This window comes from Pongo pygmaeus, chromosome 11, assembly GCF_028885625.2.
Source record: "Pongo pygmaeus isolate AG05252 chromosome 11, NHGRI_mPonPyg2-v2.0_pri, whole genome shotgun sequence".
Lineage (NCBI taxonomy): Eukaryota > Metazoa > Chordata > Mammalia > Primates > Hominidae > Pongo > Pongo pygmaeus.
Window position 1 is genome coordinate 106,969,216 of NC_072384.2, and position 112,154 is coordinate 107,081,369.

General features: G+C 38.4%; 2 protein-coding genes and 1 pseudogene across 4 annotated transcripts; 1 reads left to right on the forward strand and 2 right to left on the reverse strand.

The window, feature by feature from the left end:
* Positions 1–15,624: 15,624 nt before the first annotated feature.
* FAM237A (family with sequence similarity 237 member A) lies at positions 15,625–22,956 on the forward strand. Of its 3 annotated transcripts, none has more exons than XM_054478236.2 (3): positions 15,625–15,818; positions 18,378–18,799; positions 22,817–22,956. In XM_054478236.2, exons 2-3 carry the CDS (start codon positions 18,388–18,390, stop codon positions 22,948–22,950), a joined length of 546 nt encoding a protein of 181 aa, XP_054334211.1. In that variant the 5' UTR covers positions 15,625–15,818; positions 18,378–18,387; the 3' UTR covers positions 22,951–22,956. The 3 variants fall into 3 exon arrangements, with proteins under 3 accessions (XP_054334211.1, XP_054334212.1, XP_054334210.1); XM_054478237.2 differs by having other exon boundaries at positions 15,626–16,695; XM_054478235.2 differs by having other exon boundaries at positions 15,644–16,751.
* A 2,850-nt stretch (positions 22,957–25,806) lies between these two features.
* On the reverse strand, positions 25,807–98,376 carry DYTN (dystrotelin). The gene is made up of 15 exons (XM_054478869.1): positions 98,204–98,376; positions 97,946–98,073; positions 96,053–96,113; positions 92,903–92,966; positions 85,159–85,233; positions 81,966–82,167; positions 80,458–80,543; positions 79,517–79,617; positions 74,837–74,908; positions 74,419–74,582; positions 69,422–69,533; positions 67,829–67,977; positions 39,979–40,138; positions 37,020–37,512; positions 25,807–26,104 (listed from the first exon to the last, which is right to left on the reverse strand). Exons 6-15 carry the CDS (start codon positions 81,974–81,976, stop codon positions 26,001–26,003), a joined length of 1,452 nt encoding a protein of 483 aa, XP_054334844.1. The 5' UTR covers positions 81,977–82,167; positions 85,159–85,233; positions 92,903–92,966; positions 96,053–96,113; positions 97,946–98,073; positions 98,204–98,376; the 3' UTR covers positions 25,807–26,000.
* LOC129031199 (vacuolar protein sorting-associated protein 26C-like) lies at positions 61,108–63,079 on the reverse strand (annotated as a pseudogene).
* Positions 98,377–112,154: the final 13,778 nt, after the last annotated feature.

Below are 112,154 nucleotides of genomic sequence, written 5' to 3' on the forward strand. Positions count from 1 at the left end.
TTTTTTGAAATCACCGTTCTAGTAAGTGCCAGGGTTATAATCATGCCACCGGCAGTCCGAGTTTGAATCCTTTTCTGGACCCAAGAGAACATGGAAAATGGCACTTACGACACCAAAACATGAGCAGTAGGGGAGGAGCAGTAGATCCTCAGAGAGAATCTCTTGCTGCCTACTTTTATGAGCTGATTCTACTAGGAGTGCTGCTGGAACCATTATTTATTGTCACCACCAGGAGATCTGTTTTGGAAAACCTTAACTCTCTAAATGTAAATTCTAGCCTTTTGTTAGAACAAGAGAGAGTGGGTGTGTGTGCACAAGACCCAAGGGAAGGCTGAAAATTTATTCGTAGGCCACTCCACCTGAGAGGGAATATGTTAAGCAGTTTGAAATGTCTCTAGGGGTCATTGTGAGAAGAAACGGGATTTTTCTGATACCTCTGATGAGTGAAACAGTTTTCTGTTACAAAACTGATGAGTGAAAAGTCACAGGAATGCCACTTCGAATCTCATATTAGAAAGATCTTCATTCAGTCAACAAGTAGGAAAGATATCCACCAAGTAAAAGACTCTTTGCTGCACACGGTGGGTCAGAAAATGTTATGCCCAGATGTCCTACCAGACATTACAGCTTGGTAAAAGGGCTAAGGAATAGGGAAAGAATTTCATTTATGATGAAAGTGTCACTCTTGGTAAGGAAAATACACATAAATAATTATGAAAAATCAACAGAGGAACCATCTCGACATCCCCACTCTAGGGGTGTAGGGAGGAGAGCAAAGAAATTCTATGGAGAAGGTAGCATTTGAACAATTGGTAAACTATAGGTATACGGAAATGTAGAGAAAAATGTTGCAACTTGAGCTAGGTAGGATACGCAAATTTAGCTGATGTAACAGTGACCAAAATACCAGAGGCTTGAAGAAGAGTGAAGATTTCCTCCCCATGATGAGCAGTCCAGAGCTGGTAGGGAGGCCCCACACACCTGCTGGCTTCTTGCAGTGAAATCCTTTACACCAGCCTTCACCTCATGGAACGAATGAGCTGTTCCAGCTCCCATCACCCTGTCTGCCTTCCAGGAATCAGGAGGGAAAAGAGGAGACACAGGAGGCCTACCAGTTCCTCTGGATACCAATCTGGCAGTTGAGAATATCACTTTTTATCACATGGATTGCTTAAAACTTAGTAACATAAGCACATCTAGTGCAGAGAGGCTAGAAAATGTAATGGGGAGAAAGGAGTATTCCTAAAGAAAAGAGTTTAGAAAGGGGCATTGAGAGACAGATAGCAGCCTGCCACTGAGCTTAAAGAAAAGTCCCAATGTGAGATTGTGGCAGTGGATGGGGGTAAATGGATAGGTGCCATGATGGGCTTATTCCTCAGGCCCACTTTCGAGGAATAAAGGGGTTATATGGTGTTTATTTCTCTATCCATTGGGAGTATCAGGGAAAGATGGGCATCTGCAGTTGGCCCTTTAGGGAATGCCTCTGTTGAAGAAAACTGCCTTCCTCAAAGTAGACTGCACCCAGTGACTATCAACATGGGGGTCTCAAGGCCAAGCCCTCTTACCCCAACTCAGGATATCTGTGAAAAGACATCCCAGCTCCAAAAGCTATTCCTTTGCCAACAAATTTCTTGCATGGAAATTCATCTCCCTTCACCCAATCCTGCCTCCTTCCTTCTTTTCCACAGCTGTAGAAAAGCACTCCAAATCAACATTGTGCCTGCTAATCTCTGCCCCAGAGACTGCTTCCTGTGAAACTCCATCTGTCACAATCACCAGTTTGTTTTTATCACCACATAGTGTATAAAGGGGGAGGGAAGGAAGTGAGGAGTGAGCTATTGTACCTTTGAGTAAGGTTGTAGAGATCCTGAACAGTAATGTGGACTTGGTTCTGCAGGCAGTTGTGAGCAAGCTTCTGCGGATCAGAGTAATGGAAGCTATCTGGCAGTCATATGTAAGATGGACTGTGGATAAGAGAGGCAAGAGGTGCCAAACAGTTAGGATGCCGAGGCCATACCACAGGTCCAAGATAATGAACACCTGACACAGGGCTCTGGCAATGCAAAATGAAGAAGGGAAAGATCACACGAGTAGAATCAACAGAACTATGCATTGATTTTGGGAAGCAAGAGGCAGGGAAGAGTAAAAAATAAAGTCCAGGTTTGACATCTGGTGATTGGACTGATAGTGACTTTATGGAAGAGATCCCGATTTAGGGAGCAAAGATGTATTCCATTTTGATCTGTTGGAGTTGAAGGGCTAAAGGGAATCTAGGTGAAGATGTCCAACAGGCTATTGAAAGGAGAATATGGAACTCATCAGAGAGGCTAGCACAGAAATATTTACTTGAGAATCATGTAAGATTCAAAAGTTTAAGTCATAATTTAAGCCATAATAATTTATGCTATAAAATAATTTAAACCAGAAAAACTTGAGGCAATTTCCAGGGGAAGTAGCATAGAAAGGGAAAGAAAGGGAGAGGTGAAGAGAGGGGACTGAAGAGACTGAGAAAAAATATAGAATAAATGACCTGAGAGACCATTATTTCCATGAGATGGGCACTTTGTGCTAAAAGATTACTGAGAGCAGAACTGAGTCTTGTTGGTTCCAAGAACAGAATTGATGAAGAAAGTATGAATCAGCTCTTCTCATTGCAGCCGTGATTCCAGTTGATGGGGACTCAATAATGGATAACACACAACCCAGCTACCAAAGACATGGGAACGTTAATAGGATACCTAAAACACTTTTGAGGGAAACTAGGATGTCCACACTTAAAGAAGTGTTTGATAATATCTCTGTGTTGCAAAAGAATGATTTTAAAAAAGAAACATTTACTTTCATTACTACAACCAGAATTGTACTTTCTTGAGGCTGAAGCTGAAATTGCAAGATTTTTGGTCTTCCAGGAACAAGAGATAAGCATTACACTCCTATACTTATTAGAAACCGATTTTGATTTATCTGCAGAGTAGCTGTTTATCAATAACTTCCTAACAGCTTTCCACAGAAAAACCTTATTCCTGGGCCACTATGACAAAAGAGCAGAAGGTCATCACAGATAGAACACAAAGAAAGTTGTGATTTTTCTCAAGTCTCCAAATTATATGCTCAGTGTCATACAAAAAAGAGGTGAGATGCTTAAGACATTTCATCAAGCATTTAGTATTTTGAGAAGTGTGAGCTGAGCATACGAAATGAAAGGAGGCAATCCAAGTAGGAAGGAATGGGTACAGGTAACCAAAATGGCTCTAGTTGTTATTCATCAAGTTCTCAGAAAGTTGTATAACCTCTCCTTTCTTGGCAATGTGTTGCCTGGAGCCACATTTAATTTGTTGTGGTTAGAAATAAATAAATATTTCTTTCTTTATTAAAGTTAAAAAATATGAGGCCTTGTATTCACATATTTATATAGAACCAAATAATCCGATGAAAGGAGGAAAATGTAGTCAATTCAGTCAATTTTTGCTTTGTTCTCAACATATATACCTAGTGGGTAGCTGCCGATATGGAATAAAAAGCTTTTTGCTTTTTCAGATGAATGAATTACAGATGAACATCTTTGAAGGAAGTCCTTTGACTACATGTATACAATTTCAAGTTATGCAGAAAGGCAAACAACTGATATATCCACAAGTCACATATTACTTGTATTAGTGGACTATTACAAATACTTTGTAACATAGATAATCTCTCTGGCTGACTTGTCTGCAATGTTTTGATAGTTAGCTAAGTAGCTTTGCGACTAGTTTGGTTACCAAGTCTTGCATGTATTTACTTTTATGATAGTGAAAGATAAAGATAAATTTTGAATTGCTTGTACAAAAAATGATCAATATCTAAAACAGAACTCCTTACAAAAAATGTGAGCTACAGCTAAAAATAATGGTGAAATCTTGCTTTTGAAAACAAGCGATACTTTCCACCATGGAAAAATTAAGTCCTGGAAGCATCCTGAAAGAATAATCCCATCCCCTCATAATACTCTTCCTGCCTCCAGATATGGGGGCCTGTGGATGCTTTCATGCCTACTATTCAATGTGAGAAAGGTTGTTCTATAGAATGTGTTGTGGGGCTGACCCTTGTCCTGGGAACAATTTTAGAGAAAGGGAGAAAAAGTGTGGTATCTGGAAAGCTGCCAGGGACTGTGGGTCTCTACAGAGTGTGCTTAAACTACAGTGATTTAGAAATGGCGGGGAGGGGTCACACCTCAGTCAGTAAATATGACTTTTCAAAAATGACCAGAGAAAGGGGGCTGGGATCTATTAGCAGATGAGCATGGCTTTAACTCTGTTTGCTGTTTTAATTTCCTCCCATATTCTAGACTTTTACATCTGAAATGTTTATAATTGGAAAAGATAAGCGTTCAACAGTCTTCACAACCAGCACCAACAAGCCATCACAAACACTGCTGGGTTTTATGAAATGCCTAAAGCAAATGCTTCTAGTGTGGCTTATTGCATGGTACCCTTCTGGTCCTGAAAGGGATCGATGCAATGATTGTGTAATAGAGCTCATGAACAGTTCCATCACTTGTACTTGTTACCCAGTGAGGGAGAAGTGTTGACTAAAGTCAAGAAACTTGTTCCAAAATGTTCTTTTTCTACTGGGGAAGATAAGCTATGCTGTATATCAAGGGCAGGTGTCGTGTTTGAGAGCAAAGGTGGTCAATTTTCTGAGAGTAACTCTAGATCAGGTCTATGAGTTGAAAAAAATTACAAACTCATGTATCAGCGGAAGATATATAGGAAATTATAAACTTCTCACTAAAACTTAATCAGCACCTTGGTTGATGTCACAACTCTGTTAGAGTCTAGAAGTTTTCTGCATGATTATTATCATTATTATTATTATTTGAGACAGAGTCTCGCCCAGGCTGGAGTGCAGTGGCACAGTCTCAGCTCACTGCAGCCTCTGCCTCCGAGGTTCAAGCGGTTCTCCTGCCACAGCCTCCGGAGTAGCTGGGATTACAGGTGCCCACCATCATGCGTGGCTAAGTTTTGTATTCTTAGAAGAGTTGGGGTTTCACCATGTTGGCCAGGCTGGTCTCGAACCCTTGACCTCCAGTGATCCACACACCTTAGTCTTCCAAAATGCTGGGATTACAGGTATGAGCCACCGTGCCTGGCTCTGCATGCTTATTAAATCAGAGTGATGTATGGATGGCTACTTCAAGATGTGCATTAGGTATGAAACTTAGTCTCAATATAGGATACACAGATAGAATGGAGATTATTTGTATGAGTATTTGAATATATATTATATCTTTGAATACGTAACTTGCCTTTAAAAATCTGTGCTTATGGATATACACATACATTTAAATTATCTTAGGATATAACCCTCAGACATGCAAGAAGCATGGTCCTGTTGAAGGAAATGGACTCTTCTTCAGTAGCTGCTAGTTACTGCAGGAGAGCTGGGGGCACCAGTCATCCTGAAGGTTTTCAAGGAAGGGGAGGTACTAAACAGGAGCCTGATTGCAGAGTGGCTGAATGGTGAAGAGGTTTAAGCTCTCCACATACACTTTGTTTAGGTTTCAGTGGTTTCAGATGTGCATGCCTAATGACACTTGAATTTGAATAATACAAAATTCAATTTGGATGATCCATTTTATAAACATAAGGAGTTGTGATTTTGTTCAAATGAGCATTGATACAATTTCAAAGCCAGCATGGATTGAAGATCTTCAAAAGTTAGGAGGACTGAAGTTGTTTGTGCTCTTAACGCAATGTTTTTCTCCTTGATCTCTATCATAATACATGCTTTTATTGTCTTTGTTTCACTTGTGCTGTTTTAAATTATCTTGTTGATCTATTTGTTCATTTAAATATTGTTAGTCTTCTCCAGGAGAAATGGAGGTTCCTGGAGAGCAAAGACTTTGCTAACTTTATCCATTGATATATTCCTTTATGTCCATGACAGATGTGTGTGTGTGCGTGCGCTCGTGTAATATTAAACAAGTGAATTGCTTTGGTTTGTCCATGTCTGTCATTATATTTTAGTGCCTTGTACTTTGTCTACTCTTGTCTGCTGTGTTCTCCATTAGCTTGTGGATTCATCAGTGGTTTAAAACATATCTTGATGATCTTTGATGGCGCCCAGTAGAGAATGTGGTTTGAAATAGCAAATATTTGGTCATCTCAACAATCTTCTCTTTGCTCAGAAAGATGCTATGGATGACCCCTCACATCTCACTGTCCTGACCTCACTTCGGTGAAGGCGCAGCGGTGAGACTGGTGTCACAGAAAATAGACAGTGACTGTTGTCCTCCCTGTTGGCATCCCAACTAGAGTTCAGGACAGTGTGTGATATATTTGTGGTTTCCCTGCTTGTTTTATTAACATGAGTTAAATGAACTAGGTTCTTTAATAGAAGACATCCTAAATAACCAAGAGAATTCTACCATTTTTGGTGAATTAATGTTTGCACCATCTGTTTTACATGAGGAATGAAGAACATTAGCTGAGAATAAAGAGGTTCCATGGGCAATATGGACTTCTATTTCTTTTACTTGAAATATAGGTGCACAGAATGGGTTTAATCATAATCCCTATCATTGATATACCCTATATTTTGATATACCCTATATTTTGATATACCCTATCATTAGTCCATTGGCCTTTCATATGCATGTATGTATTTATATACTTACATACTTATTTAAAATCATAAATATCCATGAGTCTGTCACTCAAAATGATAATTAGAACATTGACAGTAACTAATATTGCCTATGTTAAACTCCTCTATCATGTTCTTGGCCTCCTCTCCCCTAATGTAATTAGTACCTTGATTCTGGTAACAATGGTTTTATTGTTGAAAACATACTTTTTAAACATAATTTTTATTATTCTTAATAAATGTGTTATTAAGTTTTAGTTGTCATAACTTTATAAAAAGGGTATTGACATTCTGTATATAATCTTTGGGGACTTATGTTTTCCTTCTTGATATTATATTTCTATAATCTATCCGTGGTGTTCCAACTAGCTGTACTTCATTCATTTTAACTGCTGTGAAATAGTCTGTTGTGTAAATATACCACAATTTATTAATTTCCTACTCTTTGAGCATTTGAGTTCTTCCCTGTATTTTCCATATGAATAGTGTCTCTGTGAATGTTCTTGTGCATATTTCTTAGTGTACAAGTGTAAGAATTTCTCTCTCATTTATATCAAGGAGTGTAATTGCTTCTCATGAGATATATCAATGTTTAACTCTTTTCTACAGTGATCTTACCACTCTAGTTCTTAATTTTAATAATTTGCTAAACACTAGGATTTCTAGACATTTATTGAATTAATAGATTAGTGTCCCAAATCATAGAATAATAAACTGATAAAGCAAGAAAAAAATCTGAGATTACCTAATTGGACCCACTCAATTTACAGAGAACAATGATGCATACGATAGATGAAATGATCTGCTTAAAGTCCTAGAAATGATAGACTTTCAGATGCAGTCCCAAATAGTTTATGGGACCATCATTGCATTCTTACCAGCATCTTCTATTTCTCAAATAAATAATGTTTGATGAGTAATAATAAACTTCCATTTTTAAGAGAATAAGTCAAGACCTAAGAAAATAAAAAGATAGGCAGAAAAGAAATTATCGCAATTTAGGGTTAAGCTTGAATTTATTCAATGCATGGTTTCCCATCAGCTCACATTACCTTGTATTAAACTTGCTGTCTCCAAAGAAAGCCATTCTCAGCTCCTTGGACAAAGTACTTTACTTTCTCCCGCTGAAGGTCTTCTTGCCTAAACTTGTTTGCCTCTCTTAATTACCATGTGATTTAGTTATAGTTCTTGAATTTCAAGCCTGTGTCCACTGTCGAGGGTTAATTTTGAAATGCTTTTACTTTCTTCCTTAAAGGGGGGCAGATGTGGCTGGGCTGGAGAAATCCTTCCACTTGCTTCCTGCCTGACATATAGATTTTATGTCTGGAGCTGTGGCAACCAACCTACGGGTTTAAGAAAGGTCAAGAAAATTATGGAAATGTAGGACTAATATCCTTGGGCCACTGAACTAACATCAGCAGCCACATGTAGTCGGTTTTTCTGTTACTTACAGCCTAATGCATTCCTAGCTGATGCACCAGGTTACAAAAATGATCTCAAACTAGATTTTGAATATTTCTAATTTTCTAATGACAGAAATTTAAAATCTTATCATTGGATATGAATTTATTTTTCCTCAGAGAAAAATGGTTTTATACTTTTATACCTGACATCTACTTTTCGGATGATAGTCTTTCAATCAGAAACTTCATTTTAGAAAATGTGTTCCTAATCACAACAAAGCAGTATCCTCATTCAGCAAAAGTGTAATTAACATTTTGGGCACTGGATAAAGAAAAAAAACTAAATTAGTTGACTGACATTTTTACTTCACTGTCTAGACATGTGAAAGAAAATTCACCAAAGTTAATTAATGACACTCACATCTCCAGCCTCAGATTCAAAAAGGGGCAATTCTCATATGTAAATTCAACCAACATTGAATAGGACATTATCATACATGTTTTGGGCTCTAAGGCTGAGAATGGTTAGACATGACTCCCACTCTGAAGGAGCTCATAGTCTAGTTTAAGTAGCAGTGGGAAGGTGAGGAGAGACAGATAGGCATGTATAACAATTAGAATACGCTAAGCAAATAATGCAAGTATGAAAAAATTATATGGTAACAGTGCACAGAAGAACCAACTCCCTTAGACATACATGAGTCAAGGAAAGCTCCTCATCCCAGAAGCCCTGCTCAAACTGTAAGATGTTTTATGCATTCAACATATAGGTCTATATCCTCATTTTTCACAGATGTTTTCAGCTTGGCAAAAGTCCATGACTGTCTTTGGACCCCAAGCTTTGTGAATCCTCCTGCTTCCTATATGTTGAAGTAGAAATTTTATGGTTTGTTTTGGTTTGGTTTTTGTTTTGTTTTTTCTATTCCATCATAATTGAAGGCTTAGGATAAGGAAACTTACAATTCTAAAATCTTAGACCTTTGTCATTGTTGCCTTGGTATATAAACCAAATTGAAAACAAATTCATTATATTGTAGTCTTTTTTGGAAATCAGTAGGACAAAAGATAGGACAATTCTGAAAGTCGGTATCTGTAATAGTCACTCTTGAACTGCTGGGATAATTGCAAAAGAAAAACCCAACTCTTGACAAACCCTAAGGAATCCCTGTGGGTTTTGAAACCTGCTTGAAAGAATGGTCAAAGAATGCAAGTATCTTGATAAGTACCCTGGGGGAAAAAACACTACTACATCTATTATTACAACTACAGTATCTTCAGCTGGACAAGCAGAAAAAATATGAATGAACTATTCCTGTATCCCCAAGTAACTTTCCTTTTTCACACATTTTGGAATCAATGTCCAATATCATCTGACTACTTCACTGCAACTTGTCCGTATAAATTTGATGACACTTTAAGAATGACTCATCCACTTACCCCAATGAGCATTCCAGGAAATTGTCCTTGTTTATTGCCATTTCCAAATGATGGAAAAGCACAAAAGAATGAGAGAAAAATAATTATTTTTACTATGTGATCCTAAATGTTAAAGAAGCACCCTATTCTTAAAGGTTGTCCCCATCATTTGCAAATTAATGCACTGCTGAAGATGCAAACTACCTATATAATTGCTCTCGAATTTCATTAAAACTAATCAGAAGTTCTTTTTAATGTCTTTGAGAATTGCTTCAAGTGGCAAAAATCAGAAAATCTACCCATAGGGCACCTTCAGCTAATTGTAATTTACTTTTCAACTAGTCATCCTTTAGCCCTAGGCTGCAACTCCACAAAGCTGAAAAAACTCTTTGGGTGACAAATGCCAGTCAAACCAGTTATTTAGCATCATGTAATTTTAAATGACCATTGGTTTTCTGAATATTTTTTAACAAGTCAGAATGATGATGTGATGAACTGAGTTCAGATGAAAATTGTTAAAATTATTTTCTCTGCAGTTGAGACTGCCCTATGCTCCTTAGTTCATATTGGGGGGCAAGTAGAGGAATAAGGATAGACTATATGGTAAAGTTAATAGAGAGTGACAGACAATGCACATTATTTAGGACAGATAAATGACAGTGAATCAACCTAAGTTTCAGAAAAAGAACCATCACTCTTAATCAACTAAGTGACCCAATGAAAATCCCTTAATGGGAAATAGGGAGGAAAAAAAATGGTGTTTTCTTTGACATCACCTGAGACCATGTATATGAAAATGATGTTTTGTAAAATGTAGGTGCTGTCCAAATGTTAGCCTTTGCTACAGAAAGTCTAATCTGTGAAAATGAAACCACAAAGATAAGACATCAAACTGAGCATCCTTATGTGTTCAACAGAATATAGAGTGTTTCAGTCAAATGGCTTGGTGGTGGCTTTCTTTTTATCTAAATGCAGGAATTGGAATGTCATTTTCCTCTTGCAATTATCAAGCTGAGAGTGGGGATCACGATTAAAAAACATATTCGGCCGGACGTGGTGGCTCAGGTCTGTAATCCCAGCACTTTGGGAGGCCGAGGCGGGTGGATCACGAGGTCAGGAGTTAAAGACCAGCCTGGTGAAGATGGTGAAACCCCATCTCTACTAAAAAATCCAAAAAAAAAAAAAAAAAATAGCCGGATGTGGTGGCAGGTGCCTGTAATCCCAGCTACTTGGGAGGCTGAGGCAGAGAATTGCTTGAACCTGGGAGGCAGAGGTTGCAGTGAGCCAAGATTGTGCCATTGCACTCCAGCCTGGGCAGCAAGAGCAAAACTCCGTCTCAAAAAAAGAAAAAAAAAAAACCACCAAGAACAAACAAACAAAAAACCCCACATAAATTCCCCTTCCCAAGAATCTTGCCAAGTTGCCCTGATAACCAAGAAATAGAAATATATGTTACAAGAGAGTATGTAGTGGTTAGGTTCTTATTCTATTATTATTATTATTATTATTTAAGTTTTAGGGTACATGTGCACAATGTGCAGGTTAGTTACATATGTATACATGTGCCATGCTGGTGTGCTGCACCCATTAACTCGCCATTTAGCATTAGGTATATCTCCTAATGCTATCCCTCCCCCCTCCCCCCACCCCACAACAGTTAAAAATTCAATAAGATGATTACTTAATTTACAAGTGCAAGTTGATAACTTATATTTATGAAAAATGTTTAATCAGGGCATTACATTCCAGAGTGGCAGTATAAAAGTATACTGAAGGTCAAAACTTCCTGTCCCAAGTAATTACTGTCATGCATTACTTAACTTTGGGGATACTTTCTGAGAAAAGCATCATAAGGCGATTTCGTCGTTGTGGGAACATCATAGAGGGTACTTATACCAATCTCGATTGTATAGCCTACTACACACTTAGGCTATAGAGTATCGCCTATTGCTCTTAGGCTACAGACTTGTACAGGATGTTACTACGTTGAATACTGTAGGCAATTGTAACACAATGGTAAGTATTTGTGCATCTAAACACAGAAAAGGTACAGTAAAAAATATAGATTATAATTTTATGGGACCACCGTCTTATATGCAGTTTGTTGTTGACTGAAATATCATCCTTATGCAACACATGACTGTTATATTGAAAAGAAAAAAAAAGCATATGAGCAGATACCAGCTAGACATAAAAATTATCTTTTAAAATAATTTTTATTCCCATTGTCAAGAGCTGCTCTAGGCCATCTGATTAGGGTGGTGATGTCACACACCTTCAGCTTCTATGAAACAGGATGACCATTTCAATTCATTTTTTTCAGACTTATAAGAAAGGTGGAGCTCAATTACAGTGGCCTTTATCACTTCATCTTAGCCACTTATTTCAGTGGTTGTGCTTAGGATTCAGAGCACAAAAATGGGAAAATCTCCACCTCTGAAATCTGAATCATGAATCTCCCTCTCCTGCCTTTCAGTATCCCTTCTCCTTACTCCACTTATACCTGTTTTCTCTGCCTTCAATGAGACTTCCAGTTCCCCTGCTTTCCTCCCAGTCTTTCATTTTTCTACTCCTTTTTCTAACCTGCTTACACCCTTGATTCCTTTAATCGGTGGCATAATGACTATTCTTTTCTACTACATTCAGTCAGATGAGCATTGCAGAAGGAAAAAAAATAACTAATATTTGTCAAGTCTTGCTACATTTAGCACCATTCTAAGTGTTTTCTGTATATGATCTCATTTTATCCTTACTAACCATGAGGAACATTTCTGCCCATTTTACAGGCAAGAAATCTGTTTCACAAAGATTAACTAACGTGCCCAAAGCATTATATCAAATCATAAGCACTTGATTATATCAAATTGTAGACATCTCATTATTTAAAAAAAAAAGAAAACTAAAAGAAAATGCTGCAATTCTAATTACAGGGTGCCATCAGTTGACAGATACATCCTGATTTCAGTGGTGTTAAATGTGCAAAAAATTGCATCTAAGAATGAATGACATATAACAAGTGAGGGATCCATAGCATGATAGTCTTCACTATTATGTTATTTTACCTCATAAAAGCCATACAAGCATGCAAAATGTTTATGACAAATTGATGCAAACTTTACCTGGGATTTGAGTACTGTTCTTTAGTCTATCTCCTCTCTCCTCTCTCCTCTCTCTTCTTTCCTTCAAGGATTATTCACAGCTTTTCTGCTTTTTTTAAGCTTCCTACTTAACACCTACCCTCACTCACTTTTTTTGTGGATCACTGTGCATCTTACTTCATTGAGAAAATGAGACCATTGGTCACATATCTCTTAACTTCTGCCTCCCCTACCCACCACACTACCTGTAGACATATCTACATCAACAGACAGCCTCCCTTTCTCCCTCTGTTTTCAAGGGCAAGTGTTCTGCCCTTGTGTTACAGTCTGGCTCGTCCTTATCCTCTTACCCCTGTTGCTTATTGTTCCCTCTGAGGTTACTAGTCATCCTTCTCTCCTAATCTGCAACACTTCTCTCTCTATGAGTGTCTCTCCCTCAGCCTGTAAACATGGTCAAGGCCCAACTCCTAACCTTCCACTCCAGTCTTTCTCCCTCTTATTTGAACTTCATGGAGAATGCTCCACAGGCACTGTCTTCATTTTCTCACCTTCCATATCTGCTTCAGCCCACCACAATTTCTCCTCCCTTAACATTTAGTTGAAATTGCCCTTAACAAGTTTCTCAGTGACCTGCTGTTTTTTAGATCCAATGGAATTTTTTTGTCTTCATTTTATTGACTGCCTTTGCTGAGTTTGTGTGATATGGTTGATTTCTTCTTTATGTGAAAAGCCCTACCTTACTGGCTTCCAAGGCAGCACACTCTCCTGATTCCTCCTATCTCTTTGTTTCTTAATCACTCCAATACTGACATTTTCCAGGTTCTATCCGAAGGCTACTGTTGTAGCCACTTTCCACACTTTTCTCTGATGGTTCAAAATATTGCCTACATGTTGACAAAATCCCAAATCTGGACCTCTTTCCTGAGCACTGTATCCCAAATATTTATCTTAAGTTCCCCCTTCTTCCCTACCTACTTGGAATTTCCATTTGGATGTCAGTCATCTCACACTCAACATATTTAAAACCAGATTCTTATTTCCCTTTCCTAAACCTATTCCTCAAACCATTTCTCCTTTCAGCTGATGGTAATTCAAATTTCCAGTTACTTACTCCCCAACACTGGGTGTCATCTTCACTTCTCTCTCTCTCTCTCTGTTGGACCTTATATCCAGTCCATCAACAAGTCTTGTCCCTTCTGCCATCAAAATATATTCAGAATCTGACCACTTTCACCCTCTCCACTGCTGCCACCCTTATCTATTCCACCATCTTATCCCACCTTGATTGCAACAGCTCCTAACTGAGCTCCCTGCCTCATCCCTTGCTCCCCTCTGGTCTGTTCTCTACTGAGCAACCAACATGGATTTTTGGTCACTTCTCTGACCTCATGTCCTGCCACTATGCCTCAAAAACACCCTTCTCACACCACACTTGTTCCAAGGCCATCAGACTTGTTTTCCCCACTCCCAGCCTGAAGCATTCTTTTACTATGTATGACTCACCCTCTCACTTTTTTGGGTCTTTGCTCAAATATCTTCTTATCAGGAAGGGCTTCTCTATATAAAATAGCTCTTCTCCATCATCCTTTTCCCTGCTTTACTTTTTGTTGATGACCCTTTGTTTTTTTCACAGAGACTCGTTTTGTAATCCAGGCTGGAGTGCAGTGGCGTGATCTCAGCTCACTGCAACCTCCGCCTACTGGGTTCAAGCGATCCTCCTGCCTTAGCCTCCTGAGTTGCTGGGAGTACAAGCGCGTGCCACCACACCAAGCTAATTTTTGTGTATGTATTTGTATTTTTTTTTAGTACAGATGGGGTTTTACCATGTTGGCCAGGCTGGTCTTGAACTCCCAACCTCAGGTGATCCACCTGTCTCGGCCTCCCAAACTGCTGGGATTACAGGCATGAACCACTGCACATGGCTGACCGTTTGTTTTTCTTATCACATCTGACACATTACTCATATATTTTTTCTTGGGCTTCAGAATGACAGATAAACTTTATTGACTCATGCATGGCACCACTTGTTTATTTAATTAGCTAGTTGTGTGTTTGTTTTTGATAGATAGCTGTAAACTCACCATTCAACATAGAAACTAGAAGCATAAATCATATATATGTGTGTGCACATATATACATATATACGTATATATGTGTATAGATATAATTTTAAAATTAAAATATAAATAAATTTTTTTTCACCACCACTCCAGACTCAACTAGCATGTAAGCTACATGCGTCCAAGGACTTTGTTTTGTTCCTTCCGTATACACAGCATGTAAAATAGTGCCTAACACATAGGCACTTGAAAATAAAGTAAGCACTGCATATTTATATATGAATGTTTTCAACAGTAATGTAACTATTGACATGTACCAAACCAGGGGACACATCTTTACCTCTCTGTTCTGTTCGGCCTTCCCTCTCTACAGTCCTTTCTTTGACTTCGCTCCCAGAAGCATGAACTGCAATAAGCACTTCCTCCCTCCCTGCCTTTGCTTGTACTGTCTTCTACCCCTGAAACTGCACTCCTGATCCTTTGGCTTTAGGATACACTGTACAACTCGTTTTTCCAGACATTCACCAGTCACCTCAAAATGCTTTCTCGATCAACCCCAAGACACATAATCATCTGTGTCTTGGGGTTGATCTTGTCACAGAGTATCTTACTGGAGTTGTCTGGATTTCCTGAGTTTAAATGTTGCCCTGTCTTGTTAGGTTGGGGAACTTCTCCTGGATGATGTCCTGAAGTATGTTTTCTCCAAAGGCATGAGCTCCTCAAAGTTCAGGAAGCAAGTCCAAGACTTCACCCTTGATCTTTTTCCATAGCCATATGGGGTGAATAGAAGCAGACATTAGATACAGCTCACACATGGAGAAACTGAAGTACACTCCATCATTTCCGAGCAGTAGGAATAGCTCAGAATTCCCCAGAACTCCTCTTCAGACCTCCTATTTAATGGTACCTTGGGGAGGGGGCTGGTTCTCTGTGGCTTCGGCAAATTTTCCCACAAAGCCTTGTGCCCCTCGGAAGGTAACCATGGATACTATTGAGCTGGCACAAAAGCCTTCAGTTAGTGGAGACTACAAGTGGTTTTCAGGGGCTGAAGGAATTTTCAGGGAAGGGGCAAAACGTGGAAACACTTGCAAAGGGAAGACCTTTGCCTCAGGCCCCTTGGCTGGGTGTGTTTCAGTTAAGATGGGCACTTATGTTCAGAGGAGCACTGGAGCAGTGACAGGGCTCTCATCTGGGACGGAATAGTAACTAGCTGTGAGGTTAGAATCAAAGGGAATCCCAGGAGCTTTTTTTTTTTTCTTGGAAAGCAGAAACCCTGCTGTGAAATCTGGAGCGGGGTTGTTGGGTTGAGGGGCTGACCAAAGCGATGCCAGCAGCAACCCAGTCTCCTAAGTGACCCAGGCCAGGGTCTGGAAACAACGGGGTGTCCTGGCGCCAGTCAGGGGGAGCTTCCAGCAGGGCCAAGTCCCTTTCCTCATCTCTGCCCTCGGGGGTGTTTTTCTCCTTTCAGTCCAGGGCTACAGGCAGGCAGGAGAAATTCACACCTGGAATATCTCGAGGAGGCGCCTTATTTCCTCTGAGCCCTTGCAGAGTGTCGAGAGGGAGCTCATGTCTCTCCTCCGACCCCAAGAGTCCACAGTCTTCCCTCACACCCTTTTATTCTCCGACGAGGCCCGTGTGGTGAGCGGGAACCCCTGCTGTCCCCTGGACCAGCGCGGAGCTGGGCCCTAACTTTGCAGTTCCCGCCGCATCGGCACGCCCCCGCAAGGTGGGAGCGGGAAGCCCAGCGGCACCGAGGCTCAACTCCGGCAGGTGCAGAGTGGGTGCGGGTCAGGGCCAATGAGAGTGTGTGTGGCCAAGCCTGTTGTTCCTGAACCGAAATTCTCCGGGGAGGGAGAGAAGAGGAGGGTGCGGGAGATGGACTTGGAGGCGAGAGGTGGCGGCAGTTTCCAGGAGCTTTGACGTAGACTTGGAGAGGCGCCGAGCACTCCCACTGCTTAAGTAGAGGCACGGTAGCCTCCAGGACGCGGAAGCTGGGGACAGTCACTCGCTCGGGAGCAGCCTGAGCGTTTCCCTTCCGCGTACTCGAGGGAACTCTCTCCACGCGTTCGAGGGAACCCGGAAGGGGCCAGGCGGGTGAGTGCGGAGGGAAGCCCTTGTGCCATCTGGGAGTAGAGCCGCCGAGTCAGGAGGTGAGTGTGGCCCAAAGGACAGAGTGGGTCCCTGGCAGCTCCTCCCTGCGGAGGGTGAGGCTGCGGAATCAAGTGCGGGGCCGAGACTCAGCGCGGGGCTCGTAGCGGGGTGCACGGAGGACTCCAGGTTCAAGGAACTCAGAGAAACACCTTTGCAGGGTCTGGGAAGCCTCTCCTAAAATTTAGAAGGGGACCTAAAGGAGCCAATTTGAGCGCCGTGGCGCCAGCAGACAGGGAGTCCCGGATAACTCTGTACCTTGGACAGAGTCCTGCCCTCTGAAAACTTAGCTTAGACTTGTCCTTTAGAAAAACCACCCTTCAAGGTACCTCGATATTTTAGTTCGGAAAGGGACACAATAAATATGATTTCAAGTAGAGATAATGCATACATGATATGAAAGATAGAGGAAATAGTTTTTGAATAATCTTGTATCTCTAACATGCTTCTTCAATATAGGAACATGCATGTTCAAAGACACTTTCTGAAATATTTATTTAGCAGTACCTAAACATGTCCTACTGCTGTTCAGAAGAGACAGATTATCCATCTTATGGTGTTATCATTAAATATTCCAATATAAGAGTATTCCCATAAGCTGTATTTTGCTTGCTTTCATGATACTAACATCTAAAAGGTTTGGAAATATAATACAAACGTGAAAGTGAGCTGTATGTGCCCTTCCTATTTTTTCTTTATGTTAGAGCTGTTTAAATGTGATATACATTTTGTATGGTCTGTGAAGGAATATGTACACTTTTTTCTGGCAAAAAGTGAACATTTAGGTTATTATTATTTTAAGAGCATCATTTATCATTGCACTTGTTCGAAGTGGTAGCAAAAGAACAATTTCAAAGTGGTATGTGGATGCCTCAATTTTATGGCAACAGACATTGAAAGTCAGAAAAGTTGAATGAGAGTCACATTAAAAAAAAATCCTTGAGATTCATAGCAAGACTAGAGAAATTATAAAACATTATCTTTATGAAAGTTATATCAGAATTGCAGAACATTTTTGGTATTTGTAAAATGCTTATTGATTCTACTCTAACTGGTTGAATATATGTCTCTTTGTCTCCACATATATTCATCCATACTTTTAGCACATTGTCTTGTGTTAATTTTACTATAACATTTGACCATTCTGATGTATTTTTTTTAAATTAAAAGTCACTGTGAACAGGAATGCATCTAAAGGTTAAATATATTTAAATTCTTAATTATATATGAGTCCTAGATTAGGTGAGCCAGATTTCACTAAGATATTATGGAATAGTTAAAGCCATGCAGCAAAATTTTAAATGTTCACTTCATATTCTTTTAGACTACATTCTTCTGTACCAGAGAAAAACAGATTAGCAGATTAATTTATTCATCTTGTAAAGGAACACACCTTAGGAGTGAATATGTCTTGGACTAACTATCTTGGATTTATGTTCACTCCCTGGCCTGGCAATGAGTCATTTTAGATAGAATGGAACTTGTGATATGGGAGCTTGGCTAAGATTTCCCTACTTTGTGACAATGTGTTTCCTTTGCTGGAATTAAGGTTATTAAGGGCATACTTATTTTCTTTACTGAGCGGAGCACAAGCGGGAACTGATAAGAAATATTTCCATCCTGTGCAGTTTTAGGGCCATGGCTGATCCTGGGAACAGAGGAGGGATCCACCGCCCCTTGAGCTTCACCTGCTCCCTGCTCATTGTGGGAATGTGCTGTGTATCTCCTTTCTTCTGCCATAGCCAGACAGACTTGCTGGCTCTTAACCAAGCTGATCCTCAGTGCTGGGAATCCTCCTCAGTGCTTCTCCTGGAAATGTGGAAGCCTCGCATTTCCAACACTGTTTCGGGCTTCTGGGATTTTATGATCTACCTGAAGTCATCTGAGAACTTGAAGCATGGAGCACTGTTTTGGGATCTGGCCCAACTCTTCTGGGACATCTATGTGGACTGTGTGCTCTCTAGGAACCATGGCTTAGGAAGGAGGCAATTGGTTGGAGAGGAAGAGAAAATCTCAGCAGCGCAGCCACAGCACACAAGGAGTAAACAAGGTGGTCAACCCCAGCTCCCATGTCTTTTGAAAGGGTCAATCAAGTATGAATGTGCTGAATTGTGAGGAAGAGGGAAATGGCATTAGGGGAATCCAATGTCATATATATTCCGCTCAAGAGGTGAACCCCAAGAGCACACAACTGATAGAAAGATAGATAGTACTTCGTTTTGCATTGCACAGTAGCTGTTTATATCAACATATTGTCCTCATCCTCATACTTCCTGTGAACAGCAGCAAGGAAGAGTCAGAAAGAAAAGACAAAAAGCATGATTCCCAAAATACAACATAAAAGTATAAACAGATCCCCCAAGATCAACATTATTTTTTGCTATTAGCGTGAACACTGGCAGCCATAACCTGGTTTTTACTTGCCGTGGAATTGAGAAGATTTGAATATAAGCTTAGGAAACATTTGCAGCACACAAACTCTTGCCCTTGTTAAACTGAAAATAAATATTGCTTTCATGTAAATAGAGAGGCGCTTTGAGAGGTATTCAGTTGAAGAAATAAAGAGTAAAAAAGTCAGCTGGCATGTAGATTCACTTCATGTTGCTTTTTGAATGAATCTCAAATAAGTAATTAACTTGCAGCAATCTGAGTAATTAATTTTTAGTAAGTTGGAACTTGCTACAAATTTAGAGTTTTTCATTGAAGTAAATACTATATTCAAATAGTCTCATCTGAGGGTACAGAAAAAAAGTCCCTTATAGAATTAGAATGAGGTTGAGTAAGCCTCTGTGAGTAAGCGGAGAGATGCCTGAACCCTATACATATTATTTTTATCCTTTTTTGATGTCATTTCAACCAATGAGCATTGAAACCTTTTATCAAGGGCTGTTTGAGTGGCAATAACTCTTTAGAATTATATATACAACAGTAGAAAACAGGGGCATAACTAATTTTTACATTTGTACATTTTAGTGTTAGAATTGTTACGTATTCCTGTAACCTCCATATTAAAATAGCAATTAACAGTGGTAGTTCTAGTGCTACCCTTTCCCAAGATATTTTAGAGCCTTTATATATCTAGTTTGTTTTAACCTTAGTAATTAAAAATCCTCATGATTTGCTAATCCAAAAAACCCAGATAATTCATGGCCATTATTTACAGATAAGTTTATTATTTTGGTAAGTGTTATTGTAACTCAAACCAATTTCATTTTTAGAGGAAATATTCTTTCAGCAGCCTTGCTACTAAAGTAGAAATACCAAATGAATATTTTTAAATGTTGGTTACCCATATTTTTAAAATATTTTGAACAGAGGCTGCCCAGGCATCAGCACCAGTACGGACCATGGTTTTGTTTTATTCTATACTGCTGAGGATGGTCTGTAGGGACTTTTCTTCCATATTTTAAAAATCATATTGGCCAGGTGTGGTGGCTCACACATGTAATCCCAGCACTTGGGGAGGCCGAGGCAGGCGGAACACGAGGTCAGGAGATCAAGACCATCCTGGCTAACATGGTGAAACCCCGTCTCTACTAAAAATACAAAAAAATTAGCCAGACGTGGTGGCGGGCACCTGTAGTCCCAGCTACTCGGGAGGCTGAGGCAGGAGAATGGTGTGAACCCGGGAGGCGGAGCTTGCAGTGAGCCGAGATCGCACCACTGCACTCCAGACTGGGTGACAGAGCAAGACTCTGTCTTAAAAAAAAAAAAAAAATCATATTTAGCTGTCTTACTCAAATCACCAGCAATATCTTTTTCTATCTTGCACTCACTTTGAATAACTCAAAGAAATGTCTACTGAATAAATGAAAATATTATTTGTATTCAGCTGAACACAAAAAGTTATATATACACTTATTTTATAAAGCTTTTCTCCAAGACAGCTTCAGCTTTGGAAGTCATTTCCTTCGTCTTGCTACGGAGTTGTTGGTGATTCAGCTGGTCTGCAAACTTTAGGGAGTTGGTATGCAAGTAGCCAAATAGCAGGAGTGAGCGTTTCACTTTATTGAGATTATTTTAATGTTTGACACAAAAAATTGTTTGCAGACCAAGAAACAAGACTTTCCATTTGGTTTGTATAATCACAGTCAAAGAGGGTCTTGGGTCAAGGAAATACCATGTCCAACAGTTAAATAGTTACAGGAACATTGAGATTTCATCTCAAGAGGCTTGATTAAATCTCTAGTGGTTCAACTGGGCTCTGAATGTACCTGCATGGATCCTCCAATATTTTTTTTCTTTTGTCCCTTGGGGATAATATGTTGTTAGGTTGGGACGGGAGTGAAGGTGAAGCAGTGCTTGTCTCCATAGTTCTCAAGGAAATCACATCATCAAGTCAGAAGACAAGAAGAACTAAAATAAGTGTCTACGTAATATGCAAAAAGGTTCTTGTTATTCTGATGTCTTCAAATCAAATAGTGTAAATGCACTTGATAAATCTTACTATGAATCATACTTTGTTAAAAACATAAAATTCCTATGTAATTTTGCATGTTAATATAGCATATTTGTTAATACTGAGTCAACATATGAAAACAAAAAAATATCAGATAACTGCATAACCATGAGCAAGTTAACTAACTAATTTAGCCATCAGTTCTTTCAACTGAAAAAGAAATGTATGGAAAGTAGATGACACACAAAGTCTCATCTTTTCTGTTCCAATGTACTGTGATTCTATAAAAAAAGAAACATATGAAAGGCACTTATTTAACTATGAGAAGAACCTGGAAGAGCTTCACCCCAAGGACAGTCGACTGAGCTGGATGATGATCTGGACACCATGGCTGTTTATAACAATGATTAGCAGGAACAGATGAGGTTCAGAAATAAAAGGGCTAGAGATGTCATTATGAGAAAAGCCTCTAAAGATCATTGTTATTTAGTCTAGAAAGGCATGGGCTAATAGCTGAAGGTTGAAGTATCCAAGAGAAGGTATGAAGAGGATGTAACCAGAGTTAACCAGTTAACCACTAAATTTTGATGGGTTATGTCAAGGGAGAAAGAGAGAAAGGGTGAGAGAGACACACAGACACACACACACACACACACACACACACACACACACACAGACAGTGTGTTAGGGAAAGAGTATACTGATGACTCCCAAATAGAAAATAACAGAATTGAGAGTAACTCATGAGTTAGTAAAGGCTTCAATGCGAATGAAGAAATTTTGAAGTACATTCTTCTTTGTGTCAAAAATGATGGCCTCCTCCTTCAACAAACCTTGCTCTGCCACTGGGAGGGACAAAAAGCCCGCCTTCCTGAGCCTGGCATTTTGTATGTTCTAGAAAAATAGTGAGTCTTTGTTTTTCTCTGCAATGAGAAAATTAAAATTTAGATTTGTAATCTGATGGTGTTTGCAGCTGGTGTCTCACTAGCTGGCCAATGCTCATAGTGCTTATATTTTAAACACTAACCACAAGAGAAAACAATGGTTCAGAAACATAAATAGACTCTCAAATGCTTGATTTTCTACTTCACCCACTCCAAGAAATTTTCTAAGCCACATACTCAGCAATTACCCACCTAGAAATCTACTGTTAAGAAACATTTAGAGCTGCAGCCAATGATGCAATCCAAGGCTATTCATTGCAATATTATGTATAGTAACAGGAAACCTGGAAATAATCTAAATGTCCCATGATAGGGTAGTGGTTAAATAAGTTATAGTATAAAGTGTACATATACAAAACTATGGTTATCTCTAAGAGGTTACATTTTGAGTGGTTTACATTTTTTTCTTCATATTTCTATATAAAAAATATATAATGACTATTTTTCACTTTTTTCAAATCAGGCAAATATTTTAATGCCTATTAATTGACAAAAATGTATTTATTATAATGTATTTGTTTTAGATTATATAGCTAAACTGCATAGGACACAAGACTTTGCACAAATACACACTTACATATATTCCTCTGAAATCAATTTATAGAGAATCTTGATACTGGAGTGGCAGAAACATCAAACCTGCCTTTTAAAAATAATTTATTGATATTTAATTAACCTGAAACTAATTTGGTGATCTTATGAAGTTCCGCTTTTCTACTTTCAGGTACATATTCTCAGCTCCTAAGGACCTCCTTCCTAAAGAAGAAAGAGTTGATTGAAGATTTGATAAGCATGCATGTGCGTAGGAGTGGGTCTAGTGTCATTGGAAAAGTGAACCTGGAAATAAAAAGAAAATAAATTGAACTCGGAGCTAATTCATGCCTTGGAATTAAATATACATATATATAACATTTTTCTTAACTATTGATTATTTATTTATTTATTTTAAATGGTGGGAATGCCCAGAGATAAATATGAACCCAAATTCTCTCAGTATACTTATTTAAAGCTGCTTTCTATTATTTATTTATTTATTTTAGGCTGCTAGCATGTTTCTTCAAATGGTGACATTACTGCCAGTCTATCCCACAGTCTAAAGGAGTTAAATAACTTCCAGAGATGACTTGAGGATTCTTTGTATTCATTTAATAGTTCATTTTGGGATGCTTGACATGTTAATAAACTAGTGTGCCATACATTTAACTTGAATACACTGCATGGCTTCCAAGACTTTAACCACTGGATTGCTTATGCACAGGCACATAAGGGACTATATTTAGGAATTACTAGTTACTGACAATCTATGATATCTGAATCTTGTTTGACAGCATATTTTTGAATACTGAATGAAGCAAAAAGTAAAACAAAACAAAAAACTGGCAAATAAAGCATTCTTCTAATGAAAACAAAATTAATAAAAGCTCTGGACCCCAGGTAATGTTATTGGAGTCTCTTTATTTCAATATTTAATGTTACCACTAATGACATCCAAACTCTGATAAAATAATGTTTAAGTGTAAATAGGTACAAATTATTTCCCAATAAGCATATTTGTTATTTGATTAAATATTATAACTCTATAAGTGGTTACACTTTGCATTGAAAAACAAAATAAAAGGAACAGCATTATAAGAGAAGAACCCATAAATAATTATTTTCCTGAAAAATGACCAGGCCTGAACAAGGTTTATAGCAGGGAAGTCCAATTAGCAAATGTATTTGAGTTAGGGACACAATGCTATTTTTATCTCTAATTATTCCCAACTCTCCAATCATTCTATTATAACCAATACATAGGATTGACAGCCAGTTTGAATTTCAGATATGTTAGCAATTCCCTTGCTTTTTTCAGGTCCAAAGGAAGCCTCAGTAAATCTTTTCATTGAAGGATTAGGGCCCTCCTTAAACTAGAAATTGCATCTAAAGGGTTATTATCAGAAAACAGTTTCATTTGAGGATTAGCTGAGTCTTCGCAACAAGAAAAGGAAGCTTGGGGAAAGAGGTGGGGGAGAAGGCCCAGCCTCAGCTTTTGGCTCATTGGGAAAATTAGTATTTTATTGAAAAGCTGCCATCCTTTGACTACTTTTTCAACATATAGGCTCGTGATTTTGCATTGATGATGCTTTTTCTAATGTTTTTCATCATATTCTTCAAAACCATCATGTAAATTCACTATCTCTTGTAAATCATCAAAGAGAAACTACACTTGGAGAATGAGCTTGCAGAAGAGTCTGCCCTTTGTTCTTCCCTCACCTTGGTACTCCACAACAGGGATTGGCAATCTTTTTCTGTAGAGTCTGATAGTAAATATTATAGGCTTTCTGGGCCATCCAGTCTCTGCTGTAACTAATCAATTCTGCCTCGGCAGAACAAAAGCAGTTATCACAATACATAACTGAATGAATATGGTTGTGTTCCAATAAAACTCTGTTTATGGACACGGAAATCAGAGTTCATAAACTTTTCAGGTGCCACAAAATATTTTTCTTTGGACTTTTTCAATGTTTTAAAAAGATATAATAACCACACTTAGCTCATAGCCTGTTCAAAACAGGGAGAAAGGCAAATTTGGCCCAAGGACTGCAGCTTGCTGATGAAGCTTACCAAAAGTGTAAGGAACAAACTGGGATGAAGTAAAAAGAAGAGTAACTATGCTAAGCAACAAAACTAAAACCAAAAGTTTATGATAGGCTGAAAAGCAGATTGAAAACTATGAGGATGAGATGGAACAGGGATAACCTAGTCCTAATCCCATCCAATGGGACATTATTTCACTCTGTAAACAGTTCAAGGAATTACAGATCATATAAAAATCCACAGCCTCTCTGACTGTAACATGGCCTGCATCTCAAGATAATAGACAAAAACATTGAAATCACCACAATATTTATTGAAAGGAATTACAGAGTAGTAGTTAGAGTATAGGCTTAGAAGCTGAGTTCAAATCCCAGCTTCATCAAGAAGTGGCCAAATCAACTTTGGACAAGTTACTAAACCTCTTTGTGCCTCAGTTTCCTCATAAAATGAGAAACGTACTACCTAGGTTTCTTGCGAGGATTAAATGAGTCAGCACATAGAAAGTGCTTAAAAGCTAAGTGCTCTAACAGTCAAAAAAGGTTACCTATTACTTTGGGCATTAGTAAGTTAAGCATCTATAACCTAATCCAACATAACAGAGAAAGGAGGCACACAGATGCTTTGGTGAAACTTCTTGGATGTGGAGATTTTAGCAACAAACATTCATATATTAAATGTTTTATTTTGAGATACTTGATTCATATACAGCTATAAGAAATAATACAGAGACATCTGTATGCCCTTCATCTAGTTTCCCCAATGGGAACATCTTGCATAACTATGGTACAATATTACAACTGGGAAACTGACAGTGGTATAATCCAAATTTATTCAGATGTTACCAGTTTTACATGCACTCAATTGTGTGTGTGTGTGTGTGTGTGTGTGTGTGTGTGTGTGTGTGTGTATGTATGTAGTTAGTTCTTTGCTAAGCCTATTCTCCAGCAGAAGCATCAAGATAGAAAATTAGGCCATCAATTCAGTAATTTACATGATACTTGAGGAAGACAGTTGCATGCATCCATGTAGGTCACACACTTGAATGTTACTCCGGAGGTATTCACAGTAAGAAAGGCCCTTCAGCAGAGATCTGACTCTGCCATTTCTTCCTTCCTTCTTCATCCTCTACTCACCCCCCTAACCCCCAGCCTTCACTCTGAACTGCAGAACTAAGATACATAAGTAGGGAGAGAGATCAAAAAACAAAACATGTTTTCTTCATAGTTCACACCAAACTATTAAAAGAAAGGTAGAAGTCTTAATTCTTTTAATACAGTTGTGCAACTGCATTTTGTCATCACACCAAGAGGCCTTTGAGCCTGGACTCCATTTCACTTCAAATTGGGCAAGACAATTTGATCAACAAGGGCAGAGAAGGCCCTGCACACTCGCTGAGCTCCACTATACAGGTCCATGTTTACTGAAGACTCCGGGCCTGAAATCAACAAACAGGAGAGTTTTTAGAGAAACATACCTGTAGGTTCTCATGAAGATCTTGATAAAGCTCTCACATGGAGAAGAAACAGAATCCATTTTTCGTCAGTTCTCAAGGACAATGTCCTTAAGTTAGCTAGCAAATAAGATGGCTATTATTTACCATGATCATTACTACGAATTCAGTCAGGCATAAGTTCTTAAGAAGCACTTTCCCACGGCTCCTTGCACAAATCGGAGTAGCCAGAAAGCCCACTATTGAGCAGTGGCTCCAAAATTCTGTTGTATATAAAAATCACCTGGAGATTGTGAAAACAGATTTCTGGACCTCACCTACAGAGTTCAGATTCTGTTCAGGTGGGATGGAGCCTGAGCATTTATATTTATTGTTAAGTTCCCAGGTGATACTGATGCGGCTAGTCCAGACACTGCATTTTGAGAACCAGTGCTCTATAGTTACCTGATTAATGGTTTGAGTGTCCCCTATGATCTGTCATAATAGGAATTGTGGTGTAGAAAGATATACGACTTGGCAGGTATCAATTAAAATTTTGATATGCATAATCTTTAACTTAAAGAGTTCTGGTTTTAGGAATTGATCTTACAAACATATTTATATTTGCGCATAAAGATATATGTTATAAGGATACACACCAAAGTATTTTTTGTGATAAAAATTGGAAGCAACTTAATTATATACCAATAAATAAATTATAGTGCATTTTTACCCTGGGATATTATGCAGCGTTTTAAAAATGACATTGCTCAATGTCTAAGGTATTGAACAAGCGAAGAAAGCAAAAGCATAGTATGATCTAACTTATGTTGAAAAAGTAAAGACATACATATGTGCATAGAAAACAGTTTGAAGGAAACTCACTAAGCTGTTAATAGTGGTTATCTCTGAAAAACAGGTGGGAGAGAGAGAAGAGCATGATGATGAATTCATTTTTTAAAAAATCTGTGCACTTTGCATTTTAATTTACAATAAACATGCAGTATTACATTATTTGTGTAATTAATAAAAATAAGATCACAGGAAATGAAAACGTGGGGAGATTTATTTTGTTAGTTGTTTACTTTTTAGCTATGTAATTTATATTGTGGGTCCATCTGTGCTGTTTTTTGTTGAACATAAGGCTAGAGGGTTCATGCATTTTCTATCCCACTTATCACTCCAATACCGCTCCAGAGGACCTTGACTAAATAATATTTTATTTTCTGACTAACAAACCTTGTCCAGAGGCAAACTTATTTTAAGACATTGTTTCTCAGGCCACGGTGGTAAAAACTTAAAATATAGCAATAAATAAATAGGCAAGCCGTAATCAGTCTCACATACTGTAATTTTTCTTACTGTTATTCATTGTTTTCTTTTTCAGTTTTAGTCTCTTGAAATATTAAAAATAGCCAAAAATATGCTCCTAGCACCTAGCATGTTGCTTGGCATATACTTGGAATTAAATAAATGTAAGGACTGAATTAATATAGCACATAGGCAGAGACCTAATGAGATGTTAGATGGAACACTTGTGAAACTGGCAGTCCAGAGAAAATCACAATGACAAAATAATTCACTTAAATGTAATTAAAAGTCTATCTCGTCTTCTAATAAACAAGGGATGTGAGAGTAGACTACAAGAATGATAGATGTAGAAATGAAAAAGTATTAGGTTTTTTAGTCTATGTTCATTCTTCTGGGCAACTGGAATACTGAGCCCATATCTTATTTACAACAATTAATTAAGCAAGCCAATATGTATTGAATAGCTACTCTGTACTAAGACCTTTCCCTTGAGCTCTAGATTGTACATGTTGATTGCCTCTGTGATGTCTTCATTTGGATGTCTCTCAGGCAATTCACAATATGTTCAAAACAGAACTCTTGATTTGCCAACCGCATAACAGTTTTCCCAGCTTTCCCCATTGCAGTAAGTGTATCACCACCCATTCAGGGCAACATCGTCATCTCTTGGCTAGACTACAGTAGGCTTTTACCTGGTCTCTTTGCTCACCCCTTGCCTTTCTCTAAGTCACTCTCCATGCAATGCCAGAATGTTTTAAAAATAGAAACATACCCCACTTCAAAATAAATGCCCAGTGCCAAGCACAGTGCTTGGCACACGGCAAATGCTTGATTAATATTTGTTGAATGAATGAATTAGTGATTGAATGATGAACCAACTAGACTTTTTTTCTGCCTTCATGGAGCTTAAATGCTGGAAATCTATCTTTTCCCATTAGTTACTTCTGTGTATATCTGTATATCTATCTATCTATCTGTCTATCTATCTATCTATCTATGAAGCAATGAATATAGTTAATCCTCGGACAACACGAATTTGAGCTGTGTGAGCCAACTAATTCATGGATTTTCTTCTACCTCTGCCACACCTGAGAAAGCAAGAGCAACCCCTCCTCTAACTCCTTCTTTTCAGCCTACTCAACGTGAAGATGATGAGGATGAAGATCTTTATGATGATCTACTTCCAGTTAATGAATAGTAAATATATTTTCTTTTCCTTATGATTCCCTTAATAACATTTTCTTTTTTCTAGCTTACTTTTTGTAAGAATGCAATATATGATACAAATAACATACAAAATATTTGTCAATCAACTGTTTATTTTGCTGGTAAGGCTTCTGTTCAACTGGTAAGCCTTCTGTTCAACAGTAGGCTATTAGTAGTTAAGTTTTAGAGGAGTCAAAAGTTATATGCTGATTTTTGGCAGCATGGAGGGTCAGTGCCCCTAACTTTTACATTGTTCAAGGGTCAACTCTGTATCCATTACTATTCCAGTAAACACTTCTAGGATTCCCAGGCAACATTTGAGATTACCTTATAAACAAACGAGATACAAATAAAGTGCTCTCCTGAGCTTGGTCATTTCCTTAGAATTTGCTAAATTTGAAGTTTTATTTTCTGATTACTTAATACTTTTGAGTGATGGTTCTAGATGGGGAGAAAAGGAACAGGAATAAACCTCCTGCTCCCCACCCTTAACCATGCTCTCGTACATATAAGATCATGGCATACGCAAATAGAGATCGTTTCACTTGTTCCTTTCTGATTGGGATGCCTCTTCTTTCTTTTTCTTGTCTAATTACTCTGGCTAGGACTTCCAGTACTATGTTGAATAGATGTAGTGAAAATAGGCATCCTTGCTTTGTTCCTGATCTTAAAGAAAAAAACTTCAGCTTTTCACCTTTAAGAAAAAGGAATATGATGTTAGCTGTGGGTTTTTCTTATTTGGACTTTAATAATTTCTTTCTGTTCCTAGTTTGTTGAGAGTTTCTCATGAGAGTGTATTGAATTCTGTAAAATGCTTTTTTCCTATATCTATTGTGATGATTGTGTGATTTTTTTTTTTTTTTTGAGACAGAGTCTTGCTCTGTTGCCCAGGCTGGAGTGCAGTGGTGTGATCATAGTTCACTGTAACTTTGAACTCCTGGGCTCAAATGATTCTCTTGTCTCAGTCCCTTGAGTAGCTAGGATTATAGGCATGTGTCACCATGCCCAGCTAAATTTTTTTTCTTTGAGATAGGGTTTTGCTTTGTCACCCAGGCTAGAGTGCAGTGGTGCAATCACAGCTCACTGAAGCCTTGATCTTCCAGGCTCAAGCCATCCTCTTGCTTCAGCCTCTTAGGTAGCTGGGACTGCAGGCATGTACCAACACATCCAGCTAATTTAAATTTTTTTTTGTTTGTTTGTTTTTGTAGAGATAGGGTCTTGACAAGTTGCTCAGGCTGGTCTCAAACTCTTGGCCTCTATTGGTCCTCCCACCTCAGCCTCCCAAAGCACTAGGATTATAGGCATGAGCCACCACACCTGGCCATTGATTTCTTCTTTGACCCATTGGTTGTTCAAGAATGTGTTGTGTAGTTTAACATCTCTATACATTTTTTAGTTTTCCTCCTGTTATTAATTTCTAGTTTTATTTCACCGTGGTTGGAAGAGATATTTGGTATGATTTCAATCTTCTTAAATTTGTTAAGACTTGTTTTGTGCATTAATGTATGATCTATCCCAGAAAATGTTCCATGTTTGCTGGAGAAGAATGTATATTCTGCACTATTGGGTGAAATAGTCTTTATATGTCTCTCAGGCCTATTTGGTTACTGTGTTGTTCAAGTCTACCATTTCCTTATTGATTTTCTGTCTGGAGGTTCTAATCATTATTGAAAGTGGGTTATTGAAGTCCCCTACTATTATTCTATCACTGTCTATTTCTCCCTTCAGTTTTGTCAATAATTGCTTTATATATTTAGGTGCTCTGATGTTTGGTGTATATATTATAAAAATTATAGTATCTTCTGGGTAAATTGACCCTTTTATCATTTTATAATGACTTCTTTGTCATTTGCGTGAGTTTTTGACCTAAAGTCTATTTTGTCTCATATAACTATAGCCACCCCTGCTATTTTTGAATACCATTAACATAACATATCTTTTTCCATGCTTTCATTTTCAGCCTTTGCGTCCTTAAATCTGAAGTGAGTCTTTTGCAGACAGCATATAGTTGGGTCTTTTTCTTCAATCCATTCAGCAACTGTATGTATATCTTTTGATTGGAGGCTTTAATCCATTTATATTTAATAATTATTGATGGGGAGGACAATTTTGCCATTTTGAGAGTTTCTTTCTGTCTGTCTTTTAGTTGTATTGCCCCTATTCTTCTAGTTTGCTGTCTTTTTAAAAAATATATTATTTCATTTTTTTCTTTTGTACATCTTTGACAGCTATTATATTTGCACTTACTATGAGGCTTATATAAAACCTCTTATAGTAATAACAGCCTATTTTGGCTGATAATAACTTCACTTCAATTGCATTCAAAAAGTTTTCACTTTTAGTTCCCATACACTTTGCTAAATAGTCTTTTTTTTTTTTTTTGAAACAGAGTTTCACTCTTGTTGCCCAGGCTGGAGTGCAATGGCATAATCTTGGCTCACCGCAACCTCCGCCTCCCGGGTTCAAGTGATTCTCCTGCCTCAGTCTCCTAAGTAACTGGGATTACAGGTGCATGCCAATATGCCCAGCTAATTTTGTAGTTTTAGTAGAGACGGGGTTTCTACATGTTGGTCAGGCTGGTCTTGAACTCCCAATCTCAGGTGATCCACCCACCTTGGCTTCCCAAAGTACTGGGATTATAGTCGTGAGACATCTCACCCAGCCATCCCCATACACTTTTCTTTTTGGTTTGTTTATTTTTATTTTGTTCATTGTTTCGTTGTTGTTTTCATTTTAGAGAAGGGATCTTGTTGTCTTGCCCAGAATGGAGTGCAGTGGTGTGATTAGCTCATTGTAACCTCAAACACCAAGGCTCAAGTGACCCTCCCTCCTCAGCCTCCTGAGTAGATATGACTACAGGCATGCATCACCACACCACACATCTTTACAAAAATTTTTTGGTAAAGATGTGGTCTCAGTATGTTGCTCAGGCATACTACTAGCTTCAAGCTAGTAACTACTTGTTGAAACTACTAGCTTCAAGCAGTTCCCTGACTCCGCATCTCAAAGTGCTGGGATTACAGATGTGAGCCACCACATCCAGCCCACATTCTGTTACTGACATCACAATTTACATATTTTTGTATTGTATATTCATTAACATATTTTAATGTTATTTTTAATACTTGAGTCTTTTTTATATTAAAATTAAAATTATTTAAATACCACTATTTTCATTTTATAGTGTTCTGTATTTGCCTGTATATATTTACCTTTACTAATGAGTTGTTGGATATAGTATTTTCGATTGATAGTTCATTTCTTCTTCAGCACTTTGAATATATTATCCTATTTCTATAAGGTTTCTGATGCAAAAACTGTTATAATCTTATAAGGGTTTCTTTCTACATGATAAGTCACTTTTCTCTTGCCACTTTCAAAATTCTCTTTTGTGTTTGACTTTTGACAATTTGATTATAATGTGTCTCAGTGTTGAAGTCTTTCAGTTCATCTAATTCAGGGTCTGTTAGGATTCTTGGATCTGGATGTCCATTTTCTTTCCCAAATTTGAGAAGTTTTTGCCCTTGTTTATTTGAATAAGCTTTCTGACCCTTTCTTTCTCCTCTGCTTCTACAACTCCCATATTACAAATATTGGTCAGCTTAATAGCATCCTATGTGTCCCTTAAATGTTCATCACTCTTTCTTCTTTTTTCCCTTCTCATAGGATAATTTCAAATGATCTGTCTTTGGGTTTGCTGATTTTTCTGCTTGACCTAGTCTGCTGTTGAATATTTTTATGGAAATTTTTAGTTCAGTTATTATATTCTTCAGCTCCAAGACTATTGTTTGGTTCTTTAAAAAATTTCTCTATCTCTTTGTTGAAATTCTCATTTCGTTCATGTATTGTTCTCCTGGCTCATTGAGCATTTTTACGATGGTTAATTTGAATTCTCTGTCAGGTAATTCAAATATTACTATTTCATAAGGGTCCATTTTGGAGCTCTTACTTCTTTGTTGGACTATGTTTCTCTATTACTTCTTCTTCTTTACTCTTTATTTTGGTATCTGTGCAATAGAAAAAATAACTATCTCTCTTAGTCTTCAAGACTGGCCTCAGACAGAAGACCCTTAGCAATCAGCCTGGTAAGAGATTCTCAGGGGCTCTTCAAACGTTCATACTAGTCCCAGCTGCCTTTTGTTTTTAAGCATCTCTCAGGCATCTAGAATATGATGGGTTTTGTCAGTAATTTGAGACAGGTTAGACAGAAGCCCAGTCCCTTGGACAGCCCCCAGAAGAGTTAGAAAGTTGAATGAATGGTCCAATTGTTTTCCCCCTGCAAAGTGAGAAGCTGGGATATGGGTTTTATTTTCCTGCTTGCTTTGCATTGGGCCTTTTGGAAAAGCTATGGTAAGTGTTTTCATGCTAGTCCAAGATACCATCTTTGTTCTCAAATCATGCCCTCCTAATATCATCACTCTACTCCACTGTCTTGACTCCTCATCAGTGAAACCTATAGTGGCAAATGAATAGTACAAAAGGATGGAAAAAGAAGCTAGAAAAATAACTTAGTAGATATATGCAAGAAATTTTACTATCAAATGAAAAAAATAGTTTAATAATACAGTAAAACAAGAGGTTTTTCTGTTTGTTTGTTTGTTTGTTTGTTTTTGCCACAGCAGAGGCAAGAAACAGCTGACACTTTTCCAAATTTATTTTTTACTGCAATTTTTATGCAAATTATTCACTACTGATTTTCAATCCAAGTTTGGAATTTAAAGAGGTTTGTGGAACTTCTACACAATTTTCTCTTTTCCATTAAGCTCTCACAGTCTCCTTTTTTTTTTTTTTTTTGAGACGAAGTCTCACTCTGTCACCCAGGCTGGAGTGCAGGGGTGTGATCTCAGCTCACTGCAAGCTCCGCCTCCTGGGTTCATGCCATTCTCCTGCCTCAGCTTCCCGAGTAGCTGGGACTACAGGCTCCAGCCACCGCGCCCGGCTAATTTTTTTGTATTTTTTAGTAGAGACGGGGTTTCACCGTGTTAGCCAGGATGGTCTCGATCTCCTGACCTCGTGATCTGCCCACCTCGGTCTCCCAAAGTGCTGGGATTACAGGCGTGAGCCACCACGCCCGGCCCAACAATTCTCAAAAAAAAAAAAAAACAACAACAACTGGATCAGTAGTGTGATTAGAAACTTCTTGCTGTTATCTGATGCATCCATGATAGAGATAGAGGTAAACGAAAATACTTTGATTTTGCTTGTTTCACTTTCGACATCTTCATCCATGTGATTATCATAGTTCTGGCTCTGATTAAGTTTGGTATACTTTTGGTAAGTATAGGATCATTCATATTCAATATCAAATTGAATAATGATATAAACATAATTAGAAATAATTGGGTGAGGAGTGATATATAATGCAAAACAGTAGCCACGAAGATTAAAGAGTGTCTCATGTTTAAATGACTTAAGGAAATAAGACTAATATAAAAGAAGTGAAAGTGAAATTTTAAATCTCAACAATTAGTATTTGTCGTATTACTATTCAAGAAATTTTATTTTTTTCTATACTTGCAAAGTATAGAATACTATAATAAAAAAGATGTGTACCATTCTGCTCATATCATAAGCACATTTATATAATAAGGCATACTTCCTGCAGAAACATCTCAATGGTTCTATTGAGATTGTGAGTGAAAGCATTAAGTAAATATTTTGAGACTTTTTAAAATATTTTCTACAAGATTTGATAATGCTAATTGTATATTTATACATTATTGCATCAACTGAATTTAGAAGTATACTTCACTTTTTTATAATTTTCCTTTTAATGATATAATGCATGTATATATATATCTTGATAAGGTCACTTGAAATATGAATGAATCTTTTAGCTTTAAGTATTAAACTGCACAAGTATTGGGATACTGCCTTCCAAATATGTGTAGTAGACCTAGCCTACGAACAATCTAAAATGTGCAATAAAGCTACTACGTCTGTGAGGGCTGACCCAACACAACATTTTAGAAATTATCAGCTTTCTCCAGCTCATTTAGAGAAACAAAAATAAAAAATAAAAACAACATTAATACGCTAAAGACTAAAAAACTTTTCTATAAAGTCCAAACTTTTGGTGAAATTTTCCTAAAAAGGTCAAGTGGATATTGACTTCGCTTTGAATACTCATCATGACCCCAAAAATGTTTAGATGGAAATGCAGTGGGTGGAATTTTGCGTCAGCTTAAGAATCAGCACAAGGAGTTCCCATCCCTTGCCTTTTGAGCATACTTCTGGCATCTTTCTGAACTTGTTTTTGTTAATACAAAGATTGTAACTCCAACTCAATTTACTGTAGAGTATTTTAGAATCGCCGAATAATTAGTTTATTGACTTGGTTCTACCAAGTTCTATGCAAAGCTGACATTATTATGTACTCAATTTATAGCCCTCCAACACTTATGGGCTGAAATGTGCCCCCCTCCTATCCCAAATTTATATATTGAAGGCCTGACTAACCCCCAGTGCCTCAGAATGTGACTATATTTGGAGACAGGGTCTTTAAAGAGATAATTAAGTTAAAATGAGGTCCCTAGGATGAGCCCTAATCCAATATAACTGGTGTCCTTATAAAAAGAAAACATTTGGACATAGACACACATAGAAGGAAGGCCATATAAAGGCATGGGGGAAGACGGCCATTTGCAAGCCCAGGAGAGAAGTCTCAGCAGAAACCAACACTGCCGACACCCTGATCTTGGACTTCTGGCCTGCGGGACTGTGAGAAAATATATTTTGGTTCTTCGTTTAAGCCACTGAATCTGTGTTACTGTGTTATAGCAGCCCCAGCAAACTAATACGCCAATATTATTTTGAGGAGGCCTCCTCTGATGCAAAAACACATGAGTATTTTATTCTTCATTTTATCACAAGTCTGTAGATGATCACTCCAACATAAGACACCTTAGGCTTTCTTAGAAAGAAATGTATATACAGTTGACCCTTGAACAATACAGGTTTGAACTCTATGGGTTCAAATCCACTTATATGTGAATTTTCTTCTGCCTCTGCCACTCCTGGGACAGCAAGACCAACCCCTCTTCCTCCCTTTTCTTCTCCTCAGCCTACTCAACATGAAAATAATGAGGATGAAGACCTTTATAAAGATCCACTTTCACTTAAATATATTTACCTTTCTATGATTTGGAAAACATTTTCTTTTTTCTAGCTTTATTATAGCAGTATATAATACATATGACATACAAAATGTGTATTAATCAACCGTTTATGTTAATTGGTAAGGCTTCCAGTCAACAGTAGGCTATTAATAAAGTTTTGGGGAGTAAAAGTTACATGCAAATTTTCAACTGTGCAGGGGTCCAGCACCCCTAATCCCTGCATTGTTCAAGAATCAACTGTGTATGTGTGTGTATAAACAGTTCCTGACTTATGATGGATTGACTTACCATTTTTTAAATTTTATGATGGTGCAAAAGTGATATGTGTTTAGTAGGAAATAATACTTCAAATTTTGAATTTTGATCGTTTCCCAGGCTAGCAATATGTGGTATCTTGTGAAGTCGGGCAGCAGCAGTGAGCCACAGCTCCCAGTCAGCCACATAATCACAAGGGTAAATGATCAGTAGTGTACTCCACAGTGTATTATATTTAATGACTTACATGATATGTTCAACACTTTATTATAAAGTAGGCTTTGTGTTTGATGATTTTGCCCAACTGTAGGCTAATGTAAGTGTTGTGAGCACATTTAAGGTAGGCTAGGTTAAGCCATAATGTTTGGTAGGTTAGGTATACTGAATGCATTTTCTACCTAACAATATTTTCAACTTACATTGGGTTTATCAGATGTAACACCATTGTAAACTGAGAAGGATCTCTCTCTATATATGTTAAGATAACAAAATACCCTAATGAGAAATAAGACAATGGCACTCCAAAACAGAAGCAGTAACTACAGTAAAGAAGGATCTTTTCTAAAGCCTTCAGAATTTAGCAATGAATCATAGCTTATGAAGAAGATAATAATGATGATACTACTTATAACATAGAAACTGTAATCAATTCTCTTCTAGAAAGAGAGTTACAATATTATCACAATTTTTAAATGGTGACATAGGCTGCCCAGGTATATATGATTTAGGGATACTGATAATAATAACAATATTTTGCGATAACAAAATAATAAGCATTTACTGAATGCTCACTGTATGCCAGGTTCTATACTGAAGTCTTACATGGTTTATCACCTTTAATACTCACAACAGCCCTGTGAATTAGGTAATCCTAAAAATCAAGTTCACAGATGCTACTGATAATCAATAGACTCAGAGCGCTGCTACGTGCTAGATGAACTGGAGCTGTTGGGCTGTTATAAAATCAAGTTTTTAAAAAGGCAGCTTGAATCCTTGGCCATCACGATGTCTATGGATTGTGAAAACCTTACCTGATGGCGTTTCTAGATTGAAGGCATCCATAAGTTTTGACAATAGTTCTTGCAGTTCCTCTTCCTCCAGCTTGTCCTTTCTCTCCTTGATGTTACCTGCCTCTTTCTTTTCCACAGCTGCCAGAGCAGGACTGCTCATTTCAGCAGGAACCATTTTGGGGGTGTCCTGCTTCAGTCCCTCCTGATAACTGGGTAGGGTGCTAATGACTTTCTTCGGCATCTTTTGTGTTTGGCTTTGTGCCCTGGTACTGTGCAAAGTGGTCTCTGGTGATTCTGGATTTCGCAGAGCATGCTCTGCATTTGTGTGACTTCTGTGACTTCTGTCAACTGCATCAAGGTTAAGAAGATGTTCCCATCTTGAAGCATCTTCAGTGGCATTCTTGATCTGCAAATAATCCCCTCCCTTTGGAACCTTTTCAGTTGAAGAATGATCAACCTTGTTCCCCACATTTTGAAAGGAAGAAGATGAAGGACCAGGTGGCTGCAACCTTGCCTGGGGAAACAAAACTTTATTTATGAAGAAATTAACATTTAACTTACTTTTTCATAAATGCATTACATTTCAACATTCCAACAGAACATTCTAATGCAAGACTTTTCTTTCTCCTCTGTAAATATATTATCATTACTATTAATTTTAATTTATTCTGCTAATTCTATGTCAACCTAAAACTCTCTACAAGAGTTGGAACAGCTCAGATTCTAAAATAACAGAGGGAATAATTACAAGAAATTTAGGAAAATCCTGGGTTCTAAGAAGCCCAGGTTCTAAAAATACCATAAGGAATTTCTGAAAACATAAGCATATGTTGAATTGACAGATAAAAATTATTATAAGAAAGCATTTTATAATAGTCTTTCTGGTAGGTGTGTTGTGAAGGGTTTCACAGCCACAGGGAGAAAATTCAGGGATGTGCTCTGCTTGAAGCACAGTTCTCATTGTGTGGCCCACAGACCCTAGGAGATCCCCAAGACCCTTCTAGGGTTTGTGATGTCAAAATTATGTTCATAAGGATACTTAGATGTTATTTGTTTATTGTATTGACATGTGCACTGATGATGCAAAATCAGTAAGTAAAGCTGTTGGTGCTTTAGTGTGAATCAAGGCAGCATCACCAAATAGTGCTAATAATCAGGGTATTCTTCACCCTCATACACTAGCAGTGAAAAAAAAAAAAAGCCAGTTCTGCTTAAGAACACCTTTGATGGAATAGAAAAAGTTCTTAGTTTTAAAAATACAAACACATGTCTTTTAAATATTATGTGTGATGAAGTGGGAAGTGTGCATAAGACACTTCTGATGTGTACTGAAATACAAAAGCATTGCCTCTTGTGTCAAAGAAAGACTGACAGACTATGGTTATTCAGACTTGGGTATCTGTCAAACAGTTTCTCAAAAATGAACAAAGCGAGAATGTCACTGCAAGGAAAACAATTAACGGTATTTGCTGTCAGTTATAACAGTTAAGGCCGGGCGCAGTGGCTCACGTCTGTAATCCCAGCACTTTGGGAGGTAGAGGTGAGAGGATTGCGTGAGGCCAGGAGTTCAAGACCAGTCTGGACAAAATAGTGAGACCCCCCATTCTACAAAAAATAAAAATAAAAATTAGCTGGGTATGCTGGCATGAGCCTGAGATCCTAGCTAGCCACGAGGTTGAGGCGGGAGGATTGCTTGAGCCCCAGGAGTTCGAGGCTGCAGTGAGCTATGATCCTGCTGCTGTACTCCAGCCTGGATGACAGAGCAAGACCCTGTCTAAAATGTATACTTACATACATAAAAAACAGGCTTTCAATCAAAACTTAGAATTTTGGAAAACTTTCATCCTACCACTATGAGCTTGATAGCTTTCCAATTCTTAGGCAATTTTGTAATTACATTGGTAGTGACATTAATGAACGTGAATTTTTTTGACCCTGTATAATAAAATGGATGAGCATTAGGATATTCAGCATAGCTCAGCGAACCAGTATTTTCCAAATGACCAATGTATAATGTTACACAATCATGCATGGCTAAGAGATTCACTTAAAGACCATGTAAGAACACTGGATTTTAATGAAACAGTGTGACATAAATATGGTTTCAGATTAAAGCCTCCTTTAAGAAGCTGTCATATATCATGTTTTGGTGTAGTATTAAAGAGAAGTATGCCTCGGTATCTGAAAAGCTATTAATACACTTCTCTCTTTTTCAACTGCAAGTCTGTGTGAGGCCTGATTTCTTCAGATACTTCAACCGAAACACATTGCAGCTGATTGATTGCTGAAGTGGTTACAAAAATTCAGCTGTCTTTTATTAAGCCAGGTATTTAAAGAGATTTGTGGAAAATATAAAGCAATGCCACTCTTCTAAGGTTTTTAGAAAAACATATTGTTTAAAAATGTTATCTGTATATTTAATGGGTTTATTATTTTTATGTTTTAGTTGGTGAATACATTTTAACTTCTCAGTTTTAATTTGCATTAATTTTATTACTTATTTAATTTATTTAACAACTCAGTTTTAATTTTCAGTAATTTTATTATTTATTTAATTTAATTTTATTATTAGTTGAATTTTCATTAATTCATTTTCATTTTGTTTCTGTGGTTATATCTATAACAACAGATACTGATGCAAACAGATATAACCACCAAAATCCCCTCGGGTTTCTCAAATATTTTTAAGAATGTACAGGGATCCTGAGATCAAGAGGTTAAAAAACCGATGCGATAAAGAATCACTTTGCCCCAAAGTCTATTGTTTATAAATATTACAGATCCTGTTGTTTTTCAATGGCACTACCTTCATGGAGGGATAGGATATAGCCTGGATGAGGAAATGGGAGGTCAGGGTACGGGGAGAAGAGGCAAGGGAAGAGGCTGATCAAAGTAAGGTGGGAAGCTCCTCCCTTGGCTGAAGGACTCAAGGTTAGACTTCCAGGCAGTCCAGATGGCCAGTGTCTCTCACATTTTATACCTGTAGGTCCCATCTCATCTGTTGTAGCTTGGTCCATAGACTATCCTGGTTGGTTTTGAGTTTGTGAATCCTTGTTTCAAATCGACAACTTCTTTCTTCCTGGGAGGTGTATATAGCTTGCAACTTGTCTTTGTATTGGTTTAACTGCTTTTTAAGGGGCCTGAAAAGAGAACAGATTTGAGTGGTTTGGAAGGGCAAGAGGCCAGTACACTAATTAGAGCCCTGGTAAGATGTATTCCAGTCCTTTTTGTGGGAAAAGATGCTGGAAAACCCTGTGTCTCAACTGTGTTTTTTGTTGAGACGGAGCCTCGCTCTGTCACCTAGGCTGGAGAATGCAGTGGCGCGATCTTGGTTCACTGCAACCTCTGCCTCTTGGGTTCAAGTGATTCTCCTGCCTCAGCCTCCTGAGTAGCTGGGATTACAGGTGCACACCACCATGCCTGGCTATTGGAAAACCCTGTGCCTCAACTGTTATCTCACATTGATCAATATTGTTGACACTGTTTGTTCACCATGTGCAGCTGCCTTTGTGTGTATTATGGATATGATTCCACTAAGCATTCCACTGGCTTTAGAAGTATTTCAGAAAACTCACCAGGCATATTACAGATTACTTTTGACAGCTTCCCTCTACTGGCTACTTAAATAGGAATATTGACTTTATACATTATCCTTTTGTCTAGAAATACTCCATTCAGAATGGTAGTACACTCCTCATGGCTAAACACCCAACACCTGACCAGGAACACAGGGGAGGAAGAATATTGCAGTTCATGGATTGTAGGTCTGCTTTGGCTTCTCTTTTTGTCTAGTTGTTCATTGGTTTAAGAATGAACCAAGAAGCTGGGTGCACTCACTCATGGGGGTGTGTGTGTGTGTTATCTTAGTGCTTTAGGAGGCCAAGTTGGGGTATCCCTTGAGGCCAGGAAATTAAGACCAGCCTGGGCAACATAGCAAGACCTCATCTACACACACACACACACACACACACACACACACACAAATTAGCTGAGTGTGGTGGCACCTGTAGTCACAGCTACTTAGAAGGCTGAGGCAAGAGGATCACTTGAGCCCAGGAGTTAGAGGTTACAGTGAGCTATAACTGCACCACTGCTCTCCAGCCTGGCTGACAGAGCAAGACCCTGTCTCTAAAAAAATATGAACAAAGTAGTCAAGGTAATCAGGGCAATTCTTTAAAACAAAAGGCAGGCTATGTTTCTCTTCTGCTCAGAACCCTCCAGGGGCTCCCTCTTCATTTAGAGTAAACGAAAGTCCTTACAGAGGTGGACAAGCCCCACAAAGATGGCACAGATCCCCCTTCCCTCTCTGACCTCATCTCTTGCTTTCTGGCTTATTCACTGCCCTGTGGCCATATGGAGCTCCTTGCTCCTCTTTGAACACCCCAGGCCTGTTCCCCACTTAGAGTCTGCTCTTCTGCTCCCTCTGCCTGGACGCTGTTTCTTCCCCAGGTCATTGCTCAGTTCCCATTGCTCAGTTCCCTCCCCAACCTCCTTCAAGTCTTTGCTCTCAAGGCGCCTTTTCAGTGAGGCATTCTCTGACTGCCCTACTTGAATACACAAACGACAACCCCAACCTCTCCTCCAGCATGGCCAAACTCTTCCCTTCTTTATTTGTCTCTGTGGCATTCTGCCATGTCTAATTACTACAGAGCCTGAAGAGTCCAGCCTTCAAACTTCTAGACAGCCATACACTGTGACAGACTACAGGCTTTACTTATTATTTTACTTACATATTACCTACTCTACTCCTTACTTGCTTATTGTCTATTTATTCTGGCAACTTTGCATATGTGTGTTTGTGTGTGTTGCCATGTCTTTTGGATCAGGCCTAAAATAGTTCCTGTCATATAGTAGGTTTACAATTAAAATTGTCTAAAGTAATTTTATTTGATCACTGCTGTTAGCATATTTGTGGAATTTGTGGAAATCGGCTGTCTGGTATGAAATGCAACAGTTCTCAGTGTTAGAACCTGTGAAATTCCTAATTGCATAGAGCTTGGGGAGGCCTTGAAATTTAGTTTGGGCTCCCATGCAAAGTAGGCATCTCTGAAAGATAGCCCTCTAACTTCCAGACAGTCACACACATGTGAAACAGGAGTCTGACTCTAAAATCCTTGTTCATAATTGGAGTTTCAGGTATATCTTTATGATGGGTTTCTCAGAAAGGAGTCAGCCCAGGGATTTTACACAGCCAACAACAAAAAAACATTCTCAGACAGCCTGTCTGGACAGTGTTCTCTGGATCCAAAATGTTGTGCTTATTATGACCACTAACGATGTCAGGCTCTCTCTTTTCTTCATGTTGTCCACCACCCATGTCTGCTTCCTCCACTCTGGCCCATCCACCAGGTCTGGACAACTAGAAGACATACATCCCTATCCTTCCACAATCCAGGTGAAAGAAGGTATGACTCTGTCAGAAATCCAGTTCTTTTCTTCTTCTGCTTCTTTTTGAAGAAGAGATGCTTATGGGTTGTTTCTAGTAAATACAAATCACCTGGGGCCAATATTTCCAGCAACTGGGAGCCCAGGACTTTCCAGGCAATTATCTACTCATAACAAACAGTTGAGGTTATCTGAGAAATTATTCCTTTCAAATGACCTGAAATCTGCCTTTCTATACTTTTATATCTTTATATGTATTCCTGCTTTCTGGTGGGGGCTAAGCAGCTTGAATCTCCCATGTATTAACTGTTCAAATGAAACACAAATACTCCCTAGGCAAGCTAATCATGCCCAAAGCAGTGAAATGTTATTTAATTTGTCCATTACTGATATGGTTTGGCTGTGTCCCCATTCAAATTTCATCTTTAATGAATGCCCATAATCCCCACTTGTCAAGGGCAGGACCAGGTGGAGGTAATTAAATCATGGGCGCTGTTTTCCCCATGCTGTTCTCATGATAGTGAGTGAGTCTCACGAGATCTGATGGTTTTATAAGCATCTGGCATTTCCCCCGCTTGTCCTCACTCCATCCTGCCACCCTGAGAAGAAGGTGTCTGTTTCTCCTTTGCCTTCCACCATGATTGTAAGTTTCCTGAGGCCTCCCCAGCAATGTGGAACTGTGAGTCAGTTAAATCTCTTTGCTTTATAAATTACCCAGTCTCAGGTATTTCTTCATAGCAGTGTGAGATTGGACTAATAAATTTACCTAGCACAGTGTAGATTAATAATAGATAACTAGTAATTGAATAGTACTCTTTCTGTTAATGTGTCTGAGACTGTTGCTTTTAAAATAATCAGTGACATAATTGACTATCACTGAACTTGCAGTTAACTACCATATATATCACAGGTCTTTTTCACACTACTTGTGCACATGGGCCTGCAATTGTGGGACTTTCCATTAATCCCTTAAAATTTGGTCTTTATTAACAGCCTCACTGTTCCAGTCTATTAAATCTCAGCGATCCAAGATTGTAATTCAGTTTATTACCTAGCGGTTTTGGTATCATGTCACACACACATTTGAGAATTGGGCTCTCTACAGTTTCATCCAAATTATTGATAAAAATGATGGTGCAGACAGGAACAAAGATGGAGCTTCATGTTATATTTCATTCAATAATCAGCCTTACACTTTGGTACACTTTGTAGTGATAAATACTTTAGTAGGATACAAATGGTGTAAATAGTAGACATGGATTATATCAGAGGGAATATTTGGTTTAAAATAATTCATTTTAAATAAATAACGATTTTAAGAATTAAGTTGAAAAAACTAAATTTTAAAATTAGCTTTTATTTCTACATTTTCAATTTTAATATAGCCTTTCTAGTGCTTTACTGCTTTAAAAATGTTTTCTAATTTCTGTTTCTTATTCCATGAAAAAGATGAAAACTACTTTTAATATTTAAATTATTTTGATACTTTAAAAGTGTTTCTTGAACTCCTTTTCATGAGTTATCACAGAATTTAGAAAATGTTTTATTTCTTCTGTACATTTAGATTAGGAAGCATAGCTCTTCATACATATATACATAGAATTGCTAGTTTATTGGACATCTACTGGATATTAAGTATTGTGCCTGAAAACAAAGGTCTTCCCTCAGGGGAAACTTCTTACTGGGGAGCCAGGAATTCTGTCTTCTAAAGGAATAACAGCAGGAGCTAGGAGCTCAAGAAATGATTAGTCCCTTAAGACACAATAAGAAGATGATAGACAGTTTCCATTCAGCCTAATAAACCTAGTAGAAAGTTAGATGCTGTTGGATAACAAGTACCGATTTCTTTAGAAGAAGGTAAAACACATACATAACACAAGATACACACAAGAATCAATACTTCACAAGTATTTGGTTAAATACTTCACAAGAATTTGGTTAAAAGTGCTTAACCAAATTCCAAGGAATAAAATCAGGCAATTGAAAGTCAAAACTTACTTAGCCTGGTGATTTTTGTTATGCTTAACTACTCAAATAGAGTCAAAGCTCCCCTTTACTTTCATATTGGAATCACAGGATTTCTTGGCTTAAAAATTTCTCCCAAATTAAAAAAAAAAAAAGGTAAAATTTTTGTAGACAATTTTTCTCTAAAAGCAAAGGAAATGCTATGGATTTCTCTCTGTGGTCGGTATTTTCACATACTCATGTGTCTCCTACCTTCTTTCCCTATGGAGAGCATTGATGGATTCCTGAGTCCTCGGCAGTTCATTCCTAGTGCTGACCATGGTCTAGAGAAGGAAGAAATAAGAAAAGAAGTTTTTGGTTTGAATTTAACCCACATTCCTAAAAATCCATATAAGAACATGATAATGATGTTTTTCAAAGAAATTCAATCTATTTCAAAAAGTGGCTGCTGTTTGGGTTTACATTCATGTATGATGATGCAGATGTTTACATGCTCAAAGTACAGCTGCGTATCCAATTTCCCAAAAGAAGTTAAAACAGTTTTAGGTTTTAGAAATAACGTCACAATAGTCTTTTGCTCAAGTTAAGTTTCTACCCTGAATATCTTCTTCCCCAAAGGCATCTACAAGAAGCAGTTGAGTCACTTTCTTTCCCTTGGCTTAGGAAGTCTCTTACTTCTACCATCCACCTTTAACTTTTACTTTCTTGTCTTTCCTTTGCTTGCTACCTGCATGTGCACTAAAGTCATCATTTCTTTTCAAATCCACCAAGTGTTTTGAATGAATAATGGTCAACTTGGCTGTCACTTAGGATTTCCCCACCAAACCTTGTCTCTTACATCACACTCTGCGCCCTGAACTGCAACCCCAGGGCAAGTTCTGACCTGACCCAGTCTGGCCCAGGCTCCTGGGGCACCATGTTCCAGCCCTTGGCTCCCACACGTCTGAATGAAAGATTGGATTTCACTACACTCCATTTATAAACAGCTGTGGCTACAATCTGCAGCCTTCTCCCATCCCTGCAAATGATCTGAAGAGGGGCTGGCCATTTTAGGAACATTGTTCCACAGGAACAGCCTGAAAAAGCAAAAGGGCAGTAGCAGGAAGAAGAAACTGAACTATATACAGACTTAAAGTCACATTCTCTGGTTGGTGTGTGCCCTTTGCAGCCCCTTTGAGAGAAATGTGCCATTGCCTCTTCATTCAAATACTTAAACAGCTTCCACATGCATAGCATAGTCTTTGAATCAGCGAACTTTACATTATTTTTTAAATAATTACAATTTAAATAATAATTGCAGAATATCATGGCTTTGTAAAATGACTGTACTCTCATAAGCCATTTTCTACCTCTATTCAGTCTCTATATATGGTGGAGATAGAGTAAGAAGAGTGTATACATATGCTATAAACTTATTTATGTGTTCTGACACTTAGGGAGAACAATGAAAAACCTTAAAATTCTCAAATAAAATAATTCAGTGATTTAATGTATATTATTAATATGAAGAAAATCTTTAAAAGAATTTCTTGCACCAGTATTATGTGGTACATATTTTTCTGCAATTGAGAAGCATTTCAGGTTAGTGCAAATGGTGGTATATCCATAGAATAGATACTATGTTTTATTTAGTCATTCTCAATGAAAGCATAAGCTGTTTCCAATATTTCAAAATGAAAAGCAATGCTGCAGTAAATATAGCTGTATGTGCCTCCTTGTGCACATGTGCAAGGTTCTTGGGTTTTAAGTTTAATAGACACTATCCATTTGCCCCTTTGGGCAGGTGCATGCACACACACACATACACACACACACACACACACACTTGAAAATGCATAGAAAAATATCTGCAAAGATATACTTCAAACAGGTTACCTCTGGGGAATTAGGGACTGGACTTGGGTTGAGAATTATGGTTGAAAAGGACCTTAGATTTACTTATAATATTTTAACTTCTTATAAGTCAAACAGATTCATGTCTTATTTCTATGAAGTGCATTTTTTAATAAAGATATGTTATATACCTAAGATAGGATGTAGCAACTTTAATAATGAAGGTGAGAGGGAAATAAAAGAAAAGTGAAATAAAGGAGCAAAACAGCTTTTAAATTTCCTCCCTCAGAACAAATGGATGTTACAGTGAAGAAAAGCCTGCATTGTGAAATGTTTTTCCTTCCTCATTTGTTTGAAGCAGGAAATAGAGCAGCTCCTTATTTGTCCTCATACATCGGTCCAGCTCTCTGTCGCACACTCTAGCATGATGCCTGTGTCTTGGCAGGTGTCCCATGAGGGGTGTCTCCAGGTGTCCCAGTCTATATGAGCTGATGAGTAAAATGCAGACAGGCCCGATAAAACATCACACACAGGTGGCCACTTGTCACTGGATGGTCACAAGACTTACTCTCCACTCACACTTAATTGCAATATGGAAACTACAGTTTTTCTCTGTTACAGATGACCATATTCTGAAAACCTTTCTTAAGCTCAGACTGTACTGATTATGATTGCAGGAAAGCTTACAAGTGGAGTTACACATGTGAGGGCAAATAAACAGCTGATTGAAAACATGCTAAAGTATTTGCAGGATGTACACTTAAAAAAAGATAGCATTTCTAATCTCTTTGATGAAAAAACTTCACTGGAATTTTTAAAGTTCTCTCCCCGATCTTATTTTTCTTTTTTAAAAAAACTTGCATTTTGAGTTCAGGGGTACATGTACAGGATGCGCAGGTTTGTTACATAGGTAAATGTGTGTCATGGGGGTTGCTGTACAGATTATTTCATCACCCAGGTATTAAGCTTAGTATCCACTAGTTATTTTCCTGATCCTCTCCCTCCTCCCACCCTCTGCCCTCCGGTAGGCCCCAGTGTGTGTTGTTCCCCTCTATGCGACCATGTGTTCTCATCATTTAGCTCCCAAGCTCCCACTTATAAGTGAGAATATTTCTTTCTTATCTCTTCCCTTTTTAAAATTTCTGAACATTTTACTGACATATGCATGCATTGGTTCTCCTATTTTTTACTTTTTTATTTTTGAGATGGAGTCTTGCTCTGTCACCTAGGCTGGAGTGCAATGGCACAATCTTGGCTCACTGCAACCTCCTCCTTCTGGATTCAAGCGATTCTCCTGCCTCAGCCTCTTGAGTAGCTGGGATTACAGGCACGCGCCACCACACCCAGCTAATTTTTGTATTTTTAGTAGAGACGGGGTTTCACCACATTGGCCAGGCTGGTCTCGAACTCCTGACTTCGTGATCTGCCCACCTCGGCCTCCTAAAGTGTTGGGGTTACAGGCATGAGCCATCACGCCTGGCCGGTTCTCCGATTTTTTAAAATAACCTAAGATCTTATGATACTGAGTTGGCAAGTTAAGGCCCTATGGGCAGAAAGAAGCCTTATCTGTAAGTTATAATCAGAAGTCTTGGGCAGAGACTTCATATCTATGGACACTGTAGTAGTTTAAAGATGTCAGGGTTGAATGCAACCTATCTTAGAAATGGTCCCCTCGAAGCTGAACTTTGTCTGCTAACGTGGTAAACAACACAGTTCATTGGTTGCATATCAGAGGTAGCACATATTGTTGTGGTTAGAATTGCCCATTCTTTTGGGATAACAGATTAAGGAAAATTCATGTTGCTCAGCCATATGTAAATGAGAATAGGCTTTATGTCTTCTTAAGGACATCACTGTTGAGTCTTCTAATACATGTCACAAAGAAGCCATATAATTTATACTATAATTGCGTACACCAGCACACTACTGTTGCAATTAATTTATAGTTCTTACCTGGATAGACAACTTACAATAGACTTTTATCCTTACAAACATCCAAATTATCTGGTCTACTCTACTCTTCCAGAGAAATTATGCAATTGGGCATATTAAATAGACCAAAGGCTGACCAGTAGTTGTGTATTTTGAGGATATTATAGATTTTCTTAGCAGATATTTAGAAACAAAAATGATCCTTAAGAAAAAAAATGACTTGATTTCTGGGAGTAAAAGTTGAGCATATTTGAGTTGAATTAAAATAGAAATTTGAAGATTTGAAAAATAAATAAAATGATACACTTAAAATATTTTTCTTAACTAATTATTTTGAAAATCTTGATAAAGTAGATAATTCCTTCAAGAAAATTAAATTATCAAAGTTGAAGAAAGCATGAAGAGACTATTAAGTTTGAACAAATAAAAAATTTATGAAACTATTATAAAGCCTCCAGTGCCCAGGGCTTTACTCTTGAATATTAGCAATTGTTAAAGAAATAAATAGTTCCTATGTTAGATAAATTATTTCAAACACAAGAAAAGATGAAATATGACTCAGTTGTTCAATGTAGCCATAAAAACTCAAATTCTCAAAACTGATGCAGGTAAGGTGGAGTGGGGAGATATTCTGATTCATGAATGTTGCAATTCTAAATAGAAAACAAAATTTAAAGGACATTTAAAGAATAATCTACAAACAAGTGTAGATTTTAGTTGCAGCAATGCCAGAAATGTTTACTATTAGGTACTCTATTAATGAAATACTTCCAATAAGAAAAAAATGTTTGAAAATTTCAGTTGGTACTGAAAACAGATTTTAAATAAGTAAATCGAAACACCTCCCCCAAAAAAGTTTTAAAAACGAGGACAAGAAAAACACTTCCTCCACATTAAAAACCATCTCAAGCCAACAATTAAAACTGTAATATCTAAAGGAAAAGCACTAGAGAAATGCCCCCACTAAATCTACTCTCATTAAAAATAGTTGTGCCATTATCTCTTGAATTATCTATCATTGCTCTGAAAGATGTGGAGTCTTTCAGGAATAAAGACCTGAAATAGAAATGAGAGGTTTAAATATTGGAGGAGAAAAGAAATATATATACACATATATATTTAATGTGCATATTATATATACACATATATATTTAATGTGCATATTATATATACACATATATATTTAATGTGCATATTATATATACACATATATATTTAATGTGCATATTATATATACACATATATATTTAATGTGCATATTATATATACACATATATATTTAATGTGCATATTATATATACACATATATATTTAATGTGCATATTATATATACACATATATATTTAATGTGTATATTATATATACACATATATATTTAATGTGTATATTATATATACACATATATATTTAATGTGTATATTATATATACACATATATATTTAATGTGTATATTATATATACACATATATATTTAATGTGTATATTATATATACACATATATATTTAATGTGTATATTATATATACACATATATATTTAATGTGTATATTATATATACACATATATATTTAATGTGTATATTATATATACACATTATATAATGTGTAATATAAATATATTTATTACACATTATTATAATATAATAACGTATAATAAAAATATATTAAATATATATTTAATATTTAAATATATATGTATTTTTGTATTTAAGTGTATTTAAATATATATGTATATATGTATATAAACATATATATGTATGTATATGTATGTATATATTTAAATATATATTTATATTTTATATGTTGATCTTTAAATATATTTAAATATATATTTTTTTTCAGATTGTGTGATTGTCTACCTAGAAGCAAGATGTTCAAAATAAGCCAGTATTTGAGTTTCTAAAACAGTTCATTCAGAAAAGTTTCTCTTTGCAGGGTAACTATTCAAAAAGCCATAGCTTTCCAAAATATCATGATCAATAATTAAGAAAAAATACAGTGGGAAGAGCCCCTACTCACAATATTATCACAATATGACAGGAAATCAGCTATATATAACATTTTACTGAGAGACAGAAAAACACTTGAAAAAATAGAGAAACCTAAATATCACAAAGATAAAAGATGTTGCCACATCAACATATAGGTTTAATGCAAAGCTAACCAAAATACTAATAGGATTAATTTTGGCACCTTAGAAATGATTTCAAGATTCTTTGAGAAGAATAATTGTGTTATACAACCCCATCAAAAAGTGGGCAAGGGATATGAACAGACACTTCTCAAAAGAAGACATTTATGTGGCCAACAAACATGAAAAATAGCTCATCATCACTGGTCATTAGAGAAATGCAAATCAAAACCACAATGAGATACCATCTCAAGCCAGTTAGAAAGATGATCATTAAAATGTCTGGAAACAACAGATGCTGGTGAGGTCGTGGAGAAATAGGAATGCTTTCACATTTGGTGGGAGTGTAAATTAGTTCAACCATTGTGAAAGTCAATGTGGCAATTCCTCAAGGATCAAGAACCAGAAATACCATTTGACCCAGCAATCCCATTACTGGGTATAAACCCAAAGGATTATAAATCATTCTACTATAAAGACACATGCACACATAGGTTTAATGCAGCACTATTCACATTAGCAAAGACTTGGAACCAACCCAAATGCCCATCAGTGATAGACTGGATATAGAAAATGTGGCACATATACACCATGGAATACTATGCAGTCATAAAAAAGAATGAGTTCATGTCCTTTGCAGGGACATAGATGAAGCTGGAAACCATCCTCCTCAGCAAACTAACGCAGGAACAGAAAACCAAACACTGCATGTTCTCACTCATAAGTGGGAGTTGAACAATGAGAACACATGGACACAGGGAGGGGAACATGACATACCAGGGCCTGTTGGGGGGGTCAGGGGCTAGGGGAGGGAGAGTATTAGGACAAATAGTTAACGCATGCGGGGCTTAAAACCTAGATGATGGGTTGATAGGTGCAGCAAACCACCATGGCACATGTATATCTGCACGTTCAGTACATATATCCCAGAATTTAAAATTTTTAAAAAAGAATAATTGTGTTATAATAGTTAATATGTAAAAATATAAAAATAAAAAGGGGGAAAATGGTTAATAGGTATAAAGTTTCAGTTATGCAAGATAAGCAAGTTCTGGAGGTGTACTAAACAGCAGTGCCTATAGTTAACAGCACTGTATATTGTATACTTAAAATTTGCTGAGAGATTAGATCTTGTAGTGTTCTTACCACACGTACAAATTAATTATAATAATTATAAAGGGAGGAAACTTTAGGAGGTGATGGGTATGTTTATGGCTTTAATGGTGGTGGTTTCACAGGTGCATCTTTATCCCCAAACTCATCAAGTGGTATACATTAAATATGTACAGCTTGCTTTTTCTTAAAAAAAAACTGATTAAATGGTATTTACATATTTATTTATTATGACAGGGACTCGCTCTGTCACCCAGGCTGGAGTGCAAGTGGTGCGATCTAGGCTTACTACAGCCTCCGCCTCCCAGGTTCAAGCAATTCTCATGCCTCAACCTCCCGAGTAGCTGGGATTACAGGCGTGTGCCACCACGCCTGGCTAACTTTTCGTATTTTTAGTAGAGATGGGGTTTCACCACATTGGCCAAACCGGTCTCGAACTCCTGAGCTCAAGCGATCTGCCTGCTTCAGCCTCGCAAGGTGTTGGGATTACAGGTGTGAGCCACTGCACCCAAGCATGTACAACTGTTGCATGTCAATTGTATCTCAGTAAATTGGTTAACAAAATGAAATAAAAAGGGAAAACTATCTTTATGTTAATGGCTATCAGAAGGCTAGAATAATTCAAATAATGCTGTTCTTATGTAAAAATAAGATGAAAAGCAATTGAGCTGAATAGATAGCATTAAAACACATTCTAAAATGATAAAATTTTTGGTATATACTACAGGAACCATCACAAAAATTAAAAAGGAAAGGATTTATTCAAAAATAAAGGAATAGGGGACTCTCTTATCTTACCTCTGATTATGCATCAGAATAAAAACCAGATAGATTTAAAAGCTATGTGTCAAGATAATCAAATCATGTTAAAATAAAATACAACTAGAGTCATTTGATTTCTCAATGGATAAATTTTTCCCAGCATAAAACTGTGTAAGAAATTACAAAGAAAAAGAAAGAGACTGATAATGTTTTTAGGCTAAGCATGGTGGCTCACACCTGTAATCCCAGCACTTTGGGAGACTGAGGCGGGCAGATCACGTAAGGTCAGGAGTTCAAGACCAGCTTGGCCAACGTGGTGAAACCCCGTCTCTACTAAATATACAAAAATTAGCTCTGCGTGATGCGGGCGCCTGGAATCCCAGCTACTTGAGAGGCTGAGGCAGGATAATCGCTTGAACCCGGGAAGTGGAGGTTGCAGTGAGCCGAGATAGTGCCCCTGTGCTCCAGCCTGGGTGACAGAGAGAGACTCCATCTCGAAAAAAAAAAAGACTAATGCTTTTATAAGAATTGAAAGTTTATATGTAGGAAGTCACATTATCAATAAGACTAAAAGGAAATAACTAGGAAGAAAGATTTCCCTAGTCAAAATATAAAAAGTTTAAATACATTGGTAAATCAAACTGATTCATCAGTAAAAATGGCAGCAGGTGCTGATAGAGGAAAAAATACAATTCAATTGCCTTGTACATTATGTGGGGAAAAACTTCATTTCACTCTGAGTCAGAGAAATGCAAATTAAAGCAAATTAAATATATTCCAGTGATAAAATTATCAAAAATTAAAACAAGGCAATAGTCAATATTAGCAAGGATCTTGTGAGAAAGGTGCTACATTCACTAGAAGCCTAACTTGGTATTCCTTTCTAAAAGGCAATTTTGCAATAAGCCTGAAGAGCCTTAAAAATGTTTGTACTTTTCATTCTTGTAATTCAGTTTAGAAATGTATCCTAAGGAAATAATTGGAGATCTGTTTACAAAGAACAATGTAGAAGAATTTTAATAGTGAAGTTTTAAATTATGGCAAAAATTAGAAATAATCCAAATATCAACAACAGTGGAGTTAAATGATATTATGCTTATTTAAATAAAAATTATATAACCATTAAGATTTTTTTGAAGAATTATAATGACAATGGAAAATGCTCATAATCTAACTATAGAGAACTATATAATGAATAAATTTTACAATATAGTCTAAGCTAATTTTAAAATGTTTATAGAAAAGGAAGTATACCAAAATATTGACAGTGGGGTAATAATGGATTATTTGCCATTTTAATTTTGTTCTTTGTTCTCTTTTGACTTTTTGAAACTTTCTATAATAAATGTATAGCACTTTGTGATTTGAGATAAAAAGTTATTCAATAAAAGAAGGTTTTAGATTTTTCCTTGGTCATTTGAACATCTTAAAAAGAATCCATAAACTAAGGAATGCTTCACTGAACCCACTACAAAATGGTCCAGATTATTTGTGCTTTAGTAGCAGTTCTTTCCGTTTTGGACTCACCTGGTAACATGGGTTGCTGTCCGCAGTTTGTTGACCCCGAGATATTCTTTCAGGTACAGGTGTAGGCTTGGAGGCACCTGTGGCTGCTGTTTCCATTGGTCCAGTTGGCCTTACATCCGCTGTTCCTTCAGAACTCTTGTACTGAATGGAGACGCTATTACCGAGTTTTATTAAGAAAGTTGTAGCAACTTTTAATTATCAGGTATGACATTGAGGAAAGCTTTTTTAGAAAATGTACTTCAGATATTAAAGGTTTTACTCACCCACCCCCACAATAGCAATAAAGTAGGCCAACTTTTCTCTCTGTGTTCTTTTCAGACAATATTGTTGACAGAGAGTCAAGTAGCCAATAATAGAAATAAAAATTCAATTTTCCCTCCTCCTTGACAATCTAGAAATGAGAATGCAAAGAATTCAGGGGTGACAGCAGAAAATCCCCCAGGTCATCTTGTCCAAGTCAGACATTAGGAGTTATAAATGCAGGTATGTGTTTATCACGTCAAATCTGAAAGAACATATAATATATCAGACTAGTTTAAGGTCAGGTATATTCTGTTATATAATTCCATCTGGTTTCATTCCTTTATTCAAAAACTATTTTTAAACATCATCTCAAGTTATGGCAGATATAAAACAAAAAAGCAGAGAACTCGTGATCCCAGATAATTCACATCTAAAGAACAGATAAATATACAATCATTTTAAACATAACATTATGCTTTCTACAAGACACAATGAGAACATAGGGAAAGACACGATTATTCTGTGATATACTTAATTATACCAGGGGTGTGCATTTTGGGGTAGAAGAATAGGGTGACCCACAATTTCTTTGTAACAAACCTTCTGAATGACACGCTCGATTCCTACCCCATCTGAGATCATTTTCATATCTTGGTATTGTTCTGCTCTGTCTTCATTTGCTCAGGATGCTGTAAACAGACTGGGTGGTGTAAGCAACTGGCATTTATTTTCTCACAGTTCTAGAGGCTGAAAGTCTGAGATCAGAGTGCCAGCATGGTTTGTCATACACTGTGTTAGTCAATTTTCATACTGCTGTGAAGAAATACCCAAGATGGGGTAATTTATAAAGAAAAAGAAGTTTAATGGACTCACAGTTCCGCATGGCTGGGGAGGCCTCATAATCATGGCAGAAGGCAACAGAGGAACAAAAGTACGTCTTACACGGCAGCAGGCAAGAGAGTGTGTGCAGGGAAACCGCCCTTTATAAAACTGTCAGATCTTATGAGACTTACTCACTATTATGAGAACAGCATGGGAAAAACCTGCCCCCATGATTCAATTACCTCCCACCAGGTCCCTCCCACAACACATGGGGATTATGGGAGCTACAATTCAGGATGGGATTTGGGTGGGGAGACAGCCGAACCATATCATACACACATCATTTTCTGTACTCAGATATTTACAAACATCAATATATATTTTAAATCTGTTTTTTAAAAAACAAGGAAGTCATTCCAGACACATTATTCCGCTACTTGCTTTTCTCTCTGATGCCTGATGGTGAATTCCTTCCAGTATAGTAGATAGCAGCTAAAACTTGTTCTTTTACGTGGATTCATTATGTTCTGCAGAATGTTCGTAATCATACATATTCCACCGCTTTTCTACGAAGGGACACTTAAGTTGTTTCTGGCTTATTGTCCTGTACTCCAAGGGCCAAATCTTGCGTATATCTTAATGTCTAATAAATATACTCTTCTAAAGTGAATCCTTCTACATGTGTATCCCACCCCCTCTTTGCTGAATGACATTGCTCCAATAATTCTCCCCTGTTGCACCAGTTTATCAATTTTTCTTTCTATGAATTCATTCCCTCAAACAAATGGGTATACAGGCTCTTTTTTGGTTCCATATGAAATTTAAAGTAGTTTTTTCTAATTATGTGAAGAATGTCAATAGTAGTTTGATGGAAATAGCTTTGAATCTATAAATTACTTTGGGCAGTATGGCTATTTTCACGATATTGGTTCTTCTATTCATGAGGATGGAATATTTTACCATTTGTGTCCTCTCTTATTTCCTTGAGCAGTGGCTTATAGTTCTCCTTGAAGAGGTCCTTCACATCCCTTGTTAGCTGTATTCCTAGGTATTTTATTCGCTTTGTAGTAATTGTGAATGGAAGTTCATTCATGATTTGGCTCTCTGCTTGTCTATTGTTGTTGTATAGAAATACTTTGATTTTTGCACATTGATTTTGCATCATGAGACTTTGCTGAGGTTGCTTATCAGCTTAAGGAGTTTTTGGGCTGTGACGATGGGGCTCTCTAAATAAAGAATTCATGTCATCTGCAGACAGAGACAATTTGACTTCCTCTCTTCCTATTTGAATATCCTTTATTTCTTTCTCTTGCCTGATTGAGCTGGCCAGAACTTCTAATACTACGTGGAATAGGAATGGTAAGAGAGGGCATCCTTGTCTTGTGCCAGTTTTCAAAGAGAATGCTTCCAGCTTTTGCCCGTTCAGTATGATATTGTCTGTGGGTTTGTCATAAATAGCTCTTATTATTTTGAGATACGTTCCATCAATACCGAGTTTATTGAGAGTTTTTAACATGAAGGGATGTTGAATTTTATTGAAGGCCTTTTCTGCATCTGTTGAGATGATCATGTGGTTTTTGTCAGTGGCTCTGTTTATGTGATGGATTATGTTTATTGCTTTGTGTATGTTGAACCAGCCTTGCATCCCAGGGATGAAGCCAACTTGATTGTGGTGGATAAGCTTTTCGATGTGCTGCTGGATTCAGTTTGCCAGTATTTTATTGAGGATTTTTGCATTGATATTCATCAGGGATATTGGCCTGAAGTTTTCTTTTTTTGTTATGTCTCTGCCAGGTTTGGGTATCAGGATGATGCTGGCCTCATAAAATAAGTTAAGGAGGAGTCCCTGCTTTTCAATAGTTTGGAATAGTTTCAGAAGGAATGGTACCAGCTCCTCTTTGTGCCTCTGGTAGAATTTGGCTGTGAATCTGTCTGGTCCTGGACTTTTTTTGGTTGGTAGGCTATTACTTACTGCCTCAATTTCAGAACTTGTTATTGGTCTACTTAGGGTTTCGACTTCTTCCTGGTTTAGTCTTGGGAAGGGTATGTGTGTCTAGGAATTTTTCCATTTTTTTCTAGATTTTCTAGTTTATTTGCCTAGAGGTGTTTATAGTATTCTCTGATGGTAGATTGTATTTCAGTAGGGTTGGTAGTGTATTCCCTTTCTCATCTCTTATTGTGTCTTTTGATTCTTCTTTCTTTTCTTCTTTATTAGTCTAGCCAGTGGTCTATCTATTTTGTTAATTTTTTTCAAATTAATCCAGTTCCTGGATTCATTGACTTTTCAAGGGTAAAAGGTCAATTGTTATTTGACCTAGCAGCAGCATTTGACAGTAGAACACCATGCCCTTGTCCTTGAACACTTTCTTCACCTGTCTTCCAGGATTCCTCACTTTCTTGGTTTTCTTCCCTCTCCATTCTTTCCTCTTTCTCAGTCTCCCTTGCTGGTTTTTCTTCTTTTCTGCAGCTTTGTAAATGGAGTGTCACAGGGCTCAGTCCTTGATCCTCTTCTCTTTCCCTTCTACACTCTCTCTTTGATGATCTCATATAACCTCATGGCTTTAAAAACCATTAACATGCCAACAACCCCCAAATTTGTATCTCCAGTACAGACCCTTTTTTCCAAGTTCCAGCTATGAATAGTCAACTGCTTGATCAATATCTCCCTGTGGACATCTCAGAGACTTCCCAATTTTAATGTGTCCCAAACTAGACTCCTGATATCCCCCACAAACCTTCTCCACCTGTAGCCTCCCCATCTTGGTTGATGGCAATCTTATTCTTCTACTTACTATAGAACCACCATGACAATATAATTTAGTGCAAATGCAAGAATAGACACATAGATCTAAGGATGAGAATATAAGTTCTATTAACCCAAGTGTACAAGGAAAGCCAATATGTGAGAAAGCTGGCATTTTAACTAAGTGGGAAAAAGATCACATAATTGGCTAAAAGATCACATAATCCCCTACACCAGGACAAAAAGTAAAGCTAGACCCTTGCTAAAATAAATTCCAAACTGATTGAAATTTTAAGTTAAAATTTGCAATAGAAATATTGGAAAAAATTTAGGAAAATGTTTATATAACCTTGCTTCTAACTCTTGGCTCTCTTTAGTCTATTCTCAACATAGCAACCAGACTGAGAGTTTTGAAGCCTCAGTTAGATTCTCTACTAACAATCCTCCAATGTTTCCCCAGAGTAAAAGCCCAGGTCCTTACATTGGCGTTCCATCTGCCCCCACTTCCTCACCTCTTCTTTTTTCTTTTTCTTTTTCTTTTTTTTTTTTTTTGAGATGGAGTCTCGCTCTGTCACCCAGGCTGGAGTGCAGTGGCTCTATCTTGGCTCACTGCAACCTCTGCCTCCCGGGTTCAAGTGATTCTCCTGCCTCAGCCTCCCAAGTAGCTGGGATTACCGGTACATGCCACCATGCCTGGCTAATTTTTGTATTTTTAGTAGAGACACAGTTTTACCATGTTGGCCATGCTGGTATCCAACTCCTGGTCCCATGTGATTTGCCCACCTTGGCCTCCTGAAGTGCTGGGATTACAGGCGTGAGCCACCGCGCCCTGCCTTATTTCTTCTCTTATTACTCTCCTTCCTCATCCCACTCAATCATGCTGGTCCCCTTGCTGTTTTTTGAATCCATTAAAATTAATGGCAAAAACCGCAATTACTTTTGCACCAACCTAATACCAAGCATGCTCCCACTTGGAGCTGGCTGTCTCCTCAGTTTGCAGTGTCCTTTTCTCAGATGTCTGCATGACTTACTCCCTTACTTCCTTCAAAACTTTGATCAAATGTCACCTCTCACTGAGGCCCACTATAACCACCATATTTAAATTTGCTGCCAACTCTCCAAGTCTTTATTTTTCTTATCTGCCTCTCCTTTTTTTAAACTTTAATACTTAAATATTTTAACATATTATATAATTCCTTTATATACCTTTTCATTTGTCTGGTCCTCACTAGGATGCAAGCTCCAAGAGAGCAGAAATCCTTGTCTCTTTTTCTTCATTGATGTAGCCCAAATGCCTAGAACAACATTCAATAAACTTATTGAATAAATATTTTTCAGTGTATTTTCTGAAAATTCTGTAGCCATTTGTACTTCTACCAGATTTCAAGAGCTTCTATGTTCTTCCATCCTCACCAGCAAAGGATGTTGCCATTCATTTTAATCTTCGTCTTTTCAATAAGTAAAATGATGCTATGTCATTGTTGCATTTTTCTTTTTTCTTTTTTTCTCTTTGAGACAGGGTCTTGCTCTGTCACCCAGGCTGGAGTGCAGTGGCACTATCATGGCTCACTGCAGCATTGAACCCCTGGACTCCAGCGATCCTCCTACCTCAGCCTCCCAAGTAGCTGAGGCCGCAGGTGCACGCCACCACACCCAGCTAATTTTAAAATTATTTGTAGAGATGGGGTCTCCCTATGTTGCCCATGCTGGTATCAAATTCCTGACCTCAAGTCATCCTCCTTAACTTTGGGAGGCAGAACCTTCAGCCTCCCAAAGTTCTGGGATCACAAGCATAAGCCTGGCCTATTTGCCTTTTTCCTAACCAATAGAGAGATTGAGCATCTTTTTGGGTGTCTAAGGGCCATTTGGAACTCTTCTTCTGTGATTGCCTATTTCTATATTTTGTGTATTTTCCTCTTCACCCACCTCTTCTTCCCCATTTTCTTTTTCTTCTTGAGTTTTTTTTTTCTTAGAAAGTATGACCTCTTTATTTTCTGCTACTCAGTTTGAACACATCATCAAATACAGATAGTTATTAATGTCACATGAGCATAAAAGATTTATAAACCAGAAATGTATTTTCTAAGAAGCAACTTGCAAATGACTCAGATAATAAGTTTTATCAGTTTAATTGGTGAAGTCCTAAGATAAAGCAGCGCCTAAATCAGGTTTATTTACCCTCAGCATTGAAGGCATGTAATGTAGGGAGCATTACAGATCACCAAACACTGTTACAGGACAGTGGAAATACAGCCTGGGAGGCCTTCAGCCTGAGCCTGCCTTGCCCAGGCTTGCACAGAAGGGCAACTATGAAAAAAGGGCAATTAGTGTGCAAAGTAACATGGCCTATTTATTTATTTATTTATTATTATTTTGAAACATTTTCACCCAGGCTGGAGTGAGTGCAGCAGTGCAATCACGGCTCACTGTAGCCTCGACCTACCGGGCTCAAGTGATCCTCCCATCTCAGCCACCTGAATAGCGGGAGCCACAGGCATGCACCACCATGTGCGGATAATTTTTAATTTTTTCTGTAGAGACAGGATCTCTCTATGTTGCCCAGGCTGGTCTCGAACTCCTGGGGTCAAGCAATCCTCCCATTTCTGCCTCCCAAAGTGCTGGGATTATGGGCATGAGCCACTTCACCTGGTCACATAGCTTATTTTTGAGAACCTGTTAATTGTGGACCAAGAAAACAATGATAGGGTTTGAAGGAAGAAATGTTTTGCAACAGACTCACCATTGACTTTGAACCACAAAGGGAGACTGAGGAAACACTGGCTTCAGGTCAAAAAACCCTGGATAAAACAGGTCCCTCAGGCGGGTGAGGGACAGGCCAAGTTCATCAAGTCAAGGACATTTTCCTGGCACCACCCTGGGGAGAGGAGCCTTCACCAACCCACCCTGGGCACGGGGCTCCTGCCATTCAGAACCCTCCCAATAACAAAAGGAGCAAACATTCATTTTTTTCCCCTTACATAACTTTGCATTTAAATATATTCCCGGAATATGGCAGCATGAGTTCTTATGACAGTTCTTGAGAGTTCAGAAACACTCCAGCACCAGCCAAATCCCCTTACTCCTATAAAACACTCCAGCACCAGCCAAATCCCCTTACTCCTATAAGAGCAAGGGAAGCTTTTTTCTCAGTTCCCTAAAAATTTTGAAGTTATATTGAAAAGTGTTATAAAAAGAACTACAGAAATAGAGTGTGGAAAAAAAAAAGCTACGCATTTCCAGTGGATGCCACTTTGCATTCTTCCTTGGAGGGTATCTACAAACTTCATAAGCAATGCCACCTGGCCACAGACCCTTTGCTGTGGGGAGTGCTCAGCTACTTTCATTATTAGCGAGTCAGAGAGAAGTTTCCTTTTGCCCCCATGATCTTTCCAGCACAGCTCCAGTGGCTGTCACAACAGGTTTTCTGTGCCTTTTTTGGTACAAGAACAGGTAGGTCATAGGAAACGTTTTCTGTGAAATGATCTTGCAAATAGCATTAAGAAATTCTGTTGAATTTCAAAGAAAAGATATGATTAAAGGTGCCCGTTGGAAGTAAAAGCCTTGAGGAAATGAGGAGGAAAAATAATTGTAATTTAAGGAGTCCATTTCATTTCTGATACAGAATAATCACAAAAACAAGTATATACTGCTGGCTTTAGTTCCCCATGAAAGATAACCAGCAGGATATCCACAAGGCCACCCCTGTTTTCTGTGCTTCCCTCCTCCTGGGCTGAGTCCTGCAGAGCTGCAATGGGAAGTTCTCTGCGACCAGGTGGTTAGCATGAAGACGCATGTTGATGGTGGCCTCAGATTCCACTTTGAAGTTGGTTTTCAGCATAGGGCAGGTAAACAGCCTGGAGAAGACCGTGTATATAGGGACAGAGAGGCCCCTACAAATGTCCCCATGGGCATCTGAATATAAGGAATCTCTGTGGCATCATGGGCACAGCTTTTTGCACACCCACAGGTCTCCATGTGCACCAGCTGCAGCCCCATGCCTTTTCACCACCAGCTCTCCTGTAAGCAGCTGCATGATGACACAGTTCATTGAGCTGGGGTGTTCTCGAATGAGAAATCTGGGGAGCAAGGCTCTCTCTTTGATATTCTGTAAGGTTGCAGGTGTAATCTGTGAAGTCCACAGGACTTGGAGTCAACTTCCCCTCCTGAGGAGCAGAGTGGATGGTAAATTCACCGGCCTTTGTCAAGTCCTTGGTCAACAGAGACTGCCTCATGCCACAGTGTAGTGTATACTGAATGTCTGATAATAAGTCTCATACAGAACTTTGTTACCCCTCACATACAGAAGAAATGCGAAATAAATTTGTTTTGCCATGGAGAAATTTCCCTGGCTTCATCCTTTCTATGGCACTGTTGATAATCTGGATAGGTTTAATGGAATTATAAAAAGCTTCAAACCCGCCCACACTTTTGGCACTGAGCTGGGGGACTGCAATTCCTTCCATTGTCAAAGACACTACTCGACGTGGGACTGAATCCTTACAAGATATGACCACCACACTGGAGAGCATTTCTCCAGCATGAGAAACTATTTGCTCTTCCATCTTGATGTCCAGGGAGGTCCCTGTTTTGAATTCTCCACAGCAGCCAACACTTCTGACCTCATATCAAGTTTTTCTTATCAATTTTTCAGGGACCCTTTTTATAGCATCATTTATCTTATTACTGAAAATATTTTTCTAAGTCTAAGGCTTGTTTTTAATTTTGTGTATAGTATCATTTACCATAACAAAATGTTTAAAATTGCACGCTGTCATATATATCTGTCTATTCCTTCATGATTTTTTGTTTTTCTTTCTTTCTTAGGAGATTTTCTGCTTTTTTCTAATATTTATTTTAAGTTCTTTTTACATTTAAATTCCAATCAATTTGGAATTTATTTTAGTATATGGGGCAAAATAAGGGCCAATTTTCCTTTCAGATGGATAGCCAATTATGCATTATTTTTCCATGAATTGAAATATCACCTTTATCACATATTACGTTCCCATATATGCTTAGATCAATTATTATATTTTGTATTCTCATCCTTAGATCTACATGTTCATTCCCGTTTTATACTATGTTATTTGGTCATAGTAGTTTTATAGTAAGTGTTAATATCTGTTGTATTAACATCTGTTCTTCAGATATTAATGTCCCTTCTCACTATTCTTCAGTCTCATAATTTTACTATTCTTGTACAACTATTCTTCCAACATACCTTCAAAATTATTTTATCCTATTTAGAAAACCTTGTGATTCTATCTGGAAATGCATTAAATTTAAATACAGTAGATTATGCTCTATAAGGCTACCATGAACAGTGAATTAGGAAATACTGAACCCATTGTTCCTAGAGAAAATACAGGGTTAGGTTCCTGCAAGCCTCTGGCCACAACATTTTTGTCAACCAATCAATGCACAACCTTGTTTTATGCATTTCTGTATAAAGATGCTTTTTAAATATATATTGTTGATTCATTAGCATTAAACTCATGGTCAACAGCAATATAAATCATACCTGAATGAAGCTTATTTAACACGTGTATTTTTTCATCAAGGCACATTGTAGCCTTGCTGTGCTTGGGAACACTAGACAGCAATTCAGTACCGTGCTTTGGGGCCATTTGCCAAAGTAAAATCACCAACAAAAAGCACAAATATTAAAAAAAATGACATGAAATAGACACGAAATAGACATGAAAAGGACACTTGCTTATAGAATTAGGGCTGAAACAGTAACACAGAGCACTATCTGGTTTGACCTCAGCTGGGAACAAGTGCATCAGGCAACTCAAATTTTTTTTGCCACTCTGCTCATGTCTGCAAATACTGAAAAAGCACCAGGAGTGTTCATTTTAGGGTTACAAATAAATTTTTGCAAATAGGCAAATTTGAAAGTATTGAATCTGTGAATAACAAAAATCAACTATTAATTTTTGGAGCAGGCACATTCTTATGCTAGTCTTCTCATTTAGAAATTTGGCATTTTTTCCTTTTGTTCAGGACTTGTTTTCTGTACTCAATAAAATATTATAATTTTATTTGGGTCTTGTATCTTTTTTGTCAAACTTTTTTGTAGTTTCTTTTAAAAATAATTTTTACATGTATTTTTAATGAGATTTTTATAAAATTTATAGCTGGTTATTGCTAGTAGAGTGAAGAATTTTGTATATGTTTATTTTATTTTTCCACCGTCATTTGAAGCCTATTAATTCTAGTAATGTTTGCTAGTTACTTGGGGTTTCTTAGTAATTCACAATTAAATTAGCTACAAAGAGAAGTAATTCTGTTATTTTTCTGCAGTTTAATTTTCTTTTTAACTATGTTTTCAAGAACTTCCTGAAATATTTAATAAGAGTGATGATATTTGGCACCTAACTTTCAATTCTGGTTTTGTAAATGAAAGTATTCTCAGTGCAAACTATCATATGTAAAGGAAATAAAACCACATCAAAAGGGAGAAGGCTTATTACCATGCAGATAGTTTGCTGAATCATTGAACGAATTCAATATTATCACTTGGCAATAACCATTAATCTCTTAGAAGATGGTCAGTGCTAGTGTGCCAACATAATAGATATCAAAGATGTGTTTTTTACTATTATTACATTGTGATTTAGTAATATTACACATTCTTTTCTCCTAGATGAGTCACAAATCAGAATTTCTGAACTCATCAAAGTCTAGGGTACACTGAAAATTATTACATAAGAATGTTATTTTGGGGAACAACTCTACTGTACTTGGGGTGGACAGAGTACAACACATTGACATTTAGAGAACCCTGGCTTTGTACAGCCCTTGCAATTCCCTTTCCTCATCTCACCTCCAGAAATACTACTCTGGGAGTAGAGAGGAGAGGTTATCCCAGTTAACAGGTAAAGAAACTGAATCATAGAAAAGTGAAGTGACTTCCTCATGGCCACACATGTGGTTAGTTGAGGGCAAGGCTTCTGTCTCTGTTCCAGATTCAGTCAAACTTCATTACCTTGTTCCAATGCTCCTTGATTCTTTCCAGCTACATTCTAAAACAGTTCATGGTTCACCTTATCTACCCATCCATCAATCCCTCCATCATGCGCTATACATTTTATTATTCATTCAGTCAGTCAATCAGTCAGTCTGTCATTCAACAAATATTTATTGAGGATTTATCATATTCAGACATTATTATAGATTCTGGCAATACAACTGGAAACAATGGACATTCCTCCCCTCATAGAGCTTACATTATAGAGAGGGACACAGCAATAAATAATAAATAAGAGATAGGATGTCAGAGGGTGATTAAGTGCTTTGAAGAAAAACAGAGCCAGCAAGGATAACTGGGAGTGCCAGAGTGAGGACAGTGGTTGAATGGTAAATGGTTGTCAGGAAAGGCCTTCAGGATGAGCCTACATCTGAGCAAAGACCTCGGCGGGTCTTTGGGAGGTGAGCAGTCAAGCCACGCAGGGAGGTGATCTAGGGTTGCCAATCCCCCGAGGTGGCAGCATGCCTGGTGTATTCACGGAGCAGCAAGGAGAGCTGTGAGGCTGAAGCAGAACAAGTCAGGGGAGGTGCAGAGGCGGGCCAAGAGCTGGTGGGAAACAGGGGTTATAGGGCCAGGCTAAAGGCCACTGGGAGGACTATGACTTTCTTGGAAGAGGGAAGGCCACAAAAAAGTTTGCGCAGAGGAGTGACATGATCTGGCCAAAATTTGAAAAGGGCCTGTGGCACCAGGAGTAGACCATGGGGAGGCTAAGGAGGAAGCAGGGGAACCAGTTAGGAGGTCGTGTGACAACGTGAGAGAAAGGGACCACTGAGGTGGTGGCAGTAGAAATAACGAGACTCACTCAGAGTTCAAATCTATTTTGATGGTACAACCAACAAGATTTGCTGATGGAATTGTTTGTATGACTTTATGAGCCAAGCGTTGGAGTTGCAAGAGGGAGTGAAATCAGATTCCTTGATGGAGCTTTTAGCCAAATGAGGAGGCAGACATTAATCAGATAGTTAGATAAATAAATGTGTAGTTACAAACTAGACAAATCCTTTAGATAGAGCTGGCTTAGTCATATGTGAGGCAGAATCAGGGCTGGAACACAGAGACTGTGGAGGAGGAATGAAGCTGGAGAGATTAAGGTGGTGGACCAAAAGGACCAAGACTAAGTCACGTTACAACTTCTCATTTTTAGCCTAAAAACAATGGGAAAACGATGGAGCAATTTGATTTAAGGAAGGCATGAGGGTTTGGAAGGGATGAGTGGGTGAGAAGTGCTGTCATGTTTGTGTCAAAAATGTGTAAAAGATCAGTCCGGCTTCAGTAGCCAAAAGAAATTCAAATAAGAGTATGGAGGCCGGGCATGGTGGCTCACACCTGCAGTCCCAGCAATTTGGGAGGTCGCGATGGGCAGATCACTTGAGGTCAGGAGATCAAGACCAGCCTGGCTAATATGGTGAAACCCCGTCTCCACTAAAAATACAAAAATTAGTCAGGTGTGGTGGCAGGTGCCTGTAATCCCAGCTGCTCAGGAGGCTGAGGCAGGAGAATTGCTTGAACTCGGAAGGCAGAGGTTGCAGTGAGCCGAGATGGTGCCACTGCACTCCAGCCTGAGCATCGCAGCAAGACTCCATCTCAAAAAAAAAAAAAAAAAAAAAAAAAGTATAGGTCTTTGTGATGTGACTATGGGAATACAGAAATTTAGGCAAGATCTCAAGTATCCAATATATCTAGATGATTAACATTTTATAATTACTTTCCTAATGAAAGGTGAAAATAGCTGGCTTTAAGAATAAAGATAAACTGGAAACTGATATATTTGTTTTTATTTTTAAATTTAAATTCTATGTGCAATATTAAAGATATACATCAAGATGATATCCAAATTCTCTAATCTTATATTGATTAACAATCTGATAGGTAAATGTGACATAGGAATAATAGATAGCATCTAATGGTGAGGTCATTGTGTACTTTATCCTTTAAAGAGCCATAAAAACATATTTTAAAATACAACAAACTTTAAAGCAACAAAATGACCACAGAAATAGGGGTCTGGGATTGAGATGGAGATTTGCTGCTGGATGTCTGAGAAAAGATTAGAGAATTATAAAAGAAATTAACAAATGAATACCAATCTGATTTAAACTAATCTATTCTTATATTCCCAGTAGGCAAAATGGAGTGAATAAATATTTCTTTTTCTCAAAAGTGATGAGGCTGGGCATGGTGGCTCGTGCCTGTAATCTCAACACTTTGGGAGGCTGAGGTGGGAAAGTCACTTGAGGCCAGGAATTTAAGAACCCCCGTGAGTAACATAGTGAGACCCCATCTCTATAAAACACAAATATAAAAATTCAGCGAGCATGGTGGTGTGTGCCTGGGAGGCTGAGGTGGGAAAATCGCTGAAGTCCCAAAATCCAAGGTTGCAGTCAGCTATGATCGTGCCACTGCACTCCAGCCTGGGTGAGAGAGTGAGACCTTGTCTCTAAAAAAAAAAAAAAAAAGTGTTTCTCTCCTTTATCTTCTGCTATTTTAAATTACAAAGAAGTGGCTACTTCAAAAATGAAGGTCACAAAAACCTTTTAAAGGTCATCTTTAGGTTGGTGATCAGGTATGTGATGCATATACTGGAAGTGGCAGGCTGTGCCCCTCTGGAGCACAATTTGGCATTCTGAATTTTGAGGATTAACCAAGTACGCAATTTTTTATTCAATGATTTTCATTGAATGAGTTTTCCCTTAATAAAAATATAAAAATATTTAGATAAATGCATGCATAGAGATGTTGACTCTAGAATTTTGGGGGGCAACATTTGGAAATAGCCAAATGTTCAATAATGTATTGCTTGTGAATTGTGGCATTTTCTTATAAGGAAGAGAGTAAGGCCATTAAAAGATGTTTTGGGAACTAAGAATGAAAAATTGTATCTATAGCATAATCCCTGTTTTGGTTAATCTCTGTTTCACACTAAAATGTGAATAGCACTCATCTGTGAGTGGTGGTATGCTGAGTGTCTTTCTTTTCCTTTTTTTTTAAATAAAGTATTAATTCTGAATTAGGCTTCCAAAAGCAAACCAGCAAAAACTAGGAATATAACAAAGTTATTCAAATATTCTAATATTAAAAATCTTCTTTGTCTTTCTGATGGTTTCAGTTGTAGAAATAACTCTAAACATCTGGATGGGTCACCAAAAGGTGTTGTGGCCTCTTAGTTCTACTTTGAAATTAAAGGCCCTTTTTAGAGGAAAAAAATATCTGAAGTCCATCCCTCACCCCTCCTCCTGCCTTGTCTAGGATCTTCAGCATTAGAAAGATTGCTGACTGGTTACCGTAACACCCAGGGCCCTTGGCGGCTGCTCTGTGGGATCAGCTGATCCTCACAGCCACTCACCTGGCCTGCGCATGGTGAGGCACACCCTTTGGATTCACCTGGTCCAGCAGCTGCTGCCTTCTCGCTGCTTCTTTCTTCCTACAGCGCCCCTGAAGAAGGTTGTTTCTGAGGGTCCTGAAGAGAAGTTTTGTATTCTGCATTGCTGACATCTGCTGAAAGGGCCAACATTTTTAAAAAGCGTCAGATCAGTCTACATGTGGTCTTCTTTCCTTACTTGGATGGACTGGCCACCATGAAAGTTTTTGGAATTATTTCTCTTAAGTCCTCAGAAAAATAATCTTACCTCCTTCTTGTCCCGAATTTCTTCACATTCTCATAGAAATAGCATAAGTCTCCAAATTAAACACCCCAAACCCCCTCAATAAGTCCTCTTCCTTAGAGTAACCCCGTCATTTGGCATTCTACACCTAGAGGAGGGCATCAAAGAGGACTAAGTCTGTGGTTGCTCACATTTAGTGTTGTGGATGCCTTTGAGAATTGGATGATAACTCACGGATTTATTTCCAGCGAAATACTCACACATTCCATTCTGTATACAATTTCAGTGGACTCACAGGCCACCCAAAATCCATTTATTCACCCCAAGTTAAGAACCTCTACCAAAAGGAAGCAAAGAAGGAATGAAATGTCTCATTTCAAGGGTTTCAGCACTTGAAATTTAAAGCGTAATAACAAAGTGGCCACATGGTGTCACTCTAACATAAACAAATCCAAAACTTAGAACTAGGAAGGTAAATCCTAGGCCTGTGAACCTGAGGACCTGGGTAAGGCAATGCCCACTGGAAATTATTTGGCAAGATTCAGGCACTTGACCTTTGCAGGCCATTCATGTAAAGGAGAGAAGGAGGGAAAACTATCCTTGGCAAAATTAATTAATCAACATCCTTCGCTATTGTGGTATTTGAGGAGGTTGCCATCTGTGTGAAGAAACTTAGTCACTGGAATTTAGTAATGAAAAGAAAATGTTCTTTCTGGGAAAAAATAGAACGCTTTTTGCTAAAATGTACTATGGTATTTCTCTTCTTACAAAGAACTGAATTAATTTGCTAGGTATTTATAATTTTTTAAAAAATTTGAAAGGCAGCTGTGAAGTTTTAGTTGTATACTTTTTCAGTCAACATTGAGATAATAATCTTTCTTTTTTCCTAAAGAAGAAATATTTGAAATTTAGGGTTCAGGAAAAGACATGTTAAAAAAGAAAAATTCTCCAAAAATATGTTAGTAACTAGAAGTCTTGCTGCATCATTTTTGCCATATCAGAGCCCTTCTCTTTTCCATCTGTACCTATTTCCAGCGCTGCTCCCTGTAACTCTTCACTGACATTTTCTATTCCAGAGTATCTGATCAATTACTTCAGACTGAACTCTGGCCTTTTCTTGTGCCCAGAAACTTTCACTGAGACGTATAATGTGAAGAAAGCATACTTATATTGGGAGATATTCAAGGTGGAGTTTGCCACTTGCTTAGTCTTAAATATTGCAATGTATGACAGGAGTAGAATCTGTGGTTTCACTGGAGGGAAAGTTTTTTTCATGGCTATAGCTTATACTGAATTGATTAATGAATAGTTTGGTATGTGACATTAAATGTTACCTGAACACAGTGCTCAATGACAGGATGAGACTTCTGATGGGACTTGCTGTGAAGACCAGATAAGAAACACATCTGGCAGATGTCAAAGTTGAGACACTTCAGACAGCGGTATCTGCCAATTAAAATAGAAGCACAGCTTACATCACTAGTAGATGAGAGAAAAAAAAAAAAAAAGAATATCCAGGTGGAGAATGAGCAACCCAAAATATACAGAAGATGTCTGAGCTGCCAAATCAGTGTAAAGTTTCTCCCAAACTATAGGATTATTAAATGACTCTAATGCATTTATTTACTCAAATACATCTTCATATGATAGTATTTTCAAATGGCATTATATTAATGCCATATACGCTAGTGTACAGAAGTCTGATTTATTTCCCAAAATACGAAGTGCCTTCTATATGCAGGGTGCTGTGTGCTATAACCTTTAGGATAAACCCTTAAATCTGCAGCAGCATTTTGTGCAGCTGCACAATGCGCTCGAATACTTTGAATTTAATAGCTAATTTAAAAAATAGATTTCAATAAAATCAAATTTTGGCTCGTCTTAAACTTTTGCAGGATATGATAATATTGGGCCTGTATTCCTGCATGGTGTTGGGGAAAATTAAGCCATAGATAACAAATTTAAAAATAAGCACTCGTCATTTTATAGAAGTCTGTATGTAGGAAAGATATAAAGTAGAGGAGGGGAATTCCTCACCACAGCCAAGTTTCTTGACCCATCAACATTGGAGATTTTTTTCTTTATGAGAAATGACAGCCTTAAATCCATCTGTGGTCAGAAGGAGAGGAGAGAGTCTCGAGACACTCTGGTTAGGAGGGGTGTCCCATAATACTCAGGAAACTATTGTGATGTTAGTGGGGAGCTAGTAAGACCTAGCAATCATCAGTTAGTAACTTTTAAGGATATTTGAGTGGGACTGTGTTGTTTGTCTATAAAATAACAGGGAGCTATACATTTTTTCCCCTGATATGTAAATTCTCTTCTCTAATTGCAGTGTATGTGGTATAAAACTCTGTCCTCATATGGTGACAGTTGGTGAGAACCAGGCAGCAGCTACTCCTTTTAGACTGGACATAGAGTTCTGAGCTAGCTATAGTCCCTACCTGTCCTATTTCCTTCATGTATACCACTTGCCTTGCCTTTTAAGCATTTGGGTTTTCAACCCCTCTCTTAAAGGTTACAAAAAAGAAATATGATAAGATTCCAGTGCTCTTCAATTTCATATCTTGTGGCAAAACTTTGACACGGAAGGTTGAAGTAATAACTTCCAGAATTAGGTGATGTGTGATTAAGTGCCAAGTGAAAGGCATGGAGAAGAGGGGTATAGCAGGGAGGCAGAGGGAGAGCCCTATGGGCTGGTGTGGTCTGGGAAGTGAGGCTCATGCTATACATGGAAGGCTGGGCTGGAGATTAAAGCAAAGGAAATCCCAAGTAGAAAGAAGAGGAGGAATAAGGTAATGAAGACTGGGATGAGTAAGAAGGGTTTAGAGGACATTAAATCTATCAGACCTGCTAACTGCCCTGAATAACAGCAGGAAAAAACCTTGGAAAGCTTCTGAGGCCAGATGGCAGAAGGTCTGATGGTCTGATCAAAGTCGTTTAGAGGCAGAGTAAGAGAATGTAAATACCTTGAGATCGCCCCTCAGCTACCCTTGTTTACTGCTGTACTTCCCGTGGCAGGATATTAATAAATAATGTGGGATGATATAATAGCAGCTAGCATTTTTGTGCATGTTCTATGTGCAGGCAGTATACATGTGTTGACCCAGTTAATCCCCATGGAAATTCTTTCAGGTATTCTTACAATTACCCTCATTTTGCAGATGAGGAAACTGAATTAAAGAGAGTTTAAGTAACTTGCACAAAGTTACACAACTACTTAGAAAGTAGTAGAAGATTTTGAGTCCCAGCTTACTATCTGAATTGATAGCCTGCCATTTTAACCACTAGAATAGACCACACTATTCTAGAATAGACCACCACTCCTCAAGGCAGGAGGCTTGAGTTTGAATTCACATACCACCATATATAGTACTACTTATAGTAGTACTAATAGTTGAATTGGAAACTTAAGCTCACTTAAGTTTAGGAGAATGCCTGGTACATGGTAGGTTTTTCAATGAACATTAGTTGAATGAAGTTGGATAAATGACTTAGTTTCTTCAACTAAGGAAAAATGGAGCTAGTAAACCCTATCCTCCTGGCCTTGCAAAATTTTTAGAAAACTTTAAAAGTTGTTCAACATACATAAATGGGAAGACATTCACTTTTTCAATGAAGTGTACAACATAATAAACTATTTTTATAAGGATTTTTTTATAAGGATTTTTTTAAGGATTTTTATAAGGATTATTTTTATAAGGATTATTTGATGAGCCATCCACGCTGGCTGCTTTATCAAGCATTAACTAGATGGCCGTGATTAACTTATCTAGGATAATATGCTGCTCTATCCTTAAATTTGTTCCTCTGTGTTCTGAAACTACCTACAGGTATATGAGAATGGTTATTGTGTGGGTAATGAGATTGGCCTGTTTTTGATGTTTTTACCAATATAGAACCCAGGTTTTCTCCCAATTTCATTTCAACCTTCCATGGCTATCACAGAGCAAAAATGCTGACATGTCCTTCTAGAATTTTTGTCTTGGATTAAGGCCACTCTATGGTCTTTGCACCTTCTCTTTCTTTAGAAGGCCAAATCTTTGTCCTCTTCCTGCTACCTGCAGATCTGCAAATACATGTCCTCTAACATGGCTTAATCAAAGCTACTGGTTGAGTTTTTTGAGATCCCAAAACACAGTTTAAAGTTAGGATTACAATATATCCAGGCAATTTTTAACAGAATCTGAAGTTTAGAGCTAAAGAAGTCTCAGGCATCATTTGATCTACCCTGCTGAATTTTACTAAAAACAAAACAAAACAAAAAACAAAAACCCCAAACTGAGGTCCAGAGAAGTTAAACACCTTGCCCAGGTCTCCTAGCTCTTTGTATATGGGACACCTGTTTATTGCCTTGGATGTATAAGAGGAAAGACGGTTTACATGGAGGCATTTTAAAGAAATTCTGTTTTCATTCTCAACAGATATTTGAAGTATAGCATTTCTCGGCATCTGCCTTTGCCATTTTTAGGGGCGACTTAAGTAAGTCACTCAAACTCTTTGAGACTCAATTTTTGTCATCTGTAGAATAGAAATAGTATCTGCTTTATGTTATATATAATAATTTTGAAAAAATATTTCAATGTAAAAGTTGTGTTTTATGTAATTGCAAAGTTAATCCTGTACTCGACCTAGGGCAGGACTTGCAGTAACTCCTTAACTGATACTTGCTTATTGGTTAAATGATTATAATGTACTCATAACATGGTAAATCATATTCAGATTTCCCCATTGTCCAATACAAATAATTTATTTTTCATTGTAGTATGAAGATTTCCTTGTTCCTGCTTGCTTGGTTTCCAACAGTCCCGTTCATTTATATGTTTTATTGTTTAAAGTTCAGTTCCTTGCAGAATTTTCATGAATGAAGTTTCACTGTGTCCTGCAAATTCTCTGCAAACCCAATTCATTTTCTCGGCAAAATTAAAACAGGATCTCCAGTTTTTTGGTGTACCACGCAGACCTATTTTACCTCCATGGGGAGCATATTTCAGTTCTGGGTTAGCTAGGGTCAGGAAGCATGGGAAGGGAAGGGGAACAAAGTAAGCAGGAGCTGAGGCCTGAGGCCTCTTGTCCCCTTCTCCTTCCGGGAACCCTCAGTTTTGCCTTGTATTTAGCTACCTGATGTCCCAGAGTTTTAGTCTTCCCACATCTCCAGCCCCTGTTCACTTATCGTGAATAATGGCATCTTCCATGCCTGGCCTACACCTGGTGGTTTCTTTCTCTTCTCCCAAGCTTTAATGATAACTCCAATTTTACTTTCCTATGGTTTTATTTATGGGAGACCTATAACACTCTTTCTCTAGGATGGGATTTTGACTGTTAGCCTCAAAGCTATGGAAATATTTGAATCTCCCACCTCCAAATCTAGCTCTCAAATCTGCTTTTTGCTCCAGGTGGACAGAAGATCAGGCCCGAGTTGCTCTCACGAATGCTGATGATCTCTGTGAGTCTGATGCTCATTTGCAGTTGTCTGCACAGGGAGGCAGCAGAGCATCATGGCTGCAAAGCAGGGACTCTGGATTTAGGCTGTCAGCCTCTGCGGCTTGCTAATCATGTAGGTTATTTAACTTCTCTGCAAATAGGGGATAAGAATACAACCCTTTGTATAGGCTTACAACACATGTTAAATGAAATGACCCATGTGAACTGCTCAGCTTGGCATTTGTCTAACACTTAACAAAAGTAGTGTTGTTAGGATGATGATGATGATGGATGGCTCCAAAATTTAAAAGGTTTCTTTGGAACAAAAGACAGGCCAGGTGCAGTGGCTCACACTTGTAACCCAATGCTTTGGGAGGCTGAGGCAGGAGGATCACTTAAGATCAGGAGATGGAGACCAGTGTGGGCAATACAATAAGTTCCCATCTCTACAAAAAATAGAAAATTAGCTGGGCATGGTGGCATGTGCCTGTACTCCCAGCTACCCAGGAGGCTGAGCTGCAAGGATGACTTGAGCTTAGGGGTTTGAAGCTGCAGTGAGCTATGATAGTGCTAGTGCACTCCAGCCTGGGTGACAGAGACCCTGTCTCTAAAAACAAACAAAAAAACAAACAAAAAAAAGACAAAATGTATTCCTCTTAGAGGAAGAAAAATGTCTATTAGTCACATTATGCGTCAGTGGAAGAATTTAATATTTCATCCATTATAGAAGATAAAAGACAATTTATTATCAACCAGGATGCCTCTTGCCAGGAAATCATTGAGCCAAAAAAGTCAACTGAATTTCAGATGTGTAAGGAGGACCCCAAAAAGAATCTGAAGGGATGCAGCTCCAACTGTAGAACCATATGGAGAATGATAATCCAAGAAATGCTGCTGATGACTGTACCTGAGTCCCGTGATTGGGAAAGTCCTGCAGACGGTGCACCGAGCAGGGTGAGTGACCCTTTCAGCAGCTGATAACCGGCGGCAGGTCGGGAGCCACAGGAGGATGGCAGGCTCAGATTGGACCCAAGACAGGAATTTCTCTTCTTTGATTGCTGGGCTCAACACCTGAAAAACAATGGCACCCTAAGATGTGTTTTTAGGCATGACTTGATGTTTTCATTTTCTTTTCTGACTCTAATTCTGTCAGCTCTGCTGAAGAAGTTTATCATAGGAAAAGCTGGAGGTGAGACTACCTCCTAAATTCAGTTATCTGAGATGCTGTGTGGAGTAATAATAGGTCTATAACGTAAATCAGTCAGCAAACTATCCCAATACACCGTGTCTGTCCCCAACTCCAGGGACGTTTGCAAGGCACTCACCCCTTGGAAACAGCTGCGAGTGGCACTTTCCACAGGGCACAGAGCACGACTCTCTCCCACGACAGTTGGGATCTGCAAGAGACAACCTCATCTTAGCTGTTAGAAAGTGGAGAAATATGTCGTCTCTGGGAGCAGCAGGGCTGAGAGTTGGTGCCCACAGCCGTGTAGTCACAGGTATTTGGTATTAGAGACCAGGTGAACTGTCTCGATCCAAGAGAACAAAGCAATGTGTGGGTTTTGTGCAATGTTTGCGTTAAGACAATGAGTAAGCAAGTGGGAAGGAGAGGAGGGAGGAGGGGAAGGGAAGGAAGTCTGCCAGTGGGGTGATAAACTGCTTCCTTCTGTTTTATTTTCTTGTGATTCCAAATTATTTTAACCTTTCTTTGCCTTTGTTCACCCACGAAATGAAGATCACAATAACACTGTCTTAAAATTTAGAGTTTTAAAATATGTATACTTTTTTTTTACTTTAAGTTCTGGGACACATGTGCAGAACATGCAGGTTTGTTACATAGGTATACATGTGCCATGGTGGTTTGCTGCACTTATCAACCTGTCATCTAGGTTTTAAGCCCTGCATGCATTAGGTATTTGTCCTAATGCTCTCCCTTCCCTTTACCCCACCCCCTGACAGGCCCCCGTGTATGATGTTCCCCTCCCTGTGTCCACGTGTTCTCATTGTTCAACTACCACTTATGAGTGAGAACATGCAGTATTTGGTTTTCTGTTCCTGTGTTAGTTTGATGAGAATGATGGTTTCCAGCTTCATCCATGTCCCTGCAAAGGACATGAACTCATGTTTTTTATGGCTGCATAGTACTCCATGGTGTTTATGTGCCACATTTTCTTTATCCAGTCTATCACTGATGGGGATTTGGGTTGGTTCCAAGTCTTTGCTATTGTATATATACATATTTTTAAGACTAGTCAAGTGCAGTAGTGAGAAGCCGGAAAGAGTAGATCAAGAAGTTCAATCTGTAACTGACTGTAAACAATCTACTGAGATAACTCACTACCTTTGGACAAGCCTAGAGTGGCTTTGAGAAAAACGTTTCCAAACACTTTCGTATCATATCATTTTAAGAAATGCCAATTTCTGAGGTAGGGTGGTAATTAACTACCCTTGTTTAAAGCAAGGGATGAAAGGAAAGGAAATCAGTTTGTCAAAGAGACATCTGCACTCCCATGTTCACTGTAGCACTCTTCATAATAGCCAAGTTTCTGGAACGATCTAACTGTTCATTGACAGATGAATGGAATAAAAAATGTGGTATGTAACATACAACGGAATAGTACTCAGCCTTAGGAAAGAAGGGAATCCTGTCATTTGCGGCAACATGAATGAACCTAGAGGACAACATGCTAAATGAAAGAAGCCAAGCACAGAAAGATAAATACTGCATAATCACACTTACATGTGGAATCTAAAAACATTGAATTCATAGAAACAGAAGAATAGTGGATGCCAGGGGCTGAGGACAGGGATAAATGAGACGATGTTGATTAAAAGGTAGAAACTTTCAGTTAAAAGATGACTAAATTCTAGGGATCTAATTGCAGCATGGCTACTAGTGATAGTGCTGTATTGTTTCCTTGCAAATTGATACAAGAGCAGGTTTGAAGTGTCTTCAAACCCCCCACCCCCACGAGATGGTAATGATGATGGTGACAGATGGGTTAATTAATTTGATTGTGATAATCATTATGCAGTGTATATCTATCTCAAAACATGATGTTGTACACTTTGAATATATAGTTTCTGATTATCAATTAAATAGTTTTCAAAAAATAAAGTGAAGAGTAATTGAGATTTGATATTTTGCTCAAGGTCAAAAAAGCAAGTTAGCAGCAGAATTGGGGTCTCACTCCAGGACTCTTACTCTTTCTTGAGGAGTTTCCATGAAGCTTTGTCACAGCCCGACCTTACATATATTTCAATGGCTCAATCTGTGCCACCACACTCAGTGGTTTCCAACTTTCAGCCACAGTCACCATAAGGCGTTCAATTAAGGCACTAAGAACCTTTTGTGACTGCCAAGATGGCCAGGGACTCGGCTCTGACATCATCTATATGCACAGATACATGTACCTGTCACCTCCATTTATTCCCATTTGGTCACGGGTCCTAATTTCACATCTGATGTCTTCTACAGCACAGGCTGTCAGCAGGCATTGCCTGCAAGCTCAGAAGTAATCTCAGAGACCTTCCTGCTGAGTCCATCAACTCGAATAAATGTTCTTCTAATCAGGAAAGTGGCACTCAGAACCTCTTTGCTGACAATTAGCCAGGCAGAAGTCAACAAACATTTGTGTAATAGTGACAAGATGGCTTGTACTTTAAATTGATAATAATCCTGTCGCCAGTCGAATGTAAGTAACTACTCCCTATGTTATTTAGCCTTTGTCTGAAAGCGTAACTCATTACCCATCGTTTGGCTTGTGAGTGCTGATGAACGAACTGGGCCACTTATTTAGACTGTGTTGTTGATTCAACATTCACCCTCCTCTGATGTCCTTGAGCCCTGGGAAAGGAGTTTTACTTCATTTGTAAAATAAGGTGGGTGGGTAACATAGGATGACTCTCACCAGCTCTGTGATTCTAACATTAGTACAAAGAAAATTCACTTCTGTAGTGGGTTTTCAACCTACATTTTTGCTTATAAGGATGTGCATAAAGATTCTGTGGATGAATGGCCCACGTGACTAATTTCTTGCAGGTGTTCTAGGAAGAATTAAACATGGCTAGATGGTACACCGGCACAGGCAGACACCACTTGAAATGATAATTATGATGCTTAGGGGAGGATTTGAATCATGTGGTAGGGCCTGGAATTTTCTCTGAGAATTCATTTCTGAGTCTGTAATAGCAGTCAATGGGATGATAATTTCTGTGCAAATCTCCGGCTTCCTAAGACCTTCTCAGGGGCATACTAATGCCTGGGGTGCAGGTAGGGGCGGAGTGCTGAGGGAGCTTCTAGTTCAGCCGCTCATTGACCTCAATTGAGCCTGAAACAAGGGCAGATTTTTAGAGCCTGTTGGACCAAGTAGTCAGGAGAGCACAAAGAATTCTCTAGAAGGAAAATGTCCCTCAGCCCATCCCCTTTCATCACATCCGCTTCTAAGCACTCTAGTCTCAGCAGTCTGATTGCACAAATGGGCGGACAGATTGTTCAGCCCTCCCAGGCCCCCACCTGCTCGAGTCTTGTGATATGGGATGGGTGGAAGTGAGCCTGCAACTTATGATGGCTCCCTGAGAAATGCCTTAGAATCAGCAGAACATTTGGTGGTGGGATCTATGTGGCTGCTGCAACTACCAGGGCAGCTCAGAAGTATCTATGCCTGATATTCTACCTTGTAAATGAAAAAAAAAATCATTGCTCCATTTAAGAAATAAATAAATGATGTTTGGAATTTAAGTTAAATATTAATTATTGTCATCATCATGAACACAAAATATTAATATTAAAACCAAATCAAAGCAAAGATAATTTTGAATAGGTTTTTCCAATCTATACTCCCTGTCCTAGAGATTTTTATTATCTTCCTCCTTATCCTGCCCCTGCTCCCATCATGCATGACTATCCTCAGTTCAGAATCCTTGGTCCAGACCCAAGAGAAAAATGACAGAAAGTTCCTAAGTCATTACAGTCCAAAATATCTAGCATGGGGATTTTGAAGGAGCTGGAAGAATGGAGACATCCTTCAAAACAAGGGTAAGGGTACAACAGGACAAAAGCACCTACACGCAAGACAATCCAGAGCCTGTTTAATCCTTTTGCAGAAGTTCTTGCTCAGTCACATCAATTTACATAATTTTAACATTTAAAAAACATCTTTAAGGAGGTTAAATTCCCTTGCCTAGTAAGAATAAAAACCAAATCAAATGTACACATTCTTAAAGAACAGGAAATGATGGAAATAATTTTGAGTACTCGACATGGCACTCCATCTATGCATTCTTTAAGCATTTTTTTGATGTCTTTTAGTATCAGGCACTGTTCAAGTCACTGGAGATATAAAAATGAAATAGTCCAGTAGGGAAGCATCTACCATAATTTGACAAGTGCTGCAACAAAGTTATGCATAGGAAGTCAAAGAAGCTTTGAGCAAGGAGGTGACAAATAATTGAGAGATATTGAAAGAGGAGTAGTTTCTTAAGTGAAAGGATAGGCAATGGCCTTGTGGGTAGATAGAAATGCAGAAGTCAGGCATGGAGAACCTGGTGCATGTCAGGCACAAATTTTAATATGTAGGAGTGAAAAAGGTATAGGGGTGTAAGGAAAAATTAAATACTTTGGAATAAGCAAAAGAGACTATTGGATATGTTTTCAGTGGTGATTATCTGTACCTATAGAGAGATACATCATTGTCTTTGCTAAGCTATTTTACAACTCTATAGAGAGTAACGTTAACTTGTAGCAAACTTACGGCAATGCAAATAATTCTTATCTATAGACCACATTAGCTTTAGCCTCATGAGTATGAGTATAATTCATAACCTTCTACTCATAACCTTATAAGTTAAGTTATATTCAAGTAACAGCAATGGCTATGGAGGAGAGAGCTTGCATGGAGTTATATAAAAAGATAGACTTGACACTGGAGACATCAGATTCTTTAATAATAAATGTGGCTAATTAACTGAAACAAATGTACAGTTCTTAAGTATTAGGGATTTACCTGCTGTAGATCTGTTAGTAGTTTTCTCAAAACCCTTCGAGTCATGCGTGGCCCAGAATCATAGCCTCCCCTGCTATTTTCTGCATAGAGCTGAAAAAGAGCTAGACATGTAGGAGGAACAATCTTTAAATTGAATACTTGCAATGTATCTTTGAAGAGTGCTTGCTTTGAAGTAACAGTCTCTTTGTGGCTATGAAAGGAAAGAGAAGGGAAAGTTATGTTCTTGATTATTGGCTCGCTATTTTGAAGGCCTCCAAAACTATTTTTTTTTTTTGAAACGGAGTTTTGCTTCAGATTAGAGTGCAATGGCACAATCTCGGCTCACCGCAACCTCCACCTCCCGGATTCAAGCGATTCTCTTGCCTCAGCCTTCAGAGTAGCTGGGATTACAGGCATGTGCCACCACACCCGGCTAATTTTTTGTATTTTTAGTAGAGATAGGGTTTCTCCATGTTGGTCAGGCTGGTCTCAAACTCCCAACCTCAGGTGATCTGCCCACCTCGACCTCCCAAAGTGCTGGGATTACAGGCATGAGCCACCACGCCCGGTCACTATGATTTTTGTAATAACCATAATTTGATAACTAATGGAAATCCATTCACATTTCAACGCCTTGATCATTCAGTGCATCTAAGATGAAGATCACGAGGTTGGTAAACAGAAATGTGAGGATCCTCCCAGGCTTCGAACCGATAATAATTACGGGTGTCTAGGTAATCCCTAAACAAATAAATATCAAGAACAACCAAGAAACAAGTAATTAGGAAGTGTAGATTTTAAAAAATTCCAAATTCCTCAAGTAGTAAATATTTTTCTTCAACAAACACACAAGTCACGCTGAGTACATGCTGAAGAAGGCCTTGTGGCAGGGGTATAGGATAACAGGTTGGGGATTTGGGGCTCACTGCACTTTAGGACACCCATAGTCCTCTGCATGTTACCTCGGTATTTTGTAAGAGGGCTGTCTCCTGAGAGGGTTATTAGGGCAGCGGCCACAGGCATAAGCTGGAGAAAACCTGTTCCTGTGCTGCACAGTAATAAAATACAGAGACAAGAATGGGAAGGCCAGGGTTACCTTTGGTGTCATGGATGATAAAAACCATAACTATTAATGGGCATTTCTGACATGGTGCTATAAGTTCTAACTTTTTGTGGCCTCTTACCTATACCTAGAATTTAGCAGAACAGAGCATTGAATTAACATATTTCACCAGTCATTTATTTGTTCCTGCATTCACTCCAAAATATGTATTGGATGCCTCCTCTGTGCTAAGCACTGTACCAGGCACCAGGGATGCAGGGATAAACCCTGTTTTCATGGAGCAGGTAGCATCACTTCCTCGGGCCTCAGTTGCCTGGAAACCAAGCGACAGAGGTAAGGAAGGACCAAAAGGCAGGCACAGGAACAAATATTTATGCAAAAAAAAAAATCTAGTTCACAGGCCCTCACTCAGAGCCTAATCATCCTTGCCCACTTGCTGTCTAGTTTACAAACCTTCTAAACAATTCATCGAAGGCAGGGGAATTGTTAGAGACAGGCACAGATAATAGAAATGACAGTCAAAAGCTTAATGTTTAAGGAAGCTGAAATGAAAAAATAACTTGAGAATGTATGTATATATTGTTTGGGCAGTTAAAAAAAATTAAAAAAAAAAAAACTAGAAAAGAAAATAACCGTAAGGAATTTGCCCAGTGGTTAAAATGGTGCTTGCCTCTGGGAGGCAGGCTGATGGGTAATAATGTATTTCTTCTTCTTTACTTTTTTCATCTACTTTCCAAATGTTTTGAATTCACTATGATTTTTGAAAAGTTTATTCTAAAGGATGAAGTCTACTGAGTCAAGGATACATAAGGTAAACCAAATTGAGGAGGGGGCAGAGGAATTGAAACCTTACAGCTCAAAAAACACACCCACCCCTACCACACACTAGCAGAACTATTGACTTCAGAGCATATGCAATCAGCCCTTTGACATGGTCTACACTGGTTTATAGGTTACCCATCCATGCACAGGATTTTCCATCTTATTCTAGCTAAAAAAAAAAAAAAAAAAAAAAAAAAAAAAATTGATAATGGTTTACAAAGAAATCAGCAAAGAAGCTAGCAGTTAACAAGAACTAAGTGTCGCTTTTCACATGTATATATAGAAGTGTAAACGCCCTAGCAAAAGGTGTGTATGCTTCTCTAGAGTAGGAATGAATTTGTCTGAAGGAAAGAATAATGTGGAATTCTCCCCCTCTTTTTGCTATCCATGGGTCATTTATATTCCTAAAGCCGATGGGCATTTACTCCTTTGTTCTACTCCTGAGGAATAAATTTGTGAAAAACAAACAAAGAAGGCTTCTTATATACCAAACCTCAAGCAAATATTAGCCAGCACCAAATGGTAAATGACCACTGGCAACTAAACATTGCCTTTGAGGTCACAGTGCGACGTCCACACCCTCACCTGTTGTACATTGTCGTGAGAAGGCTCAGAGTGAGTTCCGGAGCTCTGGGATGCACCTGTCCTGGGTTTTCCTCCCTGGCCTTCTGAAACAGCTCTTGGAGTGCCTGAGAAAGCTGCTGCACAGAAAGGGAGCGCTTGCGAGCTTCCCACAAACTTGGACGCAGTAGAACCTGCTGTATCAGGGAGCTGTCAATCAAGTCCACTGTAGGAAGCAAATGAAGAATTGAGCCTTATTTTCTGATGGGAACAAAAGGCTTCAAATGAAGCAAATGTCATTGGGTGTTTTATAATTAAGACTTTTTATGGTTGCTATTTTCTTTTAAGGGGAATGAAATATGACTACTATTTGGACATATGTTCCTTGTGTATAATTCAGGCGTTACTATTCTAGCGATTCATTTGATTTTGGAAAGGTGCATCTGTTAGTAAAGCATAGTTGTAACATTATTACCAGTACAGTTTCTAGGATGTTGTTTTATAGAAAGAAGTTAAAAAGGGAAGTGAGAAATGAAAAATACACTTTCCAAGAAAGTTATGACACTGTGGTAAAAAGTTAGGGAAAACATTTTTATACTCTTCATTAAGTGGATTGAATAAATTTACCTTTCCTGTTCAAATATAGTTTTTCTTGTCTGCAGCCCAGCTTCACAAGCAATATGGTGTGTTAAAAAGCAATTGCCATAGTTAAATACAAAGCAGTGATCTTCATAAAAGAGCAGTTACTCTTCTATAAAGATCTTTAGGCTAAAGAGTCTGAGAATTCCGCAACTCAGTAATACCACTTTTAATAACCTTGGTTCCGTCAGTATTATTATCTAGAGAAGGCACTTAATAAAACTAGAGCTGCTTACAAAAAATAATGGTTTATTTCTTATACTGAATATTTTTTAACCGCCTTCTCCTAAAATTTTTACAAGGCAATGAATAGAAACAAGAATGTAATAGAGCTAACCCCGTAGCTTCTTGCAGAGAGAGGATGACAGACAAAATTAATAAACAGCCACTTGCACCATCTTAGAGGTGGGGATGTCAAGAGCGCCAAGAGCTCCTGGCATTTAAAACGCTTCAGCCTGTGAAACCATAAAACCCTGGGTTTCTCTCTACTTCGTAAATCAACCTCAGATAAGGAATCTAGCAAGTATAATAAAAATTTTTATTTGTTCTCTGATATTGCTTTTAAGAGGAGAGTCTAAGGAACAGAGGAACAAGTTTCAGAATGTGACTTAAATAAAAACCTGGCTGCAGGTGGTGAAGGCTGTAAACTCTTTTATCATTAAAACCTGTCACCTCAGCCAGGCATTCTGAACACAGGCCGATTTCATCTCCTGCTGAGAGTTCTATATTACACCAAACCAGATAATAGTGGTGTCTATTAATCTCACCACAAGATTTATACAGGGATGTGTCCCAGATCTTCCTATTTGGAGCTCATGTTATGCTTTATCTCAGTGTTTGGGATTTTCTGTTTTTAAATTTTTGTTTGGATATCTTTTCTAGGTAACATTTTTCAACCACTGATTTTGTGTATTGTTAATATTTCCCATGAGTATTATTTATATTCACTGTTTCTGATGCCAGAGATAACAAAAAGTTGAAAACTGTGCATCCTCAGATTACACTACGGTACATACTCAGGCATTCATGACCGGGACATGTGAACAATTGCTGCTAACTTTCTCTAATGGGAGAAATTCTCCAGGAAAATAGCATAACTGGGGGTAAATTTTTAGCTTTTTGTTTGTTCCTGGAATAATAAATAATAGTTATAAGTGAGTTTCTTTATCTAGAGCAGTAATCTACATAAAACTGTTTTTAAAACCAAAAATTTCTTCTTCAAAGGAACCTGATACAGAAACACAGTATGAGGCCAGGCGCGGTGGCTGATGCCTGTAATCCCAGCACTTTGGGAGGCCAACGTGGACAGATCAGTTGAGCTCAGGAATTCAAGACCAGCCTGGGCAACATGGCGAAACCCTGTCTCTACTAAAAATACAAAAAATTGGCAGGGTGTAGTGGCTCACACCTGTGGACCCAGCTACTCGGGAGGTTGAGGTGGAAGGATGGCTTGAGCCTGGGAGGCAGAGGTTGCAGTGAGCTGAGATCCCTCCACTGCACTCCAGCCTAGGTGACAGAGTGAGACCCCAACTTATACACACACACACGCAAACACGGTATGGAAAATAGAGAAGAATGGAGTTGTTCCTGCTGAGGATGTGGTCTTTGAATCTTCCCACCTTGCTTGCAACTCCTCTTCCCGCCTGGCTAACTCTTTTGTGCCCTACCCCACATTCACATATATTTTGTGACGCCCAATTTGAAAACCACTGCCCTATATAACTTTTTAGGCAGGAGGAAAAATATTTTAAAATGTCAGCCTCCAGTAGAAATGTCATATATATAACATAACTTCTCTTAGGTCTGATATGATAAATTTCAGAAATCATTTTACATGAAGTGATTTTTCTTTCATGCTGTGAGAAATCAATGACTTTAGATATGCTGAATGCCTGATGTTTTTCATAGCTCAGACGCGGTTTATTTTTCACCTTGGAAAATTTTCACAGGATACATGTTTTAGTAAAAACATTTTACCTTATTTTGCCTACATAACAGTAGGAGAAAAGAAAAGAAAACCATACATTCAATCAGATATAAATTTAATGCAAAAGGGGCAGTTCTCAGGGAATTCTTGAGATAGTTTTAAAATTCATGGTCCATGAGTTATTTATTCATTTGTACCTACTTTTGCATGTTCATATATAGATTACAGGTACAACTTGAAAATGCAAATCTTATGTGGTAGATGGAACTTTATATTTTTATGCTTAAATCTACAAGTGCAGTTTTGAAAATACTTTTTTTTTGTAATTTTATTTTGTGTCCATATTGGTATCCTGAAAAGGAAACCAAAAACATTTTCTAGAAGAAGCCAAGTGGAGAAAATATTAAAAAAATTAAAAATCCTCATGCACAATTATTTCTATTGCTCATCAGCAAAACTACACATGGGTTGCATGCGTGTGATGTTTTCCCATCCTCCATCTTCTCTGTCACAAATGGGCTAAATGCACAAGTCCAGACTTCCAGAATCCAGCAGTCAGCTGCATGGGGGGAGTGTTTGTTTTCTCTATGAATTTCACATCGCACATCAAGCTCAGATTATTTCAAATATTTCAGGAGAGCCTATACTTACACTGGCACAGAGTTTGCACTGATCGTAATTTGAAGGCTGTTCTATAAATGGAATTCTCAATACTATTAAGAGCATCTGTAAAGAAAACATAAAATATTATGAATAAAGTACTGTCTCATTATATAAATCCCACATCATGGAAGGAAATCCTAGAGATCATGTAAGCTTACTTTATTTTGCAGGTGAGGAAATTAAGGTTTAGAGTTCTTTTTTTTTTTTCTGTAAACAAATAAAAATAGACTTACATTATTCTAGGGCTACAGGTGAACCTAGTTCACCTTCTCAGCCCACCAAAAAGTGATGGAATATTCCATCAATCTGTCCACTTTTTATATAAAGTCAATGGCCTTTGAAACAAACAGGATAAAAAAACTACATGTAGAATATAAATTCAAGTTTGCAAATATATTCTAGTTATATGTGGACACATGTATTTATGCATAAATGAAAAAGACTCCAAAGCTATCCATCTACTCATGCATTTAGCCAATATTTATTGAGCCCTTAGTATATGGCCCTGGCATGATTCTAGGCCCTTAAAATACAGCATTCAACTAGACAGATAAAGATGGCCACCCTTGTGGAGCTTAACTTCTAGTACCATCCACCAAACTGTTAACAGTGGACATCTCTGAGTGCTTGAATTATTAGTGTTCACGGTTATTTTCTCTCTACTCAATATTATCTAAATTTTCTATAAAAAGTATATGCTATTTTTATAATCAGAAAAAAGAATTATTAATATACCTTCTTTTGAGAGTTACCACCAACAATAGCAGTACAATAATAGTGAGCATTCCTGAGCACTCTACATTTCACAGTGTAGGGGAGAGGAGAGAGCTCTGGAGCCAGCTATACTTAGTTCTGTTCCTTCCTTTTTCCTTAAAAGTAGTTAGTTTTGATCTTCAGTTTCTTCTTCAGATAAATGGGCATTATAACACATTCCTCAAAGGGTATTTGCACATTTTAAATAAGAAAATGTAGGCAATATACTTCCTAAATTGTTTCTCTTACCTTTCTTTTTTATGTTGTTGTTGTTTGTTTTTTTTTTACTTTTCTTTTTTTTTTTTAATTATACCTTAAATTTTAGGGTACATGTGCACAATGTGCAGGTTAGTTACATATGTATACATGTGCCATGTTGGTGTGCTGTACCCATTAACTCGTCGTTTAACATTAGGTATATCTCCCAATGCTATCCCTCCCCCCTCCCCCCACCCCACAACAGGCCCCAGTGTGTGATGTTCCCCTTCCTGTGTCCATGTGTTCTCATTGTTCAATTCTCTTACCTTTCTTAAGGACCCACAATTTTAAATTTTTTCCATTGATGCTCCAAATTTGATTTTTATTTAATTTAAGAGACTATAACAACATTACAACAGAGCTTTCTGTTGCTTAAGACTGAAATAATCAGTCTTCATATCTAGAAAAAATAACTATAGAGTAGATCTCCCCATTTAGTCATATTATCTTTAATGTTATTCAATAAAGCTATATAAGATCATACACATTAATAGCTTAGTTTATTTTAGGCAGTTAAAATGGCCTGTTCTAACTGATTATTGTTGGTATAAACCGGTGGACCTTAAAGTATGGTCCCTGAACCAACTGCAGCAGCAACATCGCCTGGGAACTTGGGAGAAAAACAATTTCTAACAAAACTCTAAGAAGTCTCCAACGCCAGAATCTAGGGGTGAGAATCTAAGGGATAACCTGAGTCTTAGCAGCCCCCAGGGGTAAATCTGATGCAAACGAAAGTTTGAAAACTACTGGTATAAAGGGAATTTATTGCTTCTGCTTTTTATGACTAGTTTGATTATTGAAGGTCTTTGTGACAGTAGTTTCAGTGGAGTCATGGGGGTAAAATCAAATTGCAGAGGATAGAGCACTGAGTGTAAGGTGAGGAGAAAACATACAACCAGACAACTTTTTCAAGATCTTATAACATGAAGGGAAGACAAGAGAGCCACAGCTAGAACAACACATAAAATCGAAATTGGTTTTCAAAGGCAGGAGAGATTCCAGAATGTACGGGTCAGGGAGGAGGAGCCAGGAGAGACAGAGTGGGGTTGAGGACTCAGGAAGTAGGGGATCCAGGTAGTATATGATATAGCAAAGTCCCTCTCAGAGGGCACATGTTCCCTTAGCCACCCAGCATCCATTTTTCTTTCTCCAGGTGAACCACCTCCCCGAATCTGAGTCCATGAAATCCCAATAGTGTCAACTGCAACTCTCCCATTTCCATGGGGGCATGTGGCCCAGGCCCAGCCCATCAGTGAGAACACCATCGCCCTCCCCAGAGGTGGGCACATACCAAAGTCAGGCAAGTAATGTTCCAATGAATCTGGGTTCAAGGACTCTTGGTTCAAGTTATCAGGGAAGCAGACTTTTTTTTCTCGACTTGAATTTGGAATTGTAGATTGGAGCAGAAATCACTCTCTTGTCAGGTTGTGTAGCTTGAGAATGAAATCAACACACAAGGGTGAGCAGAGATGAACTTAGAGATGGAGAGAAACCGCTTCCTGGTGACAATGTCCCAGCCCAGGAAAGCTAGTCCTTCCTTTGGTTATTCAACTTATTTTCATTTGTTTTAATTGACAAATAAATATTGTATATATTTATCATGCACAGCATGTTTCAAAATATGTGTATCTCGTGGAATGGCTACATCAAGCTAATTAACATATATATTATGTCACATTTATTTTTTGTGGTAAGAATATTTAAAATCTATTCTCTTGGCAATTTTCAAGAATATAATACATTGTTATTAACTATAGTCACCATACTGTACAGTAGATCTCTTGATTGGGTTATTAATTTTATAAGGTAACACAGCCTTTTTGAGGTAAGTTTTCTGCCACAATCGCTGAAGTATTGTTAACTGCTCCCATCGCTGTGGTAGACAGAGGGAGGAAAATGCACAGGTGAAGGAATTAGCTTTGGTAAGAAGCCATCTCTCATTCCCTGAGAGGAAGCATAAAAGGAGATGATGGGCTGGGGGAATGGCCGTGTCTGAGAGCTTCTGTTTTCTTTGTAAAGTTGAGGGCATGTTCACACATTTAGAGTTAGGAGGATGTGGTGGGGTAGAAAACTTGAGGAATAGTGAAGATTTGCACAGTTATAGTGAAGGGTAAAAGAGGAAATCAGTCACAAACTTTGGGAAGAACTGCCAAGCAGCGGTGCATCTCTAGTATTTCCGGTGATAACAAATTGCAATTAGAGTTTCCACCCAGAAACGCTCATTCTGAGGCAAGGATTCTCACACACAAGCAAGCTCTGAGGCCAAGACTTACTTCTATTTATGGTGCCCAGAGGAAGAAGTCTTGAGGAAAATGAAACTACTTTCAAATGTAATGTCAGCCGATTAACATAAAACTCAGGCAATGAGGAATTAGCAGTGTGTGCTGGGGAGTTTTGTGACTAGAAACACAGCTGAGTCTCCAGCCTTGGAATAGGCCCTGAGCAAAAATGAAACAAGGAACTGCTTGGTGTATTTCCTTGATTCAAACATATGTGGCAAGGTAATTTGTGGTGACATTCATTTTTGTCTTGTTCTTGCAGCAAGGGGAGAATTTAAAGAATGGAAAGGCAATGTTTCTGTGTTCATCCTGTAAGTCTAAGCTGTTTTCACTCCTCTGGGAGATCTAACAGTGTCTCTGTGTTTAAGGGCCGCTCTTTTTTCTTTCTTTTTTTTTTTTTTTTTGAGATGGAGTCTCACTCTATCACCCAGGCTGGAGTGCAGTGGCGCGATCTCGGCTCACTGCAAGCTCCACCTCCCAGGTTCATGCCAATCTCCTGCCTCAGCCTCTCGAGTAGCTGGGATTACAGGCACACACCACCACGCCCAGCTAATTTTTTGTATTTTTAGTAGAGACAGCGTTTCACCGTGTTAGCCAGGATGGTCTCGATCTCCTGACTTCATGGTCCACCCGCCTTGGCCTTCCAAAGTGCTGGGATTACAGGCATGAGCCACTGCGTAAGGACCACTCTTGAAGTCACCTCCACTCAGGCCTTCATATGAAAAGATGGACAGGCCCATGAAAGAATTAATCTGGAATTTTACTGGAGGTGGAGAGAGGCTGATGCCTGGGCAAGAAGTTGGGAGATGTCTGACTAAGATTGGGTTTAGGAGGTGTTTCCAGGGCTGCCCTTCCTAACAGACCCCTGAGTGGGGGAATGGCTGCATGGTGTAGCCAGGGAGACCAGCCACAGGCATGACGAGGACTTCTGTGTCCAGTCTTGACATGGAGTCCCACGTCTTCAAGTGGAATCCAAAGCCAAAGGCAGAGAGCATCACAAGTGGTGGTCACAATGGACTTCAATCATGGCCTTGACCAGTTAGTTGTTCAAGGTAGCAGCCTTAGAGCTTTCTGTTTGTCTCCCAGGGATAGTTCCCTCCCAAACTTAACTCAGCCTAAATTTCTTTTTTTTTTTTTTCTCGTCTTATTCAGCGTTTTATTAGTAGGGCTAACGTAGCTACTTAGTGCATGTTGAAGGAACAGATGTCTAAGTTACTAAGCAGCATTCCAGGCAGAGAACACAGACTGGGCAAAGGCATGGAGGATGGATAAGATGCTGAGCTGCTCACTGTGGCTGGAATGGGAGGTCAGGAATGAGGTAGGTAGAAACAAGTGGGAATCAGGGAACAGGCAGGAGCTATTAGGTCCTTCTGGGTCCTGATCCTACTTTTTGGGGGAGGGACTGTCAAGCCCTGGGTCCTAGGTTTGGATGGATGGAGAAGCTGGGTGCCTGTCCAGGATTTCCCAGACTCCTTGGGCTTTGCCTTCCTCATTGAGATTCCTCCCCAGAGGCGAGGGGGAGGAGAGATGACTTAGGGACGGCCACTCTCAGATGCGTCCTTATCCAGCACAGGGAGCCCGCCAGCCACCTGTATATATCAGGGCCAGTGTTGTCTTGTTGCTCGCTGGGAAGGGAAGTGTGGGAGATAATTGTGTCTCCTTGGGAAGAAATATGGGTGCAGGCAGAAGCATCTTTCTTTCAGCTTTGGGAGAAGAGATGTCTACTCAGCATCTTCCTCCAAAGTAGGGTGGGGTAGGGGAGAATGTTTAACCCTTTCCCCTTAAACACTCTCTGTAAAATCAATTCCCAAAGGTTAATAATGCATAATTACCAAAAAGAATTTGGAATAATTCAAAGAGGTTAGCTGGGGAAAAGTTCTTGGGGCTAGAAAGGCAGAGAGGAGGTGGGAGAACCATAGGAGTTCAAGGGGGCTGTAGGCAAGTTGGAACAAGTATCAGTTTAGAAAGTGGCTGTGGTGGCCGGGTGCAGTGGCTCACGCCTGTAATCCCAGCACTTTGGGAGGCCAAGGCAGGTGGATAACGAGGTCAGGAGATAAAGACCATTCTGGCCAACATGGTGAAACCCCGCCTCTACTAAAAATACAAAAATTAGCTGGGTGTGGTGGTGCGTGCCTGTAATCTCAGCTACTCAGGAGGCTGAGGCAGAAGAATCGCTTAAACCCGGGAGTTGGAGGTTGCAGTGAGCCAAGATTGCGCTACTGCACTCCAGCCTGGTGGCAGAGTGAGACTCCATCTCAAAAAACAAAACAAAAAGAAAGAAAGAAAGTGAACTCAGCCTAAATTTCATATCAAGGTACAGTGACTTGATTTTGATTTAGGAAATGATGTTTCTTGCCCTTGAGTGTTATGGGGTAAAGTACTAGCTGTTACACATAAGATACTGAATGCCAGGCACTGTGCGGAGCCACAAAGGGGATTACAGTGCTGAACCAGGCCAGAGCCGTCCCAGGCCAGAGCTGTCCCAAAGTAGTGAGAGCATGCCAGAGGCCTCTCTCTGAATGTACATTGATCCAACAGTCAGCATATGATCATGAATTAAAGACATCTACCTCAGGTGAAGTGGGCTGTGCCTAAACATTGTCGCCCAAACAAGAGAGGTTGTTTAAAAACCCTCTACATGTTTTCCTTTCTTTTTCAAGAGGTACAAACATATATATATATATATATATATATAAAAAACTACAATTCGCTCTAAATCTTTTGTTATTCACCATTTCCTTTGGCTTTAAAAATGCTTAGTTTTCAGATAAGACGCCAATGTTAGAGAATGGGAGATGTCAGAAACTCCTCTGTCCTATGTCTGGAGAAAAAAAAACAAATTGAGAGTAGGCATAATAAGGTGGAAATAATTTACAATAGTGTAATGCCCAACATTTCTTTCCTCTGGAAATTGGCCACTGTTTGTGCCCTGGTTCCTCTCAGATGCACTAAGCAGATACACAGAATCAGCAGACAAGGGGCTCTGCAAGTTCCCAGATGCTGCTCTTGGTGGAGGAGCAACTCTGTAGCTGCTCTACCATCTGGCCATCACTCTCCTGTCAAGTTATGCTTTACAGCGTCATCTGATGAAGTTATGCTGCATAACACGGCAAGCTGTGATACAGTGCAACATGGAAAATGAGTGAGGAGCCCAGGTGAGCCAACACCAGACCCACTTCCTCAAGGCTTTTACATTTTTTTTCTGATGATGCAAAAAAAAAAAAAAAAAAAACAACAAAACCACCACACACGCACACAAAACAAACCCAAGAAAGGAAGAAACTACCAAATGTATCACGCCCAAAGCTATGAACAAAGCAGTTTGAGATGCTTAAAGAAATAGTAACACAAGCTACATGTGTTCTTCTTCATGGAAGCAATATGATTGAGAAATATCTTTTGACCAGGATTCTTGTTTTTGCTCAGCTACATCAATATATTTATTTTTCACAGATACTAAGGTGGATATAATACAATTCTTTCAAATGTCCATCATCTAGTTCGATGATCCAAAATAGATGCTTTAGGCCAGTGGTCCTCAGAGTACGGTCCCAAGCCAGCAGCATCAGGTCACCTGGGAACCTGTTAGAAATGCACATTCCTGGACTCTTCCCAGACCCACGGAATCACAAACTTTTCAGCATATTAACAAACCTTTTGGGTGATTCTGATGCATGCTAATTTTGAGACACACTGCCTTAGAAAATTGAGAAAGAAGAAAATTGAGAGTTGAATGGATTACCTACTGCTTTGTGTAAAGCGTATTAATATGAGAGACCAAATTTGGAAAACCCAAAGGTATTGGAATCATTTATAATGTTGTTTTAGATAAACAACTAGGGATCATACAGAATTTCATATAAAACAAGTAAGATAACAATGTAGATTTCGGTTAGGGGAGTAAGGCTCCAAATAGATCTAGCAATAGAAATCCCACAGATCAGTTCTGGGGCTAACTTGGCATTCAGCGATGTCAGAAGAAAGGGGAACTAGTTTCTCCATATCCACTTATAAAATTTTCATATAATGACAACTGTGAGACCTTTCTCCCAACTTGAACCACACAGTACTGTGAACTTACCCATGACATTAAAATATATATGATAATTTCATTTTAATAGTTAACTATGAATATACATAAAACTAAGGTAATAGTTTCTGTGTATTTGAATAGCAATTCAAATGTAATTATGTTGACATCAAGTCTTTTGTTAGATTATTTTTGGTGCTTTCGAGACAACAGACCACAGATACTCTTCAGTACATGGTGGATTTCTGTTTAGAAGAGAGAGAAAGCCACTTTAATCAAATAACAGTTTCTTTTTCAGCCAGAAATTTGCCAAATGTTTATTCTTCTTCAAATCAGAGGTCTGAAAATATAACATCTGTGCCTAATTTTTCTGTTTACAAACTATGCTCAGAAACTTGACAATAACACTCACCTTGTTTATCTGGATCCGTTTCACAAATTTCCTGGAATGACAGATGGCAAGTGGGTCCCTGTAACTAGAAATGAACCAGTATTTTAAGCAGAAGATTTTGCAGCAGACGAATGAGGCCACGGGAACAAAAAGGCAACTAAACAAATCATTTTACCTGTGGAAAGTGACTGCAAGGTGTTCAAGGAGACTGAAATATCTTGGGAGGAAAAAAACAAGGAGAAACATAGAAGTAGAGGCTCCTGATACTGACCACGCTTCTCAGAAAACTGAGAACAGCTCCTGAAACTAATACCATGATGACTTAGAGCCTTTGAGGCATTATAATTTTAAGAGTGGACTGTATTCTTACTTTAAGATGATATCAATTTACTTGAACTTTAAGAACAAAATTTGAAACTCTCAATACTTAAATTTCTAATAACACTATGCTAAATCATTCTACATATTAAATTTCTAACAAAAGCTATCAACTTGTCATATATATGCATATATACATACATGTATGTATATGTACACATAGGATTCTGTTAATAATTAGTTTATTTTTAAAAGAGTAGTCAATTAGCTACCTTTGTTAATTGTTTCATGTTGCAACTATTATTCAAACCACACACACATGAGAGGTTTGTGGAAAATGTATATTTTGAAAAAAATAGGCAAGGATTTCAAAATTTTTTTTGTACCAAAATAAACTCACACTAGATTGTTGAAGCATGTCTGAACAGGATTTAGTTTGAAGCGTTAAGAAGGATAAGATATCAGTCTGAAAATAGCTCTTAAGAGCAACGTGAATTCTGCTAAAATGGAAGCAAGAACAAATGTCAAATTTATGGTAAAACTTGGGTGGTAAAATAGTAAAATCATTGATGCTTTACAAAAAGTTTATGGGGACAATGCCCCAAATAAATCAGTAGTTTACACCATGGAATACTATGCAGCCATATAAAGGAACAAGATCATGTCCTTTGCAGGGACATGGGTGGAGCTGTAAGCCATTATCCTCAGCGTACTAATACAGGAACAGAAAACCAAAGACTGCATGTTTTCACTTGTAAATGGGAGCTGAACAGTGAGAACACATGGATGCAGGGAGGGGAACAACACACACTGGGGCCTCTTGGGTGTGCAGGAAGAGGAAGAGCATCAGAATAAATAGCTAATGCATGTAGGGCTTAATACCCGGGTGATGGGCTGATAGGTGCAGCAAACCACCATGGCACACGTTTACCTGTGTAACAAACCTGCACGTCCTACACATGCATCCCAGTACTTAAAATAAAATTAAATTTTAAAAAAAGAAATCAGTAGTTCACAGAGAGATAACTCATTTTGAGAAGGAAGGGATGAGATGATGTGAAAGATGAAACCCACAGCAGTAAACCATCCACATCAGTTTGCAAGAAAAAAATGAAGTTTTTTCTTTAAAGAAATGTGAATGCTGTAATTTAAGAGGACAAACAATTAACAGAAGAAACAATAGCCAACTCCATAGATAGCTCAACTGATTGAGCTTACACAATTCTAACTGAAAAATTGAAGTTGCGCTAGCTTTCTACTAGAAGGGTGCCAAAACCATTGCACGTAGATCAGCTGCAGATAAGAGCAGAGTCAATGGAAATTTTAAACATGTGGGACCAAGATTCTGAAGGCTTTCTTTGCAGAATTGTAACAAGAGATGAAACATGACTTTGCCAGTATAATCCTGAAGACAAAGTACAATCAAAGCAATGGCTACCAAGAGATGGAAGTGGTCCAGTCAAAGCAAAAGCAGACCTATCAAGAGAAAAGGTTCTGGCAACAATTTTTAGGATGTTCCAGGTATTTTGCTTGTTGATGGGCCAAAAGAGCAATAATATCTGCTTATCATGAGAGCATTTTGAGAAAGTTAGCCAAAGCATTAGCAGAAAAACACCCAGGACAGCATCACCAGTGAGTCCTCCATGACACTGCTTCTGCTCATTCTTCTCATCACATAAGGACAATTTTGCAAGTGATTTGAAGAGAAATCATGAGGTATCCACCTTACAATTCTGATTTGGCTCTTTCTCTTTTCTTTTTGTTTCCTAATCTTAAAAAATCTTTAAAGGGCACCTAGTTTTCTTCAGTTAAGAATGTCAAAAGGACTGCACTGACATAGTTAAATTCTCAGGACCCTCGGTTCTTTAAGGATGGACTAAATGGCTGGTATTATCACTTACAAAAGTGTCTTGAACTTGATAAGGCTTATGCTGAGAAATAAATTTGTTTTTATTTTTATCTTTTAATTCCATTTTTCCATGAAATTTTGAAGTCTCTGTGTGTGTCTAGTATATTTTTTATATATATATATATTCATTTTCAGCAAAAAGAATGGGTTATGGTATAAGAAAAGCTTTATTCGTTCTCAGAAAAAGATGTAACATGGCTACATAACTACCTGTGTTATCATGGGTAGTTTAAAACTGTTTTTAAAAAGTTATATGATAATTAAATTTAAATAATACTTTACCTTCCTTCTAATGAATGAATGAATTAGAGCACAAGTTATTTGGGCAGATAAATAACATTTTACAGAAAGCAAAATTAAAGAAAAATCTGATTACATTCATTCTTTAAAAATATAACAGCGGCCAGACACAGTGGCTTTCATGCCTGTAATCCAGCACTTTGGATGGCTGAAGGAGGCAGATCACCTGAGGTCAGGAGTTTGAGACCAGCCTGGCCAACATGGTGAAACCCCATCTCTACTAAAAATGCAAACATTAGCCAGGCGTGGTGGTGGATAACTGTAATCCCAGTTACTCAGGAGGCTGAGGCAGGAGAATTGCTTGAAACCTGAGGCAGAGGTTGCAGTGAGCCGAGATGTGACACTGCACTCCAGCCTGGGTGACAGAGCAAGACTCTGCCTCAATAATAATAATAATAATAATAATAATAATAATAATAATAATAATAATAGTGGTAATCTAAGACTTCCCAAAACCTAGCAAGTTTCCATATATATTCAAATAAGATTTTTAAGAAAAGTTGTAGCATGTGAAATCAGTTTAGAACTCTTCTTGGTGTAGAAATTCCTGAAGTTCCTAGGTAGGCCTAGAAGAGTCCAGCCTCCCGGCCAGTCAACAAGACAGCTGAAGATATGATCTATCTGCCTCCACGCCAAGTCCTTACCTTTCTTAGTTTCCGCAGAGAAGCATTCTAGTCGAACCTCCGTAAAAATGACTCAGCAGTTCTGGAAGACAGAAGCTGAGTAAAATCAGGTTTCCAGATGTAGCATTCCTGTGTAGAGTTGATTTCTTGTTCTGGTTGTCTAGCAATTGCATGCAAAATAGTAATCTTTGAGGCTGCACTATTTTTAAGGGCTCACAGAAGCACATTCATTAATAATAAAGATCCTGAATAATTTAAGGCTGCTCCCACATCTCTTGTTTCAAAGGGCCATTTTCATATCAGTTTCACAGGTGGGAGAGGCAGGTAAAACTTCTGGGTGCTATTGAGAGCAGGGCATATCACAGAGAGCAGCAAGCAGTCAGAAGCGCTCCATGTCCCACATAACCGCCACCTTCCAAACCAACTCAGATAGGAGTGACCTAGGAGTGGAACCGAAGTCATTTTATTCTTTTATAAACACAGAGATGTGGTTACACATTTTTAAAAGGCATTAAATATGATGCAGGTCTTGAAAAGGATAATAATAATTTGTTATGAATGTACATTTCCTCCTAAAATTAAGTATAATCGGAAAATGTCTTATTTCTAAAGAAGTTTAGACTAAAAATGAATTTGTTCTAATCCTATTAGGATTTTTTAAAAATGATGTCACATGAACCAAATGTATTACAACTTTACCATTAATGACTTCAAGCTGTTGAAAAGGTAGGGGGCTGATATAGTTTGGCTGTGTCCCCACCCAAATCTCACCTTGAATTGTAATAATCCCCATGTGTCAAGGGCAGGGCTGGGTGGAGATAATTGAATCATGGGGGCTGTTTCCCCCATACTGTTCTCAGGGTAGTGAATAAGTCTCATGTGATCTGATGGTTTTATAAATGGGAGTTTCCCTGCACAAGCTCTCCTGCCTGCCACCATGTAAGATGTGACTTTCCACTTCCATTGCCTTCCGCCATGATTGTGAGGCCTCTCCAGCCATGTGGAACTGTGAGTTCATTAAACCTCTTTCCTTTATAAATTACCCAGTCTGGGGTATGAAAACGAACTAATATAGGAATCAATTTTAACATGTCTTTAAAAAATGTTTGAACTCCAAGCGTAGGTGTTTTACTTCATGAGCAGCACCTGGAGAGCTGAAATATCTGAGTTTTCAGGTCCCAACAGATACACTTCAAACAACTCTGGTAAGTGGGCACAGATTCACTCTAGAATGTCCCATAATAAAATCAGCTTTGAAAAGTTAGTATGACATCCAATGATAGCTAATTTATTATTTTGTTTTTGAAACATATTAGTATCACACTATTGGTTTCTTAAAAACTGAAACTTGAGACATTTAAAAAATAAAAATTGATAAGTTATGGGGCAAGAATGGAATCAAGTGAAGGAGAAAATAATCTATCATGGGTCTTTGTCTAGATAAATGACTGATTTTCTGGGAACAGATGAGACAAAAATCTAGGAAGAAAGTAAATCTATCGCACACGAAATCTGTATCTGTTTGAGTACTGCAGACTCAAAGCTGAAATTGTATTTAGAAGTTTTATATTACATTATATCTGCATTGTGACACATCATAGTGTCTGAGATATCAGCAATAGAAGGAGGTTTGAACATTTTTCTGAGTGCTGACATTTTTAGATTTCATCAGACATCTCTGGCATTGACTGATTCTGTGGAACAAGGATGTTGGTGCCAAAAAAAAGAATTGTCTGAAGTTTCAGTCAAAATAACACAACTAAATAGACAAATGTTTAAGTACCTAAGAATGAACCCGGGTATGTTGGAAAGTAATCTAAGCAAATGGACAATTGATAGTCCTAAGCTCTTAGCATGGCTGGATTTCAGACAGGCTTAGAGAAAAGATCTGAGGACTGTTTTGGTTTCACTTACTTCTGTCAACTGGAACTTTGTAGTTACTGTTGCAGCCCCCTGGCTCGAGTTCATATAGTCATATTAAGACTTTTCCTTTTCTTTCCATAAAATGTTTTGGGTTATAAATCAAAACCAGTTTTTTCTTCCTATAAATGTTTTGGGTTATAAATCAAATTTATGATCTTACAATACCATAAATAACTGATGAGGTGGCATTTTTTGCTAGCAAGGCAGTAGTTTCTATAAATCATAATTGGTAATTGACTCTGTCTTTACCTTGAGAAAGCAGGTAGGAAGAAGGTGCAATCTTTCCACACAATCACAATTTGCCCTGGTTGGGACATAAATGTTTCACACAAGCCAGAACCTGGGCGGCCACCCCTTCTTGTGTATAGGCACTCTTTCTGTTCACTCTCTCTCTGATGGCTCCTTACACATACATTTGAAGACTATAACTCCCAAGAAAGAAAGAGGATTTACATGTATTTACATACATGATGAATAATCTCAGAGAAAAAATTAAGTTACTAAAGTTGACTCCAGAAAAAAATAGAAAACCTGTACCAAGGAAGATAGAACAAATGACCTTAAAATATTACATTCTGAGCCCAGATCATTTTATGGGTAAAGTTTTCAAAGCTTTAAAAAACAAAAGATTTTTATACTTTGGGAATGGTTAGAAGACCTACAAGGTTACCAAATGTATTTTATAAAGCCAACAAAACACTGAATGCCAAAAATGACAAAGCAATCATATGTTTCTCTCTATCCCACACATACTCTCACATAAAAACATATGGGCCAGTGTAATTTATAAATACCAATGAGAAAATCCTAAATAAAGAACCTAGAAACCATATATTAAAAGAATAATTTACCATAACTGTGTAGGTTTTATTCTAGAGCTACAAAGATGCTTGGTATGTGGAATTGATAACGTAACTATTAATAGGTCCAGTAAACGAAATCAAGTGATAATTTCAGTAGCTGTTATGAAGACATCTGGTATTATTATTAATTAACTATTTAAATTAACAAAAAATGGTATATGCTTATTATGTATATGATGTTTTATTTATTTATTTAGAGACAAGGTCTTGCTCCGTTGCCCAGACTGGAGTGCAGTGGTATGATTATAGCTCATTGCAGCCTCGAACTCTTGGGCTCAAGGGATCCTCTTGCCTCAGCCTCCCAAGTAGCTAGGACTAACAGGTGCATGTCACATGTCTGGCTATTTTTTTATGTTTTATTTTTGTGGAGGCAGGGTCTTCCTATGTTGCCCAGGCTGGTCTTGTACTCCTGGCCTCAAGCAATCCTCAGTCCTCGACCTCCCAAGTTGCTGGGATTACAGGTGTGAGCCACTGTGCCAATGGGATATTCTGAAATATATATATACATTGTGGGATGAGTAAATTTATCTAATTAGCATGTATTACCTCACATACTCACTTTTGGGGTGAGAACACTTAAAATCTACTCTCTTAGCAATGTCCAGGAACACAATACATTGTTATAAACTATAGTTGCCATATTGTACAATAGATCTCTCCAAGTTATTCCTCCTGTCTTACAGAAATTTTTGTATCCTTTGACCAACATCTTCCCAACCACCCTCCTCTCTCAGCCCCTGGTAACCATCAGTCTAGTGGCTACTTTTATGAGTTCAACTTTTTTAAGATTCCACATATAAGTGAGATCATGCAAATATTTGTCTTTTTGTGCCTGGCTTATTTCACTTAATGTAATGTCCTCTAGGCTCATCCATGTTGTTGCAAATGACAGATTTTTTTTTCTTTTTGAAGACTGACTAGTATTCCATTGTGTATATACACCACATTTCCTTTACCTATTCACCCTTTGATGGACACTGAGGTTTACTCCTGTCTTGGCTATTGTGAATACTGCTGCAGTAAACATGAAGGACAGATATCTCTGATATAATGATTCATTTCCTTTGGATATATACCCAGTAGTGGGATTGCTGGTTCATATGATAATTCTATTTTTAATTTTTTGAGGAACCTCCATGTTGTTTCCCATTAATGGCTGTATTAATTTACCTTCTCACCAACAGCGTGAAAGGATTCCCTTTTCTCCACCTCCTCGCCAACACTTATTACTTTTTGTCTTTTTGATATAGCCATTCTAACAGGTCTGAGGTGATATCTCATTGTGGTAGTAATTAGCATATCCCTGGGGATTCATGATAGTGAACATTTTTTTCATAAACCTGCTGGCCGTTTGTTGTCGTCTTCTGAGAAATTTTGATTCTGGTCTTTCACCCATTTTAAAATCAGATTATTTGTTTTCTTCCTATTTAGTTGTTTGCATGTCTTATATATTCTGAATATTCACCCCTCATTAGAGATGTGGTTTGCAAATATTTTCTCCCATTCTGTAAGTTGTCTCTTCATTCTCTTGATTGTTTCCTTTGCTATGCAGAAGCATTTTAGTTGAGGTAATCTCATTTGCCTATTTTTGCTTTTGTTGTCTGTGCTCTTGGGGTCTGATCCAAAAAGTCATTGTCTAGACTGATGTCATGGAGATTTAACTTTACCTTTTTCCAATTGTTTTACATCTTCTGTTTCTTATTTCATGACTTTTGCCAGTTTGCAGAACAGGTGAAACACATAAAAATTATAAAAACAATCCAGTTGGAAAATATAAAAGAAAGATTTAACTCATAATTTGAGAGAAATTTAAAAATATTTAGGTAGAAAGCTACCAGAGGCTATGATTTCATGGCTGAAGCTCTTAAAACTGTATATCAAATTCATCAATGACTTCCATATTGCTAAGTCCAAAGTACATCTTTCTACCTTTATCTTAGCTTTTTCTTACTAAACTTTATTTTGCCATTTCAAAATACATAAAAGGTGGAAGAATAGTAAGAAAAAAACCTCTCATATGCCCTTCTTCGAGAATCACTAATTGTTATTGTAAAAATGTTTGTTCAAATACACACACACATCATGATTTTATTCTGAACCATTTAAGAGTAAGTTGCAGACATTTTGGCTTTTTACTCTTAAATAGTTCAGCCGGTATTTTTTAAAGATGATTTCCTTACATAGCTACTGTATCATTTTTTAAATCAAGAAATTTAACATTGATACAATGCTATTACCTAACAGACAGTATTTAAATTTTGCAAATAATGTCCTTTATAGCATTTTGTTTCCTGATCCAAGATCCAATCCAGCATCACACATTGCCTTTAGTTGTCATATTTCTTTAGTACTCTATAATTTGGAACACTTCCTCAGCCTTTTCTTGTTTATTGTGACATTGACATTTTTGAATAGTATAGGTCAATTATTCTGTAGAAAATTTCTCCAATCGAGTTTGTATGTTGTTTCCCCACGATTATTTTTCAATTTATACATTTCTGGGGAGCAAGGATACCAGAAGAAATTCTTTGTCCTTCTTATTGTATCACATCCGAGGAGGTTCACTGCTATGGGGGTGCTACTGTTTATCTAATTACCATGTGACATTACCTGTGTATACTTAATTAAGTTGGTGTCCCTGCAAGCTGATGTCTGTGTCCTTCCTTTACACACATCACACATCACATCCATTCTTTTTTTTTTTTAAGCATTGTCTCATTTTCTGGGTCAACAAGATATTGCAGATTTATCACATATGTTCCCTGCCCCAGTGCTAGAACCAATCATTTATTCAAAAAGGGTTGGTTCCTTTCAGTAGGGAGTGGTTTTAGAACTCAAAATTTAGGTGCTAAATGTGTTCACTGCTATGGGGATGCCACTGTTTTCTAGGCCTTTTCATAAGTTCATCATGATATCTTCAATTCCAATCTAGCAATCCAAAACCACAGGGTTCTTCCTTCCCTTCCCCCTTCCCAAATCTGTTTTACCCTTCCCCAGTCTTGATTATCCTGGCTTCCAAAAACATTGATACATTTGTTCATTTGCTCAATGTTTAGCTTATCTTTTAAAACTTTCCTTTTCCAAACACTGTCTCTTGGCCTCTGTTATATCACTCTACAGGCTCTCTTCCAACAGAAGGTTGTCTTGAGTCTTCTTTGTTGGCCTCTCCTTGTAGATCTGGCCCTTAAATATGGGAGTGCCTTCAGAATGGGTCTTGGGCTTCCTTCCTTACCCTTCCCTTCCTACACATGTTGCATAGTGCCTAGGTCCCTTACCACCTTTAAGCTAGTGATTCACAAATTGATGACTCTAGCCCTGCTCTCTTCTCTGAACTGCAGACTCATCGATAACTTAGTACTTCCACTTAGATATTAAGATTGACATGCCCCTGATTTTCTATTCTATCCACAAATCTGTGCTGCTGTCTATCCACATTTTAGGAAACGGCACCATCATCCAGCTGGTTGTTCAAACTAAAACCAGTTAATCTTTGATTTCTCCTTTTTATTTACTCTCCTCGCTATATTCATTCCAACTTAAAATCCCATGAATGCGGCTGGGCACAGTTGCTCACACTTGTAATCCCAGCACTTTGGGAGAGTGAGGCAGGTGGATCGCTTCAGATCAGGAGTTTGAGACCAGCCTGGGCAATATGGTGAAAGCCTGTCTCTACTAAAAATACAAAAATTAGGCAGGTGTGGTGGTGTGCACTTGTTGTCTCCGCTACTCCTTCTTGGGAGGCTGAGGTGAGAGGATGGCTTGAGCCTGTGAGGCGGAGGTTGTAGTGAACCTAGACCATGCCACTGCACTCCAGCCTGGGCAACAGAGGTGACATTCTGTCTCAAAAAAAAAAAAAAAATCCTATGAGTGAGATATATCCCTCCAGAATATAACTCAATTTTTCCACTTCTCATCCTTATTACCATCTTCCTAGTCTAAGCCACTAGCATCTCTTGCATGAACGCTCATAATGGCCTCCTAAATGGTATCCTACCATCTATTCTTACATTCCTCTAAATTTTTCTTCAGAACATACTTGCTAGTGCCTTTAAAATCCAAATTACCTACCAAGATTTTGTGAAAACTTCCAAGACCTGCCTTTTTCTCCAAATATATCCCATACCTCTCTTGCACTTATACTGGCTAGCTTCTTTCTGTTTTTAAAAACTAACCCATCTCCTCTCTTACCCCCTACACTGGGCCTTTGCACTTGCTGCTACCCCTGCTTGGAAAGCTTCCTCCAGCTCATCTCATGACTGCCTCACATTCATCCTTAGGCTCCACTGAGCTCTTCCATGACAACCCTATCTGGAATAGCTTTATCGCATCACTCTGTTTTAGTCATAGCTGTCAGCACAGCCTGTGGTCATCTTGCTTCGTTATATGTTTATTGGCTTAATATTTGTCTTCTTCACTAGAAAGCAAACTCCTCAAAAGCAGGAACAAGAGCTATTTTGTATTTTGTCTTATTTGTCCCTGTATGCTCAGTGCCTGCCTCCCACACTACATGACTCATCATAAGCACCCAACAAATGTGTTGAATAAATGAATCAGGAAAGGCTGGTTAGCACTGTGCAGGGAGAGTGCCTTGCCTGTGATCTCTAGCAGTCGACATTGGATATGGCTCCATTGTGAAGATGCAAGTTAATTAGCATCGAAGACCATCAGATACACAAATCATGTAAATATTTCTTGTTCTGACTCTGAGCCTTCTGATTATAATTTGTGCTTCCATGTAGCTTGTGCAGGAAGTTAATGCACTTTTAGAGCTGTGGACATCTGGTAACTTTGGTACTTCTATTTTAAGTCTAAGAATGGTAAGCTGTCATTCTTGTTCTATCATTAGTATTGTTGGCTTGGTTATCTGAGGGACTTTAATGGTAGCTGCAAACTACACTTCTAATCCTGCAGAGGTGAAGAATAAATGACGGTGGTGAATTTTACTAAGGTGCTATCAGCCTGATGGACAACCCATTCATGCTGGCAGGGAAGTGCACCCAGGCTGCTGACACCCAGAGTGGGAGGGGATGGACATCCAAAATGGTGGGCTAAGGACTGGCACCCAGAGGGCATGGTGGGGGAGGCACACACAGAGGGCACTCAGGAACAGGGCAGGGTGGAACTCCAGGGATCGGCCAGTGAATGGTACTCAGGGGTGGGTGCCCAGGGGATTAAGGAAAAAAAAAGAATGAGCATTGTTGGAATTTAGAAGAGAGGGATCCAAAGTATGTATTGCTCAAAACTGTGTGCTAGGCATTATTCTAGGTGCTTAGAAAACACCACAAAACAGATGAGTATTACTACTATAGAACTTTATTTTTAGTGTGTTAGAAGGACAATGGGCAAAAATATAATACATGAACAATAATAACGTGAGATTGTAAGCACTGCGGAATACAACAAAAAGTAGAGCAGGATAAAGGGGGCTGAGATTGCTGAGAGTGGCAGATAGCAGTGCTAAACAGCATGGTATGTATAGGCATTATTAAAAAGGTGAAATCTGAGCAAAGGCTTGTAGGAAGTGAAGCGTTGGTCACATATTTAATGAAAGAGTGTTCCATGTAGAGGAAATGGCTAGTGCAAGGCTCTGAGGTCAGAGTGTGCCTGGCAGATATAAGGTACAGCCAGGAGGCTTATGTGGCAAGAGCAGAGTGGTATAAACATGAAAAATAGTAGTAGGAGAGGAGATCAGAGAGATGAAAAGGTGAGGGTGGGAACAGACCATGTGGCCTTTCAGGCCATCATAAGGACTTTGGCTTTTATTCTGTAGTGGAGAGCCTCTATGAGCTCTTAAACATAATTGAGCTACAATCTGATTCACATTTTTGTTTGTTTGTTTTGATAAAGTGAATGTTTAATGGTAAAAGTTAAAAATCATCAGATTCATCTATCCTTTCTGTAGAGATATTCTTACCAAAGGGGTTATACTATGTATAGTGTATTATATAAAGCTCTTATTCTGTTGGAAACTATTTGGATGAATATCACCAACTTTTGTGATTTTCATTTTTTCCATGGTTGACACAATCCCTTTTTGATTGATGATTCCTTTTTTAAATGTACCAAAACTTTAAATTAATTTATAGTCAAGGTTAGCTATTAACTGAAGACTGGGATCCATTCTGTTACTTTAAGATGACTCGTCATTTCACCCTCAAAATATAATTAATTACTATTCTATTCTTGGAAGTGAAAAGAAAATTCTTTTTTATTTTTTGTATATCTCTCTTCCAATCCATTTTGTATGTGATGACTGCAGTTTAATCCCCAGAGGATAATCTTCTTTCCCATATGTATTTTTTATTTTACTTTAAGTTCTGGCATACAAGCAGAGAATGTGCAGGTTTGTTATATAGGTATACATGTGCCATGGTGGTTTTCTGTACCTATCAACCCGTCATTTAGGTTTTAAGCCCCACATGCATTCCCTGGGATGTGAGACTGGTTCAACATCTGCAAATCAGTAAATGTAATCCATCACATAAACAGAACCAATGACAAAAACCACATGATTATCTCAATAGATGCAGAAAACACCTTCAATAAAATTCAACATCCCTTCATGTTAAAATCTCTCAATAAACTAGGTATTGATGAAACACATCTCAAAATAATAAGAGCTATTTATGACAAACCCATAGCCAATATCATACTGAATGGGCAAAAGCTGGAAACATTCCCTTTGGAAACCGGCACAAGTTAAGGATGCCCCCTCTCACCACTCCTGTTCAACATAGTATTGGAAGTTCTGGCCAGGGCAATCAGGCAAGAGAAAGAAATAAAGGGTATTCAAATAGGAAGAGAGGAAGTCAAACTGTCTCTGTTTGCAGATAACATGAGCCTATATCTAGAAAACCCCATCATCTCAGACCCAAAACTCCTTAAGCTGATAAGCAACTTCAGCAAAGTCTCAGGATACAAAATCAGTGTGCAAAAATCACAAACATTCTTATATACCAACAATAGACAAGCAGAGAGCCAAACAATGAATGAACTCCCATTCACAATTGCTACAAAGAGAATAAAACACCTAGGAATACAGCTTACAAGGGACATGAAGGACTCTTCAGGGAGAACTACAAACCACTGCTCAAGGAAATAAGAGAGGACACAAACAAATGGAAAAACATTCCATACTCATGGGTAGGAAGAATAAATGTGAAAATGGCCATACTGCCCAAAGTAATTGATAGATTCAATGCTGTTTCCATCAAACTACCATTGACTTTCTTCACAGAATTAGAAAAAAAATTACTTTACATTTCATATGGAACCAAAGAAGAGCCAATATAGCCAAGACAATCCTAAGTAAAAAGAACAAAGCTGTAGGCATCACGCTACCTTACTTCAAATTATACTACAAGTCTACAGTAACCAAAACAGCATGGTACTGGTACCAAAACAGAGATACAGACCAACTGAACAGAAATAACACCACACGTCTACAACCATCTGATCTTTGTCAAACCTGGCAAAAACAAGCAATGGGGAAAGGATCCCCTATTTAATAAATGGTGCTGGGAAAACTGGCTAGCCATATGCAGAAAACTGAAACTGGACCCCTTCCTTACACCTGATTTACATTTTAAAAGAAGGCATCACTTTGGCTACTATTTCAGTCCATTTGTGTTTCCGTAAGGGAATACCTGAGGCTGGATAATTTATAAAGAAAATAAGTTTATTTGGCTCATAGTTCTGCTGGCTGTACAAGAAGCATGGTGCCAACATCTGTTTCTGATGAGCGTCTCAGGAAACTTCTATTCATGGCAGAAGGTGAAGGGAAGCTGGCCTATGCAGATCACACAATGAGAAACGAAGCAAGAGAGTGAAGAGGGAAGTCCAGGATGCTTGTCCACAATCAGCTCTCGTGGAAACTAACAGAGTGAGACTCATTCATTGTGAGGATGGCACAAAGCAATTAATGAGGGATCCACTCTCATGACCCAATACCTCCTGTTGGAACCTATATTGGGGATAAAATTTCAACATGACATTTAGAGAGTTCAATCAAATATACAAACCACAATAGCTACTATTCTAAGAATAGTCTGTAAGATTTCAAGGATAAAGAAGGGAGACTACTTAAGAGGCTCTATGATAATCCAGAAGACAGTAGAGGGTTGGACCCAGAGAGTAATGGTGAAATTTGGCTTCTGGTAAATCCAGAAGACTATTTTGAAGGTAGAGCTATCAGGACTTCCTGTGATTGAGCGTAGAGTGTAAAAGAAAAAGAAGGTAAGGATGACTCCAAGAATTTTGGTTTGAGTGAATGGGAAGATAAAATTCCTCTTTATTGAGATTTTGTTTGAGATTGAGGAGCAGGTGGGAGATATAGGAATTAAGAGGTAAGTTTGAAACATGTTAATTCATTTGCCTATTAGCAATTTAAGTGCAAATTGCAAGTAGGATAGGGGAATCTTAAGTTTGGAAGAGGTGACTGGTCTGGAGATATAAATTAGGGGATTACTTGTATATAGATGGAATATAGAGTCATCGGACTGGATGGGGTCATGAGTAGCTACAGATGGCAATCAACAACAGATCCCTGGTGTACTCCAATATTATAAGGGTATAAGAGGATAAATCGGCAAAGGAGACTGAGAAATAGTAAAGCACTTCATGGGGATGAAGTAGGAAGAAAACCATGAAAGTCTCATGCCCTAAAAAGCAGGTGAAGTAAGTGTATCAGAGACAAGGAAATGATTATGTTGTTATGGGCTGAATATTTGCTCCCGCTATCCAAATTAATATTTCAAAAACTAATACCCAATGTGATGCTGTCTTAGTTAGCTTTGTGTTGCTGTAAAGGAATACCTGAGGCTAGGTAGTTTATAAAGAAAAGAGGTTTATTTGGCTCACAATTCTGCTGGCTGGAAGGTTCAAGATTGGACATCTGGTGAGGGCCCCAGGCAGCTTCTACTCATGGTGGAAGGCAAAAGGGGGCTGGCATATGTAAAGGTCACATGGTGAGAGAGGAAGCAAGAGAAGTGGGGAGGTGCCAGACAATTTTCAACAATCAGCTCTTGCAGGAACTAAGAGCAAGGGAACTCACTCACCCCAAGGGAGGGCATTAGTCTATTCATGAGGGATCCACCCCTATGACCCAAACACTTATTAGGCTCCACATCCAACATTAGGACCAAATTTTAACATAAGGTTTAGTTGGGATGAACGTCCAAACCATAGCAGGCTTCAGGAGGTGGGGCCTTTGGGAGGTGATTAGGTCATGAGGGTAGAAGCCTCATGAATAGGATTAGTGTCCTTATAAAAGATGCATCTGAGAGCTGCCTAGCCCCTTCCACCATGTGGAGACACAGTGAAAAGGTGCTGTCTATGAACCAAGAAATGTGTTCTTATGTAACACTGAATTTGCTGGCACCTTGATCTTGGACTTCCCAGTCTCAGATCAAGAATGGTGATAAATAATCAAGAATTCCCAGAATGGTGATAAATAAATCTCTGTTGTTTCTAAGCTACTGGTCAATGGTCCTTTGTTATAGCAGCACGAAGGGACTAAGACATATGTCAAATGCTACTGATAGGTCAAGTCAGCATGAGGACTGAGGGCTCATCATGGCATTTTGCAAACATGGTGGTAATTTTAGGGGCCATAGATGACAACTTAATTTTAACGGCATTGTTTAAGTATGACTTATGTGTGTTGATCTTCAGCAAGACACACTAGGGTTTGTGGCTGCTTTCCCAGAGATGGGTAGCACACCTACAAAGGAGGAGACTGCCAGGACTCTGCAAAACCTTTGCTATGGCTTCTCTGTTTAGAAATCATGCTTCTTTGTACCAATAAACTGAGAGACTTGTGATTAGATAGCTCTGTGGGCTCACTTTTTCTGCCCAGAAGAAATTAATATGAGGGGTAGAACAGCTGCTCACTGTTGGGAGAGTCACCAGTTTGCTTCCAGAAACTCAGCTGCAAGCTTGGGTGACCTTTCTGTGTCCTCTGCAGACCGAGTAAGCTTTCAGCTCTGAGCCAGGACCGTTTTAGAGTTAAAGATGTTAGTTTTACGGCCAGCAAAGGAGCAAATGGAAGTTACACATTACTTCACAGTTACATCTGGTAGTGTGTAGATGGAGGAATAGCTCTTTATCCTATTTCTGTCTCTTGGAGTCTCATAATGTTCACCTCCCTGAAATAAAAAGAAATAAGCAATGGTTCGGCCAAGAGAGGAAAGGCCACATCACTGTGTAAGATCTATCAAGGCATCAGTGAGATGAAGTTTGAGGACATAGTGTAGGGCAGTGGTTGTCAAAGTATGGTCCCCAGATCAGTAGCATCAGCATCACCTGGGAACTTGTTAGACATGCAAATTCTCAGGCCCTACCTAAGACTTACTGAGTCACAAACTCTGGAGATGGTCCCCAGCAATTTTTTTTGTTGGTTTTTTTGTTTGTTTGTTTTTTGAGACAGAGTCTTGCTCTGTCATCCAGGCTAGAGTGCAGTGGCACGATCTTGGCTCACTGCAGCCTCTGCTTTCTGGGTTCAAGCGATTCTCCAGCCTCAACCTCTGGAGTAGCTAGGACCACAGGCAGATGCCACCATGCCTGGCTAATTTTTGTATTTTTAGTGGAGATGGGGTTTCACCATGTTGGCCAGGCTGGTCTCAAACTCCTGACTTCAAGTGATCTGCCCACCTCGGCCTCCCAAAGAGCTGGGATAACAGGCATGAGCCACCATGCCTGGCCCTCAGCAATCTATTTTAACAAGTGATTCTGATCCATGCTAATGTCGAAAATCATGGTCTGGAATTGAAGTAAGTTGGTGGCATTTACTGACTGGAATTAGGGAAGATATAACAAATATAACAGTCAGTACAGATTTTGAGCCTAGCTGAGTCAGAAAAGTCAGTTTGTCTAGGGGCTGAGTGTGGTTGTTCATGCTTGTAGTCCCAGCTACTCAGGAGGCTGAAGCAGGAGGATCACTTGAGTCCAGAAGTTCAAGACCAGCCTGGGTAACATAGCAAGACCCCATCTCTACAAAAATAAAAATAAAATAAAAAATTAGCTGGGTGTGGTGGCATGTTCCTGTAGTCCCAGCTACTTGAGAGGCTGAGGTGGGAAGATCGCTTGAGCCCAGGAATTCTAGGTTGTACTGAGCCATAATTGTGCCTCTTCACTCTAGGCTGGGTACAGAGCGAGAACTTGTCTCTAAAAAACAAATGATCTAAATATATTTCTTATTAATTCCCTTAAAATGAAAAATTGAAAGATATTTCTCTAGTAAGTTAAATAGCTGTTAGCTATAAGTATATATAGCCACATATTTAAGTATGCAGCCATTGTCTATAAGTAATAGAACCCATCAATAACATGCACTTAAAACATAGAGTTATTTATTGTTTATTAGACAGAAATTCTGGGGTTGATCCAGGGTTGGTTCAGAGGCTCTTTGAAGCCATCGAGGCCTCAGGATTAGGCACCAGGCTTTTTCTGTCTTTCTTTACTGCTACCCTCCTATGCTGGTGATGTCTCTTCTCATGGCTACAAAATGGTTGCTGAAGCTGTGAGCATTACATCCCAGTAGGACAGCATTTTAAGCAGGAAGGAAGTAGGTGGGAGCCAAAGTGCTTTCTCCTTACATACCATTTATTCTCTCTGTCTCATGCAGGCCTCCAGAAGACTTATGTATCAGTGTCCAAAATTGGGCTGTATGCCTACCCCTAGGCCAATCACTGGCAAATGGGACTAAATTAGATATCTCACTATTTATTGGGCCCATCAACCATCCCAACAAAATCGGAGTTCTGTTGGTCACAAGAATTAAGCAGGGCTGTAGGGAGGGCAACTAATAGTGCTTGCTATAGTTACAAAGATTTATAGACACTTAACTCATATTCCAGTGACCAATTAATTACTTTATACACATAATGCCTTTCTCCAAACAATACTCTAATTTTTCTACAGAATAGTCCTCCCTCATGGCTTTACCATGATAGCTTTAACAACACAGAGAAACTACTTATAATAACCTCACATTAAAGTTACTTTTAATGGGAAAATTCAGACTTGAGATTTCCCAAGTTGGTCTATTATATGTAACAGGCTACCATGAGAACTAGTGCATCAGTCGAAAAAATAAAGAAAAAAAAAAAACTCCCTGTGTATTAGTCCATTTTCGTGCTGCTGATAAAGACATACCCGAGGCTGGGCAATTTACAAAAGAAAGAGGTTTAATGGACTCACAGTTCCACAGGGTGGGGAGGCCTCTCAATCATGGTGGATGGCAAGGAGGAACAAGTCACATCTTATGTGGATGGCGGCAGGCAAAGAGAGGGGTTGTGCAGGCAAACTCCCATTTTTAAAGCCATCAGATCTTGTGAGACTTATTCACTATTGTGAGAACAGCATGGAAAAGACCCACCCCCATGATTCATTTATCTCCTGCTGGGTCCCTCCCACAACACGTGGGAATTATGGGAGCTACAAGATGAAATTTGGGTAGGGACAGAAAGCCAAACGACATCACCCTGAAAAATACTTTTGAAGTGGCATCGTAATTATTTCTAAATAAATAGCAAACACTTAACACTTTCCTCCCAGTGTAATTCCATATATTAGTTTGGGACAAATGTGTGGTAGTAGATATGGTGATTAAAATCAATCCATTCTATTCTCCTATAGGAGTCTATTCTAGAGGATTCTTGTCATCCTATGGTGGTCCAAACATATGGCAGTTCATATTCATGCTGGAAGTACAGATTCCTGGGGATGGGGATGAATATGTCCCAAAAGGGGACAAAACTCTGTCTATGTCTCCTCTAGCCCTTTCCTAGATGTCCACCAACTGGAGAAGAAGCTCATTATCTCATTGTTCACAACTTGACACTCATGGGAAGAAAATCACTAAGGGGCAGGGCCACTACTTTGAAAGGTGATGTGTTCATGGTTGTGTTCTTTGTTCTAGCTTTTCTGTCTGGTTATGGGTAATAAGTGAGTCACACAAAACAGATTCAAGGGGTATGGAGCGGGAAATTTAGCTTGGGCTTCTTGGTCTGAATCACAGTTTCTAATCTCACTTAGTTTTATCATAAGAAGCCCTGTATGTTGAGGGGCAACCGCCATGTGCCCAGCTCTGTGTAAAGCACCATTTGATTTCCCATACAGCTCTTGTTCTCTGTGTTAACATTCCTTGGGTTGAGGACCCCACAAGGTCAGGCAATGGTATTGGTAGGATTAGGGCACAAAATCAATGTCCTTAACACAGATATTAAGCTTTCTTCATAATAACATCAAATGAAGTGCTGACTTTGGAAACAAGCAAAAGTCAGTCATGGGTTTGAAATTACCCATTGCATTATGATGGTGCAGAAGCAATGCAGAAG

Bases quoted from the DNA above. Each gene is read 5' to 3' on its own strand.
- DYTN (XM_054478869.1), bottom strand. The intron at 69,534-74,418 runs GTACAGTCATCA...TTTAATTGGCAG, and splicing joins TTCCCAATCACGGGACTCAG to ATACCGCTGTCTGAAGTGTC. The intron at 37,513-39,978 runs GTATAAAATGTG...TTGTTTCCCCAG, and splicing joins AGATGAGATGGGACCTACAG to GCAAGGTTGCAGCCACCTGG.
- FAM237A (XM_054478236.2), top strand. From the start codon at position 18,388: ATGGCTGATCCTGGGAACAGAGGAGGGATCCACCGCCCCTTGAGCTTC. The intron at 18,800-22,816 runs GTGGTCAACCCC...TTCTACTTTCAG, and splicing joins GCACACAAGGAGTAAACAAG to GTACATATTCTCAGCTCCTA.